The sequence below is a fragment of the Scleropages formosus genome, chromosome 15, assembly GCF_900964775.1.
Source record: "Scleropages formosus chromosome 15, fSclFor1.1, whole genome shotgun sequence".
NCBI lineage: Eukaryota > Metazoa > Chordata > Actinopteri > Osteoglossiformes > Osteoglossidae > Scleropages > Scleropages formosus.
Window position 1 is genome coordinate 17,592,609 of NC_041820.1, and position 127,204 is coordinate 17,719,812.

General features: G+C 45.7%; 6 protein-coding genes across 7 annotated transcripts; 3 read left to right on the plus strand and 3 right to left on the minus strand.

Moving 5' to 3' along the window:
* Positions 1–8,276: 8,276 nt before the first annotated feature.
* Positions 8,277–10,839, minus strand: LOC108919423 (homeobox protein six1b). The gene is made up of 2 exons (XM_029258257.1): positions 10,045–10,839; positions 8,277–8,888 (listed from the first exon to the last, which is right to left on the minus strand). The coding sequence occupies exons 1-2, from the start codon at positions 10,602–10,604 to the stop codon at positions 8,594–8,596; spliced, it is 855 nt and encodes a 284-aa protein (XP_029114090.1). The 5' UTR covers positions 10,605–10,839; the 3' UTR covers positions 8,277–8,593.
* Positions 10,840–20,785: 9,946 nt separating this feature from the next.
* six4a (SIX homeobox 4a) lies at positions 20,786–28,385 on the minus strand. Its single transcript, XM_018727602.2, has 3 exons — positions 27,503–28,385; positions 23,458–24,086; positions 20,786–22,081 (listed from the first exon to the last, which is right to left on the minus strand). The coding sequence occupies exons 1-3, from the start codon at positions 28,237–28,239 to the stop codon at positions 21,477–21,479; spliced, it is 1,971 nt and encodes a 656-aa protein (XP_018583118.2). The 5' UTR covers positions 28,240–28,385; the 3' UTR covers positions 20,786–21,476.
* A 1,106-nt stretch (positions 28,386–29,491) lies between these two features.
* On the plus strand, positions 29,492–57,864 carry mnat1 (MNAT1 component of CDK activating kinase). The gene is made up of 8 exons (XM_018727608.2): positions 29,492–29,660; positions 35,411–35,563; positions 36,386–36,459; positions 36,690–36,793; positions 37,011–37,151; positions 37,995–38,123; positions 46,770–46,891; positions 57,600–57,864. The coding sequence occupies exons 1-8, from the start codon at positions 29,572–29,574 to the stop codon at positions 57,718–57,720; spliced, it is 933 nt and encodes a 310-aa protein (XP_018583124.1). The 5' UTR covers positions 29,492–29,571; the 3' UTR covers positions 57,721–57,864.
* Positions 56,990–60,957, minus strand: trmt5 (tRNA methyltransferase 5). Of its 2 annotated transcripts, none has more exons than XM_018727604.2 (5): positions 60,916–60,957; positions 60,069–60,666; positions 59,428–59,552; positions 58,509–59,151; positions 56,990–58,195 (listed from the first exon to the last, which is right to left on the minus strand). In XM_018727604.2, the coding sequence occupies exons 2-5, from the start codon at positions 60,547–60,549 to the stop codon at positions 58,143–58,145; spliced, it is 1,302 nt and encodes a 433-aa protein (XP_018583120.1). In that variant the 5' UTR covers positions 60,550–60,666; positions 60,916–60,957; the 3' UTR covers positions 56,990–58,142. The 2 variants fall into 2 exon arrangements, with proteins under 2 accessions (XP_018583120.1, XP_018583119.2); XM_018727603.2 differs by having other exon boundaries at positions 60,069–60,655; positions 60,916–60,955.
* A 132-nt stretch (positions 60,958–61,089) lies between these two features.
* On the plus strand, positions 61,090–75,594 carry slc38a6 (solute carrier family 38 member 6). The gene is made up of 16 exons (XM_018727606.2): positions 61,090–61,357; positions 64,517–64,647; positions 64,818–64,891; positions 65,926–65,978; positions 66,122–66,161; positions 68,412–68,490; positions 71,262–71,347; positions 71,627–71,685; positions 71,771–71,857; positions 72,401–72,457; positions 72,541–72,620; positions 72,702–72,802; positions 72,984–73,108; positions 73,786–73,930; positions 74,028–74,122; positions 74,722–75,594. Exons 1-16 carry the CDS (start codon positions 61,271–61,273, stop codon positions 74,803–74,805), a joined length of 1,383 nt encoding a protein of 460 aa, XP_018583122.2. The 5' UTR covers positions 61,090–61,270; the 3' UTR covers positions 74,806–75,594.
* A 13,460-nt stretch (positions 75,595–89,054) lies between these two features.
* Positions 89,055–119,809, plus strand: prkcha (protein kinase C, eta, a). Its single transcript, XM_018727673.2, has 14 exons — positions 89,055–89,886; positions 98,498–98,561; positions 102,935–103,088; positions 103,248–103,282; positions 103,768–103,850; positions 104,528–104,657; positions 105,090–105,223; positions 105,505–105,645; positions 105,789–105,962; positions 108,803–108,957; positions 113,691–113,829; positions 114,445–114,633; positions 117,198–117,344; positions 117,515–119,809. Exons 1-14 carry the CDS (start codon positions 89,539–89,541, stop codon positions 117,662–117,664), a joined length of 2,043 nt encoding a protein of 680 aa, XP_018583189.2. The 5' UTR covers positions 89,055–89,538; the 3' UTR covers positions 117,665–119,809.
* The last annotated feature ends 7,395 nt before the right edge of the window (positions 119,810–127,204 follow it).

Genomic DNA, 127,204 nt, shown 5'->3' on the forward strand with positions numbered 1-127,204 from the left:
TGGATTGCTGCGAGCCCTTTGTCCGTGCCGGAGGAGATGTTGGCGCACCCGGATCGCGTTACAACTTTCATTTCCTGCAACGTTTGAGGGAACATCCAGGGTTTTATCCGCACACGGGGGGTGAGGCAGGCGACTCGGATTACAGGGCCTGTCACTCCACGGTCGCCAAACAAATGCAGCTCTGAGTACACCAGCCTGGGAGAGCTACCTGCTCCTCACCCCCCCTCCACAGGTGAGAGCCCCTTGGAAGCCAGCGGTGGTACTCATTACCCCCTCCCCCGAACCCCCAAACCCACTTCTCTTCTCAACGTGGCTACCTACACCCACCACCCAGGGAGACAGAGTATTAACCCTGTCGTGACACCTCCCTTACTGCTGGCCTACCAGCGCACATATGAAATTGTGCTGTATGTAAAAGGCATAGCGGAGATTTGCAGTAACTATACATCCATGGCGAGAGTCTCTAGAGAACATAACTTAACCAGGCACTTTCATAAATACACAAATCGCTTCATTTCACAGTTTGGGCTCCACTCTTCACTTGTACATTTTAATATATTGGGTGCTTATTTTTGCCCCTACAAACACACACACACACACGCACACACACTGTCTGAGGCTGCTTATCCAGGTGAGGTCGCGGTGAGCCAGGGCCTGGCCCAGTGCTGCAGGGTGCGAGGATACACCCAGGATGGGACCCCAAGCAGGACTCGAACCTTGGACCCACCACAGAGCAGGCACTGGCCAAGCCCACTGTGCCAGTGCACCCCCTCCCCCCACATACAGATGTACTTTGTTTAGGTCTTTCATGGGTGCAGGTATAAGGTGTAGGTTAAAGCCTGTATGGAGCCTTTGGAATGGCTACCCCTTCCCCCCAAACTCTGCCAGTATTCATCTCCTCAATTAACACTATGTCCACACAGCACCTTATCTGCAGGAAGTGATGTCACTCACCACATCGGCAGAGCATACCGGGGGCAAAAGGTGTGCCGGATTGGGCTGCCAGTTCTGGATGAGTGTGAATAAGAGGTTTCTGCATTGGGGGGTGGGGTCACTTACCCTAGTTAGGAGGAGGAAACTACCTCTGCACTAATTTTCTGTCATTGACGCTACAGCTGAAGAAAAAATACAACCCAGACTTAAGGACTACAGTCTTATGTGTTCAAAGGAAAAAGGGAAAAAAAAAAAATCTTGTGTTTGTTCATACAACTGGGATATCGGTTTTCCAGTAAAGCCAAGAAGAGAAAATGAAATAGGAGATACCTTTTGTTGCTGGAGGGAGAAGTCAGGTGGACGGTGGGGGCTCCTGGACCGATATCATCTGCAGTCCACTCATGTTGCGCTTCCTCTGTAGCCTCTCTGTCTGTTGAACTGGGGCAAAGGCCCCTGGCACTGACCAGGGTGCCGGAACAAGTGACAGTCCTGGCACGACACCTGTCCTCTGAGGGACAGCAAGACGACACAATGGAAGCGTTCACCGGTAGCTTGCTGAGTTCCGGCACTCCTTAACTTCCTGAGGACTTCATGACTTGGGCCGATATGTGCGCATGTGTTTCTGGGTTTCCTCTACCTGTCCGCCTATAGGCCAGTATAGCTACAGTAGAGGCAGAAGGTGTAGATGGCTCATAAAGGAAGGGATTTCCTCTTTCTTTAACTCTTCACGTGAAGTTCCAGGTTTAAAATCAAACGTCACAAATCCATCCATTGGAACTTCCCGTAAGAGTGACAATAGGCCTCTAGGACTGTGATCATCTCCTACGGAGAGGACTCGCATCGCTGCCATCCGGTCCACAGACCACACCGCAGCCTCACCTGCACCGTGAAGTGCGAGGAGATTTGTCACCTTGCACTGACAAGAAGGCGGAAGGATTCTTCACGGTCCGCAACTAAGAGCAACGTTGCCGCGCTTCATGAGGCCTGCCGCTGAAAAACAGCAGGTAAGTGTGCGTGAAAGGGGTGGGGCCCTCTAGGCAGGTGCGCTGGAGCTGTTGAATTAGCGCATTGTCTGATGTTGAGCAAACTGCTTCTGGTACCCTGGACGAGAGCAGCAGGGCCTGGGCGAGCTGTCGGGGCTGGCTTTGTGCGCACCGACGCACTGTTTGCCTTGATGTGACAGAAACTCATTGGGGATTTTGTTGTTTGTTGACATCCTCCTCTACCGTGTATGAACAGCTTTACTAGAGTCTAGTGAGCCATTTGGCCCCGAGGTTATAGAAAAGGAAATCATGCCCTCATGCCCGCTGCTGTACCTCCACCACACACAGGTGCTCTACTGGGTGACACATTATGCATCATGGACATAAAGGTGGGTGAGGGCCACATGTCGACGGTTAACTTCCACAGAAAACAGATGTCCAGTTTCACCCCTGAGGTCCACAACATTATTTATGAGAGCTTCCTCGATTTTTATCAGGGCATCAGAACACACATGGACAAGAAAACGACCATACTCGACTGACCAGAAGCATAATGGTCTACATTATTCCCGCTTCATTGCATCAGGAAGGGTTTGAATTGTGCGATCGCATGATGCAGCGCCTTCGCACGCTATCATCGGTAAGCTGAACACCAGTAGGAAGTGAACCCCAAGTGTATTGTCGAGATTGCGTAATATTAAGGCTGCAGATTCTGGACTGGATTGAACACATTCTGTGGCATTACACCATTCCTCTCCAAAAATCTATTGCACTTGTGGATACATGCACTGTGTTCCAATGTTGCTCCATTACAGTTCTTTGTGGCTTCTTTATATTTATAAGGGAAATTTGTCGTTTACTAACCTGCCAGCAACGGTGTTTGGCAACCAGCAACTTAAAAATTCAAATTATTTAGTCATTTATAGGAGTCACGGGGTTCACTTTGCACACCGGCACTACTCGGAGATTCGTACTAAAGCTGGGGATAGCCTGTCACAGTGTGTTGGGGTTCATCGGCTAGGTTCACATCACATCGTCCAGGGTAAGACCAGCAGGGAGCTCCTGTTCCACAACGACTGTCTGGGTTGAGATCCATGGCCCGATGGGACATATTTTGTTGCACGGTGTCTTTTGATCCCCCTCCCCACACCCATGTGCTGTGTTACCCGTCACACGAGGCATCATTCTCCCTCCAGGTCTGCCGGACCGACCACTGTCAGAGCCATACATCACCGGTAACAAAATCTCCCCAACAGCCCTGCTCCCTGTCCCCAGTTTGAAAAGATCCTTTTGTCCCCACCCCCAAAAGTCTCCCTCTTGCTCAACCTGTGGTTGGAAATTCTTGAGTTGGTGTCACACGATGCTCCCACACCTGAGGTGAGAGAGACCTGCTCAGGTACCTGCAAAGCCCATTTTCTGCCATTTCTTTGTCATTGTCTCTAGCCAAAATAGACAGGATATCCACGGCCTCATTCTTTCACCTGACTAATAACTGAAATTACACCTTAACTCCCTTCCTTTCCCACCACATAAAAGACCCTTGTTTCATTTACACCTCATATGGATTTACGCTGAGCTTATTCTTCGGTCACCTTGATTTAGTACAGCTGCTGTCAGCCAGGAAAGACGAAAAAAAAAACCTTTTATGACTGAAATCTTGGCCACGAGCCTCACAATGGTTGCCCTCAGTGCGCTTACTGTAAGAGCTGAAGTCTTTATTGTAAGTCCTTTGCGTGGGCCCTTGCCACATGCGTCACTTTTCAGTTCACTTGAGGGATGTGTTAAATGAACACACGGCAGCAGACGATGCTACTTCATCAAGAACATTTCTGTCCAGTGGCGGTACGTTTCCCAAATGTTATCTCTTCACATTACATTTTTGAAACCATACATATATTTATCCAAGGGGCTCCTGAGTTACTCAAGTGGGCCAAAAAAACAGAACCGCCTTGACAGAAACACTGTGAAAAACTCAAATTTGAAAACTGAAAGTACCTTGTCAGCAAAATCCATTATGTCACAATAATATCTTAACATTTCATTTGTCAAATTCTCATGACATGACCTGGGAATAAACAATTCATGAGCAGCAAAAACTGCAACTGTGTGACGATTGCTATATATTTTTTTTTACAAACCTGTCATTTATATGATTGTGCATTGTGTTTTGGTCCACGGAAGTATTTCTTGAGATAAAGCTTCAGCTGCTTTCCGTCATAAAACCATATTTCTTTAAAACGGCCTTCGTAAAATCACAAGTGTTCTTACAAAAAACTGAACGAACTTCGTACATAATATATACTATATTCTTCCTCCTGGAGCTGTCTGGCCAACTGCAGGTCAGACCCAAAATCTTCTAGGAAACCATCAAGAAGATCTATAACTCACCACGGAGATGCATTTATCACAGCTGCATAAATATAATTCAAATAAAGCAAGAATTCCAAGAGAAAAGACTTTTTATAGAGCATAAAAAAATCCTGCGGACCGCGCAATTTAAAAGGTGCTCTTTTCTCTTTTCTTAAACAGTTTTTTTTTTTTATATATTCGCCTTTTTCCAACAAAACCAGTATGAATAATAACCATATGTGATGTTGAGACCTCTGCGATGAGGATACCCAGAGCTCAAAGAACAGACGCCGAAAGACGGAACATGATGATGCAGCGCTTCGCCCTTTCCCTGTTCACCATGTTTCACCATAGTACATTTCCACACCGCTGATGGTCGCACCATTCGCAGAGGGATGCTAATCGTGTCCCACTATGACGCATTTTGACTCAAAATCGAGTTACCAGAAGTTAAAAAAAAATCTGTTTTAATATTTTACTAGAAAAGTTAGTTTTCCTCAGCGCAACAAGAGGGGGCGGTGGAGCGACGCACTTTATTATTCATACGAGCCTATTATTCATACGAGCCTAATTTGCCCTTTTGTCAGTATTTATGTATATAACTCTTCTGATGACTTTTGGCTCCATTTGTGCACTCCCAATTGTGGACAAGCTGCTACGTCCCTGTTTTCTGCGATAACAAAGAGCGATTTGGCGCAGTGGGTTGGACCATAGTCCTGCTCTCCGGTGGGTCTGGGGTTCGAGTCCCGCTTGGGGTGCCTTGTGACGGACTGGCGTCCCGTCCTGGGTGTGTCCCCTCCCCCTCTGGCCTTACGCCCTGTGTTGCCGGGTAGGCTCCGGTTCCCCCGCGACCCCGTATGGGACAAGCGGTTCTGAAAATGTGTGTGTGTGTGTGTGTGTGTGTGTGTGTACTGTACTGTTGTACATCTTATGTGTCTTATGCGGCAATAAGAAATCTCTGCTGCTGCTGCGCCCGTTGTCCGTTTCTCCGTGTGTGCGGCATCCTAAATCCCACATTTTCACTGCTGGGACGCTAAACGTTTAGAAATAATACTGCGAGTTGCTTTTAATATTTGTGCTTTTGAATCTCGATTGATAACGAGTGTTAATAGCAGGCCGGACACAACAGCAACACCCAGTATAATTAAGGACAATGTGAATGTGTAATAGAGAAATAGAAAAAAGCCCTCCTTTAGCCCTGCATAATTGTCGGATATATCGGGGACCCCATCTGCTTTTATTGGGTCTTTTTTTCATTTCATTTGGTGGACCAACGTAACTTACAGCAAAAAAAATATAACAAACTGTAGTGATCTATCATGGATCAGTAGGCCTGTGAGCCAACAACTTAACACGATGGCACGAATGAAGTACAGCCCTGATAATTCCTCTTTTAATAACTACTTATTTGAAAACCAGAGTGCATTTTGTTGATGATTTTGGGGAAATTCTGCATGGCCGATATACAACTCCGTTTCTGGGAGTAAGGATCGAGCAGAGCTTAGTTTGTGGAGCACATGAAGGCTGTTCCAAGGTGCCTCTCTATACAGGCGGGTTCGAGCTCCGCGGTGTCCGCAATCAGGCTTTAATAGGAGCAGCAACTGGTTCAGATTAGACGCAGGAAACACACGGTGAACCCTGTTCGAAACCATTTAGGCTGACATGAGGGGGAGGGGATGCGTGGCCGTAGCGTGGGGTTTATTGGGTGGGGAGGGGGGTGCTGCTCCCTGGAATCCCAACACTGTCTCAGTACAACAGAATATACATTTGACCAAATCTAGGGCAATTCGCGTTTAATTACATCTATGTTTGTCCCCGCCGGTAAATGCGGCGCACTTTCGGAGCCTTTCCCACTTCTTTTCACATCGCCTCCCTCACTTTTTCATCTCATCACACACCGCCTTCAGTGTGTTTTCAGTCATCATCTGACACGAGGGTCTTCAGGACAAACTGAAATTCCGTATCTTTACCAGTAAAGGAAAATGTATGAAAACCTGCTTGTTTCAGTTGCTGCTGTCATCTGAATTTGGGGGTTGGATTGTAGATGAGGGCCGCTCGTTTTAATGGAAATTGGCCTAAATATTTAAAAAAAAAAAAAAAAAAACTAGAGCCACTCGCTTCAGTTTACAAATCTGATTATTAAGATTTTTTACATGTTTTTTTTAAATTGTTCCTGTCTTTATAATCCTGCTGTTTCTGTCGTTAAAGGCACCGGGTCCGTGTACCCAATGCAGGCATCGTAGTTAAATGGGAAGTCACTGAACTTGTGATTTTAAGAAATGGACACATTGATTGAAAGTACTGCGGTTGTTCTACCTGCAGTGGAAACGTCAGGATGGTTCACGATGTTTGGATATAATCTGGGTATTTTACGGGAAGTGTTAAAAGGCGGAGATGATTAACAATTATTCCGAGGGAAATCCTGTCTGTGGCTACGTTTGCGAAAATCTCCAGATTTGAATTCATTTTGTGAAACAACCCTCTTGAAATAATACTCTGTATCAAGTCTAATGCACTTTCTCCACAAAGCAAAGGCAAAAGTAAACAAAATCCTAACAAATGTGAAACAGTTTTGTTGAAAGGGCGCAACAAAGCATTGCTTTTCAATCACACGGCATATGCGCGGTAAATAAATATAAATACGGGTGTACAAATGCTGCGCGTGAGCCCGAAGAAGTCTTCCACGCGAAGAATCTAAATGTTCACTCAATTCCACGAAGTGCAATATTTTCAATATCAACGAATAAGAAATTCTGCTTTAAATTCGCTAATAATTTCAGCGAAAATATTTTTTTGTACGGGAAATTGCAAGAGCGGGCAATTAAATATATATATAGATGGAAGTGCGCGCAAATGTAAGCCGTCGCGCCGCAATTAGCGACAAACAAACAAACAAACACCGACTTGCACGTCGCGGGTTTAGTAATTCTCAGATTCTCCAACAGTCGGATGTGTTTACATTCTCAGCTGAAAAGGGACGCGCGAGAGGGGTCACGTGAGCACGCGCCCCGCAGATGGAGCGCTTTCCCCGTGGCCCAGAACGGACAGAACAAACAGTGGGAAGAGCTTTGAGTAAACAGGCGCGCGACTCGCACCCAACGAGCCGCGGCGCTCGCGAAGCGCGCCTCGCGCCGCCCAAGGGCTGCGACCGGAGCGCTCTGGAAAAGCAAGTCAAGTCGGCGGGCTTGGGGTCTGATCGCGGACCTCTGGCGCCGTGGATACGTGATTAAATTGAGACTATTGTCGTTGTCACAAGTCCGCACCATTTAGCATTCAGTACCGCTCTTATAATAGCGAATGAACCCCGTGCAATAAGCAGACACGCCATGTGCACGAACTGAAAACGGGCCGCTGCGCTCGGGCCTAATTTTTCTGATAAAGAAAAATGTGCTTAATAATAAAAGATGAGAAATATAATTTGCCTTTGGTATATTTAATTCGACGAACGTTTATTCTCAGTGATCAGCAGCTCCTCTGGCATTGTCACGATAATGTTCTTAGGTACGAAAAAATGTCATTTCTTTTAAAGTGACTTTTTAAACCATTTATTTAATCTCTTCCTCGAAGGTCAGAGCTACGATGTGTTTATTGACTCTGATTTCGTAGTTTATTTTATAGCGCTAACGGCATGTATCGCAAAGATCATGTAGTTATTTGGCAGCAATCTAATATCTTTTCTCTTGTAACTCTTGTAGCGTTTGCGTCGCGTTTACGTTTCGTTGAATCTCATCTGTATATCTTTTGGCACATACAAACAACACATGAAGCAACCTGTCGACCTCTGTCATGTTTATTGTAATCTCGCTGGATCCGCAGCACTATCTGGATGCAGAGCTGAAAGAAGGCAATTTGGGGATGGAGGAGCTTCAAGTCAATGTCTCCGCGTCCATTTAATTGGATTTTTAACAAAAAAAGAAAATCATAAATTAAGCAAAAGAAAGGTAAGTCCAACTGTTCAGCGTTCACGAAACACTTAAAAATTTGCCTTAAATAAGTTTCTCTGTGATTTTCTTTTTTTTTTTTCCCCCCAGGAGGATAGGACCCCAAAGTTCGTACAAGAGCATCAATTACAGCTGCGGTTTGGTTAGGCCACCTTAACTATTTAAGGACTTGACAAACATCAGTCCATTTAGTCGCTGAAGTACCACTGTGTGTCATATCACACCAGAAAATTATGCAAGTTAGAATTTCTCATATTTATATATATATATATATATATTTATATATTTACATATGAATTGAAAGTGTCGGATCGCAGTCTTGGCTTTTCTCTTCCCCTACACATATGTTTAAAAAAGAAAAGCAAAAAATATAAAATGTGAAAAGATTTAGGAGCCGAGATCCACCAGGCTTGAGGTGAGTGGTCCCAGCAGCGAGTCCTGGAGCTGGTGCGGGTGTCCCTGGATGCCATGGACCGACTGCGCGCTGCTGAGGCCGGACAGCTGATAGGTGGATCCGCCGGGGTGGTTCATGTTTCCTTGGAGCAGGAGCACTGAGTTCTGGTCGGGACTTTGCGGGGGTGAGAACTCTTCCTCGGAGCTGGACATAAGGGACTTACCGCCGTCCAACGGGGACAGCTGGTTCTGTTTGGTGCTGCCGGAGTTGTTGTTTTCACTGTTCTCTCTGTTGGAATAGTGACTTTGTGTTAAAACTAAATTTACAATTACACTTTTGTCTTGTCCTCATGTTCTCTACAGCAGTAGAAATAATGCACTGTTAAATTTTGACATAAGAACTGTCTAGAGTCCAAAATATCGAATTTCTCTTACAAGACTGAAAATCGCTTGCTAATTTGTTCCAGTGTGCACATCTGAAAGCTAACATTTAATCAATACAAAGTTTTGTATGCTCTCTGAGTTTTTTTTTTTTTTTCTGTTATAGAATGCCATTCAGTTTCTAAAAAATATTCAGTGTCATCTGTTTTTCATTCCTAAACTCAAGGTCCAACATCATGTCGTTTGTGCTTATTGCACTTCATCCCTGTCTTGGGTGTTTTCTTTGGATTCAAAGATGCTCTTGGATATCCACACACAGAAGGCCTTGTTTTTCCACGAGGAAACGAAAAGCCATAATAAAGTACAACTTAGAGTGCGACACGAATTTCGGCAAAACAGGCGTCCCACTGTCCTCGAATCAAACTGAAGCGTTATTTTATATTTTATGTTAAACGATATAGAAAAATACGACAGCGGTGTTTTCACTAACCATCCCTCTAGGACGGCGCAGTTTCCAATGGCAAAAAAAAAAAGACAGTGGAATAAATGCAAATTGAAAACCGCGGAGAACATAGCGGTGAATTTCTGTACTCGCTGAGGATTATTTCGTACTGCACGATTTCATAAACAGCAAAACAACGCACAGTGACTGAAAGGTCATAATTTACTCAGTACCTGTATTAATTTCTCAAACTCTACACAAACGTAATTAAAACAGTTAGAATAAGGTAAGTGTACCTTGGAAATAGGCCTTGTTTGTTTTTCAGTTTCACCAACGTATTTGGATATCTGACTTTAAAAAAAAAAAAAAGAAATCCGAGAAGAACGTGTGCGTGTGTCACCCCTTCCAGTTATTCTACAGACAGAAAGTGTCACGATTCTTCCTAAATATCCACACAGCCCTCGCTATTCAGCATTTCGTTATTTCTCCACTTTGCCGGAGAAAGCACACACCAAACCAAAGCAAAGGTGAGTGAAAAATAAGCGCTACGCATAAACGGATAAAATCATGGTGTTATTTCCCGGAGGTATTTATTATAATTTCAAAAAGGAAAAGCGGGTACCTTTCTTTGGCTTCGGCCGCTCGGTCCCTCTGTCTCCTGTTTTTGAACCAGTTGCTGACCTGCGTGGTGGTGAGTCCCGTGGCCTCCGCCAACTCTCTCTTCTCCCGTGGGGAGGGATACGGGTTGTGGGTGTACCATTCCCGCAAGACCCCCCTGGACTTCTCCTTAAAGCAGTAACTGGTCTCCTCTCCGTCCCAGATGGTGCGCGGCAGCGGGAATTTCCTGCGGACCCGGTACTTGCCTACGGCCCCCAGCGGTCTGCCGCGGAGCTTCTCCGCCTCCACGTAGTGCGCTTTGAGCCACAGCTGCTGCAGCTTCGGGTGGTTGTGCGGGGAGAACTGGTGGCTCTCCAGGATCTTGTAGAGCTCCCTGAAGTTGCCCCGGTGGAAGGCCACCACGGCCTTGGCTTTGAGGACGCTCTCGTTCTTGTGGAGGTGGTCGCAGGCGGGCAGGGACCACAAGAAGCGGCCCAGCCTCTCCAGGTTCCCCCCTTGCTGCAGCACTTCACACACACACGCCACTTGCTCCTGCGTGAACCCGAAAGAAGGCAGCATTGACATGATAATGTCTGGGAGACGGGTCTAGTTATTCCTCGCAGCGCAACCGATAATATATATATATATATATATATAAAATATCCCCGCTATTTTTGTTCGACTTTACGGTGATGACCGATGATGAGTCTGTTTGCCTTTTACAATTCTTCCTTCGTTACTTGTTTTTATTATCTGAGAACTTTCTGCACTCCTGATCGACGACGTCCGCCGCTAACGTGCACCGGGGTTTTGGATGTTGATCGTGGAGACAGTTTGTTCCTGTTCAAGTTGTATGAAGCTTAAAGAGCGCGAGCGGCATGCTGATTGGTCGCCGCAGGACCCGTGGCCAATCAGCGCGTCGCTCGCACTCTTTAAGCCTCGCGCAAGTCGTCCGGGAACAAATACCCTGTCAGCAGAGCAGAACAAAGTTTGCAACTCCGCTTCCTCCCCGGAGGACGCCAGGACTGAAACCGGAGCACCCCCGCTCCAGCCTTACCTGAGGGACTGAGGAGTGGGGCACATTGACACTAATCAATTATTACAGACTTTTAAAGAGATTTTCATAGCCATCGTCCCCACCCATGCTCGCTCGTTCTGTCCAGATCGTATTTACTTACGCCACTTTTGACCGTGAATTATTAATGCATTGATAAATTGTCAGAGTAATTTATTGCATGTTAATGCACCATTCTTCCGATTTTACAGCCAAGAAATCGCTCGCTTTATTTATCGCCATAGCCTTAGCTATACACTCAACACTGTACTTTACGAGGCTGTACAGAGTTTAACCGCTTCCGAGGACAATAATATCTTGCAAATGCAACGAATAATGATTGTTCTGTAATAACGCAGCTGTAGCGATTGTACTGTTCGGTAACTGACTGCAGAAGAAGTGGCGTTGAGGTGAAGTGTTCAGTGAATGACAGAGAGCGCCGCTGATAGGCAGCAACACGTTTCCTTGTACCACCTTCTGGGGCGGCAGCTTGTTCCCAAGATGGACACAATTGTCCTCTTAAGAGTGCGGAATTCTTCGCATTTCAGAGATACGGTGGCATCGGAGGGCCTCGCTTTACCACAATCGGTTCCTCGGCCGTGAGGGATTTGCTATTGTCGGACACCAGATGCGGAGGCGATAGCGCCACACGCCGAGTTAATTGGGTCTTTGTTAAGGTACACCTTGGATTTGTTAATGCCAATGTTGAATCCTCCTCACAATCCCAGTAAACACACGTCCGACCGCACAAACCCGTAAGAGCCAGGGCGGCGTGGAGGATTATGTACTGGGGATTAGGAGGGACAGCGGCTGTGCGTCTTATAATTAAAATTTTCATGCTGGAAAGCGCATGGGAAAAAAATCAGTTTTTCCTATCACCTTTGTTTTGGTCAACGGGAGCCATGTGCGACTTTGAATTGCAAGCATATTACAGGATTTGTGAGGGAAACGTGCTCTAAAGTTTCGAGGATTTCCCGATTTTTACATTCTGTTCAGTGCACAGACAAAATAGAAAATCGGTACTTTAATAAACCCTTTAAAAAAGAAATGGACACAGAAACAAAATACCCGACCACATCATAAACAGTTAATTTCTGTTTAGGAGTTCGAAAACCGTTCTTACATATTTATCAAGTGTTGCGTTAAACTGCGAACCCCTGGCTTCTCGTTTTTCGAGATTTACAATGATTTTTTTTTCAATCTATAAAAACAGAAGAAAACAATACATAAAGCCTACTGTAACACTGTGATAAATTATACATTGTTGTCTATTTGCTCAAATTAGATGATATGAACAGGGACAAAAAAAGTACAGTTTGTTTAGTAAATAAACATTTACTAGTCATCCTACTCGGAAATAAAAGTTAGATCTTTCATCTTAATGTTATCGTATTATTCAATATTCTGACTTATAATGCATATTCTTTTTTTTTATTTCTGTGTAGCTGGAATTACTTATTTCCAGCGTCACTCGCAGCGTATGGTCCTTAAAAGGTGTCTTCGGCGTTAGGATTAAATTTGAAAAACGATTTCGCTTATTTTCCTCTCTTCTTTTTCTATACAGTGAAACATAAAACGGGTCCATTAGTAAATGAGTGCTGTGATGCCCGAGCTCTCTGCAGTCCGCGCACTGGCTGTTTTAAAGAATAGATCACATTTCTCTATCTGCACTGACATCTGCAACGTGACACTGGGCGACCCGGAGCAGACAGTGGAACAGCTCTTCGCGTTTTGTTTCCACTACCGCTAAAACCGTTTGTCGAGGAACCATTTTTGTTTTGTTTATTTTGAAAAAAAAAAAAAAAAAAAAAAAAAAAAAGATTGTCTTTGGCACGATGCAGACCCCGTTCCTCGCTTCCTCGCTTATTAATTCAAAATAAAGGGTTTTTTTTTTTTTTTTTTTTTTTAAATTAGGTTTAGGAGTCAGTCGTCCGAGACACCTGTAAAAACAAACTGTCAGTGTCTCAGGGGTCCCGGACTTTAAGAGATTCCTGAAAGACATTCTCTTTTTTTTTTTTTTTTTTTTTTTTTCCTCGGTGTCGTATATTCACACCATTTACGACAACGATATAGATTTTTATGAGCTTGGGTTTCGGAACAGGAAAAAATCTTAAGGTTTTTTACGGTTTAATTTTGCACGTATTTCACAAAATGATTACCTTCCAGGGAAAATGATCTTTTGGAGCCTCTGCTGAAAAATGTGTAAACTTCACTTGGCAATGCCCAAGTTACTATAATCGAAACGAATTGATACCAGAATCTGTTACGTGACACCAGAATATGTATTTCTTAGACTAGTGCTCTTCAGCTTGAGGCGCCTTGGATTTTTTTTTTTAAATTATTATCCGATGTCACGTAGGGTTTTCGCATTTTATTTTCATTTGAGTGCAACTAATATAAGGCTGCACCCTTAAGAATTTCAGGGATTTATTTGAACAATAAACACAACATTCCAATTTATTAGTGCGGACGTTTTAGAGCGAACGAAAAGTTAATAAAGACCAGGTGCGTAAGAAGACAATATTCAGTTTCTTTCCGCGAAGTGTGTTCTTGCTGAAGGCAAAAAAAAAGAAAAAAAAAATGCATAACACGGGTTAGGTGCGCGATATCAAACAGGGATGTTCACGACCTTTTACCATTTAAGTACATGTCCTTAGGTGGAGTTTTTAAAATACACTTGTACTTGTAAGTCAGTGAACTGAGAAACCGACCGACTGCTACAATTTTCAATCACAGAGCACAGACAATCGAATCGCACTGCAGCGAGCGGAGGGACTCGATCTTCTCGATCGGACCATGGACACGATGAGTACCTCGCGCCCGGTCTGCTTTCTTTATCAATTCTAATGCAATAGCAGCCGGGCTGTGTGATGAAGGGCTCTCGGGTTTCTCTAATGTCTCTACCACATTGCACCGCGCCTCCTCCTTTAACCCGAGAAGCCAGGGGGACTTGCCCGTTCTCGGGTCATGATTGTTTCAAGATGTGCCCCCCCCAATCCCCCCCCAATCCCCCCCAACCCCGCCTCTGGGCGAGGAGCGCCGAGGTCCGGCTACTGCACCAGGCGAAGGGCACGAGGGGAAGAAACAGGATACGGAGACGCAGACGCGGAGCAGGAACGCGCCCCGTGCATCAGCACATCTCACGCGCACCCGCTTCGTAGGTGCACTTTCTTTTTTTTTTTACAAACGGGCAAATCAAATTGTACGTTTTACAGCAAAACTGAACAGATGTTTTTTCTTTACATCAAACGGCTATTTCAGCTGTTCACTCGAACAAAGCGCGTATTGTTAGAATTATGTTAAAATACGAGATTAGTTCGCCTGCATTTCCAGTTTAGAGCCCATTTACAACAACAGTCAGTGCTTTTATTTCGACCTCGGTTCAAAATTTGGCAAACGAAAGTATTTTCATGGACAGATTCGGAAAAAAAAATAAAATAAAATGCTAAACAGGAATAGCATCACACATGTGAGCGGAATTCTGCTTAAAAACGGGCGGCGGAGGATGTTTTCCGAAATGCGCTCGTCTGCATTCAGTCAGACTGGTCAAGTGGAGGTCGACCGTCGGCTTGAATGAAACTCGCAGATTCTCACGTTTTAAAGGTCACACCCGTGTCAAACCTTTACAGCAGGCTTCTCCACTTCGCGCAGTGACTGGACTCTTCTGCCGAGCCTCCCCGTCCCTGACGTGTAACGCGTGTTGAACAAAGTCAAAGAGAAAAGTTTAAAAAGGTGGACTTAAATCGAGGAACTCTGTGATGCCTCGCGCGCTCTTTTCACCACACAGCGCGAGACATGACCGTTCATTCGTATGACGGCACGTCACGTGCGCCACCGGTCTGATATGGGAACCCATTAGGAATCACTTAAAGCACAGTTCTTAGAATGCGAAGGCTCGAGGAGCTTTTCCAAGCAAAACAAACGATTGACTTAAACGAGTTAAATGAAACTGGAGATGCGATTATCAACTTAACGTAATTTCCTGTCATGGTTAGAAAAATAGCGCGCGTTTAAGAGCAAAGCGTTCATCCCCCTCAGAAATCATTAATGTTTATGACAGTTGTTTCCTTTGCTGGCAGGCAAGATCGCTCGAACGCAGCATCTACTGGAGCAACTTACTGTTAGAAGTCAAGTGGCCGGAGCTCACGTCCAGGCAGATGTAATGAGGTTATGGCAATGGCTGTGAAGGACCCTACAGATATTCGTTCATAATAAAATATGCTCTCGATCATGTCTACCTTTTACCCAGGGGTTCATTCATTTGTCGATCTTTTTACATACTGTATCCATTGAATCACTGCATTACTAGGCACTGACTGGAGGAAAAGAGGGGGTCATCGTGATCGTCTAGCTCTACAGGATCCCGGAGAAGGACACCGCAATCGTACGATAGTATTTAAATCTTAATAATAGTTGACACCTTCGACACTTATTCCTCCGGGATTTGGGATTATTATTTCTTTTGTACTCGGCGATTTACAATACAATACATCGTTTAACCCATTTACATGGCTGCCCGTTCAAAGGTACAACAGGGAGAGGGGCTTTAATCAATGAGACCGTTAAAAATGTGAGGCTTCCTGCTGGAATGAACATTTACATTTACATTTATTTAGCAGACACTTTTCCTCCAAAGCGCCTTCCAATGAACTCTATGTAGTGTTACCAGCCCACACACCTTATTCACCACGGTAACCTACACTGCTAGATACACTACTTACACGGGGTCACTCATCCATGCATCAGTGGAACACACTGTCTGTGTCACACACACACACACTAGAACTCTGGAATAACCCACCCAGTGTGGATATTATGGACCAAATCGCGTTGCACGTGACAGGTATTTGTCAGGTCCACGATGTTACCCGACCGTGGTCACACCATGTGGTTGGCAGGGAGAGGGCGCCAGTTAATAAACAACAAACTTAACCCTGCGACTGACTGTATAATATTATATTGTCAGCTCAAAATCATTGTTCCTCTCCTCGCGTGGGTGTGGCATGATTAAACCATTACGTTAATTGAATTATCTTAATACAAAAAGCCTTCCTCACATTGAAATCGTTACTAATTATGCTGCAAATTTCCCTTAAAATATGATTTAATACATTACGCAATTTTAGAAATGAATTTATCAAAAATAACAATTATGCATAAGGAGCAGGACACGTGGAGTGCGGTTCATCTCGGGAAATAACACGAATCATACGTTTTTTTAAGGGCAAATTGTACTGGGTATGTAACCTGAGAACGGGAGCCAGGCTGACAGGTGGCTTTTGGCAGCACGGAAGGAGATGTCAGCCTCACACAAGGTTTTCAGACAAAGTCCAGCTCCTCTCTAGTTGTAGGAGAAACCCTTGTCTCCGTCACTCCAGTTTTACAAAGTAGGGAACTGCTCTGTACCTATAGAGTGGTTCTGGAATAGCCACCCAGCTGCTCCCTTCTCCCGATCACACCCTATCCCATTCTCCACGGCCAGGTAATGGACACTATAGGACCCCCCTGTCTGTCCACCCTCTCTATCTGTCTCTCAATTAGTCTCTGTGGTTTGTCTCTTACTCAGTATGTCCCCTTGTGCCTGTTACTCTTCCTGTTATCTGTCTCTCTCATTCAATCTCTTGTTCCTCTATCTCTGTGTTCCTATAGTTTCCTATATTTTTCACTCCCACTCTCTACCATGCTTTCTGTCCTTCTGCCTGTGTTTCTCATCCTGTGCCTTTCTCTCTCCTTCTCCCCATCTCTTTTCACATTTATCAAACTATGCGCTTAGACCGAGGCGCTTCGAAGACACGCTTCATGCTTTAACACTGTACTACATGCGTTGCACATTGGAGAATTAGAGCCCACCATTAAATCAAACTCTGCTGCACCTTTCTGCTGTCTTTCTTGTCCAGTGATGGACAAGACATGTGCTGGGCTTATTTCATACAACTCAATTATAGAGTGGCGAGTAAAGAAAAGTGTCCATTCGCAATATGAATATGTGTACGGATGGCCTCATACCATATTCTTCAGCTTCTTCATTAAAAGAGAGCTCAGAAGGCTCATCTAAATCACAGAAACCTCGAATGAGTTTCTCGTCTTATTCTGGTAAGATTGTAAAGAGCTTCCTTTATGTTGTCATAGGTCCGTCTTTCCTGGAACTACCGATACTGGTGTTCGTGTTCTGACCTTCTTGTAACCCTTCTGTGTTCTTGTCATGTCTGTCTATGTCAAATCTGTCTATGGATGTTCTTCCCCATCTGTACCAGGTATCAGCTTTGAGGTTACTGTATCTCTAGGTGCCCGAATAACCACAACTGCTGTTATAGCTAAATCATTTAAAATTTTTTACTGTTTGACTTAACGAAAATTATATCGCATTTAAATTTATACTGAGGTTTAGGGCCGTCAGGCTGCTGTTATTTCTACTCCCGCTCTGGCTGCCTTTAACAGAGAACCCGCCTGAAAAACAACACGTCCAGCTATTTTCAGCTTTTACACACCAGTGCATTCGGCCATGCTAGAGAGGACGCTTGTAAATTTGTGCTGCGGTCTGCACAGACAAGTCCACCTAGCTGTTGCGAAGAGTTATGTTTTCAAGCAAGAAAACGAAAACTAACTTTTCTTTGTATTCAAGGCCCCTTCTTGGGATTTAATCCACAACTAAGCCAGTGATGTTTAGTCAGAATCTTAAGTCTGTGGTCATCAATACACAATGCAGTATAGACAAAGTGTGTGGGAAAAGGTGAAATATGACCACTGTGGAATTCCGAGGCCCACGAAACGCAGACCGCGCCAGAGTCAGCCGGCTCGCTGTCTCCATTACACATTGTCTTACCACCGGACGTACTTCTCTCCCATTGATTTCCTGACATCATAGTCTGCTGGGCAGCCGAGTGATGGATTTAAAATAAGAAGAGAACCCCAAACTTTCCTCTCTTCTGTTTTCCTTGGAGAGGTGCGTGTATGTACACTGGAGTAGTGGTGGGTCTTTGAACGGGCCCAGAACCTCGTAACCTCTGACCCCTCATTAGTGGAACCCGGAGCACCTCTCTCCACAGGTCAGGTTACATGTGGCTCGCAGTCTGCTGCACAACATTAAATGTCAGCTTTGAAACTTGCAGAAGGCCAGAGGTTAGCATTTTTAATAAGCCCTGTTCTGGGGGGTTCCATTTTAACTGCTTGCCTGTGCGGGTTTTACTACGAACTGTTTCAAATAGGGACAAAACTACACATCTGGATGTTTAAGAATGAATTCCTTGCAGCAGGTTCTCCAGTAACAGTAGGCTGCATACATCCAGGATAGGAAATAATACCTCCAATTTCCATAGTAAATAATATTTCTGGCAGACTTAAATGTTCACGGAGAAGATTAACAACTCGTTTAAACCGACGCGAACGTAATGGATCAAAAATGAGTGGATTGGAATATAACGTACTGAAATTCGATTAAAAAATACTGAAAGATGGGTGTAATTTCACTGTTTCGCCAAATGGTGCTTTAAATTTGTTACCCACTTAACATCTTCCAAGCTGAAATATTTTCTTCGAAGGAATCAATACTTTGCAGCTTCTCATACCACATGTTGTAAGAAAAAAAAAAAGATCAAAAATTGCCCCAATGCACCAGCCCTGAGCCCAGCGGGCCAAGTTCCATCCGTGAAACAGCTTTGTTCAGAACCCAGCAATACCATTTTCTAGCTCTTTAATATTCCAAGAGGTGCTACTCGATACCTACCAATCAGCTCCACTAATGGCCATGGTGACAGGGTCACCTGTGCACAGGTAACAATACCCAGATTAGCTGTGCCTCTCTCTGCCTGAGCACCATTCAATGAGTAGTGACTCACAGGCTCCTCATGTATCAGGGTCACATGCACAGCATGGGAGAATTCTTCCCACGGCAGCAGTCTGTGAGCTTTGTCCTCTTACCCCCACCTGAGACAGCCGTATGCTGCTGGACCCAATGTGTTGAAGAGCTCTGGTCTGCGGAGCAGGTGTTAAGTTTCAGACTGGGTGCTGTGTGGGCCTAAAGAAACCTGTGCTTAGTGACAACATCGAACCCCAAAATTTTCCTGAACAGGAAACTCTACAGGAGTTCTGGGGGTAAGCTTGGCCAGCCAGGCCAAGGGAACCAGGGCACTTTCGTCCAGTGAGACTTGCAGGCTGGGCCCCCCCAGACCTCCTGTACAGAACCCCTGGAAATCTCATTGCTGTTTATTTGAATTACAGACTGAAATGTGAAGGAGGGGGCTAATGAAATCCAGGTTGCCAGGCATGTGCAAATGATCACTGCAAATTCAAGAGTGGTGCCTGGGCTTGCTGGATGAATGCATGCTTGTTATAACCTAGTCTCCCAGAAATGGTGTCTGAACCCTTTCTGTGGATTGCAGGAGCCCACGGTTCTCCAACGGAGAATCTTAGATTCATTTAATCTAGAGATCAGTTGAAACTTTGGGGGAAAAAAAAAAAAAAAGAGAAAGATGGCAAATTCAAAATGCACAACTATGTCCAAAATATCTTTATATTTGAGCAATGGACTGGTCCAGTTGAACTGTCAGTGCTTTTTGCAAATCACATTTATTCATTTATCAGATGGTTTTCTCCAAAGTGACTTACAGTGATTACTACGTAGTATTTAGCTGCCACCTTTTCCATCCAAGGTGACTCACAATAGCAGACACTCTGCCTACAGTCAATCACCCATCTACACATCTACACTTATCAGCAAAGCAATTGTCTATTTTCACATTCTCCTGCTCGTCTGGGTGTGGTATTTACTTGTTCCAGTCTTCTTCCAGTGTCTTCTCTCGCTACTTTGTACGTGTGCTTCTGTAGCCCTGTCCACTTTCCTTTGTGATCGATACCATATCTATCACGACTGTAATGACGTTAAAAAGTTGTTATTCATTTCCCAGAGGAAAAACAAGATCACGGATCTTCCCTGTATATATAAATATAAAGTTTTAATGGGAGTATGGAGCTTAGAAAAATAAGTTCACATCATTTCAAAATACAAACAGTTCAAGGTTAAAAATTGCATTATTTGTTAATCTGTGTGTATTGCTCATCTTTGGTATGCTAAACTGAATATATTTTAATATGTCACATGCTGAAGGTACCATCAACAAAACACTGAGCAAAGCATCTTTTGCCCCACTTAACATCCAGAGTTGCATCCAGTTCAGAAACCAAGGAGATACAGAAAGAACATGTACGCAGGACACACAGATGTCTCACCATGCAAAGGAACAACAAATAACCCCCCAGGAGCAACCGCAAGGGCCGGTGTGAGAATGTCACGCCAGCCTGGAGGCCAAACAGTCTAAACCACGTGTGCTGTTCCTCTTGCTAAAGCACTGCATCATCACACTCTTCTTAGCATCACTCAAAAATACAATGTATTTACACATGTGCTTGAGCCAGACTTTGTACAGTACAAAAGAAAAACGCGATCGAATACGAGAAACAGGGGCGTCCAAAGTTTCAGCAGCACAGTTCAGCAAGAAGCTGATCGTAACTGACGGCAAAGTCCCCTCCTCCTGTTATAGCTGCATATTGAGCCACGTGGCAGCGGCTCACTAAGGACACAAGAACTGTTTTCTGCCAATGGGAGCGACTCGTAGTGAAGATACGTGTGGATAACAGGTTTAAAGATCAAAGCTCCCTTATTTTACATTCTGCCGCACAGGTGCAGCTGTTATAGTGCAAGTCATTGACCAAAAAAAAAAAAAAAAAAAAAAAACACAACTGTGATGCAAAAAGGCACATTCCTCTTTCTGTGAGTGCAGCAACAATGACCACAATGACAAAGGCAGCAAAGGAAGGCTGATCTCTAGTCACAGCTGGAGAGTTTAAAAGACTACATATAAGTTTAGAAAAGCTTAATAAAAGACCACATTTCATATAACTGCTACCTGCAGAGAACATCTACTAACATGATGTTTTGTGTACATTTGTGTCTGCTGCTCCGTGGTATACTGTTCCTTGGTAGGTGAGGCTGCTAAGGGACCCAGATGACAGCGGAGAGCTTTGGTCACCTGACCAAATTGCCGCCCGGCACTTACTCCTCAAAGCCAACCAATGGGCAGAGAGAAAAGTCCATGTAAAATGATTAATGCCATTATTCTGGGTCAAATTCATGCAAGTAATTTGTATTCCATAACAGTGACTTTAAAACTAAGGGAGGGACTGTTCTCTCGCGGAGAAAAGCCCAGCTGTCATTTTCAGTAGAGCGAGAGAAATCTGTGTGGTTCGAGTGCATTTTTCAGGCCCGTGAGCGGTTCTCACGCTGAAGGCATCGGCGAATAATTTAACAAGCGCAAGGAAACGAACAGCGATGTTAAAAAAAAAAAAAAAAAAATGCAAGGGTTCCACACCGCACCCTTCCATTTAAGCGGACGACAGCACGAGAGAGGTTAGAGATCGCCAATGTCCTCGTCCATCGCAACATTCTGAAGCTTGGCCAACTCCTTTTCCTCGGCCTCCATTTCGCCACACATCACTCTCACCATGTCACTTACACCAGCCTCGCTGTCTTTGTCTTCTGCGATGGACAGGAAATTGCCATTCAGGCTGTGCGTGAGCGAGTGGCTTTGTCGGGGTACCGGACTGTGATCTCTGTAGTCTGAAGGGAGCATGTGCTGGTGTGGCGAGACAGTCTGGGCTCCAGGCGGGGGGCTAACGGTGAGAGTGGCGTACCCCCCCGTTTCGGAGCTAGACGAGTTGACCGCAGAAGAGGCCGAGGCCTGGCTGCCGGGTGGGGCCTGGCTGGAGTTCAAGGGTGCGGGGGAGTAGCTGAGCTGTCCTCCCTGGTCAAGGTGCAGCTCAGATGGAAAGGAATACTGTGCCCCCTCCAGGGGCTCCTGCTTGATGACAGAGTGCGCGGCTGTGCCGGCCATGGAGTGAAGCACCGCGCTGGGCTGGAGCGAAGCAAGGACCACCTTGTCCTGCTGCTGCTGGAGGGAGAACGAGTCACTGCTGCCCGGAGAGCCAGATGCCCCAGAAGCCAGCGGCACGACACCTGGGGGTAATGAGACAGCACAGCTCATGTTCAAGAACCGCAGCACATTTGTAGTTTGAGGCTGTTGAATAGTTGCACCCAGCAGTTTTGCTCTCATCCTCAAAGTGGGCACCCCAGCGGTACTGACCCACTGTCCAGTAGCCTCTCAGCACGCAATGAGATCACGAGATCGTGGCAAACATTAAATTTTTAACAGATGAAAACTATAAAAGTGTTTTTTGTTCACTTGTTTAAAAATAGATTTTCCCAGCGTGTGTCTTCGGGCATCTCTGCTCTTTTCCTGGTTTCTCCCTGTATTTTTTTTCCTTTTCCTACTACACTGCATGGTATTCCGTCGTTATCCCCGACTGGACACATCAGAAATGGTAACTGCTGTGCTGTGCATGGAGCGAGGCCAGCGAGGGGTTTCTAGCAGGCTGGATTCTGATGCGTTTGTGGTGCTGGGAGGGAAGCTATATGCCATACTCTGTCCCCTCTGTCTCACAACCCCACCAATTACTGCTCACTTGACAAAACACACAGCACCGCTGGAAGGAAATTAGCATTGTTTCAGTGACTCATTTGGATCAAGAACCTAAACTTCAAAAAGCCCCCCCCCCCCCCCCCGCTTTAGATTTATTAAAAAGCAGAAAAGTGTTTTGACTGAAAAAATATAAGTCTGTTTTTATTGGACTGCTCAGCACAAGTGCTTTTCTCTTAAAAAATATAACAATGAGGAGTTTCTGGGTTTATGCTGCTCGTAAATCATATATTAAAAGAATGACAAATAAGTTAAAGCCTCACACAGAGGTTGAGTTATGGCACAGCGCTGCCATTACAGACGCTTCTAGAAAAGATTAACACGCCGAGCCTTTTAGTCCAGATCTCAGAGTAGTAGACGACTGGTATTTGGCCTCACCCACCTGACACCTAAAATCACTGCACAGCTACACTAAATAGAACCCCCTCTCTCTACTGACCTCACATACTGTACACCGTTATGAGACATGGGGGTAGGAGAAATGGCTCCATAAAATATTCAGTCTTGATCCATTACATGTAATGCAGCAATTAGTGCTGCCTCGAACGGCCAGTTGAATCCCTTTGCTGCTAGTGGGCCGGTATAATCAAGACATTGCCCCGCTGCCTGCTCAGATGCCTGACGAAATTACTCAATGAAGGACAAGAGCTAAGCCGCAAGAGGGGACTCCTTTAAATGCTTTGGTTACAAATAGGCAGCTAAACAAAGAATGATCTTAAGAGAGGAGTGGTCTCATCTTTCTCCAGCGGCTTTTCCCCCTGGCAGCTAATTAACTACAGTGGGAGTCTGTAATGGCAGTGCTGTGCCCTCACTCACCCCCTGCATGATGCTTTTATTTATTCATCAGGCAACGTACCTTGAGAGGGCCCTATGGAGGCCGGAGGCAACTGTAGTGGTGGGAGGCCAACGTTGTTGCCATCAGCGTTGGGCATGTGGAGTAGGCTGTAGCTCCCAAGTGGAAGGTGTCCAGAAGAGGCAGACAGGCTGAGCACAGAGGAGATGCCGTTTTGCTGGGCCACTGTCTGGACCCCCTCCAGCTTCACCTCTGAGCCGTTTGTGCAGCTGGAGAACGAGTAGGCTTGAGGGAAGCTCGCAGCCAGCCCAGTGAGACTCTTGTCTTGGGCAGGGTGTGGCGATACCTCCCCGTTGGAGGAGGGCCGCAGGGGGCTGAAGGCTAGAGCCTGGGCACCAAGGTTGAGGCCATTGAAGAGGATGTTGCCAGGGGCCTGGATGTAGGAACTGCCATTGTGGAAAACAGTGGCGGGACTCGTTGTCACCAGGTTCCCATTGAAGACCACGCTGCTGCTGGAGGACATCTTGACATCCCCGATCTGCTGGATCACCAGGCTGCTATCCAAGCAGGTCCCCATGGGAACAGCACCTAGGGATGTCACCCCATCGGGGGAGTTGGAGATTGGGCGAGGAGAGAGGTCATCTTGACCCTTGCTGGATTCATCCTCCGTGCTATGGTTGCCATCGGATTCACTGGAAAGCGCAAAGGAGAGAATGAGAGGTAGACAAAAAAAAGGGTTACACCCGTTCACCTGTGCCAGTCATCTGAGTTAAACAAAAATTTATATATAAGCATAAAAAGGAGGGTTTGTGTCCCACAGATTGTTAGAGCATGCCTTAATACACATCCCAAAATTAGTTTTTTTTTTTTTTGGAAGAAAATGGAGAACTGCTGAACAACAGCATCACTGCAACCTGGAGATTTGGATCCAGACTCAAAGCACAGGTCCATCAAGGGGTGTGTATGTGGGTGTGGGTGTATATATATATTCTACTATATTCCTCTCTATTTTCTAGAGGTCAAGCGTTGCTGTGTCCACAGTGCAGGTTCTGTGATCTGTTGTCTGCTGCTAACAGTTGGTTACATTTCAAACACACCGAACTGAAATATGCACCGAATTCCTTTTTTGTGCGAGTACGTATTTCTAATTTTGTATATTTACCGTTGTTTTCGTTCACAGAAATGCTTTACTTGCCATTAATTGATGTTTTTAGTAGCGGTTTCATTTGGTTTTCAAGCAAAGGAATTTGTTATTTTCTGTATCTAAAAATGCAAGATTTCAAGACAATAAAATAAATCAGTTCTGAATTTAGAAAGAACTAATTTGCAGCAGTTTTAAGCCTCACTTTATGGGCGCAAAATAAACATCTGATGGCAGTTTCCCTACAGTCATAAACATACATAACTGTGTCCCAGTATATCTTGGCGATATTTATACCAAAGGCTGAAATGACAACAGGGTTTACACAATAGTTGTATTAAATTTCCATCCAGTCTTGGAGTGAAAGGGAGCAGGGTGGACTGCTTTCCTCATCTGGCACTAAAGCAGCCACACTGAGACACAAACAACATCAGGAACTGGCTAAATGAAATACATAAGCACGGGCAATGCATTTCAAGAGAACTGTGGGGAAAAACAAGTCCAACTGCCTTTTGCATACCAGAGCTGTGGCCTTCGAGACTAACACACACACACACACACACACACACACACACACACACACACTGATTGAAGCTGCTTGTCCCGAGCGGGGTCACTGTGAGCCGGAGCCTAACCCAATAACACAGGGCGCCTGGCTGGAGGGGGAGGAGACACACCCAGGATGGGACGCCAGTCCATTGCAAGACACCCCAAGCAGGACTCGAACCCCAGACCCACCAGAGAGCAGGACCCGGTCCAACCCACTGTGCCACCACCATATCCCCCTCTAATACATACATGAAGAGCGAATTTTTAAAGTGCTCATTTTTTCTTCCTTTTTTTTTTTACCAGTATGGGGAAAAGGTCCCTTTGACCTGCCTTCTCATAAATCAGGGACATGTGTTTAGAAAGCCGGTGACACAGGCGTTTGGTGATCAAATGGCTCCTCCGAAAACACTTGGCGCTGCGGGGGGTGGAGAAAACTGTGTGCCGAAGGAGTTTACCCCATCCTTTACCCCATGCGGAGTGCACTAGATTAGAACTCTCTATCTCTCTATCTGTGAGAGTTGAAGTCCCCCCAGACACAGCGACCCAGGCAGCGCCATTTGGCACAGCAAACACACACGCAAAACAGGCAAAACGACACCACGTGTGTATGTCACAAATGGCCCCAGGAGGAGCTCGGCTCCCAATTCTTCAGAAATTCCAGAAAAGACTTATTTATTTTACACGTGATTATCTTAGGAAAACACGCAACATATCCTATGATAATCTGTATAATAAATGGATTGCCGTCCACGTGGTGCAAAACGGGACAAGAGTCTCTTACAACCATGATAAAAAAAAAGTTTACCTAAAAAAAAAAAAAAAAAAAAAAGTGTCGCAGAACAATAAGAATTGGTTCTTTAAGGGTGGCTGGTCTTATAACAGGAAAGATATAAATTACAGAAGGCTCGTTTACGCCTCTCTGGAGGTGTTCACTGAGCGAACCTGTGATGCCGAGGAAAACCGAGGCGACCCGAACACACTGACACCCACCGACACCCACTGACACCGGGGGGCTCCCAGGGGCGCACAGCTCCCGCGAGGAGTCCGGACTTCTCTCTCTCTCCCCTTGTCTGCTGTTGTTTTTAAACCCCGAGCGCAGTTAAGGCTTTCAAAGTCAAACACGGAAACATTTCTCTAAGATTCCTCCCCCCCCTCCTTTTATACGAAAGTCTGGAATATAAAAACGTCCTTCAAGCCAAAATGCCTTTGAGCAGTTTATGACATCAGCTCGGGGAAGGGGGGGGGGGAACCAGCCCGTTGAGGAGGTCACCTCCACCCCCACCTCATCCCCGTCCCATCCCCACCCCGCCCCCACTTCCACCAGGTGCGCGCGAGCGCTCTCAAACCGGTCCGCTCCGCTCCGCAGGGGGTGAGCAAATCTTTTAATGAAGCACCAGCGTTTGGGGTTGGGGTTGGGGTTGGGGGGGCGGTCTGGTTTTCCGATCCCTCCCAGTTAAGAGGAAAAGTAAATAGCCCGAGTGATTTATGTGGCGAGCCAGAGCAGGGGATTCAATGGGGTTTAAACACACTCACAGAGTAAACAAAGTAAACAGACAGAGGCCGAGAACAATAAGCAACTGGAATGATAATGAGGACGATTAGCGCAGTTACACATCACTGTGCGCCTTTTCACCTCCTCCATCAAATGTTGCTTATTATAAACTACAAATTCGATACATGTAAATTACATTTACCAAGTTCTATTATTTTTGCTTTAATAAATATTACATCGCATTTAAATTTATTTTAAGTGGTGCGGGATTTTACGCCGCATTTCATATTTCTTCGAAAAAATATTTCGTGAATCTTTGCTGTGTTTCCTATTGTATTATTATCGTTGGCATAATTTTATTATAGTCTCACACTGGTATAGTTTTGTCCGCGAAGTTCGCTTTTAAGTTTAAAGATGAAAACCGGCCTGAACGGGCTCAGAATCATATTTCAAAACATCAGCAACGCGGAGCCGCCGCTCTCTTCCCCCTGGGATTTACTTCTGTCACTGACCGGCGCTGTCAAATCACAAAACGGTCATACACTGAAGATGTTACACGCGGCATTTCACATTTTGCACATTTTTATTGAGTCTACCGGCATAATTGCAAGACTGGATATACTGAACTCCAGGAGAAATTCAGACAGTTCCGACATCATCATGCAAAACCCCACAGATCCTTCAATCAAGAGTAATTCATTTAATATTTTATTTAGAATACCGGGAATGCTTTGGTATTATAATAATAATAATAATAATAATAATAATAATAATAATAATAAAAATTTCTTCGTATTATTATTATTATTATTGATAATATTTTTTTGTTTTTGCATTGGCAGCCCCCTGTAACACACAAGAAGAAGCACACAAAAAAAAAAAAAAAAAAAAGAAGCAAAAGAAGCCATCCGACACCGGCCTCTCACCTCTTGGACTGCGCTTCGGACGGGTTCCTGTCCCTCTGTCTCCTGTTCTTGAACCAGTTGCTCACCTGAGTCAAGGAGAGCCCCGTGATTTTTGCCAGGTTCCTCTTCTCGGCAGGTGACGGGTACCTGTTCTGCTTGTACAAATCCTTGAGCGCGTTGCGGGAGCGCTCCTTGAAGCAGTACACCGTCTCCTCTCCGTCCCAGATGGTGCGGGGCAGCGGGTACTTCCTCCGCAGGCGGTACTTGTCCACGGCACCCAGGGGTCTCCCCCGCGCCTTCTCCGCCTCCTTGTAGCGCGCCTTGTACCACAGGTCCTGTAGCGACGAGTGGTTGGACGGGCTGAAGCTGTGGTTCTCCAAGATGCTGTAGAGCTCCTGGTAGCGCGCCTGGTGGAAAGCCACGAGCGCCTGCGCTTTCAGGATGCTCTCGTTGCCACGTAGCAGGTCACTCTGCGGCAAGGACCACAGAAACCTGGCCAGGCGGTCCACGTTGCCCCCCTGCTGCAGAGCCTCGCACACGCACGCCACTTGCTCGGGGGAGAAGGCCAGCGTGGAGGAGGCGCTCACGAGAAGTTCCCCGTGCACGGCGTCCGCGGCCGGAGTCGCGTGCTCCATAGACAGCCCCGGCGCGTCCAGGGCGAGCAGCTTAATGCTCTCCGTGTCCCGCTTCTCCGACGACGCGAGGCTTTCCTTCTTAATTTCATTTGTAATTATGACCTCGTTTGAGGAAGAAGACATTTTTTTTTTTTTTTTTTTATCCCAGCGCTTCCTGGTCAGTCACTCCTCCTGCTCTCGGCGGTCTTCAGCCGATCAGGTTTCCTTTCGCCATGCAAACGCGATCGGATGTCTGGCGACAGCTGTAAATGGATAGGTCTTTCTTCTGCCCCGGTTCCAGCGTGAAACTGTAGCAGGAAGGGGGGGGCGATCGGGTCTGCTCACGGGAGATGGGTCCTATTGGCCGCGCGGAGCTCCGAGGGGGGAGGAGCGAGGGCGCTGCGCGAGCCGCCGCTTTCCTCGAGGCTGTCAGTCAAAGGTGCCGCACAGCGACTCACCTGCGCAAGGTGAACCCCCCCCCACCCAACCCCCTCCTCCGCGGCCGCCAACCCCGGGCTTTCGCACACGGGTTACAGCGCGGAGAAACAGACCGCGAAAAGCCACGGAAAGTTTCCTCGAAAAGTTAGAAATACAGTAGTGAAACAATGGTGCGTCAGATAAAAGCAGAGTCTAAGATAATATGTATTGTGTCGTTTGTTATTGATACCGCTGTCAATACTGACGCCGGCAGTACGGCCTAGAGATTTTATGATGCTTATATTGTAAAAATGAGACAAATTTTTCTTTATGCGCTTGACCGTTTAGATAAAAAACTCCAAAATGTTATCGACGCTACCAGGAGCTATGCTCTATACATGAAATTGGGATGGCACATTGCTTTCCCCCCCTCAGACCCACCTTGTCACTCTATACAGATGATGACAGAATACTGATGTATGCGACAGACTGATTGTGTACACAACAACAACAGACGCTTTTTAATCTTTCTATTTCGAGTTTTCATTGCCCCTTTTTCTTAAAATATGCGACCGCACTATTTTTTCAGAGGGCAAAACTACGAAATTCGTAGCTCGACATTAAGCTATTATCATACGGTAGCTTTTTTTTCCATTAAGTGTGCAACTTAAGCTTAAGTACAGTAAAGCAAATGTGATCGTGATATTAGCTTGTGAATGGATTTCAGTTACCAAAATGGGCCAGTTCAAATAACTCTTAGCACATTGTGATGATTGTGTGGGTGCTTTTTTCCATTTTCCGCCTCAGTGAAGTAACCGGATTTTGTTTACAAATAAACAATAAAAGGTACAAAAGGACGTTTACAAATGTGTTTCGCTTGGAGTTCTCCGGCGCGAGAGCAGCGGAACGAAAAACCGGAACCACTGGTTGCGAGCCGTTGTTGCAGCCCGGTACTTATACACCGTGAAGCCACCCGTCGCTTCCGGTTGGCGGTTTGTTTGGAACCGCTGCTTCGTACATACGTTGCATCGAAAAGTAATTCGCACGGTTGCTGCAAGTATGGACGACCAGAGCTGTCCGCGCTGTAAGACGACGAAATACAGGAACCCGTCTCTAAAACTGATGGTGAACGTGTGCGGACACACGCTGTAAGTGCCTCCAACCCCATACCCGACGTCGATGCGTGTGTGTGTGTGGGTTTAAGTCCTGTCGTTGAGTGGCCGTCGCTGGTCGGTCGAAATGAAATGTGCAGCAGCAGTGGAAACATGATTATTAAGAGAGATGAATCGGTATGGCAGAGCGGTACCTCCTCCAGGAGGTCTGGAGGTGTGGAATCCGCAACGCGCCGGGGTTTACATTACACACCGTCTCAAATGACAGGTGTCGGGGGGGGGGGGAAATGCATACAGGTAAAATATTAGCCTGACAGGACACAGGTTGCATTCCGTTAACTCGTTCTCCACTCGAGTGGAAAGAGGTTACTCGGGTTAGAAGTTTCTTTAATGCTGTAAAACAGTTCCCTAGACGAGGTGGCGCAGTGTTGACAAGCCTAAATGCCCAATATTTTGTGTTTCTGCAGTACCATTCTAGTTGGTTTCGGTCCCCAACAGTGACTGAGCAGTTGTTACCCCACTAGTATCAACTCAGTGGCGTTTGATTTGACTTGTCAGTCTGGTTCCAGTTTGACATGAGGGTCAAGCCTGTCTGCCATTGGTCTGCTTCTGCTTTCCATTAAAAGCCCCTAAACTATTCAGGATGAGCCTCCAGGGGTGAAAAATGCATCTCGGTTCTCACTAAAGTGTCATAATGAGTGTGCTTAGTATTTGCTGCCATTTGCGACTCCTGAACTCTGTATATTTGTAGCCTTACAGTCTAACTTTGTGGGGGGGAGCTGGTGACACTTTGCTCGGGCTGTTGCAGCCTTGCAAGTGGAAACATCCTGTTTTTGAATCCCGGCTCCTCCTGTAATAGCCTTGAGCAAGGTTTTTGCCCTGAATTGATACGGTAAATTATCCGGCTGTATGCACAGGAAGGGAGGCATGGTGGTGCAGCGGGTTTGGCCGGGTCCTGCTCTCTGGCGGATATTAAAGATTTACCTGTCTATACACACACACTATCTGAAACTGCCTATCCCGAGCAGGGTTGTGGCATGCTGGAGCCTAACCCAGCAACACAGGGTGTAAGGCTGGAGGGAGAGGGGACACACCCAGGATGGGACGCCAGTCCATCATAAGGCACCCCAAGCAGGACTCGAACCCAAGATCTTGGACGAAGGTGTCAGATGAATAAATGAAATTGTAATAGGTGTCTTCTTGACTTGTTGTCTCGTTGCTTCGTTGATTCCTCCGCCTGCTGCTCCGTTTGCCTTTTTAGTCTCTTTAGCTGCGCCTTTCTGTTAGGATATTCGTCTTTCTGTCATTTTCACGTACCTGCTGGATTGCCTGCCTGCCTTTGTGTCCCTGGGCAGGGCTCTGTCTCTTTGCCCTGTGAAGCTGTTCCAGTCCAGAGTGGCATGCAGAATGGCTGACATCTAAAATTAAACCCGCAGCATATTCAGTGTCACATCACCGGGGACACTGCCGTTTATGACCTGTGCACAATGACGCACTCGTTTGTCCTTTTGCATTTGGCCCCCATTGGCAAGTCCACAGTTGACGTCCACTGGCACAGTCTCCAAGGGGCCAGGTAGCATTCTGTGCCTCGAGCGGGTCTGCGGACATGGACTATTGCTTTACCATGGTGGCCTCAGGGGAGCCTTGCTCAGTCTTACGGCTTTTTTTCTTGATTTTTCCTCATCTGTCCTGTCTTCTTGTTTCTCACTTGTCTGTTTTGTATTCTCGAGCATGAATATTACAAAGTGGATGAGAATGAAGTTATTTGTGTTTTTATTTTTTATTTAAATGAATTGCATGTCTTCTTGCTGGGTAAAACTTGCCAGCTGTACTTCTGAGCTCTTCGAGACCTTGCCCAGTTTACCAGGATCTTTGTTATGAACTCGGCAAAATCCTCTCAGATGAAGACTAGTGTAAAATGTGGGTATTTCACAGTGCTGCTCCAGGTGAATAGAAAACCGTGCAAAGGAATAAACATTCTACATTCATACGTGCGATGTATCCCTTTTTACGTGAATTTCCAAAGCTTGTTTTCAAACCTTCCAGGTAGTCCTTGAATGTTACACACAAGAAACACCCCTCATGTGTCCAGATTTTTGAGCATTATGCCTCTTTGGGGACCACTCAGCAAATCTTGAGTTTTATATACAGGATGCTTCAGATAGGGTGCTGAAGGAGAAGGTGACCTTGTGCATATGAATGCACGTGCACAGAAAAGCTCTTTGTGTCGTAGAGTGTGTTTGTGTTTATGTTTACACAGTTCTCATTGATCTGTGTTTGTGTGTGTTTGGAGTGATTATAACTATTTGTGTATTACGTGAGTTTGTGGCAGTGTGTTTCTGTATTTATTCTTTAATTGAGATGATCTGGCCTCAGGGGTTTGTGTGTAAGGCAGAAGGAGAGAGATTAGTGTATTTTTGGTATTCTGTGTGTGTGTGTGCGCGTGCGTGCACTTGCGGGCGTGGAGAGTGGCCTGCAGGGGTTCCTGTGTGCTGAGTTTGGCCCCGCTGCCTTTGTCACCTTGCTGACAGCTGCAGATGGTCAGATTAGAACTGGCCTACAGGTGATGGAGAGCAGGCCACTCCTAGAGATAAGCTGCTCACCTGTGGGAGCAGTAGGGCTGCCTGGGGGAGGTGCTTAGTTTAGGATAGTCACCACTGTTAGGGGGAGCTGGCACAAACATGATGCCCCCCAATAACCTTTTTCGGGGGGGTTTGATCTGCGTGGCTGTTGGGACAGGTGGGTGGTGACACAGCATCTCCATGCATAGAGAATGCGGTTTGAAGAGTGTGACCACAATTGATGCGTTAGTACGTCGCACTTGTCGCGTGACTACTGAATCACTCTGAGGTGTGTGTGTGTGTGTGTGTGTGTGTGTGTGTGTGTGTTGTGTGTACTGCCCTAGATCAGTGAGTAGTTGGAGAGTCTTTGTACATTTTCATTTCTGAACAAGTCAGGTCTGTGTTGATTTTTGTTTGAATTTTGCCTATACCCACCCCCCATTTTGGAGTCCCAAAAGGACCGGTAGAGAGGGGCCCTTCGTTTGGCTCTTGCTACCAACGTGAAAGGGCTCTTTGTGGGCTGGCCGGGACTTGCTGAGGCCTTCCATATGTCGGGGTCGCTGGAGCCTCCTGTTGCCTGGGGGGAAAGTGGAACATCTGCCCCAGCAGAGCTGCGCTGTGCATCCCCATTGCCTTCAGCTGGTTCCTGGGTGGGATACGCTCCCTCAAGTACCTAGCAGAACTGGGCTGGCCTCTCCCGGATCACCATTATGTATGTAAACAGTTAAAATCCACATCGCAGCAGTTCACGCCATCATTGGTTTGCTCAGCCCGCTCTGACTTGTGCTGATGTGGCATTGAGGTAATACATTGCAGTTTGTGTCCCCTTGGTTTTATCTTAATTGACTTCACTTTGACTATGAAGTTTTCCACAGTAATTCAACTATTATAATTTGAGTCCATTGATGGAACGAAACACTTGAAAAGCACCATTTTAAGTGAGCTTGCAATGGAACATTCCACATCAGACTTGTGGGTGTGATGGACACATCACATGATAAGTGTCAGGATGGTGGGGATGTATCCTCTGCTTTTAGAACCATTCAAGAAAAGGACATTTGTGAAAAAAGGTGGGCAGCATGGTAGCACAGCGAGTAGCGCTGGTGTCTCACGGCGCCTATGTGGTGTGAGAGGACGTGGGTTCACTCCCCAATCTGTCCGTGCAGGTTTGCATGTTGTCTCCGTGGGATTCCTCCGGGTGCTCTGGTTTCTTCCCACAGTTAAAGGACCTGCTGTTCTTTTACATTGGTGATTCTAAAAGTTGTATCTTGCAGTGTAAGTTACCTTGAGTGAATACTGTGTGTGCACACTCATAACACTACATGGTGCTCATAGGAAGTTACTTTGGAGAAGAGCATCTTCTAAATGAATAAACAAATGTATTAGGGGAGTAAAATGAGCAAATGTTGACCCTCCCCTGTTAAAAACAGAAAACTCCAGCACCACTCAGTTGAAGCTTTTCTCTTAAGGGAGATTGATGTGGTTTGCCTTGTCCTTAAGCTTTGTAGTCAGGTTGAGAGTGATTGATGTTCATTGCAAAGGTGTGTAGGGTTGCTATGGGAACAGCTGTCTGTTTGATGCTGGGCTTGCTGCGCTCTGAACAGCTCAAGCTGGTGTCGTCCTCTTTTTTGGCATTAGCAAGGGAACAGTAATTGACGCACGCATTGTTCCAGCTGTCCGTCCGTCAGCCTGGGCCTCCGCCCCGCTAATAGCAGCCGTAGCACGTTAAGCCCAGTTATCTGCCTGGAGGACCATCCCTCCTCATACCCCAGGAATTTCTGTCTTGTTGACACCCTGACCAGCTCATGGCACATAGGGAACTGACCTTTCTGACCCCCCTGCATAATGCTCCTGTACATGGGCAAAACAAGTGGGATAGTGACGACAGTCATTGAGATCTAAATTTGTTTCCCTAAAGTATGTGTCTTGTCTGGTTCTGACTAACACCAGCTTGTTTATTCTGAAAACTGCGGTTTTTCTCTTTTACCCAAAGCTGTTGTTAATTGTTGTAGAAATAAACTCTCACAAAGGTTTGTTTGTCCTAATTGACACCGTGCTCTTTCATGTTCTGAAAATTGTATTGGAGCTGATTTATGACTTGGTAATGTAAAACACTTCCAAAGGGCTTCTCAAGGTTGTTCTTTGCAAGAACTGCAAAAAAAGGGAAAAGCGAACAGTTGTGTCGAAAGGATAAAAAGTCACATTGTTCTTCCTTGCTTCTGGCTCTGAGTTTGGGTACTGGGACTTGGTACTTTTTCTGACAGTTTGCTGTCAGTGGTTTTGGAAACAAGCACAGTATGTTTCAGAAAACAAGTTCTGTGGTATGGCTTGCAGCCCCTGACATGGGGCAGGAAACACAGCCCATCTACAAAGTTCCTGAACACACTTCAGAAACAAACTTCTCCAATTTTCTTCCCAAAATTCCCCTTTTGCCTGAAAAAATTGTAAAAGTAGAGCAGCAAGTTTGTGCAGCAGGTAGTGCTGGTGCCTCAAAGTTCCTGAGATTAGGGTTTGGATCTGGGTTTGAATCCAGCTCAGACCATATGGGGTTTGCATTTTCTCCCCGTTTGCATGGGTTTCTTCCCACAGTCCAAAGATATATTTTAGATGAATATGTGACTCTAAATTGTCCTGTGTGTGTGTGTGTGTGTGTGTGTGTGTGTGTGTGTGTGTGTGTGTGTGTGTGTGTGTGTCTCATTGGCCTGTACTGTACTGACATTCCATCCAAGGTGTACCCTGGATTGGATTGCCGTAACCCTGCACTGGACAGGTGGATATTACATTTATTACATTTATTCATTTTGCAGATGCTTTTCTCCAAAGCGATTTACATCTCAGCAAAAATACAATTTGTGCGTTACATTAAGAGAGAGACATGGCTGCAGACATGTGATTAAATAAACCTAGTTGTTACTTTACACTTGATGCACCGATGTTCATCGTTCGAGTAGGTGCATAAAACACAGGAGAGATGATTTGATGTTGAATGGTGGAAGTAGAGAGTAATTATCCAGTCCTGAGCAAAGTGAAGTCCCACAGAGAACTGCGACTAAACATCATGTCACGTGTTCAGTGCTGTAGCAGGCAGCACAGTCCTTTCACTGTACAAGCAGGTATTGAAGGAGGTATATGTTTGTGGGAATGACTGGGTGCTGGTGTGTGATTGTGTGTATTAAACTTGAGCGAGAGCTCCAGGTAAAAACAGGTGTGCCCTCTTGCCCCCAGGTGCGAGAGCTGCGTGGAGATGCTGTTCGTACGCGGTTCAGGGAACTGCGTGCAGTGCGACACACCGCTCAGGAAGAGCAACTTCCGCGTGCAGCTGTTTGAGGACCCAGCTGTGGACAAGGAGGTTGAGATCCGCAAGAAGGTGCTGAAGATGTGAGTGGGGTCGTGGGCTGGGTGGGGCTGAGTAGGGCTAAGTGGAGCTGCGTCCCTCCCTTCTGTTAAGCTGCCTTTGTCTCAGTAATGAAGGTGTTTATTTTGTAGACAATCCCCCACCACGAAGGGCTGCAAAGAGCCCCACAGACTGTAAACAGCCGCGATGGGCATTTCCCAGCCAGACTAAACCCCGCCTTCATTGTCTGCTTCCGAGAAGAACAATGCCATACACGGACAGCATGTCCAATAGTGGTTTATTTACCTCCATCATCTTGGCATTGATATGTTGTATGCATTAATCTAAAGACATTTAAAGTTACCTAAATTTAGATGTATGGTAAATACTCATCACCTCTCCGTCCAGTTTCTTTCTTGGTGGCAAGATCTGGATGTATGGGCAGTTTTGGGTAATGTTGGTTTTATTCATTCATTCATTCATTCATTAAAAAAAACCCACTGGAGCAGCTGTTCTAGTTTGTGTTGTTTTCTTTTCTGCGTTTACAATTGTTTGGTTTTTGTATGTTTGTGTGGGTGTGTTTGTGTGTGCTGCAGTCGCAACCGGTTTCCACCCTGTCTTTGTGGTGTGGCAGAATTTAGTCGCCTTTAATCATATAGAACACCCCACTTTACTTCCATTGTGTTCACTTAGTTCGTGGAGGAATGATGGTTGGAAATCACTTTCAGGGAAAGTGGATGGGCCTCGTCAGTCGCTCCAATTAAATTATAGGCTGGCTGTGAAAGGCCGTGTAGAGGCTATGAGATAGTCAACCCTGAGTCGGCTGTATGCTGACCCATATTTATAACGCTTGTTCTCCTGTGCAGATACAACAAAAGAGAGACAGACTTCCCCAACTTGCGGCAGTACAATGACTACTTAGAGCAGGTGGAGGAAATAGGTGAGCTGCTGTAGCTGCTGACTTTCCTGTGATGTTCTGTGTGACAGTAGCTTGCAGAACTTTATTTAGGCTTTCACTTGATCATAAAGAATTGCCAGATATTTGCTGGGAAAAAAAAAATAAAAATTTTTACCTGTTACCTGGCATTTAAAAAAAAAAAAAAAGTCATTTTAAATGGCATTAAGGCAAAGGTCATATCCTTTGTGTCTGTGGTGTGTGTGGTTGTGCAGTCTTTAATCTGACAAACAACATAGACGTGGAGAACACCAAGCGGCTCATGGAGCACTACCAGAGGGAGAACAGAGATATCATTCAGAGGAACAAGGCCAAGCTGGTGAGTGCCTGTCTCAATGCCCTCTGGGTCCTCGTCCTCGGCTGACCCCCCTGCAGTTCCTGATGTTCGTGTTTCAGTTTGAAATGGGAGCCCAGCTCCTGTTCACATGTAAGAACCTCAATACACAGACATACCAGGCTGATGGCACATGCAAAGGGTGTTTGGGGTGCTGGTGGTGAAATGAGCAGATCTCCCTAATCCCCCACCTGTTTTCCAGACGCGGGAACAGGAGGAGCTGGAGGAGCTGCTGATGCTGGAGCAAAAGGAGACTGAGCAGCGGAGGCTGGATACACTGCAGGAGGAGCAAAGACAGCTGCTGGCAAAGAAGAAGAAGAAGCAGGCCCTTCTAGATGAGCTGGTGAGACACGCTTCCTGCTCTGCATCTATTAATGGCTTCCAGTTTGTAATTTACTTTAAATGAGAGCATCAGCAAATGAATAATTCATGTCTACCAAGTGGAGATGAGGAACACGGTCAAAGTCTCGAACACAGTGTCATGCCACTCTTTGACTTCCATGGTCTTTGTGTTCTCAGGTAGCATGACGCTACTGTCCTTCGAGTCAGTTGTGGTACTTTACATAAGTGCTGTGCCCAGCTGTTTGTTCTAGTGAAACAGGTGCAGGTCCATATTTGGTGTATAGTCCATGTGTAGTACTGAGGGAGCTCCCTTACAACAAATTCACAGCTCACATTTCATACATGTGTATGGCATTGATCTGTATGTTGGAGCTACTCTATGTCCATGCACACATCTCCCATCAACATATCCCAAGTTTACTATGACACTGTACTTGGTACTAGAAAAAGAGACTAAGATGCTGTCCTTCCACAATGAATGAGGGGGATGTGTATAACGTCCTGCACAGCCCTCTGTTTACTAATCCCAGGGATGTCCATTGAGAGTGACTGGAACCAAGCCAGTGTCCTTGCTGAGAGCTGGAGGTTCTCCAAAATGAAACAGACATCCCATCTTGGTCTGTAGTTCTGCGACAGCATGTACAATGTTGGTTCTAAAACACTGTTAAAAACCCTCTTAGACCCTGCGCACTGATGCGAGTGTTTCACTGTAGTTTATTGGTATGTGCTGATTTGTGGTTGGGAAATAGAGGGCAGCCATAGGAGAAATCGCAGTTAATTGAGCCCTCAGTAACACTGCAGTGTTTGTGCTGCTTCTGTTGACCTCTTCCTCCTGTCACTGTAGGAGAGTTCACGGCTACCTGCCATGTTGCTCCTGGCTCAGCACAAGGACCGGGCCGCTCAGCTGGAGACTCAGATCGAAATACAACGGCAGGTCGTCAAGCCCACCATCTTTTCCACGGGGATTCCGATGGTGAGTAGAGGTTGGTAGGTAGAAGGGTGGGTTGCTGACAGCATCAGGCTCGTTGGTGGTGTGATGCTGCAACATCCCAGGGGCTTCATTTTCACTGTTTCTGTACATACTCTCTGCCATATCCTATTTTATTTACTTGATGTGCATAAATTTCTTATTTTTAACTGCACTTGTTCATTTGCACAATTCTACTATTTGCACTTCTGGTAGATGCTAAACTGCATTTTGTTGCTGTGTACTTGTATTATGCAATGACAATAAAGTTGGTTGTATCCATCCATCCATCCCAGGGGCTTCATTTTCACTGCTTGTCTGTGTTGTGACGCTGGAGTCCATTGGTGTGTGCTAATATGGCTGCCACATGTGGATGACCTCCATCCTGAAATGCTGTATGTGTACTGTGGGACAGAGGCTGCGTCAGCATGGGAGCCACCGAGTTCACATTCCGCTGTCCTCCACTACCTTTGTCTGGCAGCAAGTCTCATTTCCTCCTCCATGATTTACTCATTCTTACCAGATCAGATAGGCCTCTTGGCCCTCCCCTTGGTGAGAAAGGTGTGTAAATGTTTCACAGAGAAGTGAAGCATAAGGAAAATCCGAGCTCAACCCTCATATGCCACAACTAGGAGGCAAAATAAGGACATCCGGGAAAGGTAATAGATGTGTGCAAAGCAAACGCATCTGAGAGGAGAGGTATGGAGGCCTTTGGAGCAGGGAACATAGTGTACGTGTGTCCACAGGCTTGTCTCATTTCATCTGAAGAAATCAAGGTATTAGCTTTCCTTTTTTAAATTGGGTCAATAGGACAGCACATTCAGAAAACATTTTATGTAATTTCCCTGAAATTACTGTAGTTTTAGTGTAGAGTTGGAGTGATTTAGTTAAGCAGAACACATGTTACATAGATTTTAATCTTTGCATCAACCAAGTGTATAGTTTTACAAACCACTGTGCTGCTTTGGAAAGAGCAAAGGGCTGTAACCCCTTGCTTTGCCACAGAACCTGTAATCTTGGGGGTTCTCCATACACCCACTCCCACTTTGTCTGTGGAAAGCTTGTGCTTCTGTTCGCTGTCTCCAGGCGTTCATGAAACGCAGGAGCAGAGGCGAGCGCAAGCAGGTACATGCTCACCACTGATAGTCACGGGTGAGCAGTGGCACCCATCTGGAACGCTGCAAACCCCTTTCAGCACCTCTCAGATGTTCACTTAGAGAAAATACCCCCACTAAGCCATGACGAGTGGGGGAGGAGCTTGTGCACATTAAAACAGATAAATGCCAGCTCCCTGCTCCATGCCCCACGGCCTGTTGGGACGATGAATGAACACGAGCAGAATGGGCTTTGTTCCATTGAAGTGGGTGGTATGACACACTCGTACGCTAAGAGAAACGGGGAACAGGCCATGAGCAGTTCCACCTGTGTCCTTTATGGTGTCACCTGCTTGGCCCAATAGGTCCTGCAAAGGCCCAACATGATCCAGGAAAATGGGTTTCAGAAAGCTAGATCAGCCCCAGCAGTTCCTCTTGGGAAAGGTACTGTTGTTTCCTTAGCTGGAAACCACAGGGCTTCTGGAGTGTTCCACGGGGATCTGCTTTGTTTCTCAGTGCAGCTCTGCTGTCACGAGTTGATCCGTGGTAAGTGCAGTATTAGGAAACTTGCTGATGGAGAGGAACTGTCAGGGCTGTTGTCTTTGGCTCCAGGCTCTATGTATGTACATATTTGTCTTGTCTTGGTACTCGTCTGCATGGAGAGCAGACCAGCAGTGTCCTGGGTTTTCCAGTGATGCAGAGTGCTGGGGTGGAGCCGTGGTTTTGGGGAGCTGTGGCAATATGGAGTCCTGGAGCCTCAGCAGAGGGAAGGGGTGGGGTTTCATCACCCCCAAACGATGCCAGAAGCAGCAAATACTGTGCTGCTGTTTAATTTGGTTTGAGTTCAGATTGTGGTGGTTTTCAGTGGAAAAGGTTTTTTTTTGTGCCTGTAGCCTTTCTACTTCATTTGTTCATTTGTGACCTTGACACCCTTTTTAATTGATCAGTAGAATAACCAAACGTGCATCCCTTTTTTCTCGTCTACTAGGAACTTTTGAATTGCAAAGTGGTTTACATGTGTCATTTGCACATTGAAGTTGCAGCACCAGTGTATGAAACAGATCCTCAAGGTGAGCCTTCTGGATAAGCCCCCATCCCAACTTTTGCTGAGACACCTCAGGGCCATTGGGGGAGGGAGTTGGGTCATGCTGTTAGTCATGCCATGAAGGCTAAGCTGAAGTGGAGGAGGAAACAGCCATGCTACTGTTTCGGTGTTGTGAGGATGGGGTAGGTTTTCAACTTGAGTTGTCAGTTGTGGTGTGCTGTGTCACCCTGTTAGAGTATAGCTGCCCCTTCTAGAGCTTACACATTTCATGGTAAATTCCCTTTGCAGCGCTTAATCAGTTCTCTAATTTGTGTAGTTCTTGTTATAGCGACTTGTTGAACTTTGAAAAATGTATTTTTTTGTGATGAGAACAGCTGCCAGTCTTGTCGTGGATCTCCTGTGAGGTGCTGTGCCCGTCTGTTCCTCTCATGCTGCCCATCTTGCTCGATGTGTGGTCCCATTGGAGGATGCCTTTGGGCCGGGGAGGGGCTGTGGTTTGTGTCCCAGGGCAGGGAGCAGTGTGGAGGCTGGGGCTTGTCCAGGTGTGGCAGCCCTGCCCATAAGCAGGAGGTGGTGGGACAGGTCTGGTCTTGCCCATGAAGCCCAGCTTTGTGGTGCTCCAGCAGACTTAGGCTGCAGCGGTAGTAGGAGTTGGCACTGGGCTGACACTCCACATAAGATACATGTTGAGGTGCTTATTCAAGTCAGTGAAGCTGAGTCCTATGCTTGGAAATACACACACACACACACACACACACACAGACAGACAATGACTTTTGGCATTCCCATATCTGTGTATGCATGAGCCTGTACAACTATGTAATGCCAGCCCTATGTTCAGGGCATCCTTTTGTGCTGTTACTTGACAGAATATCATCAGCAATCACTGGCTCTGTGCCTATGTAGCTGTGTGTTTTTGGCCTAGCAGTTGTCTGTTGCTTCCATGCCCTGGCCAGTCTGACCTCCTAAGAATCCAGCCACCTTTCATGGGGCTTCCATCACCAAGTCAGCCCACACCCTTGCTTCTGCATGACGGTTGCTACATGGCCTAAGTGCTGGTGATGGCAGACCCGCTTTGACTGAGCTTGTATTTGACAGTCAAATATGGGCTAATTGCCAGCAGCACCATGATGTTGGTATCATCCATACTTGTACAGAACCCATGGTATTTTTTTGAGACTTAGTGAGTTAATTGATGTGTATGTGTGTCTAATCTGAGTACTTACTCGCTTACCACACAAGACCAACCAAAGTGAGCCCAGAGTGCCTGACCTTCACTTTCTGCTCTGCCTTTATGAGATTTCATGCAACACATCATTCATCAGTTGTGTATGTGTTTGCATGTGTCTGAAAACTCCATTCACACTGAAAAATTAGGCTGTGATGCAGGCACTTTTTTTGTGAAAACTTTTGTCCCACATGCTCATGTATGAGAGAGAAAAGGGATAAAGAAGGGAACAGAGCACAAGAGGGGGTTTAGGGGATAAAAAATTGGGCATGAAACACATTGCAAACCTCAGCTTAAGACTGAGGTTGTACTCTTGAGAGAGCTACGTAATGTGTGATTGGAGAGCCTGTGAAGTAAAAGAGAAAGGGGGGGGGGGGGGGGAAGTATTGCCGAAACAACTGCCTCACTGGAACAGGTTGAGCAAGTTCTTTGTGAAGCTACCTCCGTGGAGGTCACTCTGGAGGGCATTGCAACAGAAGGCAGGGCAGCTTTGGTGTTTGCTTTGTGAAAATGTGTCATGCAGATTTGAACTGTTTCAAACACAATTTCTTGAGGGATTGAGGGCGATGGCCTCCACAGACTTGCACAGAAAGGGTAAAACTTTGAAAGCTGTGCCCTGCCAGCCACTGGAGTGCTATAAGTGCAACCAGAACTAAGGAGAGTGAAGGAAAAGGTGATTGCCAGAGGACGAATGTCCTGTACTCCTACAGAAGCACTGTGCCGGATTGTGTTTTCTGTAAAACCTGTTGTCTTGGGCCTTATTTCAGTGTGTGTGTGTGTGTGTGTGTGTGTGTGTGTGTGTGTGGAGAAGCACGTGCATGGCCACAGTGTGTGAAGCCATACCCATTGCTCCTTCATGCATCACAAGGTTCCTCGGAGCCAGAGGCGAACAGAGTGCCTGCCTTTTGCTCTTTCTCTGGTTGCAGGATAGAGACATTGCACAGTTACCCCCTCCTCTAGCACCCCTACCCCTGATTGGCACTAGCATGTGGAGGGCAGTTGTGCATCTGATGTGCAGGAAAAGGGCTTGTCAGCTTTATGGGCACAACGCTAGTGGCAGCTGCTGGATTGCTATATTTAACAGTGCAAGAGAAGCTTTCACACTTGCTACTTTAGCTCAGTGTGCCCAAGGCACAAAGCCCTTTATCCCCCCAAGAAGCACTCTCTGAATCGCTGTGGGGGGGAAGATGGGGGCTCTCCCTGCCGCAGGTGGCTCCTGGTCATTAATGCCTCTCGTTACTGCCATTATGGCACCATTACTCCAGCTCTCACTGGGGCTTGCGGCCACAGCAGCAGTCACTCATTATCACTGGAATTGGTGTGATTGGAGCATGCTTGTCCATTGCTGTTACTGGCAAAGATAGTTGGTCCTGATGACTGCTTACCTGCTGGTCATCACAAGGAAAATATGGTAGAGGAGACTGGACTCATGTTGAATCACAGAAGCATTTTTCCAGCCTGTGCCCTCAGGCTGTGCCGAGGGAAAAGTATTGTGAATGTGAACTGAATTAAGTGGGAAGAAATTAGTTGATCAAATTCATATTCTAGGGATGTGTTGTCTAAGGAGTGATGGATGTAAAGGTTGTCTTTGCTGTTTTGCTCGTTCGTCCGTATAGAGGGACACCAGACATTCCTTCTCGTGAGCTCCTGGGGGTATGATGTCATCTGGAGACTGCCCTTTCCTGTCCTGTGTGGAGCAGATTGCTGGCATAAGGCTGTCCTCTCAAAGTAAATGAATGGGCTATTAGCTGCACATAAAGGCACTCCTTGTTACTCCTCAGCCGTGTGTTGACAGGAGGGGTGTAATTATCTCTTCAGGAGGAGGACATTCTGCTCCACGTGCTGGGATGCCTGGAGAAGGTGACTGAGAATGGAAGGATTTCTTCAGGTTACTTTCACTTGTAACTTTATTTTCCTGGTTTCTCTCTGAAGGTCCTTTTTAGAGATCTGTGTAGGGCCTCCTAAGGTTCCACCACCCTGTACAACCAAGGCATCGATTTGTCTGTCCTGTCTAATGACCAGAGCAGATATGTGTCCTTGAGCCCCAGAGCCATGGTGTATGTCTTCTCTGGTAACCCAGGGGATTTGGGGTGTGTAGCCCGCCTTGTGGCTACACTCCACTGTGTTGACAGAGTGACCAGCAGGCGCCTGGAAACGCCGCGTGGCACTTGGGCCCAGCTTGCTGGCTTTTAATAGTACGTGATGATTTAATGATTGAACGTTTAAAAGCTGTGTACACGAGAAACTGTTGGACCTTGCCGAAGTGTTCCGACTTGAGCTTGGGGGCCTGCAGCACATCACTATTAATGTGTAGGGGGGAAGAAAAAAAACATCTCCTGGTTGTCTTCTGTTTATGGAGCTGTCTGAGGTGTTTGTGTTGTACTGGTGCATGTGGCTCTCTCCCTGCCTGATGGAGCACCTGCTGTGCGGTATCTGTGCAGATACAGAGTAGCTTGCTCGTAGTCATGGGTTCTGCTGCTCTGCCACGGACTTCAGAAGTTCCGGATTTAAAGTCCAGGAGGGACTTTTCTATTGTACACCTGAATGGCTTGACAGTGGAAGTTGGCTGATGTCCCGCTGTATTAATTGGTAAAACTGTAAGCTGTGCAAGGGATTTTGGGAGAAAAATGTCTGCCAAGCAAATGAATAATGTTGCGCTGGGATATAGCGTCAGCTAAATGAAAAAATGTAAATGTGGCAAAGGGGTGAATATGAGATCAATAATGTGGACGGTGAGAGCATGACCGGATGGGTCTCTCCTGTTTGTGGGGTTGGGGTGGGGGGCAGTGCGTCAGCGGTCACCACTGATCTGCCTGCAAGGTGCCCTTGGACAGTCAGCACATAGTGGCCAACCTTCCACAATCCATGTGGCTTGGCTCTCGTCCGTCTGTCTTTGAACAGGAAGATTTACGTGCCCCCCTCCCCGAGGCTGTTGTGGTGAGGCAATAAAAGACTGCTGACATGGTAGGAGAGATGTTGGAGAGAGAGAGATGTGGCAGGGTTTGCATACAGTTCCCTTCTTGTGTGAGCCGACTTGTGTTGGGTGCCCTGCTATGCAGGGGTGTGTATGTGCATTTCTTTACCAAGGTCTGGATTGATTAGACCACACATTGTCTCCATGTCTCACACGGAGCCATTTTTGCTGACCAGTGTTTTGCATATCTGTAATAAGTTTAAGAACACCAGAGGGTTGGATTGGGCAACACACACTGCTTGTCTCTTGGTTTTCGTATGTCCATGTTTGTGTTTGTGTTGTTTATGCTGCTGCCAGCCGGTCTCCTTACTCTGGTGTGGCCACCATTTGTTTAGACTTTGTGCCTGTTGTTAGTTCTCATTTGGTTGCATTGACGTCTACAGTCCCATGCAGCGTGCCAGTCAGATGTGGATTTGACAGAAGGGGGTCGGCATGGAGTGGAGTTCCCCCTGAACAAGGAGACAGGACCAACCAAAACCCAACTGAAGCTGCTGAAATAACAGCATGAGATGCGTTTTCTAGCTGTATCGGGTTTCTTCTGTGAGAGGGGCTGAGGCCAGGGGCATTCCAAACCAAATTCACTGTTGCGAATCGACATTTTCAAAGAAAGCCACTGTTTGTCAACTAACTGGGGGGGGTATAAATGCATGGGTACTGTGTTGTGGTCAGCCTGATTCGGAGCCCATTGTCTCATGCGGTGATGTCATGCAGGTAGCGGGTTGCAGTTGGAGCAGGGGTTGTGGGTGCTGCTTTCTGTGATTCAACCCAGTGGACCTCCAACAAAACACACAAAAACAAAGAGTATGTCTACCCCACTGCATGAACACTTCTCCTTTGTGTATTTACTCACCTCGACTGCTTCAGTATTTCCAGTTGTGGTGAATTGAATTGGATGAGTCTTTTTTTTTTCCTTGTGTGTCTATGTGTATGTATGTACAGTGATATATAAATTTCCTCCTCACCCCCACATGGGGTGGTGTGTATGTCTTCCTCAAGCTCGGGTCCTCTACCAGAGGCCTTGGAGTTTGAGTGTTCTCCGCAGTTTCTTAGCTGTTCCGAGGACTGCACTTTTCTGAACAGAGACTTCAGATGTTGTTTCCGGGATCTGCTGGAGCCACACTCTCAGTTTGGGGGTCACAGCCCCGAGTGCTCCTATTACCTCTGGGACCACTCTGGACTTCACCTTCCACATCCATTCCAATTCTTTCTTCAGCCCTTGGTACTTCTTGATCTTCTCATGCTCCTCCTTTCTGATATTGCTATGCCCTCTTCTTTGTCGACGACAACTATGTCTGGTTGAATGGCCAGCAGCTGCTTGTCTGTCTGGATTTTGAAGTCCCACAGGACTTTAGCACTGCTGTTTTAGCCACCTTTGGTGGTGTCTCCTATTTGCAGTTGGGGACTTCCAGTCAGTATCCTGCACAGATGTTCCCAGCCACTTGGTTATGCCTATATACTATGTGCTGGACTTTTCAGGGGTCTCTTTGCACAGCCTGCACCTTGGGTCCTGTCTGCTATGGTAGACTCCAGCCCCTGTGGATCTGATACTTAGAGCCTGTTCTTGTGCTGCCGTGATCAGAGCCTCTGTGCTGTTCTTCAGACCAGCTTTTTCCAGTCACTGGTAGGATTTCTTGATGTCAGCCCCTCCCTCTATCGGCTGATGGCAGAGCCTGTGGAGAGGCTTGGTCTTCCACTATGTCTCTTTCTTCCTCATCACCCTCTGTCTTCTGCTGCCTGAAGTACTCACTTAAGGTTTGTCCTGGGGGGATGTCTTCCTAATGGACCCTTGGATGCTCCTTGTTTCATCCTGGATAGTGGCTCTGACACACAGTAACCCTTGCCCCCCCCCCGCTCTTTTCACTTATCGTACAGTCTCAGGGTGCTGGACTTAAGGTGGAACCCTTCATGCATTGTGAGGAGTTTTGTGTCTTGGCATCTATCTCCTCCTGTGGCCAACTTATTATTCTAGCTGCGTATCTGATGACTGGTAGGGTGTACATGTTGATGACTTGGATCATATTCCTACCACTGAGCTGGCTTCTCAGGACTTGCCTTACTCTCTGGAGGTCATGGTTCCCATTAACCTGTGGGATACCCAGGTATCTGTACCTGTCCTGTATGTCTGCAATTCTGCCTTCTGGTAACTCCACTCCTTTAGCTGAATGTTAATTATAAACAAAAGCTGACAAAACAAACTGCTGAATGCAGTCAAAATCTTGTTTTGTGATGATAAGCAGCACTATCAGTCACTGCTGTCCCAGGTTGTCCCTCTGTCATTGGTTTCACCACTGATTGCCTCCTCTCTCTGCAGGGCCAGACAATATCCCTGCAGCCTGTGGTCCAGATGGAGGAAGTTCTATACCGCTACCAGCCTCTACGGATCAACACATATGGCCCCCCTGTCCCAGAGTTCGAACAGCTGGGCCGCTTGGGGTAAGATACATGTACCCTGCTCATATTTTGTGTAACAAAATGCAAAGCATTCTGGGTCACCCCTGTCACTAAGGGCACTACTTTGCACAAAACCTGATTGCTGGCTGTGTGTAAGTGCATTATAACCAAACATTGTATGATGACATAGTCCTTAGAACAGCACAGTGTATTGTAACAGGGTAATGCCCTGTCCTCATATATGGAGATTTCTGAGGTGTTAATTACTAGCTATAGTTTTGCTGCCCTGGTCAAAGAGGTATCCCTTTCCCTTCAAAGCAGTCTAGCTGAAGCTGGCTGTGTAGAAATGCACTACATTTTTACTAGGCTGCTATTGAGTATTAAGTGCTCCCTCCTGCTATGTTGTCCTGCAGCATGCCCTTCAATAATTCCCTGCACAAAGTGTTGCTCAGTCCTCAAGTGATTTTTACTGGAAATTTTAGGTTTGGAATGAGTGAATACTCATATAAATTGCTCAGTACTGAAATTCATGAGGGTTGTTACATTACATATTCACTTAGTTGCTGACCTGCATCTTCTTTGTGAAGCCCAATCGATATGGAGATGGGAAAAGTCCAAAGCAGGAAGGTTCTGGACACTAAGGGCAGAGTGTTATGTCAGCAGTCTAACCCTTCAGTCCCCAGGGCCAAGGGTGGACAAAGGGAGATTAAATAAACCACAACTCCCAAGGTACAGTGCTCAGTGAGGGAGAACAGAGACTGCTATCTACCTGGGTTTCTGCATTGTCTGCACTTTAAAATGCTGCTCACTATACCTCTTATACTGGGAAACACACATACTATATGTGCAAATATACTTCTGTATGTACATATACCCTTTCCTCCCCCAATATTCAGTTGAATTTCTTGCCTGGAAGTGCTTGAATGTGATGAGACTTGTGCTGCACACAGGACTCCGTGTGAAGCCAAGGCAATAGATTTGAGCCTTGGCTTGATGAGCTGGAAACATTTTTTTTTTCCCCTTTTTTCAACGAGGCTGTTTGTCTTGGTCAGAAGCCGTCACGCTGGCTGCCGCCGCCACACCGCCGGTGATTTGTCTTGGATCCGGTCTGCGGGGAGCCCTCCGGTGCCCTGGGGGCCAAGGCCCCAGTCAGGAAGTCAACCCATTGAAGTTGTTTTTCAGTAAAATAAGTGATTCTTTCTCACTGCATTGCCCCAAAACTCACTGAAAAGGGTAGGACTGCTGTGCAGCTTCCAGGAACAAGGAGACCCGTCTCTCCCCTCCATACCTGAGTGAATATCTGTTGAGCCGCAGTTACTGTGCACGGTTGCCTGAAAAGAGGTTGGATGTCCATAGGAGTAGGCCATGGTTGCAGGGTGGGGCCCTTGAGCTCAGAGGCCTGCTCTGTAAATAATAAGCCTTTCCTCCCTGCCACAGTATTCTTGGTCAGCCTTTGCTGGGAGGTTGCATTAGCTCTCCAAGAAGAGAGTACCTTGAAAAGGACACCGAGCCATGTGCTATGTTTTGCTGTCATATTCTGGCACTCTTGCTTCATGTTCTTATCTCAGTATAATGTCTTTATACATGTCAGTGCTCAGAAATGGGAAAGGAAGTGTACCTAAACCTAATGTCCCAAACATTATGCCCATTCTGCACTGCTCCTTGTGTGGACATCTTTGTCTTTGGTGCCCATTTTAGAGACCCAATTAGATTTTTTTTCTCAGCAATGTGTTCCAGCTGATGCTGTAAGTCCTGTCCCACACCTAATACTATCAACCCATTCATATAGATGAGCTTGATCGTAGCCCTGGAAGAAAGTTGAGGGGTCCCAGCAAAAATTCAGACCCGAAATGAATTCATACCCTCAGCTTTCACTGTTGAACACTAGTTTGCCTTTATGAATGGCTAGGCTTGCAGCATATCTAGAGAGAATCTTGGAGTTAAAGATCGGCACTTCACTATTGTGGTAAATATGTGGGGCAGCTGGTAGAATAGTAATTAGGGTGGCTACCTTTGGACCCAAAAGTCACAGATTCAAATCCTACCTCTTGCTGTAGCACCCATGAGCAAGGTACTTAGATTAAGTTGCTCCACTAAATATTACCCAGCTGTATAAATGGGTAAATAATTGTAACTTACCGTTTTAAGTTGCTTGGTGAAAAACTTCAGCTAAATGAATAAATGTAAACATAGACTGCCTCTGACTGTTTCTGATAAAGCCCTGCAGAATTTGTCATTAGTTGGGAGCAGGCTCTATCTGTCACTCTGAGTGTTCCTGTGTGTTAACATGTTTGTATGATTATTCCATGCAGTCTGACTTGTCTTGAGTGTCTGTGCGTATGTGAGTTTTATGTGTATATGGCCTCAACTCTTTGTGCGTAGGCGACAAAATGTTGAAATGTCTTCAGCTTCAAGAGCATGGAAAAAAGGAGTAAAAATCAGTAGGAATTGGCAGAACAAAACATGAAATTTCACGAAAACCTCAAGTGCTGACAATGAAAGCACGAGTGAGTCCTTGTTTCTTTTGGCACTACACTCTGACATTATTTCATCTCCCTGACAGGAATTGCTCAACGCTAAATGCCAATCTGAATAATACTTTGAGGCCCCCATTTCACTCCCCTCTTTTCTACACCCCCCAACACACACACACAGTTTAATTGGTGGAAAAAGTGAGGCTTTAGCTGGGAGCAGTTGTCAAATCGTCGTCTCTCATCTGTGGGGTGAAGCGGAGCAGCTGAGGGCTGTGTTTAGTCTGGGCTCTACTCCTGGGAGCTGTGCAGGAAATGCTGCAGCGCCACTGCTCCAGGTTGATGGAGATTATGCTCTTGAGAGGTTGCATTTGAGTGGGTGAGGGGTTGTGAGCTGAGGTTTGTGGCTCCCTCTCTCCATCTTTGCTTTGCATCCAGAGAGGGTTAAACCCCGGTGGGCACGGATTTCTGTTCCTTTCTGGTTCACTGATGTCAACACTGCCAATGAGCAAATGACCCATTGATGAATTCATTTCTGATTGGCTGTAAAATCAGTTCCTCCAACTTGATCTAGAATAGAATATTTTCGTTAGTAACTTGTCACAAAGCCTTTGATTCATTGATAGTTATGCGGGCAGTGTTAAAAGCGCTGGTGTGCCACGGCCCATTAGCAGGCCCTGTTGCCTAGTTTAATGGTGCTTACTTGTTTGATCAGGCTCAGGTGTTAAAGGCCCCCGTGATGCTCTAGTTTGACCCATCATCTGAGGTGAAGGTAAAACGGCCAACTGACTACACATTTCACTATACCTTTGATTAAGGGATTCCAGAAACACAGGTTTCAGATGTGATGTCATTATTTTTCATCTTGCCTGTCTACTCAGTTCTGCTGGAATTTATTCTGAGCTCTTACTAGAACAAATCAGAAGTGGAAACAATACAAACATTTGGGGTTTTCACAGCCACAGAGCTCAGGATGCTGATCACAATTTTTAGAGCAGGATCTGAGCTGGGGTGCTGTTGGTAAGAGCAGGAAAAAAGGTCAGAAGATGTGTGCAACTGTTCCAGTTGTCAGAGAAGAGCAGCTGACTGGCACTGGCCAAATACTCAGAATAGACCTTTATGAGCACTTTTGATCTCTTTGCCTCTACTTCCCACCTACAGTTGTAAGTTTGATCTGGGATTGCATTTATGGCTGCACAGTTGCCCCCCCACCATGCTTGCTCCTTTAATTCACTTTTTAAAAAAAAAAAAAAAAAAAGAAATCATGGGACCAGGCAGAAACATATTTTTTTCCTTCTCAGCTGGTCAGGAAACTGTAAATCATGTGTAGATGGGGCTTATGTATATCTTCTTCAATATCCCACTGAAGGGGTGCATGCTGCAGAGAGAGGACTCCCCTGGGACCAGTGAGTGGGAGTCTGGTAGTGGGAGGTGTCTTCATCTACTGTGCTAAATGGCTTTTTCATATGGCCCAGCTCTGTGAACCAAGATGAGAGAAAATCCGCTACAGGACAGCTGATGACGGGCGGGGAAGATCTTAGTGGGAGACTTGATCATTAATATTGATGGAGTATCAAGGCTGAGGATGTAGAGGTGCCAGGCCTTCATGGGCACAGGGAAGGGGTGTGGGCTCTTGTCTCTGGAAAAGACACTACCCTGCTAATGGATGGTGTCATCTGAATATAGTGCAGGCATCACTGATGATGTTTCAGTTTAATGGGAAGACCTGTTTTTGACATTAGTTTGAAATGAAAGTAATGTTTTACTGACTTTCTGTCTCTATCAAGTGGAAATGCATGTCTTGTAGCTTTTTTCACATCATTATATTACACTTTCTGTTTGCTTAGCAGGCATGCTGAGCCAGAGCAATTTACGTAACTTATGGCCATCTATACAGCTCTGAGTTGTCTGAAATTGTCCTTTCAAGAAAGAACTTGTGTCTGGGATTTAATGATTCCACGAGACTAGGCAATCCATAACGCTGAGAAGACTGTTACCTTGAGTGTCCCTGTGAGCTGAGGGTGATGGTATCCAGAGCCAGTTACCTACATCTTGTGCTGATGTCTAAATGCCTTTCAAATGTATAGGTGCCATTGATGCCAGCTCTTCACATCATGCAGTTTAACATCCCTTCTGTTGTACTGTTGCAAACTTGTTCTGGTGCCAAGGATCCCTTTCCTTGTTAGAGTGAGCTGTTGGTGTTCATTCTTGGCTATGGTGTGCCTCAGTGATCGAGGTGGCAGCAGGAAGGTGTAGAGTCAGTCTGGAGTACTGGGCCATAGTGCTGACAGATGTCTGGTTAGTTTTTCATGGCCCAGAAGCACTGCAGGGTTCTGTGGACTGCATGACAGAGGGTGGGGGCCTGTGGAAGGAAATTTGCATGCCCAAATGAGACAGCAGGAACTGGTGGTAGGTTGAATGTTGGAACAGGCGGATTTGAATTGCAAACCACACTCTGCCCCTCAAGCACCCAGCATTGCCTAGGTTGCTGATTTCTCCTTTGTGGACAGGGTTTGTGTGAGCGTGTGCAGATGCAGTGATTACATTTCCGTAGCGGCTTTAAACTGCAGTCCTTAGTCGTCTTCTCTGAGGAAATACACAATGCTGCCTCTGCATGCCCAAACCTGACATCTCGGTTTATTTACCAAATCTGATCTGGATTAATGTTAACCCACATTTCTCAGTGTTGAGGGGTTTATTGAAAGCATAAGAACTTCTAGTCTATAAAAGGTAGTGGTAAAATGGGAATGGGGCAATGGCAAGGTCCTCCTGCATGCTGATGCCTCTGTGATGCTAAGACTGAAAGCCAGAGACCAGATGCCTTCTCATCTGCCCCAGCCTCACAGAAATGCATTGTGTCATTACTGGAAGCACCAGGTTGTTTCCCTCTGGGAGTAACCTGGCAGCCTTGGGTTTATTTTTGTCCCAAGTGAGAGGCAGCAGAACTAGCTAGTGTAAAGAGATTGGGGGAGAAGGGGAATGATGGGATGACTGCCTTGCTGAAGTGGTGGTTATGAGAGTTGCTGTATATTTCAGGAGTCTCTCAATAGAAGTTGAGCAGTCTCAATGTGTCCGGTGACTTTGGTGGCCAGAGAGCACCCCTCTCTCCCTGTCTATCCTTTGCTCATGGTCTATTCCTGTTTTGTGAGCAGCTTGGTTTGTTCGTCTTTCTGTTTCCTGATCAGCTGATAGAAAACAGCCCCTGTCACTGGTGGCAGCAGTGTGTCGAGAGTGGTAATTGCCATGGCTTCCTCTCCAACACAGTGTGATGTATGGCCTGCTGCTGGCCACTCCTTGCTCAATTAACCCTGCAAGTTTAAGAACTGTTCACAGTTCTTGTTTGTTCGCTCTGCAGATTCTTTCGCTCAGTACCGATGACGTTCTGCTCTATACCATGCCAAGTAGTACCTTGATCTTTTCTGTTCCAGTTGATGAGGTTGCAGTAATAATGTGCTTTTTTCACCAACACCATTTCCTTGCCACTAAAATTGTATCCTCAGTGGAAACCGAGTAGGCTCATGTGCACTATCAATAGCACATCATTACAGTACAACATGCTATCAGCAGCATGTTAGCATAGTATATAATGGTATTGGTATCAAGATGCAGGGTAATATCAGTAACGTGGCAAGAGGATATGACGTTGTGTGAGTTGTTTTTAATCCATCAAGTCAGTTTTTCATTATGTCCACCATCAATCTAGAGTTCCTGGACAGCTCATGTAGGAGAAGACTTTACCTCCATCTATAGGAGAGAAGGGGTGATGCAGCCTGGTCAGACCAATGACATCCAGAATCCCAAACCAGCAGTGTCGGACTTTGGGAATAATATCGCTGGGCACTGTCCATCAGTGTGGTCACCTGACAGAGTTGTTGGTATCAGGAGGAAAGGGGCCTGTCTGTAGTCGATGTGACTGACTCTGTTTTTACCCATGTGGTAGCATACAGGCTGTGACAGTGTTTGGCATACCCCGCCCACTGGCTGTGCACTTGACTTCAGCCTCATTGTGAATCCTTGACTGTGTCTTGGTTAGCAGGTTGCCATATGCTGCTGCTGACACTCAGAAAGACACCTATATACAAAATGCTTATAATCTGTGCCTCTCTCTCACTCACACACACACACACACACACACACACACACACACACACACACACGCACATGCACATGCAGTCCTCACCGGGGATGGTGGTAATTGGAGCTGGCTCCGGAATGCTGGGGGTGTTGTTGAAATGGTGGGGTAGGGTGGGTGGGGTGATTAGGGGCTGACAGCTGATGGCTGACCCCTCTGTAATGACAAATAACCCAACAGGTGTGCAGCTCTGTCCTGCGTTCCCAGGCCGCACCACATAGGAGGTCCTCTAACAGAAGCTTCCGGACTGGGAGCCAGGCTGGAAGAACTCTTTCACCAGTCCAGCACCAGTTCATCCTGTAATTACCACTGTGGATATTTAACTCTTCCCATGTCATGGGTTCTATCTAACATCACTGCATCAGTCTTTTGTGATTAGGTATCACTATGGTAATAGGAAACAACCAGACTGCTTCTAAGAGAGTCTGAGGTCTGTTTGGTGACGTTTGTCCTCATTTTAGACTGATCTCCTTGCAGGAGAGACAACAGGGAGCAGCTGCCATAAGGTCCAGATTCGAGTTAAGCTTCGATCCCTTGCTCTGTGAAAACAGTGGTGTCCTGGTTCTGTAGGGAAGGGTGTGATAGTGGACAGGTGTTGGGTTGGGGGGTATAAAAGGGGCAAAGCGGAATGTCCCTCGAAAAAAGAAGCTGTAAGAACAAGGGGGCCAGTGGGCATGGGCTTGGGCTCAAAGGGGAGTGCCAGGACCATAAGGGTTCCTGTCTGATTGCACAGTGTAAGACAGTTGCACAGAGTGAGATACTCCTCTGCCTTACGTTCAGAGTAGTCTGTGCTCTGGGGGCTCTATACCTGTTACACAGATACACAAGCCACATGACTGCCTGGCATTATTTCAGCAACTACTCCAAACCATATCCCTATTAAGGCCCTTTGGTCTGACCCACTTTGATTTTATGGCTTGTTAAAGCGGAGCAAGATAACTCAGTGGGACTTGTAGAGCACTGTGTAGAACACGTGCAGGCAGACTACGGCAGACCCCTGCGGAGGGCATCAAGTGACGCCCCCTCCTTTGCAAAACATTGCAGTGTGTCCCAGTCTTTGGATCATACCGTCTTATTCCTGATCACCAAGCAGGCCTTTGGAGCAAGAAAGACTCCATGACTGCTAAGGGAGCATGCTGAGCAGTCCAACTCATTAATGGTGCTGCCTCCCAGTGGAACGGTGTGGCATTATCCCATAAAGAACAGTCTCTCTTCACCGAGGAAGATGGCTGACTCAATGCAATATGTCACTTACTCAAGAGTTGATTCCAGGGATGTGCAACTTTTGAGTAAATAACTGAATACGTGGAGATGAGGGAACCACAGAGCATGCCCTCCCCCCCGAGGTGTAAACAGCAATGACGTTCTTTTCCCTTTAAAAGATCAGCCACAGCGCTAGGTATATCCACAAGGGGGAGAGTGGTCTGCTGAATTGGTCCAGTATTTACCCAATAATAGGAGGAAATGAGGAGGCCCTACTCAGGTTGCATCTAATGTCCCAAAAGACCTGGAGACTGAAAGATGTAGCCATTTGAGACGGTTTGGGTTTCAGTCCTCAGACTACAAGAGTGGGTGAGTGGGGGTGGGTGGCCAAGGCGTTTCCTCCTGTCTGAGAGCAGCTGTGTGCTAAAGTGTGGGTGTGGTGTAGGAGCTCTCATGGAGTGCAGTGCATGCTTGTTGCCTGTGTCTGCTTTTAGACTTCAGGCTATTTATATTTGGAGGAGTTTGGGTTGTTTTGAGGAAATATTTGCTGTTTTTTCATCATTTACTCTCAGGATTGGCCACTTCTGACTTCTTAGGGGAGGAAAAAGACCCACTGGCACAGCGTCTTCTAGTGCTGGTGGCTGAAGGTAAAAAGCGAAAGGAGAGCAGATAAACCTTATTCACTTGGCCACACTGTCACATAAAACCAGACCAGCTTCTTTATGAGGAGGTACAGCAGTCCCTTGCTTATTGAACCCCACCGCTCATGTCTCGCTCGCTCGCTCTCTCTCACTCACACACACACACACACACACATAGTCATATACAGTAACACTCACTGGGCTCTTGAGAAGTTGCCGCTGCTGGTTTTGGGTTACCAACTGGAGAGGTGACACCTGACTTTTTGACTTTGAAGCAGTTCCAGCCTCCGGACGCTGAGTGCAGGCCCCTGTTTTGGCTCTGCATGGGTGGGTGGCTAAGGGCATATTTAGCGCCTCGGGGGACAATGCGCTTTGTTCCTGTTTCAGCATGAAAATCTACATGGTTTTCTGTGCTGACCGTGATGGCGCTTCATTAGGAGAAGGCTATAGCAGTGCAGGGGGGCACGGTCCAGTGTAGCAGGGTTGAACGGGTGCTGCTCTCCGGTGGGTCTGGGGTTCGAGTCCTGCTTGGGGTGCCCTGCGACAGACTGGCGTCCTCTCCAGCCTTGTGCCCTGTGTTGCCGGGTTAGGCTCCGGCTCACCGCAGCCCCATTCGGGACAAGCGGCTTCAGCGTGTGTGTGTGTGTGGCAGTGTACTGGCTGCAGTACAACTGCTGTACCATTGTATTGTGGAAAAAAACCACTAACACCACTTGGAAAGTGAAGCGTGATGGTACAACCATATAAAGCAGTAGTGTGGGTCCAATCAGAGGATTGTGGGAGATGTGGCTATCACTGTACAGACCAAACAAGGAGGAAAATACACTGACAAAGTTTAGTTTTTCTGATGGTGTGGGGGACCATAACGAGTACAGGGATTTGTGGAAGGCTGACGTGAACGTGGCCTTGCAAACACATCTGCGAACACTTAAGAGTAAGATCACCTAATCCACTAGCTAAGTCGGGTGGGCTGCAGGGAGGTTTTACTCTGGGCACGTACTTGCCCACATGCCCCTCACTGTGACCTGCTGAATCAGGCTGGGTATAGGGTTAGAATACACCTCCTCAATCATCCCCCCTGTCAGTGATATAGGTAACCCATATATGTGTCTAACTGAATGTGTGTCCTTAGGTTGTCTGAATCAACAAGAACTACTGTCTGGCACTTGGAGGACCCAGATTTGAATCCCATCTTCTGTTGTAGTACCCTTGAGCAGGCTATTTACCCTGAACTGCTTTAGTAAAAATGACCCGGATGCATAAATGGATAGAAATTGTATCTTAATGTTGTAATTGCTTTGGAGAAAGTCATTAGCTAAATTAGACATTTCACATTTAAGTATAAGAGGTATAAAAACAAGGTGGGTATTTTGGAAATTTTATTTTATTTTTTTGTTTTTTTTTTTTTTTGGGATGAATTTGTGTGTGCTGGATGCTGCAGCTGTCTGACTTGTTGCTGCATTAGTGTGCATTTCTTTCCAAATCCATTGCAGAGCCAGCCAGCTTTACACTGCTAAATAAATATGGCGAAAAGCAGGGAAAGCAAAGGGTGAAATCCCCTTGGCTGGTGGACATTTTCCTCAGCTGTCTGCTACCCCTACACACCCATCACAGAAAGCCTACCAAAGTCAGAGACTGGAATACTAGTGGAGTTGCATAGGCAACTTTTTTTTTTTTTCTGGTGAACTCATATGTGAATGTTGAATGGAGCATATTTCTATTCTGCCATTGATTGGAGCCCTCTTTCTTCATCTTCATCATCTAGTGTACCTTTCAACCCCTCTTGCCTGGTATTATAGAATGTGGTACAACCACATTGAATGTCCTGTGCTTTGAGTTCCTGGCAATCCCCCCAGCACAGATATTTCTAGCCAACAGGAGGAGAGACGTACTGCCGAAGACACGGATTGTTATTTTATTGACATTGTTAATTTAGAAACACTAACTCTTTCACTGCTTGACAAGGCTTGGCCGGCGCCAGTCCACGGAGGGCTCTAACTCAGTGAGAAGCTCAGGCACGTTTGGGTGAAATATTAGCCTCTGTCTCAGGGGTACTGTGTTAGCAGTGACTGCACCTGTTCCTACCAGCTCTGACAGTTACAGTCTTCTAGTAGAGAGTCTATATAATGAATACAGTGGAGAGAAATGGGACCTTCCCCACATAAGTTGGGTGATATGGTTATTTTGTCAGATTATGCCATCAGTTGTTCATTCTTTCTCATTGGTTGAGCAGCACATTATAATGTGGAGTCTTGCTGTCTGACAACAGCTCTCTGAGGTCTTGTTTCTCTTTTTTCCTGTAGGTACCTGACTCATGTGCGTGCTGCCTCCCCCCAGGATATGGCAGGGGGCTACAGCTCAGCCCTGGCCTGCCACAGAGCGTTGCAGGACGCTTTCAGTGGCGTGTTCCCTCTACAGCACTGACAGCAACTGGGGATAAGGACCCTTGGCAGAGGCGTATGTTTATGTATAGGTGGTATTTAGCACTCTGGCCGGGGCTCAGAGGTAGGCCTGTATCAAGTATAGAGTTTCTCTTTTTGTATTTGATGTAAATATTTTTAAATAAATAACAAGACTATACAGCTTGAATGTATCTTCAGTATTTTCACCTTCTGAAGTCAGAAATTATACCTGAACAGTTAGAATACATTTGTTAAAAAAAAAAAAAAAAACCAAAAAACTGATCCTTTACCATGTTGACTTCTATATTCTCCCACTGGGATTTAGTCCAACAATCCCCCAATGAGCAGAAGTATTTATATTTTTCACAAATGAATGGTAAAACAGCATAGCCTTATAAAACAACCTGCCTCGGATCAGCAACTTAAAGCGTCCAGTATATGTTTTCATTCTGGCTCCTCACATTTCTGTCTCTTTGGGGCTGGTTCTTCAGGGGTATCTGAGGATAAAACAGCAATTCACAAAAATTAATGTGCATACATCCAAGAAATACTGCGCAAGCCAGTTCTAGCCAATGATATCAAAGTCCCATCAGGGACTCTTCACTAGTCACCAAAAATGCTAGTGTATTCCTTATTCTGTTTTACAAGGCAAACACAAAATGCATACCTAAGCGCTGTACAAGATGATGGCTTATACCGACATCTTTCAGAATATAATTATTTCTGCCCTTTCTATTGTCTAAAGCTGCACATGAAGAAAAATTATTTAAGTGACTGGTAAAGTTCCACTGTGATAAACAGTATTCTCACCTTCGATCACATTGGAGAAAAGCACATCCTTGGAGAGGGAGAAGCTGATGCACATCATCTCTTTGTTGGGGGCTACATTGCGCACCATGTGGATGGAGCAATGGCCATCCAGTGAAATACCCAGACTCCGTGAAGCCCTTTCCACGATATCCCTGCTTGGGTCCCCCTCCTTGGAGAAGCCATAGCAGTGTACTTCTGGCAGGATGCTGACACTTTGGTTTTGGTCAGGTTCTTGACCAAGAAGGCCCTGGAAGGCATCCAAAAATTCCAGTGCAAGGGCAGGCAGGTTCATGACTATGTGAATTCCAGCTGTGCCCTTCATTAGTGCAGGCAGAGCCTCCCGGAGGGGACCACGGATAAAGGCACGGCCATCCATGTTGAAGACACGGAGCCTGTGCTCCACCTTGTTGAGCCGGCAGTTGTGCGAGAGCCATCGATGAGACTCGGGATTGAGGTCGTTGGCCAGCACATTGCAGCCACGCTTAGCTGCCGGTATGGCAAAGGGCCCCACACCAGCAAATACATCCATCACAGTGTCACCAGGCTGGAGCAGGCCTACCACACGCTCATGTTCTGTGCTGAGCCGTGGGTTCCAGTACACCCGTGAAAAGTCAAACTCGTACGGGAGCCCATTCTCCCGAACCTGGTGCAGGGAGAATCTATTAATTCAGCTGTAAAACACAAATGCGTTAGGCTACAGAAAGCAAGTGAGAAACATTAAGGAAACACAAACACTGTAGTACTTAGACCACCTGATTTAAAACTGACTAAATTACAAATAGCAAAAAGCACTTTCTAAACAAGTTAACATACTGCCCTCCACTGCTTCTTGATTTGCACTCAGTGCAATATGCTACATTTAATTAACCCCAGAAATAATGGGGTTAAGGATGGTAAGGATGATGTCGTCAGATATCACCTTGACAACCATATTGCCGTCTCCTGCCAGCACCTCCATCTGGAATGTACGGAAGGTAGAGTCGATGGTGTTGGTTTTGTTTACCACGCAAGTCACACCTGAATTCTTGTCCATGATGACCTGGCCTGGGACACAGCACGTGCACAGGATTGACATCAAACAACAGCAAATGGAAACCACAGAACAGACAACACTCTACACTCGGAAACTCGAGACATGCAAAGAAATCTGGGAAAAGAAAGGTAGGAATGTTTTGAACATTTTTATAACAAGACTGTAGCCAGATGTTTTTCCAAATGGCAACAGTATATGTATGTATCCCTCAAAGTTAAGACATTTATACAGTATATTAAATTTATGTAGTTAGAATAGCTGACTTGTGATCTAAAATATTTGTAGAAAGTTTATATACTATGCTACTTATTATTTACCCTTTAGGCAGCTGGATAGTTTTACTAGAGCAATTTAAGGTAAGTATGTAGCCCAGGAGTATTACAACTGGAGTAGAAAGTCAAACATGGGTCCTTTGAGCGATAGCTCTAACAACCATGCTATCCTGTGTATAAAAGTATAGTAATATTCCTGAGCTGAGAGTTTTGCAAATGTGTGCAGTGAAGGGTCAAGTCCCCGTGGTTTCTGACCGATAAGGTTTTTATAGGGCAGCTGGTGTTCCCGAAGGTTCAGGTGAGCAACGTGTCCCACACGGCTAAACCCCGAGGTGACGTCCTGGCCCTCGGGCAGCACAGCCCGCAGCACCTCGTCGGCTTTCAGGTTCCCGTAGGTGAGACGAAGCTCATGCGAGTGGAGTTCCAGGGGCACGCCCAGTTTTTCCAGCGCCTGTGTCTCCGTCTCGCCGAAGGAGCTAGGGGAGGACACCCTGGTGGGGTCTAGAAGCAGGAGCCGGTGTTTGTCGTCATCTTCCAAAACCCTCTTTACACCTGGTAAGTGCAGAGCTACCTTCTTCAGGCTCTTCACCAGCTTGCCTAGGACCTCCTTCTGCACACGCAGAGCAGGGACAGTCACCGTGCGGCTGAAGGCCTCTCGATCCAGGGAGATCATCCCACGCACTTCTGGAGGAGGGGTGTACAGGCTGGATTCGCCCCCACCCTCAGGATCAGACATCGTTGCCCTGTGAGCTGCGATAACAGGTGCTTTCAATGCTCCGCAGAGAGACTGACACAGAGTCCGAGGGTTCACACGTCTTGGAGCAGTCAGTGCTGTAATAGTTCTGCGAATTTTCTTACGGGAAAAACACACAATTATTTTTAATCACCATTTAATCATGATGACACAAGTGGGTGTTTCGACGACGTCACATCGTAAAATCGTCGAGAAACGAAGACCGAAAAACGTGCAGAGCAAATCAAATAAGATAAAATATAAATTCGATAAGTTTTATACAAGTAGTATAATACACTAAATCCAATCACATTTAATATATTACATACATTTTTGTACTGATTAAATACTGAAAACCAGCTCCCTCACCTCAACATTATCGAAGCCATGCACACACTTTTTATGCCATCGCCGCTGGACTCTTGTTATTTACGCAAAACATATCCGCAACACGGATTGGTGAGCTTGACGGCCTGTGATTCCGATTGGTCCGCGTTTCTATGACGTATATAACAGGCGACGAAAACCAGCGCTCGTGGCCTTGTGTCATGTGACCGGAGCCGGTCAGCTGAGCGGTGTTGAAAAAACGGTGTAATAAGTCAGCGAGAGAAGAAGAGAATGATTTTGAGATGTGGTGGCTTTTTCAAAACACGAATTATCGATATGTACTCTGAGATATGACGAGCATTTTTAAGTCATACTGTTAGTCAGTTAAATACCAGAAATGCGTCGCCTCAGCGAAAGCACCGCCAACATGAACATCCAGACGAATGATGAAGAACCCGGCGAGTCCTCCCCTTTGCTCGGCCATGTAAGCGTTACATGTACATTTTTGATTCATTTTAGTAAACACTTTGTTTCTGCAGAGCGACGTACATGTTCTAATAGAAAATACAATCGTGTGTGCAGAAAGAGAGACAAGTTAATACGCGTCAAATCTACGAATCCCTCTCCGACGTGACGTGTTTCACACCGAGTTTATGAATGATTTTTTATTTTTTTTTTTAAATCGTATGAGACGGGGCACGAGGCTGTAAAGAGCAGCTGATAAATGATTTCCTGAGGGCTGGTTGTTACTGAAAGTGGGTTCTGTGCCTTTGCGTTACCAGGTGCCCTAACCCTAGGTTCTGGAGAGAAGGGAGTGCAGTGTTTTCGACGTGTTGTGTGTTAGTTGCGCTGTTCTCAGGACCTGCACTCCCCCCCTCTGCTGCTAAGGAAGGTCTGCTGACTCACTCTCACACACGCTTGTCCCATATGGGGTCGTGGGGATCTGGAGCCTAACCCGGCAACACAGGGCGTAAGGCTGGAGGGGGAGGGGACACACCCAGGACGGGACGCCAGTCCATCACAAGGCACCCTAAGCAGGACTTGAACCCCAGCCCTACCGGAGAGCAGGACCTGGTCCAACCCACTGCGCCCCCCTGTCTGCTGACTCCTTTCTGTGAAATGAGTTCACTGTGTGGGAAGCAGCCAGACCCAGAGCCCGTTCCCCTGTTTCCTGTTCTCATTCACATGATCCACGTTGTGTTTTAGTTCAGCTCTACACTGGGCATAGGGAGCTTACCAGGGGTTTGGGGAGATCTGAGGAACTTGTATATGTTGTACCGTATCAGTACCGTAACCGTGGCTCAGAGCTATGGTTTTAACAGAAAGCCCACATTTTTCATTAAACCCTTAGTGACTTCCGATGGAACAACAAAATGTTTGAGGGCAGCTGGTGGTGTAGGGGTTAGAGCTCCTGCCTTTGGACCCAAAGGTTGTAGGTTTGATTCCTGTCTCTGACTTCAGTACCTTTGAGTAAGGCATTCACCCTAAATTGTTCAAGGAAAAAATTACCTAGCTGTATAAATGGGTAAATAATTGTAACCTTAACATTGTAAGTCTCTTTGGAGAAAAACATCAGCTAAATGAATAAATCTAAGTCTATTAGAAGAGCTTTTTTAAGGGTATTCAGTTATGGATTCTACACACACGCTGGCTGAAGCTGTCTGTCCTAAGCAGGGTTGCGGTGAGCCAGAGCCTAACTCAGCAACACAGGGCGTAAGGCTGGAGGGGACACACCCAGGACAGGATGCCAGTCTGTCACAAGGCACCCCAAGCAGGACTCGAACCCCAGACCCACCACAGAGCAGGACCCAGCCAAACCTGCTATGCCACCACACCCTCTGCTTTATGACTTCTAGAGTAGTTTATTCTTTCTTATGATCATGTCAAGGGAGTGCTGAGGCTGATGGGGAGTGTATGTCTGTTTCCACTTTCTTTGCATTTTGGAACTTCAGGATGGAAGCAGCTTGACACAAGATGCATGATTCTAAAAATAAAAGAATCACCTTTGCCAGAGCCCCTCCCATGCTCTTCTCTGAACTGGTGGTGTGAATAAGACATTTGGGACTTGTATTATACTGTTGTATTTCTCTTTGGATAAAATATGATAGTGTTGTGGCTGTGTTATCATCCCTGGTTGGCGGCTGATGGGGTGGGTGTCAAGCAGCAACTGGCTGTATGCATCTCTCAGCAGTGCTGATTAAAGAACTGTATGTCTGCTCTTGGGTAGTGTTGTCTCGTTCCGTTCAATAGGGTTTTTTGCTCTGCATGTCTCACATTTTGTTTGCTAGTTACTCATGGTATAGAAATAATCCATATTGTTGAAATCATTTTTGGGAGTCCCTTTCCCCATTTCTGTGAATATCTAGAACTCAGTTGGACAAAGCCTAAATTTATGAAGAAGGATTGGGAAACATTGATTTGCTCAAAGGTAAACTTCATAGTTCAGAAGTCACTGCAGCGTTTTGAAATGTTCATTGCTTCGCAAAATGTTTCACCCAACCTGCGTGACCAGACAAATCACTGGAGATGATTCTTCACGACATGACTTCTGAGCTTTGCTTTTTTGTTTTGTTTGTGACACCAGACCTGTGAAAGTCCTCGTTGAAATTTCCACAACAATTTGCAGCATCTCCCCTGCTGTTGCTTAAGCGTAACACCTGAGAGTTGGGAAATTATTCCAGGAAATACTCCCCTGCAGTTAGCAGAATGGCAGTTCACTGACTGACAGATGTCTTAGAGTAAACATACATACATTGGATGTTACTGTATTGGAGGGAAGACTAGACCATCTGTTTCTAATTAAAATCTTCTACATGTGCTAATTAATGTTTGTCATATTCTTTTCTTGTTAAGATAGTCCCAGTACAATATTGCAGAGCTCTCTCTCTCTCTCTCTCTCCTGTACCTCCTCCTTCCAGTAGGGGGTTTAGCTTTTGTTTGAAGTGCTTATTGGCTTCCGAGGTTGAGAAGGGGGAGACCAGATAGGCACATCCGGATCAGATGGCCTCCTAATGAGGGCCCAAAGCCCGGTGATCCCCTAGCTGGTTTGGCTCCTGGCCGGCTGATAGGGTAGGGCGTACACTCAGGCCAGCCCGGATATCTTCTATTAGAGCAGGCGTGCAGAACCTGACCTCCACAGCAACCCCTCGAGCCCCCCAGCCCAAACAGCTGTCCTGGATGCAGGGCTCAAATCCTCTGCTTCCTTTCACATCCTGATCTATTTCAGAAAGGCCTCACTCAGAGAAGTCACACTCCTGTCTCACCTCTCTGAGTCTTCAGAGTGTTTTCACTGTTCCTCTTCTGCTGTAGAGTCTCTATTGTTCTGCTGTTGCCGACATTTTCTCCCCACTCTTGCCTGGTAAAGCTTTGTAAATCATCAGTTCTTTGGGTCGTTACAGGATACTCTATCAGTAAAATGCAAACAGTCATCCAGTACTCATTCATAAGGTTTATCTTGTGTATCAAACCTATGAGTTGGAAATAATAGAGAAGATTGATGTTTGTAGCTCGGGTTGTTGATCCAGATGTCAAGGTTCGCCGAGCTTTGCTTTTTAAATTGCAAACTGTTGAGTTGACATCAAGACCTATATAAAAACACCAATTTCAATGTATAGAGTATTTCCTGAATCTTCTGTATCTTCAGGCTCTTCAGCCCCAGGGCTTCACTGGGGCCTCATTTGGTTCTTCTGTCTTCAACATGATGAACGCCATTATGGGCAGCGGCATCCTAGGTCTGTCCTACGCCATGGCCAACACAGGCATCATGGGCTTCTGGTGAGCTCTGCATGCCCCTCCATCGGGCATTTCCATCTTTTTGTGAGAACATGTTTCAGTGCTGATGGGTTAGATTTTCTTCTCTCAAGATTTTACAATCTTTCTAGGCTTTGTTTGTAATAACAAACAAGTGATGTAAATGTGACCTGTTTGCTCATATTTTCCAACAGTATCCTTCTCCTGTTGGTTTCAAGTTTGGCCTCCTACTCAATTCACCTTCTTCTGACGCTGTGTGATCAAACAGGTGGGCTTCACACCGTTACATTTCTGTTGAAGCAAACTTGGTAGGCTTGTACCTACCTCTTCTGTTTATGTGGACTGTTTTCAGAAAGAGTTCACCACCTGTTTCTGTTCCAGCATATAACCTGCTCTTTATGTGTACATCTGTCACAAGTGCTTATTTTAGAGTCTTTACAAAGTCAGTGTTTGTTCCATCTTCCCCATTAGGACAATATCCTTTTAATTAAAAAATACTTGCTAAACATATAAATGTCATTATTAATAACTAGTAATAGATACTGGTAAGCAAAATGTTTGTTCTGCAGTCAGGCCCAGTATTCAGTTCTTCCTGCTTGTGGAGGGAAAAGGTTCTAGGGACTTTAGAACTTTTCTTACGTTTCAAAAAATTCTGGAAATTCATGGGAGCTGAAGCTGTAACTTTCCAAGGTAAAGTATGACCACTTCTCCTTTGAGAACTTTGTGATGGCAGTTCTGCATTTTTGTGGTGACTGTTGACCTTATGACTGGGTATGACTCTGGATGTGGGAAGGGTGTTGAGGAGGTTGCGCAGGCAGGTGGGCGTGGCAGGAAGGAGTATATCCCCCCCAGTTCACCCACACAAAAGCCTTGTTCTGTGGCCTCACTGCTGTCTGATTCCAGAGATTTTCCTAGGATTTTCTTTGAGCCCCCACTAGTAACGCGAAACAGATTGAGCAGCCTGAGGTGAGACGACATGCACTGCGTGTGGTCCGTCTCCCAAGGTCCTGCCCGTGTTTTGATATCCTGCTTGGAACTTACCAAAAGGAACACATCCAAGTGTAAATTGCTCTGGCTGCTTACAGCAAAATTAGCAAATGCCAGCCCATATACAGAAACTGCTTGGCAGGAGCAGTCACCTAATGTTTGGTCTCAGTGAATTGCTCCAACAATTGTTCCTTGTGATATTTAGCACTTTATTTTGTCCATTGGAAGTAATACAGATGACACAACACATGTCTATTGTGTTCATATGGCTATTTAATAACTCCTTTTATTCACTTAAATGTTTTTTACCCACAGCTATCACCTCATATGAAGATCTTGGGTTATTAGCCTTCAAGAAACCGGGCAAAGTGGGTTTTTTTTTTTTAATAAAATAAAATCTACAGTTTTTCACTAATCACAGATATACTAAAAAAAAAAAATCACTTTTCCTTCCTATTGGAATTAAATAGTGTAACTTAGCTGTCTTTAAGGTTACTGTCCATCTTTTCAGGTCTTGGTTGCTGTTACAATTCTCATCCAGAATGTTGGAGGTAAGTCTTAACTCTTTAACTGCCTTTTAAAACATTGCTTACGTAAAACTTGGTGTTTTAACATTAGCCTACACAAATTTATAATGAAGCAGCTGCCCACAGTAACAGGTGGATTCCCATGGAGTCATGGGTAGAATTCTGCAAAAGATTCCCTTCAATGCCAGATTCGTTTTTTTCTTAACTGAACCATTGCGTGCAACATGGCAAATTCGATCCAGTGTCGCTCCCTGTCATCAGCGTCATTCAGCGCTGCCTTCTTCAATCTCAGTGCAGCTGGTTTTACTTTTTTCATGAGTGACGGCACCCCTGTCCAATCAGCTGTCAGTACGGCCACATAAAATGGCACATGAAGGAACTCTTGGTGACTGCTCTGATTCTGCCTTTATGCCAATAGTTTCCCCGAGAGAGAGATTTCCGTTCCGCAGGCTGACTAACTCGGAGCGACAAGTTAAAGCCTTTGGAAATTGTATCTGTTGAAGAGATTTTTAAATTTGTCTCCCCATCTTTGAGGCAGCTGTTGTCATTTGACAATAACCAGATGGGAATTGGGGAAGCCCTTGTAGAAAATGGAAATTGAATGGGTGCCTTCTACCATTTTTCTTCTGCGTGTCAGTCCTGCGTCCGTCATCTTTAGTTGCACGCTCCTATAATTCTTCTGTCTGCCCAGTTGCAATCGTCAGCCCCTGCAGCTTTGTTTTTATGACATTTGGATATGAAGGGATGAGAGCAGTAATGAAACAGTTGCTTTAGAACACTTCACCCCACGAAAGCACCCAATACCTATGAACAGCTCTGTTAACCCAGGTAGTTGTATGCTGCAGGAACAGCTGTGCAACTCTTAAACATTAGAGTGTTGGACACGTCTATATCTTAACTTCCCATTTAAAGTTTTTTTTTTTTTTCCCTTTTCTTTCTTTTTTGCCAAAGGGGCAATTGTCTCATGCTGAGTATAAGCTTGTTAATTCTGCCGAAATTTGAGAAGCCAATTGACCTTCCACATAGTTAGCTGTGAGCCAGCTATTATTTTAATCAAGTGGGACTGGCCTTCTCTTCCTATGGCAGTTAACCTTTATAGTGAGATACCCTTACTCTTGCCCTCAAACAACCTCCTCCTTAGTTTAAAATCACTGTTTTTTTATTTGTTTTTTCTTTCTTTTACATGCTCAGTGACTCTATGTAAAGCATACTGAGTATGTGCGCATTAAAGGCTGTAGATTGCGCTTTAAACACCGTGTCCCACATGAAGCCTTGTGTGTGTATCCTGCTGCACGGGTGGAAAATGAATATTGTACAATGAGAGGTTTCTGGATCTTGCAGCCATTGTCCTACAAGCTGACCCAGGGCCACACTCTTGTGGTCTCTTGATGTCTCAGCACTGATAGGTTGCAATTGCAGTCACAAGGAACCTGGGTCACCCTTTATATATTTACACTGCAATGAGCAGACATGGGAGTAATTTTTATAAGGACAGTGTTGACACAGCAACAGTCTGTATCTTGCAGTGGTATCATTTCTCTAATGTTCCTACTTCTCCCTTTCTCACTTCTGCTAATCTCTTATTTCTTTGACCTACTTGGCCCACTGGATGTGCTCCAAAGCCCCTCTGATCAAATTACATGACGGGGTGGAGGTGTGAAGATGGAAAACAGTCATGCATGTTCCTGTTTCCATAGGGAGGAAGCAACCTGGATTAGTGTCAAGGACCAGTTTTCTATTATTATTTCCCTTCCTGGCTTTTTCATCTGAGCGGCGCTCAAAGTGCTCAAAATGGAGTGTCCAGCCAGTGTTTGTCATTTAATACAGGAGGCATGGCTGTGGCTTCACAGCTTTTCACAGATTAGTCAAGAGGCCAACTAGGATGACAAAGAGAGCAAGTGGAAGCCTCGTTTGAGACTGTTTTGTTGAATGTTGTCGTAGTTTCCGTGGAGATGCTGTTTTTACTTCAGCTGTATGATCTTCTGGAGGTGTGTGCAAGCCAGCTTTGTCTTTTAATTATCGTTATAATTAGAGGCTTGCAGTCTTTTACCCATTTATACAACTACGTACAACAGAATTCTGAGTTAGTACCTTTCTAAATGCTGCTATGTTGTGGAGGGGGGGACTTGAATTGACAGCCTTTAGGTTACCAGTTTGAGTGAATCTTTAAGAGGAAGTTTTCCCACTCACTTGCCCACACTATCTTCCTGTACCGTACATTTGTGAATACCTTTTAGATTGCTCACATTTTTCTTCTCTTACTTTCCCTGACAGCCATGTCTTCCTACTTGTTTATCGTAAAATCGGAACTTCCTGCTGCCATTGCCAGTTTCTTGAGCCGAGACGCTTCTGGGTAAGTTTAATACATAGACTTTTTCCTGTCTGGTATTTGGAGCTCATGCACAATTTATACAATTGTCCAGATCCCTTTCTTCCAGTAACTGGTGCATTCTTTTTCAAATGACCACATCTAAGACAGAGAGAGAACCAGGTGACCCTTTGACCTTAAACTGGTGTTTGCTGTTCCAAAGTTTTTTGAGGAGAGCAAAACCGAACTGCTGTATTCCCTCTAGCATCATGAACTTACCACGAAATATTCAAAATATGCAGCGGAAATATCGCACAAAACCACTCTTCACCACTTAAACCCAGGCATGATGCACTTTCCACCCAGGCTCTGAGCAAGGCTCTCCTGCCACTCTGGAACAGTGACAGGAAATGTACGCCTGAGAGAAAACATTTATCTGCCATCATCAGCGCAAAGTTACCATTTATTACTCTCTTTTTCCTAGGGCAAATTTCCTCTCCAAAAGCCTGCAGTGAAGTCTGATTCCAGGAACTGGAGCTTTCATTATTTTCCTCCCTGCTGCACTGGCTTAGCTGGAGTTGCTGCGGCTGGGCTCAGGCCGATATGAGTACGGGGGCTGGGGGGTTTGTGTCTCCACAGAGCCGCTCTGTGTTAGCTGCCCACCCCAAATCTCTTGCACATGTCCTCCAGTCAAAGTGGTACCACTCTTTATCAATTTTGCCATTGTAATTGTAGTTTTTGACTGAGGAGGACAAACTGTAGAAGTAATGAGTGGGTTCAGCTCTCGGAGGGCGGCGTGCTGCTTCTCGGGTGCTTGATGGCTTTTGCGTTTAGAGAAGTGCGTTTTCCCTTCTGCTCATCAGTCATGTGGTGCCAGGGACTGCTGGAGGCTGATGGGACAGAGCTGGCAGTATTATCAACACAGTTTGCTTTTGTGGTTTCTCTGTCTTCAGAGTATTCCTGGGTAACAGGTACTTTTGAGAGTGATATTTAACACATTTTGATAATGAGCAACTAAACAATGATCCAGATTTGTTTTCAGGAGCTGGAAATTATTTTTGTGTAACAGCTCACTAGGCAATTCCGGGGGTGAGCGAGAATGTCGGTTAGAGGCCTTCAGCTGCATTATGTTGATTCCTCAAAGAGCAGTCAGAGAGGTTCTGTCACGTTTGCTCTGTACGGCACCCAGCCACTGTCCATGGCTTCGTTGTTGACACCTGTTTCATGTACTTTCACTGTATCCTCGCATTTCTTCTTCTGTACGTCTTTATTGCATGCGATAGGGTGGACCATTGCTACCCCAGTGGCAAGTAGAGTATTTTGCAGTTGGAAAGGGACTGCTCTTGTCCAGCTGACCAGCCATCACAATGTGCGTGTGTAATTGTGTTTTATTGGCCTGGCACAAGCACCACAGATGAGCAATCCAGTGCATGCTGCAGGCCAGCCAGGAGAGACGGCTGTGTTCTGTTTCAGCCATTAGTGGAATAGCCTGCAAAGGCTGTGTTTTAATGAGGAGTTAATGAACTGCCCTCTGAACGCACAGTAGTGTGGAAACTTTCTCAAACACATTAGCTGTGTCCTGACCGTCATCTTGATAGCCCAATCGACGCATCGCGGATTTCAGGTATTTATTTTTCAAAAATGTCCCCTTGCATTTTAGATATCGCAAGACTAGCTACCCTGTCATGTTGGACATTGAAAAGGGGAGCAATGTTTTAACTTAGTCCGTTCAATTTCACTTAGATTCACAGGAGGATATTTACTGTATCTATCCATTTGAGATGTTCTGATTGTTTGACTTTGAGAGGTCTGAGCTTCAGGAACCCGCTGCATGCGGGCTTGCACCACAGGGTTCCGGCATGTTGGATCCGCCTCCATACAGCTGTCTGTTTTCACTGCAGAGCTGAGAAGTCCTTTGCTCCCCAGCACAAATGTATATATGTGGGTAGGATAACAGATGTGCTTGGACAGTAAAACTAACCCTGGGGCTTCAACACCCAGGTCCAATTGCACGGGAGACAGAGTGGCGGTTTAAAGGCTTGCTACCTGTCAATCAGCTGGCTACTTTGGAAATGAGGAGTCTCTTGTGTTGCCTGCTGCTCACATGGTGTCTGAGGGCTGTGAAAGTCTAAGCTTAGATTAATGACATGTGGGCTATGGTGGTGGTGGTGGGGGCTGGTGCTGTGTTTAGAAATAGAGATCCTGAGATGCAGCCAGACAGCACTCACTTTGTTTGGTGATGTTGTTTGAGGAGTGGCTGGTGATGCACTGGGACTCCTGAAAACCATCCTCTCATTTCAGACCTACATGCCTTTGTCATATGTCACCCTGTCAGTTTTCTCTGCTTCTGGAATGGGTTGTTGGTGTATTCCACAGCCAGGAAAATATTTTCCAGGGTCCATTATATCTGAGCGGATCCCTTCATTTGGCAGAACCCAGCTGTTTGTATGTGAATTACATAATGGTTATGGTTTGCAAATAAAACTTCAAATTTATAACACATGATAAGCTGTCTCGCTGCATTTAGGCATAAAAGGGAGACACATTTTTCAGGCCCAGCCTGCTTCCAGGATGACTTAGCAACCAGTGCAGTGTCTGGAATTCCAAACACCGATCACGTGCTGCATGCAATGTGTGTGGATAAGTGCCGTGATTGAAGATTCCCCTCTTTTCGTTCGTTCTTTTTCTTCTTTGGCATTAAACGGAGTTTGACTGCACCTCCAGTAGTAATTTTTTTTTGGTTATTCCAGCAATGAGGTTGCACAGCACTCTTTCCTCCTGTTCTCTGAACTCTATTTTTCTCTTACTTCCATCAGCTATGTGTGGTACCTTGATGGAAGGACTCTACTGATCTTGGTGACTCTGGTTGTGGTGCTTCCCCTGGCTATGCTGCCAAAGATAGGTGAGTGTCTGGGTGGTGCCCAGTCTTCTGGAGTTGTAATGTGCTCATAATGTTTTCCGTCCAGACAGTTTTATCAAATTTGTTGTGCACGGAAACGTTTTAACACCTTCATGTGCTCATGTCATGATCTGGATGTGTTGCTGAAATAATTTGGCAACTCTGCCACAGACTAGCTCTCTTCTTGGTGCTATAAGCAACTTTTCAGTCAAGTTTCCATTCACCCATCTGCACCAGGACTGCCATGTCTAGCACTTTGTACTGATGCCCCTTTCATTGCAGGGTTCCTGGGCTACACCAGCAGTTTGGCCTTCTTCCTCATGGTCTTCTTTGCCGCTGTGGTGGGGTCCCTTACCGCACTATGTCTCGCCTCAGGTTCCCTGCCCTGTGTATCTTTAACTGATGGACTGAATTCCTGTCCTCCAGGTTGTCATCAAGAAGTGGTCCATTCCTTGTCCCCTCCCACTTAATGAAACACTCAGCACTATGCTGGTAACCTCCACACAAGTGCAGGTCAGTTTCCTGTCCTGGGAAGGAAAGATGTAGCCAGCATATCATCGTTATATAAAGGCACCTTGCAGTAAAAGGAATTGGGTTCAAATCACTACTCCTGCACTCAAATAAAAATGACCGAGCTTTACAGCTTTCTGACAAAGTTAGGTAAGCTTTGAGTCATAATAATAATGGTACAGTTTGTGGTAAGCTGTTTGTGTTGGGTGAGGATATAGAGGTGTTGACCTTTGACCTTTCCAGAGTACTAGAGTTGATTCCTACACATCTCGCCTCTGCTCCTTGATGCGTTTCTGAATGTCAGGAGTCACCAAATGTGGGAAACGGGAGACAAATCAATAAAACTGCACTGTAGTCAAGTCAGCTACTTTTTCTAAAATTTTAAAAAAGTATCAAGTTATTTGCACTTTTAAATAAAACAGCTTATCTGTTTATACTGCTTACTTATTTTAATAACAGCAGGGTCTTTGTGTGCAGGTGAATGTTTACTGTTTGGGATTCTTTGAATCAGCTTGTGCCTGACATGTTCTGCTCCTGTTATTCCAGGTTTCTAATTCTTCCAACTCTGAATGCATTCCTAAAATGTTTGCCATCTCCAGTAAGGTAAGTGTCATTGGCAGATGGATAGAAGAGACTTTACATTGTTGATAGATGTGAAAGGATGATTGTTGTGTGCTGTTTTCCAGAGTGCCTATGCAGTGCCTACCATGGCCTTCTCCTTCCTCTGTCACACTGCTGTTCTACCCATCTACTGTGAGCTACACAGGTTGGTGCCCAATTCACTCGCAGCTCGGTCTGTGGTGTGCTTTGTGTGACTTGCGCTGTGTAACATGGACCTGTACTCCAGGCCTTCCAAGAAGAGAATGCAGAATGTTGCCAATGTGAGCATCTCGCTAAGCTTTCTGGTCTATCTGGTGTCTGCCTTGTTTGGCTACCTCACCTTTTACGGTAAGAGCACAAGCTTCACTAACACAGTGAAAGGGACTAAACTGCTTCCAGTGGGTGTCCTCTGTTGGGTGAAATGAGTAGGATGAGTGACATGGTATACAGGTACTCGAGGGGACTGCGAGTGTAACTTTCAGTCATCTTAGGCATTTCACTCACTGGTGTCTCTCATCCACCCTGACAGGTCATGTGGACTCTGAGCTCCTACAGGGTTATGATACATACCTGCCCCGTGACATCCTTGTGATGTCTGTGCGTCTGGCCATTCTGGTGGCTGTGCTGCTCACTGTGCCACTTATCCACTTTCCCGTAAGTCAAACCTGCGGCTTGATCCCTGTTTTTCACTTCTCTGCAGGTAACGAGTTTGTCCTGCTCCATAGTATTAGGATGGTAATGTGTACCCTCTTGCCATTGAACACTGTACAGCTATTTTCCTGATAAACTGTTTAGTTAGACCCAGTTGTCAAGCTCTCTGTTGTAGATCTGCTTATTCGGTGGTACTTCGATCTGTCTTGGGTTTCAGCACAGCCGTTATTAAGGATTTAGGTTTGTTTTGGTGCAGAAGGCTGTATGTTAATTGTTTTTATTTATTTAGCTGACACTTCTCCAAGGCAACTTGGTGTTAATCTACTTACAGTAATTTACCCGTTTATGCAGCTGGGTAATTTTTACTGCAACATTTCAAGGTAAGTACCTTGTTTTTAGGTACTGCAGCAAGGTCCTTTGTGTGCAAAGCAATGGCTCTGCTATATTTCCTGCTGCCACCTTATTCAGCAAGAACTCTGTTGTACAGATACACCTTGCTGGAGGACATTACTCTTATTTCAGCTTTTGCAGTCAGGAGAAGAGCACACAGGGCTGTTGCAGAATGAGAACTGCCATTTAGGTTCTAAGTGCGTGAGGTGTTTCTCCTGTTTATTTTGAACAAGAAGGATTGATTTGTATTCAGGTGGTATTGGGTAAGTCCAGTTTTTGCCATTCAACAGACCCGGAAGGCACTGAGGACCCTGGTTCTGGGGGACAGACCTTTCTCCTGGTCCAGTCACATTCTGCTCACCACCATGCTCCTGGCAGTGGTTCTGCTGCTAGCCATCTTCGTCCCAGATATCAGAAACGTCTTTGGGGTGGTGGGTGAGTATCCAACAGCAAGGTTTGGCCTTTTTTTCTGGTTTGGTTCAGTTGGTTGAAAAATGCTGAAAGATGACAACATATCCTTCTGGTTTTCCAGGCTCCACCACCTCCACAGGCCTGCTGTTTGTGTACCCAGGCCTCTTCTACCTCCGAATCAGCGCCAGTCCTCTCCAGTCCCTTCGATCTCTGGGTGTATGTACAACCATTGCTTTCTCTGTAACACATCTCATTCCTTCTACAAACAGTCACCGCCTCTGTAGGCGGCAGTGGAAATTTTGAGCAGTCTGGCAATGAAAGTTTTCTCATTTCTGCTATGAAGTCTCATCGCTTACCGATTTTCGTAATAATGACCTGTGTATGAAATGCTGTGGGTATTTTCATCCCTCATCTACTACTTTCAGTTCAGATTATCCTACTAATTTAGAATAAGTTGCTAACACTGGATTATCAAAACTGTATAAACCTCTTGGCGCAGTGGTGCAGTGGGTTGGACCACAGTCCTGCTCTCCGGTGGGTCTGGGGTTCGGGTCCCGCTTGGGGTGCCTTGCGGCGGACTGGCGTCCCGTCCTGGGTGTGTCCCCTCCCCCTCTGGCCTTACGCCCTGTGTTGCCGGGTAGGCTCCGGTTCCCCGTGACCCTGTATGGGACAAGCGGTTCTGAAAATGTGTGTGTGTGTGTGTGTGTGTGTGTGTGTGTATAAACCTCTTTAAGGATGTGGTTCAGTTTAAAAGTAGATGAACACAGACACACACTGGACTCTTGAGCACTACCAACCCCAACTTTTCCTTTCAGGCTTTACTTCTAGTGATCATTGGGGTGCTTGTGGGCCTACTCAGTTTCAGCATCATCATCATCACCTGGGTCAAGAACACCTGAGTGGTTTAAAGAGGCACATTTCTACAGAACACGAGTAAGGAGAATCACCAATGTTGCCATAGATGCAGAGAAGAGGGGCTTGTGGACTCACAATCAAAACATGCACATTATGGCATTGCCATGAATACTCAGGACTCCGAGGTCACCAGAATATTTGGGAGTTAGGACTACACCGTGATTTCGGGGGAAGAATGTGGACCTTTTTTTGGACAGCTCTAAAATTAAAAAAAAAAAAAAAAGAGCTTTTTTGTAGTGATACAAAGTTTTAGTCAGGTTTATAAAGCATATATTCTTCTACAGTCTTTTTAAAGGACAAAAATCTGAAAACTCTAAGTTCTATGAATTGGATGATGATGAATGACACTTGAATTCATCTAAAAAGCTATCTGTAGTATTTTAGTTTCAACAGCATCAATCAGTTGCATGTGAGGGGAGCAGGCCTTCTTTAGGAAGGTGTTAAAGCTTTACTGTAAACTCTTAAACCCCTCGTACATCAGTACAAGCCACGGGACTGCTCCATTCTGGACACTCAGTTGTGTATGACCCTTTCCATAAATGTTTCATTTTTAGATGGAATCTTTTTAAAAAAACAAACAATCATTATAATTATACTCCAGTTTTAGCCAAACGGACATCTGGGACTTTTCAGGCTTTCATTTACATCGATTATGTATAGAAGGAATCTAACTAAAGATTTACAGGCATGTTTTTATATGGTTGGCTATTTTGTGGTTATTGGTTATTATTTTTTTGAATTGTCAATAAAGGGAATATAATCATAAAAAATGAAAGGGAAAACAAACACTGTCACTGACTTTCATTTGTCATTGGGATTATTGCAGTACTCATTGTTTTTCTACATCAGTAACAGAACCCATATCCCTCGGAGAATTAATAAGTTTTGTGTTTGTGGGAAAATAGAAAGCAACTATATATTTCTGTGCATGGGTTTAATTTTTCTGGGCGTAGTTTTTTTTGGTGTGTGTGTGTGTGTGTGTGTATGGGCAGCAGGCTACCCAGTCCATACGCTCTGAGGTGAATTGAAGCCAAATGTTGCCTTGGTTTCCAGTTGCACTGCTGTTTACATATTGTATCTGTAGGCAGCCTCTGGGTCCAGTCCTGCTGGTTTTAATATGGGGAATTAGGGTCAGAGCCTCCCCGTCCCCCAGGGTCCCTAACCCACAGGCGCCAAAGGGAGGGGCAAATAGGCGAGTCCAATACACCAGGGACTCTGCTTACATAGGAAACAGATTGTGCTCTTCCAAACACAGTTGAATCAGTACATTTGTCACAATTTGAGCCATTATACGAAAGTTTGTTTCAACTTGTTTTGTCAGACTGACACATCCTTTGCAAGACTGACATGTTTTTGCCTTCAGAGAGATTCATAGTTTACCACCGCATTTTGAGTTTCCACTTGTCAGCCAAACAGGCGTTATGTGGTCTTACCAGGACCCTCACAGGATCCCTAGTCCCTAGCGAATATCCCCAGGTATATTTCACAAACATCTGTCACCAGTTTCTACAGAGGTCAGTCCCCCCCAAGTACCCCCGATACAAACAAACAAACATCACACCCAACACATGTTAGTCTGGTGCAAATGTGCTTTTCGTCACTCTGGAAATGAGGGGGTAAAAACAGAACAGGCCTTCACTAGAATTCTGTAGTCATCAGTACTAATATATTATATTCCCTTATTCTCTCACCTTCTGCATTCCTTCACCCTTCCACCCAATGTGTAATCCCTTCTCCAGAGACCCCCACTGTCCCTTTTTTTTTTTTTTTTTCCCCCCCTTCTCCCCAGAGCTGAGAGCTGAAGTAATCAGCACCCCTCACCTGCTTTATATTTGGCTCTTGTTTCTGAATGATGTCATCTGACGTGTCGTCAGCGCTTCGATGGCCAGGCTCACTTCTATTCTGGGGACCCATGGTGCCGGTGCTGGGGGAAGCAGTAGAGGGCTAGTTCAGCGGGACAGGACATTCTAACCACTCAGTCAGTGGGACTGAGGATAAGCAGCATGCAGAGCACACAGAGTACACATGTAGAGTAGTTTTTCTGGGTGATTATAAAATCAGTGAGACATTAGTCATGTGTATTGCATCTTTGATATTTGTGACACAAAGCAGTATGCACATGGTGCAGCTCATGGGCTAATGACAAACATCAGCATGGAGTGTATGTTAATGCAGCTGTGCTCAAGTGAGGTTTGCAGTGGAGACAGAAGCAGCTGCAGGAAGTAGACACCCACACTGGGGTTGTTTGCCAGTCTCCTGTAGGATATTGTCGTCTCAGATGCGATGATCAAAAAGTGAGCTTAAATACTGCAGAAGACCACCATCTGGTGGCACCTGAAAGTTAATTCGGCGTTGGCCATCTGCCTGCACTGTGCAACCACCTATTTATACTTGCACCTGTCACTGTTTCCCTTTAATCAAAAATTGACATGGATATACCTGTTGAGGTTGAAGGAAGAGCCAGATATAGACGGGGCTGTGAAGGCAAGATGTGTTCATTGAAGCCCCGTAAGTTACAGTAGCCATTCCCCTTGGGAAAACATCCCAGATGATGATTACTATAACTGTCATTAAGCTAGGGAGGTTGCTGTTGGTCATTGTTGGCTGTGTTTTGCATGTTACACGCTATAATTTCACCCAGTAAAGATCCTGTTAACAGAGGATTATAGACAAGTCTCCTAGTATTTTTGGATTTGCATGCAGGCATGTTTAAAACTGGAGGAAAAATGTCACTGTTATGAATTGATTTATTATGTAAGAAAACAGGGTGAACCGCAGGAGTCTGATCAAGTCATCCTTCAGTAACCTTTAGATTTACATGTCCATCACGGGTTCCATACATATGTAACTGTCTTGCTTTTTAAGCAAAAGACTCCTGTGAGACCTAGAGCAGATGAAGACATGTTAGAAGACGGTACTCAGGTGACGCGTCTGTGTTTTTCCGCAAAACGAAATCCAAAATGGGCCTCACACCATGGGTCTAACTCCAGGGTCAAAGTGGCGCCGGGAAAACGTGCCAACAGAACTTCCCCCTGCCAGCCTCCCATACCCTCCCAGTACAAAACAGATTTAAGAGGTGTTAATTGGGTCTTTGATTGGTTTATATATTCTGGGTTTGGAACTCAACGTTCCCTTTTCCCCCCTGCCTCTTTACATACTTAGACCCTGACCTTGATTCTGTACTCATAACCCACAATGCATTGTGTCCTCCAAAGCCACATTCTGGGTTCCCCTTAGTCTTCACAAACACCTTGTGTCATATGAAGCAGGACGGCAGAGAAGGAAAGCGCTCCCGACCACAGCTATCCAACTAACTGGCCCCGTGAATCCGGCTGGTTGTTCGTGATCTGGGTTTTTCTGCAGTGACTTGGAAGGAATGGTGAGGCAGCAGAAAGTCCCCCAACCCAGCTGTGAAGGCTTGCAGTTCTCACAGTCCTGACTGCAACCTGGGGATTTGCCTCCACTGTGCAACACAATAGCTGTGTACAGTGCCAGAATTTAACATGGGCCACAAGCTGCTCTTCTTGCCAGAAGGGCTGGAACCCTACAAACACCCTTGCTAGCACATCTGCACTTGCTTCATCTACACATATAGCTGAAAACACCACACAGACACACAGTACTGTGCGAAAGTTTTAGGGATCTAGGGGAAAAAAGCTGTAAAAGGAGAATGCTTCCAAAAATAATGCTCTTAATAAACTTTCTACAAATCTTAGTAACCATCCATCGTCAACAACCACTTGGGGTGGCGAGCTTGGCCGAGTCCCGCTGCGGGGCAGGTCTGGGGTTCGAGTCCTGCTTGGGGTGCCTTCCGATGGACGAGCATCCCATCCTGGGTGTGTCCCCTCCCCCACCAGCTTTATGCCCTGTGTTGCCAGGTTAGGCCCCAGTTGATTGCAACCCTGCTTGGGACAAGCAGTTTCAGATTGTGTATATGTGTGTATTTTCTTCCTTTAAGGGCATACAAAACCTTTACTGTAACACTAACTTTCTGCAAAAGGAATGCATAGAAATCTAAAATATGCTCTTTCCCATTGACACTAATGCAGAAGACATTAAATAACTGTCTAAAACAAATATTTTTGTGAAACATTTAAGTGCCTAAGACTTGATTTTGCACAGTACTTTAAACTGGCCAGCTTACAAGTTTACAACAGAAGTACAGCTGGAAGTTGGGTGGACCATTTTGGTATTCTGCTCCAAGGCTCCATAGAATATACCCACGATCTTGACTTTTTGATCATTGCTGCACATGGACCTGGGGTCACTGTGTCCAGGTGTCCAGTCAAAGGTTAGGATCTGGAGGTGTTTCCTTTTCATAAGGGCCCTGCAAGTGCTCAAACCCTGGCTGGCAGTTGAGGAATGAATATTGAGTTAGACAGGAGGAAATGATTCCAGCTATTAGACAGGTTGTACACTCAGGGTCCAGGGTGTGAGTGTTTCTGTGAGCTGAAGCAGGCAGCAGACAAATGCTGTGCTCACAGCTGTGAAGAAAGTATAGCTCTCCATGCTTCCTGCTGCCTACCGCCGCCCTGAGAGGCGCATCTGGAGTGGCCGTGTTGTTCCTGCGTGCGAAATGGACTTGAGTGTAGATTTGAGGGAATGCATGGGGAGCGGAAAAGTTGGAAGGCGGGAGCACGTGGGCCCAGGGATCGACCTGGGTTAGCGAAAACAATCCCAAAACTGCAGGCGCTGATTGTGCAGATACTGCCCGATGCCAGGCCTGAGGCCACAGAACTCCCTCCTGGAGAGTCCAAGTACTCTGTAACCACCAACTTCACCAAGATGGCATGAGTGAAATTTTAACCTTCATTTCTGAAGTTTCCTTCAGGTTACTCTCTCAGCATCTGTGCGGGATGTGGAAGAGCACCCCCCCCCCCCCTTCCCCAGGCCTGCCTCCCCTTCTCACAGCCGATTTCACACTTTGACCAGCCTTGCTGTGCTTGTCAGTATCTGCCTCTTCCCTGCCGAGACATCTCTGTTAGAACCGCTCTCCGCAATGAAACCTCTTTCCTTAACATAAGCCCCTTATTCATAAATATCCAAACCAACACACCCAACTGCTCGGCTGCTGTGTCAGGTGTTTCGTTTAAAGATGCTTTTGGGTCTTTTTTTTTTTTTTTTTTTAACCTTTGACCCTCATATGATAAGTCATAATGATGGATCTCACTAAAACGGTGTGTTAAACTACATTGCAAGAAGCACCAGTTCTCAAGGCTCCCCAGGAGAGAAAAGGCTGCAACGGGCCTCGTATTCCTGAGCTTGAGGGAACTGCTGACCCTTGACCCTGGGTCTCTGGGCCTGGAGAGGAAGGAGGTGCAGAGGGCAAGGAGCAGGGCCATGAGACAAGGAGGCGCTGATGTAGACAACACTGATTTAGAGACCGGGCCCCGACAACAGCTGTGACGAAGTGTGGTTCACCACCATATCTCCTCTCTGTAGAACCACATACCCAGTTGGGTGATTCATCTGAGAAGGAAATAAAGCTGCACTACAACTCATTGTCCATCAGCCTATCCATTCAGGCATTACTGATAACAGCTTGTCCAGTGCTAGGGCTTGGGGCTAGAGCCTGTCCCACATGCACAGGGTACAAGGCAGGTACATCCTAGACTGGATGCCAGTCCATCACATACGCATCGTGGATAATCTGGGGTCATCAATTCATCTGAAACTCATGTCTTTAGGCTTGGGAGGAAACCAGTGCACTAAGGGGCAAGCAATACAGACAGAGGCAGAACATGCAATCTGAACAGATTGAGCTGGATTCAAACCCACATCCCGAGGTAGAACCCAGATGCTGAGATCCGTGCGCTACCTGCTGCACTGCTGTGCCACTCCATTCTGTTTAGGAATAGAGAACTAAGAAGCAGCCACAGTCGCGAAAGACTGCGTCGGGTTTTAACGGGATGGACTGACCTGGAGTCACTGGATGCTCATGTGGACTGTCTGGAACGATGACAAGCTGTGTAAGAGTTAATATGCAATATTTGGAGACTTTTTCGTGTGCTGCTCCGCACCCAGCCCTCCCCCACATCCAGGTACTGGGCTTGTGGAGGGTGGGAGGGTGGATTTGGCTGTGGGGAGGTGGGGGTCTGTATGCCTATGGCTGAGCCCTTAATGCTGCCCTGACGCCTCCCTGGCGCTGGGGACCGAGACACATCTGGACCGTATTACTGGCCTCCTCTCCCCTTGTTGCTGTCAGACAGGGCGGCCGGGTTCGGCTGACGGCACGGCAACCCCCCCCGCTGTCACTCATCCTCCCTCCCTTTAAGTTTTCTTCTGCTTCTCCGCCTGTCCCTCAAACACAGTGACCCTCTGCAGAACCCGCCGAAGATGGAGGAGCGCAGACAACATGACAGCCCTGTCCGTACGCTCGCAGCCCGTCTGTCCGCCATGCCTGAAACACGCAGGACTGCGGTGGTGCGGCTCAGCCTCTCACCAGGATGTGAAACCTGAGCGCGATGGAGCGGCCTCAAGGAGCTGGGGGCTGGTGGGGGCGGTTGGAAGCGGAGTATTTAATACCCCCTTCAAGTGGTGTTATGTTAGAGCACTCTCCCCTGCCCACTTCATTAGACTCTTGTTATGGGGGTGTTTTTATGTGGCCGCAGAGAGGCCGACCCACCCTGTGAGCGTCCTCTCACCCGCCTCTCCATCCTTCCATTAAGGGATCGTATTTCCCCTGTGACAAAGTGGCAGCCAGTGGCCCGTAGTCCTGTGAAAAAGGAGACTTTGCACAAAATCAACTTTTATGACGGTAAATTATATGCTTTCTCAGGTTGGTTTTTTAAAAGAAAATTATAGTGCTGTTTGCTCAACTCTACAGGGAGACCTGTGATCGTGGGGAGGGAGTAACGAGAGGTGTGTGTGCATGTGCGTGCGCGCTAGGCTGTCCCTCTCCCCTAGACATGCAGGAGCCATGGCATGGACAAAACATGGGTGCTGGCAATGGTGGTGCTTCCCCGTTTCAGCCCTTAGAGGCCGTTCATAAAAACGAAGTTCCACTAATTTTCACCCCCTCAAGGGCTGGAACCCTACAAACACCCCGCGAGCGCGTCTCCAGTGAGAGCCTGCTGGGGGACGGAGCGGTGTAGCCGATGCAACGGCAGACTCCTAGAGCCCGTCCTTGTTTAACTAGGGCCCAACAGAGGTTCACGAGCTGTGGAACCTGGACCGACGCTGCAGGAAAGAGCGGCTCCAGGTTTAAGGCCCCGATTTGGCTTAACGGGGAAAAAAAGGAACCTGAGAAGCTACAGACGGCAGCGAGTCGCAAAAGCCCACAGAGCGGTAAAGGAGTCCGTGGAGCAGCTCCAGATCCACGCAGTGGGTAAGGGCAACACCCCACCTCTGCTGAGGACTGAGCCGGCGTCACTCAGACCAGGCACGAGGTGCGTGTGCGGAAGCTCCGGCCGCCTGCTTCCACCCTCGGTACGTAGCGGACCTACTGCTCCGCGGCCTTTCCCCGACGCAAAGCTGGTTTTGCTGCACGATGATTTTCTGCTCCTGCACTGTCCTCCCCTCCTTGCTTCCCCCACCTCCCCCCATCCCAATGCGAAGGCACCAGATACGGCCCGCGGGTCCATTACTGCCCCCCTCCCCCCACCGCCTCAGAATTGGACACGTCTCCTGTTTCTCCTGCCGGATTCCTGGAACAACCCCGATCGGGTTCGCTCTAACACTCTCCCCTCGACTTTGCCGGGGAGCGCGCGTGTGTGAGTGTGTTTGTGTGTAACTGTGAGTGAGGAGGTGGGTGTGTGCGCAAGCGTGTATGCGGCTCGGGCGCGCAGCGGTGCGCTTGAGGCATTACTCAGTTTCTGGGAATGGCGACAGCTGCAGTGGGGGTTAAGGGTTAGGAAAGGGAGAGAGAGCGACAGTTGCGAGAACAGTGAAGTCAGACAAATTATCTTACAACGTCGTAAAAATGCCAGCCGCAGCCCCCCCCCCCCCCCCCAAATTGCTTCTACGAACAGAACGTGTGGTTTTAATCCTAAGGAAAATAACTGCCAAGATGAGGAGCAAAAGCAGGAGGGGCATCGGCGAGAAAAGCAAAGGTAGATGATTGACAGGAGACCTCCTCGACCCCCAACCCTAAGCTTACATCTCTTGGGATTAAAGGATGGGAATTTCAGAGGAGTAAGAGAAGGTGGGGGTGGGGGGTCAAATCTACACCTCTGGGGCTGTAACCAGATGGCGTTGGGGGCAAGTCCACCCCTAGGGATTTATTTGGGCTTCTATATTGTCCAGTTGCACTTTCAGCCATTTATGCACATGGAGATTTGCAAGGGCAGCGCGGGCAGTTGTTAAAGGTTCAACAGCAGTTCCCTCATTGGTTATAAGCAGAGTTCGCTGGCCAGTTCACCAGCTGTTGCCACTTTAATCGCAACGAGAGCGAGTGTGCGCGACAAACTTTTGGCATGGTGAAATTTAACGTCGGCTCATTTGTGCCGCAAGAGCGCGGGCGAAGGGAGTGAAAGTGAGCGAAGGCGGGGCAGGAAGCACGAACCTCAGCGAGCGGCAGGATGGATGGAGTGTGTAACTGATGGAAAGGGAATCTGAGCTGTGGTCGAGCCTGTGTGTGTGCGTGCGCGTCTACCGATGTGATCGACACCTCTTTGCTGATGCTGCTGCTGCTACCCCTTCCTAGCCCACCTGGAATGATGACAGCAGGATGAAGAGACAAAATCAGTGTTCTACTGTCCTCTTCTGGTCACGCTTAGAATTTCACGTCAAACTTTCCATGCTGCGATGCCACAATTTGCATTAGGATTGAACTTAGACGACAACAACTTATTCAGCGGTTTTGACGTCGTGATACTGGAAACATTTTTCCCAGTGCATTTCTCTGTTGATGTCTCAGAGAACTTTACGGGGGGAGATGTACAGCATAACAGTGTGAGGGCGCACACGGACAGGTGAAGCCAAGGTCACGGAGAAACTCACCTTCGGGGGGGGGGGCAGAGCAAGGCTAAAGACTAGGTCAGAGAGCTGGACGAAAGGTGGTCCAGCAGAAAGCGGACTGTCCTACCCTAGAGGCAGGATCTCTTCATGGCTCCGATGAGATACCTTGCTGGACGAATGCGTAAATGTGTAAAATTAAGCTGTGATTTGTATGACTTGTAAAGGCAACGTCTGGGCTTTTGGTACCTTAGCGCAATGTCACGGCTCCTTCCACCCAGCATCGCATCTCTTCATCCGAAGCAGCCGCCGCTTTGGCGCGGTTTGGGGGTGAGAGGTCAGGACTCGCACCGATCACAGCCGGTCTTTGATCCTAACGCGTTGGAGACTGACTGCGCTGCTGGGGGCGGCGTCGGTGACAGAGAGGGCGCCGCGGGGTTGGGCGTGGAGGAGGTTACGAGAACGGACGAGTCAAATGGCCTTCGGGGCTTCCATTAGCACCCATACCATTTACAAAGCCCTTGGGACTGAGCTCCACTTCATATTCTATATGAAAGGTGATTGGGGCACTTAACATAAATCATGCCACCCACAGCTCCTCTGCCAAATGCACCTAGATATGCGTTCCTGCTATTCTTGCCTTCCATGCCCAGCTTGTTGTGGCTGCGGTACAGATAGACACCCCACGGGACCCAAGAGATCTGGCACCTCCCCTTTTGCATCTGGCCTTCCTACCACACCGAGGAGGTAGGCTGAGTGCTGAGTTAAAGGACATCCGAAGACCTTCATATTGCAATTGGTCTTACTTTTTAATGGAGAAAACCTGCATCAGTGCATTAATAATTCCTTATGTGCATGATTGCTGTAGCAGTGAGCTTACATGGACCAGTCTGAGTCCAATACTGCAGCCCTCGAAGTAACAGTGAAAACATACTGCCCTCTCTTGCATCAGTGTCTCTTAGTGGTTTTATTACCCCGACCCTTCCACTTTCTACCCCTGTTAATAGCAAACCAATGGCCTGAGTCCAAATTCACTACCCACGTCTCTCCCTGGGTGCTTCACAGCTCCTGGGCTGCGGGTTCAAATCTGGCTCAGTCTGTGTGGAGTTTGCATGTTCTCCCTGGGTTCCTTCTGGGTGCTCTGGTTTCCTCCCACAGTCTAAACACATGTGTTTCAGGTAAATCTGATGATTCTAAATTGTCTTTAGTGCAAGTGTGTGTGATGGCCCAGTGACGAACTGGTGTTCTGTCCAGGTTGCCTTGCCCTCTGTGCTTCCAGACAGAGATTGGCTTCAGACCACTGTGATGCTGCACCGGACAAGTGGTCATTGATAATGGATGGAAGGATGGACTGAAGTCGCTCTAGGTTCACGTACGTCTCCAGGCCCACTTCACATTCTTGGATACACCGACATCCTCATTGTGACCTTCAGACTGGCCATGCTATTACACCGCCTTGCCTCCTTCGGGGCAGAGCCCAGGGGTCCGTTGTTGGTTTGGGATAAACGAAGGAGCTGTAAGAACAATCCAATCTAGGCGAGTTCAGTAGAAGGTTATTAGAAGACAGTAAAGACCATGTGAACAGGAATGTAAAAACAGAACTGAACTCGAGATCACGCTGAGTACACAGAAGCAGAAGGAACAACTGATGAGTTATACCACAGCAGCTCCAAAATTTTAGCTCTCGCCCTGGAGACAGCAGCACACGCCCTCAGAGTTTGTATATAAAAACATACAAAACAGGACTGCAACCAACGATTTACACATTAACAGATCACTGCGGAAACGAATTCACCCTGGGCATGGTTTGAAACGAACAGGATTTATCCTGTGATGTCAGAGTTTTAAAAGTGGACACTGACATATTAATGTGCGCAGACAGACAGTTCTGCATGTCCAACACAAGAGGGAACCTTTTCCCAGCTCGCCGACACTGACGCCGCCACAGGTGAGTCAGTAAAATTGAGATAATCTAGAGCTGGACTTGGGGGGCGCAGTGGGTTGGACCGGGTCCTATTTTCCGGTGGGTCTGGGGTTCGAGTCCCGCTTGGGGTGCCTTGCAACAGACTGGTGTCTCGTCCTGGGTGTGTCCCCTCCCCCTTCGCCCTGTGTTGCCAGGTTAGGCTCCGGTTTGCCGCGACTCTGTATAGGACAAGGGGTTTCAGATGGTGTGTGTGTAGAACTGGACTTTAACAGGGCGACTTAATACGACAAAATAATTCCAATGTTGGAATTTTAGTTATATCAGTTAAATAAGCAATAATTTTAAGAGAATAAAAAATTAAATGAATGTACTTGGGGGTGTGGTTTGGCCTGTGCCTGTTCTCCAATGGGTCTAGGGTGCCTTGCGATGGACTGGCGTCCCATCCTGGGTGTGTCCTCTCCCCCTCCAGCCTTGCGCCCCGTGTTGCCGGGTTAGGCTCCGGCTTGCTACGACCCTGCTCGGGACAAGCGGTTGCAGTCAATGTGTGTGTGATAAATGTACGTGTATTTGACTCGTATACTGTATATATCTATAGAAAATACCAAAACATCAGACTGCTCATTATACCCAGACTCTTTTATTATCATCCTGGGAGATTTTAACAGAGCAAACCTCACCTATGAGCTGCCCAAATACAGACAGCACATTACATGCCCCACCAGAGTGGGAAGCATCCTGGACCATTGCTTCATCACATTAAAAGACTCATATCGCTCTGTCCCCCGTGCATCTTTGGGTCTCTTCGATCAGTCTGGTCCATCTCCTCCCGACCCACAGACCGAAACTTAAAATAGCTAAGCCTGTAGTAAGGACAGTAAAGAGATGGACCAAGGAAGCACAGTTGGAACTACAGACTTGTTTCGACCGTACCGATTGGAGTGTCTTTGAAGTTGCTACCACTGACTTGGACGAGCTCGCTGATACTGTGACGTCTTACATCAGTTTCTGTGAAGATATGTGCGTTCCCACCAGGACTCGCTTAACGTAAAATAACGACAAACCATGGTTCACAGCAAAACTCAGACAGCTCCGTTAGGCAAAGGAGGAGGCCTACAGCGGGGACAGAGTCTTGTACGATCAGGCCCGAAACACCCTGAAAAAGGAGATAGGAGTGGCTAAGAAAAGCTACTCTGATAAGCTGAAAAACAAGTTCTCAGCTAACGACTCTGCATCGGGGTGGAAAGGCCTGAAAGAGATCACCAGCTGCAAGACTCCATCCCCCTACCTGGCCGAGCAACAATCAACTACTGGCTGAGAACCTGAATGTGTTTTACCACAGGTTGGAAAAGGTTGGTCTCTCACCCTGCACCCACTCCAATCTTCTCTCCACACAATCAACACCTCCTGCCCCCTCCGTTATTCAAACTACTCTGAGAATCTGTGAAGAGGATGTGTGCTGGGTCTTCCGGAAACCTAAGACAAAGAGCACCGGGCCCTGACGGCGTCTCACCTGTCTGTCTGAAAGTCTGTGTTGACCAGCTGTCACCCATCTTCACCCAGATCTTCAAGAGATCACTGGAGCAGTGTGGAGTCCCCTCCTGCTTCAACTGATCCACCATCATCTCAGTCCCAAAAAAACTTAAGATCACAGGACTGAATGACTACAGACCTGTTGCCTTGACGTCTACAGTCATGAAGTCATTCGAGAGACTTGTGTTGGCCTACCTGAAGAACATCACTGGAACCCTGCTGTATCTCCTCCAGTTTGCCTACAGGGCAAACAGGTCAGTGGATGACGCAGTCAACATGGGACTGCATTTCATCCTGAAACATCTCAACAAACCAAGGACTTATGCCAGGGTCCTATTTGTGGACTTCAGTTTGGCATTTAACATCATCATCCCAGACCTCCTTCAGTTCAAATTGATGCCATTTTCTGTGCCCACCACCATCTGTCAGTGGATCACCAACTTCCTGACAGGCAGACAGCAACTGGTGAGGCTGGGAAATTCATTCAGCACCTGCACAGTCAGCACTGGGGCTCCCCAGTGATGTGTGGTCTTCCCACTACTCTTCTCCCTCTACACAAATGACTGGACCTCCAAGAACCCCTCCGTGAAGCTCCTGAAGTTTGCAGATGACGCTACAGTTATCGGCCTCATCCAGGAGGGAGGTTGAACAGCTGGCTGGATGGTGCAGTCAAAACAACCTGGAGCTGAACACACTCAACACAGTGGAGATGATTGTGAACTTCAAGAAGAACTTCCCAGCACTTCCCCCCCTCACCATTCTCAACAGCACCGTGCCAGCTGCGGAGGCCTTCAGGTTCCTGGGTCCTACGATCTCCCAGGCCTTGAAGTGGGACACCTATATTGACTCCATCGAGAAAAAGGCTCAACAATAGATGTGCCTCCTTCGCCAACTGAAGAAGTTCAACCTGCCACAGGAACTGCCGATCTAGTTCTACACAGCTATCATTGAGTCTGTCCTGTGCACTGCCATAACTATCTGGTTTTGCTCGGCTACCAAATCGGACAGAAATAGGCTACAAAAGACAGTCAAGATGGCTGAGAAGATCATTGGTGCCCTCCTGTCTACCCTTCAGGTCCTGTACAAGTCCAGAATGAGGAAGCGGGCAGGCAAAATCATCTCCGATCTCACACACCCAGGGCAAAAACTCTTCACACTTCTCACCTCAGACAGGCGTTACAGAACACTGTCCGCCAGAACGATCAGACACAAGAAGAACAGCGTTTTTTTTTTTTTCCCCCTCAGACCATCACTCTCATGAAGAGTTACCATAGGTGTCCTGTCAGTGCAACAATATCCAACCACTTTTTTGTAATTCACTTCTTATTTAGTTTTTTGTATCTATACTACTATTTATACTCTAGTGTTTGTATACTCTAAATATGTTTGTTTATTCTGTAATTCTGTGTCAGCTCTTTTGTTTGCCTATAAATACTGGAGGCACCTAGAACCACAGCAATTCCTTGTGTGCGTCATCACACTGGCCAATAATGACAGTATTCACACGAGTTCAGTTCAGAGACGGGCTCAGGCCAGGCAATATTCCTTTATTCGAGGTTTCACCATTACAGTATTGACTCGATTCAAGTGGTTTCATTTCCATTCATGCGTTTTACCGTGCAGGTTTCAGTAAACGCCCTCTTATCTTATTAAGGCTGTAAAGTTGCCTTCTTGGAATGCGCAGGAGACGTGCCTCAGTCGCCTGGTCACCCTGTCGCTTTCCACCTGTGTGCTGGCTGTCAAACCCCAACAGAGCGGTGCACGGCGGTCTTTGGAGTCCTTCCAATCCTCTTCCTGCAACTTACCTGCGGACGGTGAGCGCTAATAGAACTACAATTTCCAAGACGCTCCAGGGACACTTTGTAGCACGTTATACAAAGCGAACGCCCGTGGAAGGCTAATGTTGTGAGTAAGCCGACTTCTCATGAATGCTAGATGCGTAATTCTTTCTGTCAGAGAGGAAACATAAACATGGGCGTGCGACGGCGCTCGTTCTATTAGCGGGTCTCTCGCTCTCCGCGACTTCCCTTTGCGGAACTTGACCAGCAGAGCGCGCGCCCCCGAGTTCGCGCTCACGTCGTTCGACCACCGGCGAGACGGCAGAGCGGCGCGAGGACAGCAGAGGTGCGCGAGGGCGAAGCCAGCAGGAGCCCAGCGGTGCCGTCTAACAGCAGCGGAACCCGGTGGCGAACGGACAGATTTACACCGTTTACAGTCACTTGGAGTTGTTTTTCTGCTCTAAGTAATCATGTATCGCGGCTGTTATTCCTCGGAAAACGGCCGCATCGGCGTTTAGATGCGGTTAATTTAAATTTTTAAGTGGCTCGAGTCGTGCGTGTTTGTTTTGTGACTTCGCCACCGTGTCAAGATGAAGTTCAACGGCTACCTGAAACTGCGGATCGGCGAGGCGGTGGACCTCAAGCCGACCACTTTCGCCCTGCGCCACTCGGTCATTTTCAACAAGACGCTGCCTGCCTTGGACCCCTACATCGTGGTCAAGGTGGACGAGTGCAAAATTGGACAGACGCACACGAAGCAGAAGACGAACACGCCGACGTACAACGAGGAGTTCAGCCTCAACGTGAACGACGGTAAGAAGATGGAACTCGCCGTGTTCCACGACGCGCCCATCGGCTACGACGACTTCGTGGCCAACTGCACGATCCAGTTCGAGGACCTGAGGAGCCCCGGCATGGAGGAGACCTTCGAGGGATGGGTGAGTGAGTGAGAGAGTGAGTGAGCGGCACACGGTGGTGGGCGACTCATCATCAGTCTGTCCGAACAGCGGGCGAATCATTGTGTGTGTGTGTGTGTCCGTCCTTTGGATCGTCTCCCCCGGGCACCTGCACTGGCCTGGCCTGAGATCTCATGCAGCCACGGCTTGACCTTGCTACACGTGAACTTGGGGCACTGACTCTCATTGTCATTGTACATCCGAGCCCTTGGCCGGATGCGAACCTGCAACCCACCGGTTACAGGTCCGGGATCTCTGACTAAACACCATGTTTTCAACCTTTATTCAGCTGCTGCATTGGCCCAGCTGTTCTTAAAATATTGGATAATTATGAACGATTCACCTATTTATACAGCTGGGTATTCTTTGTCGGTTGCCTTGATAATGGTGGGGGGTCAGCTTGTGGATTTCTATTTTACATTTCTTCATTTACCTGATTTTTTTTTTTTTTTTTTTTTTTTTAAAAAATCCAAAGCAATTTACAATCATTTTTACCCATTTATACAGCTGGTAATTTTAGGGTAAGTATCTTGCTCAGGGACACTACTACAGCCAGAAACGGGGATCGAACTTGCAACCTTTGGGTCCAAAGGTAGCAGCTCTAACCACTATGCTACCAGCTTTCCCCTAGTTGATATCCTTAAGGCCTATCTTTGCTGGGTACCATGTTGTTTGTCTCCAGATGTGCTGTTATCCACCCCCCTCACACACTGTTGACATTTGTCAATTTAGCCGGTGCTTTTCTCTAAAGCACCATGCAGATTTAACCTGCTTACAATGGTTTACTCATTTATACAGCTGGGTAATTTGTTACGGAATAATTTAGACTAAGTGCTTTCCTCAAAGGTACTACAGGAGATGAAGATCCCAGATTTGAATCTCCCCAAGTCCAGAGGCAGCAGCGGTAATCACTATGCTGCTTGATGCCTGCATAACAGTCTGGAAAATGAATAAATATTTACATTTATGCATTTGGTAGATGCTTTTATAGGAAACAACGTAGAGCTTAAAGTAAGCAGCAGCGTGTCCCACAACAGACGGAGGGCTTCGGTATATTCAGTCTATTATTGAAGCACGCCTTCCCGGTTCAGTACGGCCATTATAACGGCTCACATGTTCGAGTTACTACCTCTTGAAGTGATACGTGGATAGAGATGTGGTTGGAATAAAAAGTTACATTTTGGGTGTCGAGAGTGGTTCAGTGAAGTGCTGCTCTCTTTGGCTCACTTAGAAAGACGTGATGCATCGTTCAACCTCCAGCCCACAGTCATGTGGGGGGCTGCTCTGGGGAGAAGGTGTTGCATTTTTTTCAGGTCTCCTCCTGCTTTGCTGCAGTGTGATGTGATGGACTTCACCCTAAAAGATACGGGGGGAGCATTGTCAGCAAGTACCAACCACACATGCTTGCACTTGCTAACTTCTTACCAGTGTCAGAGGTCTTTAGGGTGAAGTTGCTCGCTGAGAGAAGCTGTGAAGCCGTGTCACACATGACTATAGACACAGCAGCTCTACGTTCAGCTCCGCTGTGCAACCTCTGTCAGCCGTTTCACTCGGTGTGGATGAAGAATGCCACACGGAGTGCTACAGTGGATATTTACATGTTTAAAAACACAAAGCGTTGTCATAAGGTACTTTTAATACAGACACATTGCTTCCCCTTCGGTTATAATGCTTCCCTGTAGATGTTTTACAGACAGTAACATCCATGAAGTCCATGCAAAGTGGGGTTTTTCATTCTAAAGAGATGAATGAAATGTCTGTAGCTCAAAGGGCTGGTGTTGCCTCTTCTGTGTGGATCCTGCGGCACTTCGACTCTGTCTGTGTTATGTTTTACAGTCAGGTCTCTGTTTCTTAGATGTCTGTACTTCTAGTGTCTATAATTTAGCACTTCTCCATCCTGTATTTGAATTTCTTTGTAAATGGGTTTTTTGTTTGAATTAAACATGAAATGAATTTGCCTTGTTTGACACATCCTGCACACATAAAGCAAAGCACGGAGGTTCTCAGTTCTGGCTCCGTTGTGGTGGAACGACCTCCCCCTCTCACTCAGAACTGCTGAAACACTGTCCGCATTTAGGAAGGGTCTGAAAACTCTCCTCTTCCGGACTCACTTCGCACATGATCCCTTAAGCTCATGTATGGTGTAAATGTTCATGCACCACAACTTTATGACCATGCCCAGATAAGTCTTTACACAGCCACTACACCTGTACTTACGTAAATGTTTGTGTACCTTTTATAAAAAAAAATTGAAACAATTTGTAGGAAGGTGATCAGGATTCGTCTTCTGAATTTTATGCAGCTACTCATGTGATGAACCATTGGTGCATATAATGGAAAGAAACAAACTAAGTTTACTTAAGAATCGCATGTCTGCACCTATGTCTCTCTTTCTCATAATGTAATGCACAAATTGTATTTCTCTGTATGTTGCTTTGGAGGAAAGCATCTGCTAAATGAATAAATGAAAATGTAATGTTTGAATGGCTGGGCACATTCAAAAAATGTTAGTGTTTGTATTTATTTGTTGGTTTTTAAGTGCACAATTTCAGTAAACCAGTGAAGGGAATTAACCTTTACACTTTGAATTCCATAACTTAGATTAATTATACCTTTTTAGGTAAAATTAGTTTGTTTTATGTTTCACGAAATATTGAAATGGAATGTCTTTTAATATTGCAAATATACCTGCAACCACTCTCTAGAAATTTCACTGCAACTGATGTTCCTCAAAGCAAACTCTTTTTAACTTGATTTAAATCTTACTGAAAGGTGAAATAATACATCCAGTTTGATACTGCAATTGTACCAGTCATTGAATAATTTTATCTAGCCTCTTAATGGGCTGCTCATCTGCAACTAAAACAAGGAGCTACATGGGTCCACCAGAGCCAAGAGCCTGTTGTGCATAATGCTGTTGTAAGTGGAGCTGCATCAGAACTGTGTCACACTGTGACATTTTTGAAGAATGAAGGGGTCCGTAAGACCCTGTTTGGGCAGGTTCTGTGTTATGAATCAGGATGGACGGGGCTTGTGTCTGCTTGGCCCCACACCATGCTTTTACGTATTTCGCTTAGGGTCATTGCACCGGAGATGTGGGGATACTTGCAGGACGAGTAACCAGAAGGCTCCTATAGGTGCACTGAAAATCACGCTGCTTTTATGAATTACTCCCACTGCCTTACTAATACTGGGAGGAATGATATGGCCCTGGTTTACTTGCAGTCACTCTCACTTCCCCTTTAGAAGCACCAACCAGCAACTCAGAAAATCAGCTGTTTCACAGGGCATGGAAGCAAACTCTGTTAAGCTGTAGTGTTTTTCTGGTTTGTGAGTAAGTGTTTTTGCCTTTCTGCTTGTGGACCTGCTCTAAGGTTTGTCGCTGCACGTCACGTGAGTGCTGCCGCCACCCTGTCTAGATTATTCCCAAGTGTTTGCTCTCATTGGCTGGGTACCCAGTGCGAGGCTATACTTGAGCATGCGGCCAGACCAACTGCACCAGATTCTTCCTGCAGTCTTGTGCCTGGGGGTAACTGGCTTGTTTTATCTGTTAAAAACTTTTAATCACCGATACACTGTATTGCCTGAATTAGAGTAAATTTTCAGAATATTACAGTACTTTAGGATGGGTTGGGTGGGTTGACAGATCGCAGGGCAAACCGTTTCATCAGTTTGCGCACTTAAACTACACATCATTAAATGCGAGCTCTCCGATCCCTCACAGATGAGCACAGTATGGAGTAGAGTGATCTGCTACTTTTTAATGTTTCCCGACTGAACGGTACTTTGCTCTCTGTCTTTGCTTCCGTACGCTTGGGTAAAGAGGAGCCAGTTCTGTACTTTTGTAACGTTATGAACAGGGCCTGCAGGTCACAACATGCCACCAGTGAAACTTTCCACACCTCTGAGAAGTACTAGAGGGTCCACTGCCCAACCCCCACCTCATAATGTACAGTTTGTGTCTCATCCCACCCCATTTTGCTGCTCATGTCTTTTCCCCCCCCTATATGCCAGTTAGATTACAATCTATCTCTTGTGGTACTGTTTTACTTATGTCTTTATGGACAGTTGTATGGAGAAAGTTCACGGTCTCATTGAAATTGCTTGGATTTCTGTATGAATAGCTCTTAAAATGTGATCTGATCTTCATCTAACCAATAATAATAAGTAAAGGCGGTCTTATCTGACCAGCATTGGAAACGCATATTACATTGTCCATCCAATTTCAGTAACTGCTTGTCCTGAGCAGGATCGTGATGAGCGTATCCTGGATGCATTGGAGGCAAAGCTTAGGGGGAAAGTAAACCCTTGAATGGATGCCAGGCAATTGCAGGAATAATTAAGTTAATCAATTAACAAAATTACGTGAACCTTTATGTTAAGTAACAAATGGAACCTCCTTCATTGGTAAAACCCGAAATGCTTTTTTTTTTTTTTTTTTCTTTTTTTTTTTCAGTTGCTGATCACAACAGCTCAGCAGTTAGGAAATACTTTGGCCGATTTTACACTAAACTGTTTCCGATATATATATTTTTGGGATGTTCGAGTTGAATGCCCTGCTTAAGATTATGATACGGCATTACAGTGGAATTGAGGTAAGGACTCTGACTGGTCATTCTAAAATATAGCATTTCTTCTGTTTCAGCAACTTGAATTTACTGCTGTGTTTTGGATCATTGACATGTTGCATGAACCAACTTCTTTTGAGTTTTAGATCCCAGACAGTCACCCTGATATTTTGTTGTAGAATTTCCTTATATCACTTTGAATTCATTGGCGTTTCAGTTAACTGCATGCCATGCAGGCCTTGATGCAGCAAAGGAGCTCTACAGCATTATACTCCCTCCACCTTGCTTCACAGTTGGGATGAGGTTGTTTTTTTTTTTTTTGGTATGTAGTGTTTTGTTCTGTCCAAACATGTGGTGTTCAGTTTCTGTCTCATCTGCCATAAGAACATTGATTAGTCGTGTTGTGGAACATACAGGTGGTATTTAGCAAACTTGAGACGAGCAGCAAGTGGTTTCCTCTGTGGTAACCTCTCACGAACACGACTCTTGTTCAGTGGTTAAGTTATGATAGACTCATTAGCACAGATACTGTCAGGTACAAGTGATGTCTGCAGATCCTTAGCTGTCAACCATGGGTTCTTTGCCAGTGTTTGAGGATTGTATGGCGTGTAATTGTGCTGATCATTGTAGGACATCCACTCCTTGGGAGAGTAGCAACGGTGCTGAATTTCAACCATTTGTAAACTATTTGCCTGACTGGACAGATGGAAGCCCAAGTCTTTAGAGATCCTTTTGTAACTCTTAAGAATTATGACCTTCAGCTTCTGTTCTTTTATCGGGCCATGTTGCACTTCAACAGAATACTGGTGTGAAGGTAACTGAAGTTGTGACCTTTTTTTTTTTTTTTTTATATATACATCTGGGAAGGTCAAACCCACACCTGAATTGGTTGTAATACCTCACTCATTGACTGGAATACCTGACTCCTGTTAGCTTTTTTTCCAAGCTATCATTATTCTGTAGGTTCACAGACATTTTCCATCAATGACTTTGATGGTTTAAACCATTTATTCACTAAAGTTATAGAAATGTAAAATGCTTTGTTTGTTAAATAAGGTCTTTATTATGTTTCGGAGTAAGATCGGATCACATTTCAGGAGCCTTTCTTGCCAAAATCCAGATAATTTTAAAGGGTTCACAAACTTTACTCGCAGCTCTACATGTTGTATCCTAAACTGTTACTGGAGTCATTTTCCACCCCCAGTGAGAAGTGAGTCTCAGTTTGTTCACATGGACAGGATTTGTCATGCATCTCTGACAAAGGAAAATGCAGAGAATGCCAAATCCAGATAACTGTGATAACATTCTGCCAAGCCCACACAAGTAGTTTTATTGAATGGAAATTTGTGTCTTTATACATAGAAACATTTTCATCGAAAAGATTGTTTTATGCACCTTGTCTAGCATAGGTGTTGCCTTGATGTCAGTCTAGGCATGTTGAATTATTTTTGTGTTTTTTGAGTTTAAAAAAGGCAGATTGGTGCGTTTGCAAAAGTTTTCACATATGGTGATATGATATGTGTGGGTAGGACATGGGATCATGAAGTACTTACTGTCTTTAAATGAAATTAGATGAGTTTTTACACTGTCTTGTTAGTTTCCGGTACCACAATAGAAGGTCTTGCTCCGGGCACACATTTTAGGATGCTTGTTCATCTCGATGCTTTCCGTAAAAGCATCGTAAAAAAGATGAAATGTTTCAGTGCCTGAAGTTCTGGTATGTTTGAGGCGTGAAAGCGACTTCAGTATGACAGTGATGCCTGAGCAGACTTTATAAGTCTATGCATTTCCCCAAAATGACCCGTGGTTAAGTAGTTGTCATCCAAGCGCACTTCCTGCTTTTTAATATAGCTCAGTGTCACTGAGTCCTAGTTATGTGTCTAGTGCAAGCGCTTCGTGTGACTACTCCGTTCTGCATGCTTCAGCAGTCGGAAGCAACAGTCTGTACTGAACATCTGCGTACCAGTCCAGATGTACCAGCCTTTTGCTCTCAAAATGAGACCTGACAGTGGAGAAACTGAGAGGTGCTGTAAGGTGGTTTTGAGCCCTTCAGCTGACAAGTCTTACCCCATGGTGTTTTCCATTATGGGTTAACCATAGCCTTCAGTGGTGGTGTGAACAGGCATATTTTCCGCCCCTCTACACCAGTATGTTCTGAGATCATGGCACTTTCCAGCCGGAAGTGTGCTTCATACCTTTTGGGTTGTCTTGATGTAAGGTGCCCAGCTGCCTGAAGCCAGTACTTGATGGTGAAATTAAATGTTAATGTTTTTGCAAGAATACTTAGTGTGTCTGTACTGTCCCACTGTGCTGGCATGTGTATCCATGTAAATGAGAATACATATGTACACACACAAACATGTATGCACAGGTAAGCACACACTGAGACCCACGCTGATACATGTCCGCACAAACACAGCCTACGTATGCTGTCTGCGCACACACTCATGTCGGCACCCACTCCCTCCTCTGCTGTTTGACTTTGTGGTTTTCGCTGTCTGTGAACGACAGTTCTACGTGAGTTCGTGAACGTCACGTCAGAAAAAGGTGGCGATTTGGGGTTTTTCCCCACATCCCCCTGCAGAAGGTTGCTCTAGTAATCCAGTGTGAGAATCTTAAGATCTACCTGCTGATGTCTTCCAGCATCACCTTCATCGCAGTTTAAAGTGTTCATTTGCTTTGTCCTTTTTAACACGTGCTGTAGAAGTATGCTAGCCTCTTACGCACTTGGAACATTAAACCACATTGCTTACGTTTGTGCGTGCATGCATGCACGTTTGTGTGTATCTGCACAGTACACAAAACAAAGGTTTTCACATTTACACATGATGTAATCCAGGCTCCTGTTCCGGATTAACAGGTTCTGGCCCGGTTTGGCTTTCAGGCCTGTCTCCTTGAAGGTTTTGTTTTCTGATTCGCGGTGGTTGTTCAGTCTTTTGTCTGCCATCAGCTAAGCCTAGCAGAACAGTCACACTTTAATTTTTTTTTAAAATGAATCTTTTCACATTGCTGTTGAAGAAAAGTCAAGGCGCCTGGTGCAGGGAGCTAAACAGTTGGACAGTTTTTTGTAGTGTGCTGTGTTTGGGTTGGCTTGCACTGACAGTGTTTCAGTTCACAGTAAATAAACAGCTAGTTGAAGTGTAAGTGAAGTAAAAGTGTTCCAGGGGAAACTCTGTTGTTGTTCTAAATCTTAACCATTTGTGAGGCTGATAATGCTACGGGACAGTATGATTGTGTGCATGTGTATGCCTACGGCCGCCGCCGATTTACACATTTACTTGGTTCACAAGCACAGTGTGAGATGTGGGAATGCTTTTGTATGCCAGTTGAAGCACACCTGTACTGGTGCCCCCCCCTCCCCCCCCTCGTCCCATGGGCTCTTCCCCTTTTTAGAACGCAATGAAAGTAACTGTTAACCCCTCTTTGGCCCTTGTGTATGCTAGTAGGGGGGCGCAGTGGTGCAGCAGGTTTGGCCGGGTCCTGTTCTCTAGTGGGCCAGGGCTTTGAGTCCTGCTTGGGGTGCCTTGCGATGAACTGGCATCCCGTCCTGGGTGTGTCCCATCCCCCTCCAGCCTTGTGCCCCGTGTTGCTGGGTTAGGCTCTGGTTCGCTGCGACCCCACTTGGGGCGATCAGTTTCAGACAGTGTGTGTGTGTGTGTGTGTGTGTGTGTGTGTGTGTGAGAGATTTATTTGCATACTTATAAAGTTGCACATATACTGTACAGTAGTCTAACACTGATGCTATAAGTATGTAGTACATATCACGTACAGCCATGGCGACAATAGTGTGCTGGTCCAAACAGCAGCTGCATTGCATGGTGTGTGTGTGTGTGTGTGTGTGTGTGTGTGCTAGTGATTACCTAGTAAGCTGTTTGTTAGCCATTTTCATAAGTGCTAATTAGCTCTTAGTTCATTAGCTGTTATCTCATTAGTCCCTTCTAGCAATGCACTGCAGCACTGGCATCCTTGGTTATTACCTGTTAGCCTTGCATTAGCAGCACTGACTCTCTCTCATTTGTGCCCAGGTTGACCTGGAACCAGAGGGCAAGGTGTACATCGTCATCTCTCTCACTGGCTCCTTTGTTGATGGTAAGCTGGCTCCTCTAAATGCTCCTACGTTCGCACGACACCACCCTCCAGCATCAGGGTATCCATATTTATAGGACGTGTATCCACCGGTATCTCCTGAATCTAATGAAAAGCTACAAGAATGTGAGCCAGATGACAAGAGAACTGCTGGGGCTGCTGGGAGTCTTGCCAATGACTGGGGACTGTTTGGTACTTGTACCACAAGAACTGACCTCATTTTGACTTCCATGTTCAGCCAATACACTGTGCTCCGCTTTCCTGTGTAGCATGCAGGGGGTTTAACTGTTGTCAGGACCCTTGTCCTTTGCTACTTACCTTTTGTCGTGATGATGTGGGGACTGTGACCTGTGTACCAGGCTCCTTTTGTTGCTGTTGTGCTCTGATCCTCCTGATGGGATTAGGCTCATTTGAAGCCCTTCAGCAGCATTTGAGCCTTGTCCTCTGAAAGCGGAGGGAAGAACTGGCCAGGACCAGTCAGGGAGCCTCCCGATCGGGCAAAACCTTTGTCCAAGTTCCCCTTTTTAATTTGAGTCGCCGCCGAAACGGTAGTGAGAGTCGCCGCCAAGACAGTTTCATTATTAAATTAATTAGGAGACACACTTCTGTGAGAGAATTTTCAAGTGTCTGTTATAAGTAATCACTGATATGAAGCACTCTTTAGCTACTGAATATTTTTGAGCTGTACAAGGAGATGCTTACTGATATGATAGTCTGGGTTCCTCTATGTGTGTGCTGTCTTGTCTGCAGCCTCTGTGCTTTGCAAAGAAGATGCAATGGTGACCTTTGCCTTATGTCCCAACTCCGATCGATATACTAATACCATTCCAGCTGCATCACGTAATACAAAAAGTTCGATTTCCACGTTATGGCTTGGCAACACCACGCCAGATGCTCCTTTTGTGAGGCACCACAGTGAACAGCAGTAGAAGCTGTACTGCTGGTCGTGTCAACCAGCACAAGTCGACTGTCAGTGTGTAACACACAGTGACTTATTTTATCAAAGTGAAACTAAGACCACGAAGCTCTGCATTCTACTGACCCAGTTTTTGTTGACTTTTTGCATTTCGTATACGGTACATTATTTACTCCCATGAAGATGGTTGTCCTATTTCAGTTTTCACGAACTTTGTGCAAATGCTCACACTTCATGACTTAGTAGGCTGAAATATAGCCAGAGGATTTCTCTTATAAATAACATCAAGGAGTAAATCTTAGTCTAATGAAGTAATGAGTTTTCCATTACACTGTTTACAGTATTTGCTGATAATTAATGTTTGAGCTGTTGGCTGTTTAATACTGGTCCCCCCCCCCCCAGAAACAGAGTAGCAGGGTTAAGAATGCAAGACTTATTCCACTATAATAACTGTAGGAGCAACCTCATGTTACAAGTGTAGGTCCTGGCTCTAGATTTGTGAGAAGGATCCATCCTTACTCTTACCAAATCTCGTGAAGCACTTTCTACCATTTTATACCCTAAGCATGTGCTGCACGCCTGAAAGTTACAGTGGTTAAGGTGTTCCAATGCATATGAAATATTCCACATTTAAAAAAAAAAAAAAAAAAAAGTTTGCCTAAAGTCTCTAAATATTTGTTTGGGGCAGTTGATAAATTGCTTAGTAAAAACACATTTTTGCTTCATTTTCGTTTTTGTTTCTCCTACATTATTTTCTTCGTACACCTGTCCTCACGTAATGCAGTTTGAGACAGTGAACATTCTGTATAATGGCTTGTAAAAAAAGGGCATTTTTCTCCTTCTGCATTCCACCTCCATCTTTGTACTTTGTACACCCCTGACAAAGACATATGAAACGGTAAAGCTACGTACGCATGTACTCATGCTCACACGGAAGATTTTCCAACAATACAGCTTCTGTCCCTGTTTATCAGTCCAGAGCAGCCATTGAACACAACAATAACAACAAAGTTAACATGGAATAAACACTCATGGGAACATTTAAGAAGGTAACAGCGTAAAGTAATTTCATGATGTACAAAAAATTATGCTTGGCGTGCGGCATCGTGGGAGAACATTGTCAATTTTACGAGATCATATCCATTTGTTTATATGAATGTAACAACTTCAACAGCAGATTCATTATTAATAGTTTATCTGGTCCTTTTAGGACTTAGTGTTAAGCTACCTTAGGTATTTACCCATTTATACTTCAGTGTACTTTTTAGTGAAGCAATTTAGGGTAAGTGGCCTGCTCGAGGGTACTGCAGTAGAAGTGGGATTGAAACCCAGGTCCTTTTTAGTCTTTATAGAATTAAACTATAAATATAACTGTGTCTGACAAACACTATGTGCTTTTATTCTTGCGGTTTGCAGAAATGGTGATGAGGACAGTCTCATTTCTCTCCCTTTGCGCTACCACAGTAGCTGAGTGCACGCCATAATTATGTAAACAACTTTTGAAAATAAAAACATCTTTACACTAGCATATGTAAAGCATTAATCTCACGCTGAAATGAAGATCTAGTATCGTACGCTGTTAACGCTCTAACGGTATAGTGGCTGCAACACTGACGAAAAATTATTTGAAATTTTCTTTCTTAATTTGGGTCAGAAATGATATGGTATTAAAATATACCCCCAAAATGTGCCAGTGCTTGCTCCCTGTGCCTGCAAAGTAGACTCCAGACTACCACAATGCTGCAGAGGATGAAGTTATTGATGATGAACAAATGAATGAAAATATGACAAACATTAAGCTGGAATTAATATTTTTTTTACCACATTATAAATTATGTTGGTACTGTCATTGTCATCCCTAAATATACATTTTCTATTAGATTTTTAAATGTCACCTAAAATTTATTTTTGTTTGAGAACCAGTAATATTTTCTCCCCCTGTTAAGAACTAATGTTAATTCAATCTCTTCACAACAGAAATGGGGTGATTTCACGGAGCAAATTAATCCCGTTAGGCAAGGGGTGGACGTGTATGAAAGCATAGCAGCCCACTTTTTAGAAGCACTGGCTGCTGCGTGCATCTCTTTCGCTCAACTCTTTGAGGCTTTTAAGATGATGAATTGGAACTGGATCGCTCTTTCCTGCTGATCCTGGGTTTGCTGGGACTTGACAGGTATCACAGTCCAGGAGCAGAGTCACTGAGAGCTGGGTGTTGAACAGGAGGGCACAGTAGTCGCTGGGGGTATTAATGCATCATGTGCAATGTGTTTACGCCCAAGCTCGCAGTGCTCTTGAGGGGGGATGGTACATTTCCTGTGTCGACCTCTGCTTCTGAGAAGTGGTGGAGTGGTGTTACACCAGTAACAGGCCGACAGCGTCTGCAGCCTGGTGTCCGCCCCGCCCACCCAGTGGCCCAGAGCCTGTGCATGACTGTGGTTCAAGCTCTCTGTGCTACAGTTTCTACAGCCTTTCGTTCTTGCACTGTTTCGCAGTGAAAGACAATAGACTATTGTACTTCGCGCCACTTCAGGCTTTGAATACTCCTGTCGTATGCAGGGTTAAAGCATTCCTTTTCAGTGTATTGCTGATGATGGAATAACCAAGATAATAATCACTTTGTTAGCTCTCTTTTTAATGAGCAGAGCTCAGACACTGATGCCCAGCTACTATTAGTGAGTTTTTCTTTTTTCCTTTAGGAATGGAGAATATGAGAAGTAATGATTGTCAGTTTTGTTAAGTTTTTTTTTTCTACCATGTGTGGTAGGATATGATATACCACTGAATGTGTGGAAAAACTTAAAGAAAAGGCAAATCAAGGAACGTGATGATGCAGCTCATAACAATGCCGTCGAATGCCATTCTGTGTTGCACCATGGTCTCCGGAGAAACGACACTTCGTTCCACTGCATACAGGCTATATACAGGCACTCCTCGTTTAACGACCGCGCGGACTTACGACCAGCTCTCCGACCAGTCAAGCGTCAAGCATCTCATCTTACGTCACCCTTTCTCAGTCTGTGTCATTCCCACAGTCGGGCAGTATTCACTACACTAGCGTTTGCAATCTCCAAGACTACATATTTCATCTATAAATTTGTACAATATTGTGCACCGTACAAGATGTCAGCGAAAATATACTAAATTATTATACTTTAAATATACTAAAAATGTTATAAATGGTGCAAAGGTGACATTAAAACAATATCTAAAGATGGCTGACACAAACCCACTACCAGTACAGTATGCTTGAAATATCAGAAACGGGTGGCTCCTCGCTTATCAACCAATTCACGTTTAACAACCTAGTCCTAGGAACGGAACTCGGCCGTTAAGTGAGGAGTACCTGTAGAGAAATGACAATAAAAAACAAACTGAACTTGTGTATGATTTGTTTAAAATACTGCACCCCCCTAAATTTGTTTTTCTCTTCCTGCGTCTGGCTCTGCCCCCCGCCCGACAGATGATGCCACAGGAAATACAAAGCAGTACCGACAGTTCACACGGAAGCGCCAAGGTGCTGTGCGTCGACGGATCCACCAGGTCAACGGACACAAGTTCATGTCCACCTTCTTACGGCAGCCCACCTTCTGCTGCCACTGCAGAGAATTCATCTGGTGAGGCCACCCTGAATGCCTGTTGCTCCTGTTTGTTGGTGCCCTGTGTATAGATGTGCTCTGGCTGATTCACATGGCTATGGAGAGCATGGAAAGAGCTGTGCACAGTGGCTGTGTCAGTTAATGTTATGTTAATGACTGTTTGGTTCTGTTTTGCAGGGGTGTTTTTGGGAAACAGGGATACCAATGCCAAGGTGAATCTTCACATTTTGTTCACAGCTATGATTGTTAATATTCAGCGATTTTCCTTTACGTCACATGCAACATATTTGAAAGACTTGTGTTTAAATTTATTTTTTAAAGTTCATCCAAATGAAGAACACTGATATTGGTTATTCATTAGGTATTTTGGAGGAAATACAGTTTTGGGGTTCTCTGAAAAGAACTTTTGTGCATGCATTAAAAGCAAACCTTGCTTGCTTTAGCAGCGTTGTTACTGCAGAGACCAAAAAAACAGATTAAATGCACACAGTGATTGTATCAGTAGATTTCATACGCATCAGTGAGTGGTCATTTTGTTCCTGTTTCTCTCTCTTCTCACTGTTATGACCTTCTTACACGCTTGCTTTCTCATCTGTCATTCTTGACCCCTCCATGGGAGTACGGCGTGTACCCATTCCCCACTTGCAACTCTCTCAATCTTAACACCCTGCTCACCACCCTGTTCCACTTCTCCCAGTTTGCACTTGCGTGGTCCACAAACGATGTCACCAGTTGGTTGTTACTACCTGCCCCCGCATGAAAAAGCCCGCCAAAGAGGAGGTAACCTCCCTAATGCTTCCGTCTGCTGTCTCAGTAATTTTTTTTTATCCATCTTCACTGAGTAGCTTTTTCAATTGCTATGTACCTGCTTGTGATCCTGTTTGTTTGCATTTGGCAGCAAACCACAGCAGCATGTTTGAAGTATAAGCCTTTGTGGGGGAAAAAAAAGCTGAATGAAAAGGGCAACCAGAGAACATGACCAGTTTACATAGTGTCAGTCAGAATAAACTGCTTGCTTTTTCCCAACATGACACCGAAGAGAATAAATAGAAACAAGGAAATAGTTGGTTTCTGGCTCAGAGAACATCAGCAATATAATATTCAGTCTATTGCCGCTACCTAAATTGTCTGCTACTGCAAGGCCTTTCTTATCTCTTTAGTAGTTTCCTGAAAATTCTAGTTAGTCTTGTGTTTTATGTTCAGTGGTTTTGTTTTCATGTCCGTAGAATATTGGGCAACTTCTGTAGCTGGCTGTATCCTGTCGACAGGTGTCGAACTCGCATAAGCAGGCACACGCAGTCCTGAACTATTTAAAAAGAGAGGCTTGCATCCATTTTTATCAGTTTTCGGTCAGTCTGTATGTTTTATCAAAGAGAGATAATAGGAACTCATCAGAGGCAAGAACTTCACTGTAAGGTCTAGCAGGGCTTTTGACTGCTTCCGCCCTCTGTGAACAGACTACCAACCAAGGCTTCAGTATCAACGTCCCCCACAAGTTCAATATCCACAACTACAAGGTGCCTACATTCTGTGACCACTGTGGCTCCCTGCTCTGGGGTATTGTCAAACAGGGTCTGCACTGCAAAAGTAAGTACTCCCGCTTTCCCTGCATTATTATTATTGTCAGTTTGTGATGTACATGTTATTTATTTTATCAAAAGCCATTTACCGTTTCCCAATATTGCACTTCAGCCATTTTTTCAGAAGCAAACCATGTACAGTAAATTGCTCAAGGTTACCGCAGCAGAACCACATCATGTAAGGTTAACCAGTCTCCGCTATTTCTGCTTTTTCTGAGCAGTATTTGTAAGTTACATAATTGATAAATTAACATTTTAATAACAAATGTGGTATGATGCGATATACCACTGAATGTGTGGCAAACTTAGATAAAGAAAAGACAAATCAAGTAGCATGATGATGCAGCTCATAACAGGCAGGAGCTTCTCTTTTGTGATGAGAATTAGGACTTTGGATGTTGTGGATGACTGGCAGCTACATGTCTGTGTTTCTCCCCAGTCTGCAAGATGAACGTACACATCCGCTGCAAGGGAAATGTGGCACCCAGCTGTGGGGTGAATAATGTGGAGCTGGCAAACCGGCTGGCAGAAATGGGGTTGCAGGCAGGGGGACTGTCCAAGCGCAACTCCCTGGTAAAACCCTGCCTCACCGCTCACCACCCTGAGACACACACACACACTTTTTTAAAATATATACACATTTTGTGTGTGTGTGTGTGGAGGGGGACAGACTCATACAATGTCTACATATCTACAAATATCTACAGTTTATGTTCCTTACCACTGGGTGGCAGTGTGAGATTGTTCATAACTTCAGTACAACTTCTGTTTTACTACGCAGACACAGATTTTTAGAAGTTAAAGTACACATTTTTTTCTGATAGCGTTGAATGCTGCTTGCTGTTGTTTCTTAGAATCCATCCGGCGAGGCACATCAGCGAAGCTTAAGTGTGCGGCATGAAGATCAATCAGAGGCTCCAGAGCAGCAGACCCGACGTCTGGGCATCTCTGACTTCACCTTCCTACAAGTGCTAGGGAAGGGTAGCTTTGGCAAGGTTAGTCTGAGACCACAGCCCCATGTGTGGAATGGGGCGTGTATTTTCATTAATTTACCACTTACATATATTAGATGAGTGTTACATTGGTAGAAGCATTCTTAGAAGCTGCTTACATCTGTATGCAATGTGCCCACCACTAGGTGATGTTGGCGCGGATGAATGACGCTGAGCGGGTGTTTGCTGTGAAGGTGCTGAAGAAGGACATCATCTTGCAGGATGACGATGTAGAGTGCACCATGACAGAGAAGCGGGTTCTGTCCCTTGCTCACAGACACCCTTACCTCACGCAGCTGTACTGTTGCTTCCAGACCCCGGTAGGAACACAGACACACACAGGCGACCGCATACATACGTTTGTTTTACTGTTGTTATGAAGTTTTCACATTGGCTTTCACTTCTATAAATGAAATTATTCCTACTTCCAGGAAAACAAAATGTAGACACATGAAGTTTCATTAAAAAAAAAAAAAAAAGCGGACTGACATGGAAAACTTGGTTAATGGGAATCCCACAAAATCTTTTTTGTTTTTAATTTAACGTGACTGAACCTAAAATGTTCTGACAAGTATAATAAAACATTTTCATGGTATCTTTTAGATCCAGGTAGATGTGGTTAAACATGCGCAGACGTGCAACCCCCACCAAGCATTAATACTGCTTTCACTCTTCAGATTTATTGCATTAATTTATTTATTTAGCTGATACTTTTGTTCAAAGCTGCTTACGATGTTAAGGTACCTACAACTGTTTAATCATTTATACAGCTTGTTAATTTAACTGGAACGAACAATTTGGTCCAAACCTCTGCTCTAGGGTACTACAGCAGTAGGTGAGACTCAAACCTACAACCTTCGGATCTGAAGGCAACAGCTCTAAGTAATATGCTGTCAATTGCCTATGTGTTCATACACATGTACAAACATAAATATGTACCTGTGAATATTTTTAAAAGTACTCACCAAGACATCCTGTCTTTAGATACAAATGTTTCTTTTATGTACATTATATAGACAGTAATATGGAAATGCTTCAATTTGTACACCTAAAGCACGTTGGATGAGGAACATGCGTGCTTCACGTTCTTCAACAGCTCAGGGTCTTTGGGGCTTTCATGTCTTTTTGACAGCTCTGTAGCACTCGCTCTCCACTCACTAAAATGGCTTCTTAGAAGTACTTTATAAATAACGCTAACAATGTAATAGTGATTCTCTTCAGTAGGTGGCAGTTGTAGCAGTCACTGTCTGCTTGCACTTGCTGCTCAGTGTTCTGTGTGGAGCAGAGAAGAGAGGAGGGAGGGACAGCATTGAGGCTATTCTCTTCGATAGTGAGGAAAATGAAGGTCAAGCCTAATCTGCTTTAGCAGTTGCCAGACAGTCGGCCCCCAGCTCGGAGGGAGACTAAAATAGAGCGGCCATCGGTGAGTGTTTACTGCCAGTGAATGCAGGGCAGACCCCTACAGCTGGCACGAAGCACAGGCGCCCATGCATGTAGTCTTACGCTGCTAGGCATTAATGGGCATGCCTCTTTTGAATTATTTGTTTAATTTGCCCTTTCCGACTCTTGCGAGAGTCTTTAAACTCTTATAGGATGCGTTGGCCAAACTACTGGTTTTGATCAGCTTGAGGCATGCATCAAGCCGGTGGTCTTCTCCATCTTTGTCTTGTGGTCCATGGGCAGTGTGTTGAGTGGAGAGTCCCAGAACATCTTGCGTCTCCCTCTCTTATCTCTGCCTCTTCCTAAAAGATGTCTGTTTCTCCTTTACCTCCACAAAGCATCAGTGTGGCAGCAACTCTGGTTTCAGAAACTCCCACAACTCCTTCCTCTCCCTCTATCAGTAGGTATTCCTCTTCATCTTTCTCTGCACCTCTCTGTCTTTCTCTTTCCCTCCTCGTCTCCAGTGGATGCCCAGACAGAGAGAGCGCTTTGACACTTCCTATTTGATTGTGCCTTGTCATCAGCCTCGTGCCTCAGATCAGTTAGTGTAGCTATGTAGTCTTTCTGGTGTGCAGTGACCTATTTTTTTATTTTTTATTTTATTTTACTTTGTGTCCCCACCCACATGCAGTCCTGTTGGTCCATGTTGATGTTTTGGTTACAACAGAGATTATCCCTAAGAAGGGCTTGTGCACTGGAACCAGTTCTGTCATCAACCTAACAAAGGCTTTTATCCTGGAGAAAAGAAGGAAGTTGAATGGTCTCTATGGCCTGTGCCCTTGCTGTTCTGTGTGTCAATGGTCTGAGGTTGTTGGTTAATGGGACAGGTGGTAAGACACAGACAAGTGGATGTAGCTCATTGCAGTCCCAAATTCCTCAGTGAATAAAGTGATGAAACATTAGTCTATTAACTAAACCCTCAACTCTCCACATAAAAACACCTGAAACAGTGGAAGGTGGAAATAAAGCCACACTTCAGGTTATGTAGCAGGATTAAATCTAAGTGGGGTTACTTTTCTTTTCCCCAAAAAAAAATATAAATTGAATAGCTTAAAATGTAAATCTAACTCTATAAACAGGAAAATGTTTATGTGGGTTGCTCTCTGTTGCTGATGCTAGGGTGTTGCATGTGAAGACTACTTGCCCTTGGCCTCTCTCTGTCTACTGCCATGTGCGAAATGTATTGAGGATGGAGGTCATTATAGCGCGGACCTGTTAGTGTGTCCTTGTAGTCAAGGACTGCTGTGATGCAGGAGCTGCACCTGCAAGATGTCAGTTGTTCATGTGGGCTGTCAAAGGTGTCACCACCCCCTGGCTCTGACACACTTCTCATCGTAGCATTCGTCACTTGTTGCCCTGGGAACAAGCCCCCATCCCCCTTTCTGCTTGTGGTTTTCACATCACCGTGTCTGGTGGGCGAAGGTGTCGGAGAGGTGTTGAGTGTTTGCTCTGCAGCAGATGACAGTTTTTAAAGTCATGCACTTCAGCAGTTGCCTGAGTTTTAGATATGTCCTTCCATCTAAGATTTCAGTCTTCTCCTGGGAGGGAGCTGTGGCCATTTTGACCTACCCAATGTACAAATTAGCATGTACATGGTTGCTCCTTTGAACAAGTCAGTTTATCAGTGATGTAATTTGCTGAGAGATGTGTGTGAATTTTCCTCTCTTGCCCCCAATGAATGTCTGCCTGGTCTATCAATAACCCCTTGCTCCCTTTTCAGGACCGCCTTTTCTTTGTAATGGAGTTTGTCAATGGGGGGGACCTCATGTTTCACATCCAGAAGTCACGAAAGTTTGAGGAGGGACGGGCGCGCTTCTATGCTGCAGAGATCACTTCTGCCCTCATGTTCCTGCATGGCAATGGCATCATCTACAGGTGGGTGATAGGCTGCAGTTAAATTATCAAGGGCAACGTCTATACTGTTACCATTGTCAAGCAGACATGACAGAAATCACATTCCACACGTCACAAAAATGTACTATCACTGTTTCATAACATGTCACAATCGTGTGGGAAGTGATATTTTCATTTTCAAAACATGCGCCATGCCCTCTCTTTTCCAAAGTGAGTATAAACACCCACTGGACTTTGAGAGGAAGAGTTTGGGTGGGGCTTAGCTGGGGAATCTCCTCCAAGTGACATGAACCGCAACGCTCTTCACTTTTGTGAAGTGCTCCAGGCTGGGGGTGTACGTAGGGCTAACTGTTAGAGCCGAAGAACTGCAATATTTATTGGCGGTTTATGTACCGGTTCTCATCTACAGAGTTTGTTTTTGTGGAAGTTTAATACAACGAATATTCTGTATTAAATGAATTCAGAGGTTATATAAATAATACCGCTTTGCAATAGTTTTGTTTCTACATCATATTGTGGCACAGTTTCTACTACTTGCTTTAATTTCCTGCTTTTTGTTTGCGAATACAAATGAGACAGGTTGAGCTTCTTGTTGCGGCGCTGCTATGCCAGTATTCAAGCAGGGAATTTAGTTCATGAGCTCGTCATTGCATATAAACCATTAAAGAATGAAGCTGAGTTGTGGAATTTCCTCAAAAAAATCATAAATGAGTCAATCTTATTTTTTCAGTACATTTGTTCTGAGTGATATTGTTACTTTGTTCTCTTGAGGATTTTGAAGGCTGTGGATCAGCGGTAAACTGTTTTTATAATGACCTATTTACATGCTGTCTCCTGTATCTGCACAATCAGGATTTCTTTCTCAGTTTCTCATATGACTTGCTGTTACCAGGAAGTGGAATATAAAGTAAACAGGAAGTGATTTGTCAAACAAGTTTAAGTGGCTTTAAAATCAGTTTGCTAAAAAAAAAAAAATCTCTCGTGTGTAAGCAAAGCCGTCCCTAAGCGGATTACTGTTTGAACTACTTACCCCGTTAAGAGGCAGTATCTCAGTGGCTTCATACATTATCAGAAATCAGTTAGATGCAGTGTTTCGTTGGTGATCGAAGGTCACTGCTAGTGTTGTAAATTAAGAGGGTTCACATTTTTTCAGAATGTCACCCATTAATACTAGAACGTCATAGTTGTTGTTGCTTTCAGATATCGTAGTGGCCATTAAGCTTTGGACAAGGGTTGGAGGAGTTGGAGCATTTGTTAGGAATGCTGCCATCCTCGTCCAAGGTGATAATGTATCAGTGGTGTGTCTGAGTCAAAGAGCATGTAGTGATTGGTTCGGTGTGTACGTAGCAGCGTGTCTTGGCACATGCTGTGTTGCTGAGCTGTCTGCATGCCTTTGAGCAAAAAGCTGAAGGAGTGACTGATGTGTGAAAGAGCTGGTTTCCCTGTTAGCCCATTAGGACCTCAGGTCATTTCTCAGTCGAGACAGCCAAGGATATTCTATACATGACCCCTGATGGTCAAGAGTCACAAGCAGGCAGTATCTATTTTTTTGAGATTCTACATTTTACCCTGAACATTTTTGAAAGATTAAATCACTTTGATGATTAAGTTTGTATCATAGCTGTCATATTAGTTTTTACGGTATTGAAGCTATATTTCAATTAATTGAAAAAAGATCCAATGTAACACATTTTTTCATACACCGGATTTGTGTCTTTGTATGTGTGTCTTTTGTATGTGTATATATAGCATGGTAGGGAGAAGGGAGGGAAAAAAAAAAAATCGAAGGACATGCATAAAAACTGTACTGATTTCTGAGATCATTGTCCACCTAGCCTATAAACGTGTGCTGGCAGATATAATTATTTACACTCTTATCTCCCACACAGATACATGAAAAATATATTTAATAATGATTTAAGTATTATTATTACTGCTGTTGTTACTGGTATTTGTTATTAACATTGCTTGCACACTGAGCACAGCCACACCCAGAAAAACAGAAAGAACAATAGATAATTGTGACTGTAGAGTCTAGCAGTATGTTTTCATACACCTGCCCCCATGTTATTGAGTGTGAATGTGTTATGGTTGCTAACTGGTCCTGATTCGTGAGCTACTACTATTATTCCTAGTATTGATTATTATTACTATTATTATTATTGGTATGCAATAGAATACTGTGTGTTTTCTCCAGAACGGAATAATAGTAATTTTTTGTCTAAAATGTAACAATGTGTGTTTAACAGTATTTCAGATGAAGCAGCAGAGTGAAACAGGCTGTCTGTTTCTTTTGATGTTTTTGCCTCTACTGCCTTGTTCCCATGAGCAATACTGTTTTGTACATGTTCCAGCATGCTCTAATGGGTGTTTTTTTCCCAGTATTTCAGACTATGTCTAAACACTGTCTGTAAATAATAGTTGCATCTCGCCCAGTAGGATCGTTTTCTCTTTTAACTACTGCTCTGTTCTGTGTTGCTTCAAACGTTCAGGAGCAGTAGTCCTAAACATGAAGCAGTCACTTCTGCGCGTGGACAAAAAAGCAACGGCTTTGCTGCCGTGCCTTTGAACTGCAGCGTGTGTAACTTTGCAGTGTTTCATGAGGGCAGCTGTAGCTGTTGAGGGCCTGCAGCAGCTTGGCATGTATGTCACATTGTCCAGGCAGCAGTGCCAGATTCCTGCCAGCACAAGTCAAGGAGGGCCGAGTCATCCGGGAAGCACATTGACAAGGGCACGGTTCCCATGGGTGGGGCTGACTGCTGCCTTGGCCTCCAACGCCAAGCTCCTGGTCTTCTCCTCACTTCACCTCAGCTCCCTCTCCCAGCATGCCCCACTGCCGGGAAGGAGCTGGAGAAAGATCCAGAAATCTGCAGTGGCACATGTGCATGCTGCCAAAGGAAACAGCAGTCTGGGCCCTGGACCTGGAGGGGGACAGAAGAGACTGTGTCTGGGTGTGCCTCAAATATCTTCCATCCAACACCTGTGGTCTGTTTGCTGTTCCTGCCCTTATGTAAAGACATTCACAAACCAATGTGGCATTTTGTCTGCAGGGAGACCTACTTTGCAGTCAGAAATCATTGCCAGTTTTTTTTTTTAATTTTTTTTTTTTATTTAATGTTAAGCTCTCTATATATCAGCAGTTCTTTGAAATACGGTGAGCAGTCTGGTTTTTGTGTTATGTTGATAGTGTTTTTTAGTTATGACTTTTTTTTTTTTTTAATTCTTTATTCTTGACTGGATTAACTACAGTAAAATGAAGTTTGGTTTTTGGTTGCAAAGTGTCTAATTTTACATTTATTCATTTAGCTGACGCGTCTGTCCAAAGCAAGTTACAGTGGTGAGCGACTCCGTTATTAACACAGCTGGCTAATTTTGCTGGAACAATTTAGGATAAGTGCCTTGCTCAAGGGTACTACAGAAGTAGTAGTGGTGGTGCTGGTAGAGATTTGAACAGACAGCCTTTATATCTAAAGGCAGCAGCTCTAACCACTACTATCAGCTGCCACACTATGATGATTTGCATTCCATTCTGTAATGTGTGTACAGGTATTCCGTTATACAGGTGTGTTGCTTTCTATGTTTCAGAAGGCAAATGTGAATTATAGAGTATTGTTGTTTTATTGTTGTCACTGAGCCAACTAGTATTTGTTCAGTACTGAAGCAATATTCTCCATTAAGTTGACGTAAGTGAATATTCTATTTGTGTCTTGTCCAATGGGTAAATATTGGCATTGAGCTGCTTCCACTGTAATGCTGGTGACAAAAATTAGTTTTTTCCCCACCACTCATTTGTCATACTGCCCCATCAGGGAGAAGAGTACTGTTCTGTTGCTCTTCTGTCTGTGAGCTGAATGTGAAAATAGACACTAGTTCATGTCCTCAAATGTCCCCTGACTGCAAGTAATTACCCCATAGGTAATGTCAGACTGGGCAGTCTCAGTGTAACGCAAAATGACCAACTTTGATTTTACAGTGACTACATTTTTTTTTTTTGTTTTGGCTGCAAGCAATCATTCATTAAGTATATAGATAATTTCTGCCTCAAACGTTCCTTATTATAGTTTGTTTTGCTTTTTTTTTGGTTCCCCCCCCCCCCCCCCCCCCCGTTTTCTACTTTAAAAACCTTACCTCATCTAGAGCTTTTTTTAAATTGTTGCCTGACACGCCTGGTATATACCGCATCTGTACTTGTGTGCTTAATTTACTAATTTTAGTTGTTAAAGTGATTATGTGAAGGAGGCCACACAAGATGATCTTTGGAGATACCAGTTGCAAATGAATGTCCATGAAATATTAAGAACGTGTATGTACGTCTTTTTATTCAGTTGTTAATGTACAAAACTGATGTTTGACTTCAACATTGCAGTACGTGAGACTGCTTTGGGCTGAGTTCTTAACGCAGTGGGTGGTTGCTTTGCTGTGGATGTGGTTTAGTCCAGGCACTTCTGGAACTGGTGGGCGGCAGAGGTGGTCTGGCATAGACTGTAACCTCCCTTTGCAGACTGGGTGCCTTTCCCTCTGCAGTCCTGCCCAGTTAACACAATGGCGGTAACTTGCGTTTATCTAACTACAGGCAGGGTTGGCGTCAAATAAGTTATGTGAAGAGATGTAGTCAAGCACCTGACTGGGTGGTAACTTTAGGGGTGTTTGTATGTATTTCTGCATGTGTTATTTGTAATAAGATTTCTGTGATGTATCAGTGTGTATTTTACAACTGATCAGAAATCAGCTGATTCCTGTGCTCTGTGCTCCAGGGACCTGAAGCTGGACAACGTGCTGTTGGATAAGGATGGCCACTGTAAGCTGGCTGACTTTGGCATGTGCAAGGAGGGCATGTTTGAGGGCATGGCCACTGGGACCTTCTGTGGGACACCCGATTACATCGCCCCAGAGGTAGATGACCTCACTGTCTGATGCTCCCACACTTTGTGTGTCCACTCTGGGGGAACTGCTGTGCGCTCTCTCCCCTCCTGCCTTTCTCTTCTTTACCTCTGAGTGTGAACACATTAAAGGAAGGGAAGCCCCTCCCAGACTCGGTCAGACTGGGAGGCATAGTCTTGGCTTCAGTCTCCTGGTTTTTTGGCTTTCAATGATTGTTGTGAGTTTTCCACCCCTTTCCCACAAACACACCTTCTTTGTACCACAGTATTCAAGACTTCCTCTAATCCAAAGCTGAGCTAAGGTTTTTTTTTCTTTTCGGAAAAAGCTTTAAGCCCAGCTCCTTATCCTCATCTCACCTTAGTGGATTGTATTTCTAGCTGACTGCCACCCTCTGTGAAGTGATGGGTTCGATGTATGCAAGCGCAACCGGGGGTGCTTGAAATGTATGTTTGGCAGTGTTCTTGTTTGGAAAGAAGCATGTAGGGAGACAGGTCATACCAGTAATATTTTTGGGCTTTAAAAATTTATTTAAAGCAAATCTGTTTTAACTGTAGCAAAAGAGGTCCTGATTCTACTGTGTCTACACATGTATGTGTATGTATAACAGTGTGGTGGCACAACCCACAGATTCTACAGGAGATGCTGTATGGGCCATCAGTGGACTGGTGGGCACTGGGTGTACTCCTCTACGAGATGCTCTCAGGCCATGCCCCTTTCGAGGCTGAGAATGAGGATGACCTTTTTGAGTCCATCCTCAACGAGGAGATTGTTTACGCATCTTGGCTGAGCAGCGACGCTGTCGACATCCTGAAAGCTGTAAGTTCTACGACCTCCCCAACCTATTTTCACACCCTTCCAGAAAAGGAATCCAAATTTACTTGTTTGCCATGAGAAGCCCAAGGAATCAACAATTACCTCTAGTTACTGTTCTCATCTGGCTTCATTAGCGCATGGTTGGATGACAGATCTGTGCTACAAGCTAACATCTGCTGTCCCCATTGTTCTAGTGGAGGCTCACACCTTTAAGGTTACCCATTAGAGCTCCTTTGTGGTTAATGGATATTTTCCAGCCATCTTGTAAACAAAGACTTTGTGCAAAATCTGTAGTGCCGCATTAAGTGGATGTGCTTGCACGATGTGATCCATTCTGGCCAGTACTCAGCTGAGAGCCCAGAAATGAGGTGGGCGTGCACTGTCCCCCTTCTATGAAAACTACATTACGCTGTTTCTACCCTCTGGCCCTTTGCAGAGGACACAACTCAGGCTCTTGCATAACTATATTAAGGCAGAGTTTGCTGCCTCGGCTTGGGCTATAAATACAGCCCCCCTCCATGCTCCACTGAGCTACTGTTGTTGTTCCATCAAGCCTGAGAGCAGGGTCCCATTTCCCTCCGCTGATCTGACTAGTGGTGACCCATTGCGCAATGCCTCAATGCATTGCCTCAAACAGGGTTTGCTGCTGCACATATCTGTGGCAGGCTTTAATGCTGAACAGCCTTGACAGTATGGTCCTTACTGTGCTTTCTGTATTTACTCTTTTCCATTTTTTAATTTATTCATAAATTTGCCTGAACATTAAGAGGAATCACTCAGAAAAATTGCTTCATAAACAGCCTTTTGCTAGATTTCATGCTAATAGCATCCGAAAGATAAGACATCAGGGAATATTCCTTGGATGTTGCAACTGCATGACCCTGCTGTTGATTGTCCTCTTCTACTTAACCAAGAGAGTCAGTCTTCAGGATGTCCATGACATCACGATCCAAACCTATATAGATCATCTTCTGTTGGTTAGCAATGCTAATATTAAGTGAACCTGCAGTTAAAGTAAGACTGTTATACAGACATTGTGTAAATGAAATTTGAGTTTGTTAGCCAATTTAGCTTTGTTATCCAATTGTGTGCAACGTAAGCATTTACATTTATTTATTTAGCAGACGCTTTCCTCCAAAGCAACTTTCAACAACTCTATGTAGTGTTTTCAGCCCACACACCTTATTCACCAAGGTGACTTACACTGCTAGATACACTACTTACACTGGGTCACTCATCCATACATCAGCGGAACACACTCTCTCTGTCACTCACACACTTTGGGGGAACCTGAACAGCATGTCTTTGGACTGTGGGAGGAAACCAGAGCACCCAGAGGAAACCCACGCAGACACAGGGAGAACATGCAAACTCCACACCGACTGAGCGGGGATTGAACTCATGTCCTCTCGCACCACCCGGGTGCTGTGAGACAGCAGCGCTACTCGCTATGCCACCAAGCAGAGCACCATGCATCAGCAGCTTAGTGGAAGAGAGTGGCACATTGATTATTGGAATTAAATGTGTAGTCCAGTGAGAATTATTATTTTTTGGACTAATTTTATTTCCTGCGTGCAGAGCATGGCATTTCACTGTAACGCATGTTGCAGGTGTACTAAGCTCCAGACCCACTGGGTCAGTTTAAACTTGCCAACAGTACATCTCCCATATTACCAGAGCCATGGACTCAGGATGTCCTCTAACACACAAGAGCACATGCTGGGGGTGTATCCCTGACTGGCCTCCTACTGCTAAATCTGCCTGCTCAATGAGCTGCCTTGTAATCGGAGGGGGGGGGGGCGGAGTAGGGCTGGGACAAACAGAACAGCATGATAGAAGAATCTCCCGTGAACTGCTGCCAAAAGTCAGTGCAGGCCCTAAGCGTCTCATTACTGTTTTAGTGTTCTTTTCCGGCAGTATCTTCTCACGCTCTGGAATGGTTCACAGACAGGCTTTACGTTTCCTCGCCTCCTGTCTGCTGTGTGGGACAAAAGTGGACAGTTCCCTCCTCCAACAGACATGTGGTTGTAGATGTTTTTGTGGCAGACTCTCCTGCGTAAGCATACAGTAGCCCTTAGGTTTTAGTTGCATAACCTTTCTGTGTTTTCTGGGGACTGCTGGGCAGAGCTCAAAACAGGCTTCCTCCTATGATGTCTGCCTCAGCCTTTGTGTGCATTCATTGGCTCTCCTATTTTGAAAGGCCCAACCAAAGGTGGCAACTGGAACTGAACCTGATTTCACCTTTAACTGCATTAAATTTCCCCCATAATTTTTCTGTCTTTCAGTGAATATTAGTAAGGTTTTTTTCCAGGAAATGTTCTGTAGGAGAAACCTAAGACATCATAGGTGATGTGTCATACAGTACATAGATACTAACTGCTAGATGGTGAATGAAATGCATTTCCCGGAATGGTGTGATCCTTTTTGGAGACTTATTTTGCATTCAGATAACAACATCCCTTGACATCTATGCACAACATGGTATAATGCAGACCGCAACACCAGGTCATTGGTTGTGGTTACAATCTTGGCCCGTATTACTGACATCAGTATTTCCCCCCCACTAGTTTTTGACCAAAAACCCTGCACGACGATTGGGCTGTGTGGAAACAGATGGCAAAGAGGCAGCCATCACCAGCCACCCCTTCTTCTCCACCATTGACTGGGAGCGGTTAAACCACCGAGAACTAGAGCCACCCTTCAAGCCCAGGATTGTGAGTATTGTACCCGCTGTGTATCCTAGAACATTAGTTGTCTACAATCTCTTTAATTAAATCATGTGATCACAAGGTCAGTAACAGTGTGTTGTTTTCTATTTAAACAACCCTGAACCTTCACTGTCACAATCAGTCATCCAAATCCCTCTTCTCATTTTATCCTGAAGAAAACTGCAGAAGATGTGAACAACTTTGATCCGGACTTTACACGTGAAGAGCCAACCCTGACACCCATCGACGAACCTCTCATCTCCTCTGTCAACCAAGATGAGTTTCGGAACTTCTCTTTCACATCCCCTGAGCTGCTGGAGGAATAGAGCTCTGAACAGCATGGTCTCTCCCTTCCGCTCTCTGAGTTTCTTCTTAGTTCCTTCTCTATTTTTGCCTTCCTCTTCATCCACTTTGCTTATCTCCCTTGGCAAGAAATGCCCACTCTCTCCTGTTGGTGTCCCCATGAGTCACGGCACAGTGAAGCACCATGCTGGTCAGAGATGGAGTGTGCTTTTATTTCTCAGAGCTCATCCCCGGGACTACTGGTGCTCACCACCTATGGGGTTGATGCATGGCAGATAAGATTGCAGTATCCCATCATCAGCACGTCTGAATTGCCACTGACAAGGAGGATGGGCATATGGGCCACCTGAATAGAGATGCAGGAGATTTCTCAGACCAACAAAGGCTTCCCCCATGACCCCTTTTATTGAATTCTTCTTCATGCTGTATTCTTTTCAAGAGTCCTAATCTCAGTCTTCCCTGTCTGCCTTGAAGTCCCACTTTTGCACCCTTGTTGTTTGAACTTGCCCTGCCTGCATCTCCATGAAATAAATGTGATACTGCCACTACAGGACAGACATGGAGGCAAGCACATCCTCAGTGTTTGAGAGGACAATTTTAAAAGTTTTAACCATGTCGCCTGGCTCCACACTCACCAGACAGATGGTGGTGGTGACAGCCCCACTGTCTTTTGTGTGCCCTCAGAGACCAATGCCGCCTGTAATGTCCAGCTCTCTTTTAAGACCCTGATTGCCAAGGTGAATGAAAGCAGGAACCAGAAAGGAAATGTCAAAATTAAAATGCAAAGATGTGGGGTTTTCACACCTATTTGTAGTGGTGGGGATGTTTCTGAAATTTAGCAAAAGGACTGCAGATTGTGTAATTAGCTAAAATCTGTTCAAGCAGTTTATCTTGTCCAATCCTTCATTTGACCACCACAACAACGTGATTATAAATACACATTTAGTATATATATTTACAGTCTTTATTTTTTTACATTTTTGTTTTTCAGGGATAACTTCAGGAATGTCATTTTATAAACGTAAAACAATGTGCCACCATTAAGTTTCTGGGTTCAAGTAAATTGTCTAACATACAGAAATGTGTATTTTTTTAATTATTTGTGAACAAAGCACTTTGAGCAAAGAACTCAGTGAAGGTAACACTTGTTCGACAGGATTGATGTACATTTATCGCTGTGTGTCCGTGGAAACAGTTTAACAGGCTTCATTATGGCTGGAAATGGTACTAACTAAACTGCAGATATGTGATCTCTATGTGTGGGAGATAAAGAAAAAACCTCTTCTGTGGTATGCAGTCTGCACTGAATAATTTCTTCCTCTGGTACATTTCTGTTAATCTCCTTCCCTTTGCTACATGTTTTCCAGTACTGTATTTTGTTTGCTGTAGTTCAGTGCCAAACTGAAACTTTGCTAAATACTGTTCCATGATCTATATCGTCATGGAATGCCTCCCGCATGCTTTCCATCCAACATCTGTTGTCAGATCAAATGAGCCTGCGACCACATTCACTGTTACCCAGTTGTGCAGAAAAAACATAACGGCAAATATCTCAAACTTGCATTAAAAACGTAATAAATTAAATTTGGTTTCTATTTATTCATGTTCAACAATTAGACTGCGGAGCAGCACAGTACCATTTCAGTTCAGTTGGTGACTTTGAATTACCTCTGCTGTATTTTTATGAGTTGAATGAGTGTAAATGATTGACCTGGAATGGCCTGATGTTCCTTCCACGGTGCACACTGCCTCATGCCCTTTTCTTCCATCATAGGCTTTGGACCACTATGACCCCTGCATTGGAGAAACAGCTGTTGATGGTGGAATTATTGTTGGAAGAGTGATTGCAATGTACATTTCAAACAATTCAGAGATCTGTATTTCTCTGAATTTGTCTCTTTGTGAGGGTATTATCATGTTTTTAGTTTTTCAGCACTTGTATTATGAGCTGTTTTACCCAAAGATGGCTGGTAATTAAATAGTATGTGAATTTCACCAGCATATATGAAGTCTTGTTATCCTGAAATATCATTTGGACAGCAACTATTGGCCATGTTACACAGTTTTGGTTGTTGGGGTTACATTTTTAAAATACCTATTAACTATTATCCTGAACTGCACTGGTTCTGAGCCCAGTTCCACTGATGCAGCATAGCGTACCACTAGACTTTTTCCAAGATTTGAAAAGATTTTAGCATAAAGTATGTTTGAAAAGTGTTACCCCTCACTTCCTTCAAGATTTTTTTTTAAGATATTAAGTTCTTCTGAAAAGAAGATGGGGTGAGGTTTCCAGCCAATGTCGCAGTTCTGCCTGTTGGAGCTGGACTGATGCAACGCTTCCTGTTTCCAAGAGATCTGGTGAGTCAGGGTTGCTGAGAAGGTCAGTGAGTTTCTGCACTCAGTACTACGGCTCCTGTAGGTTCACTGGATCAGTGGTTCAACAAAGGCTTTTACGCAGAGAGGATGTAATACAACCATAACCCACCCCCACGAGGTACATTGTCAGGAAGTTGCAATCCAGAGTCTGCCTGGACAGTGATGTCCTCTGGTAATAAGTGGTTACTAGCAATAGGAATGTGCTGTTTGGAGACGAGATTTGGATGTGATATACGTAATACCATGAAAATAGAAATAGTTCCTGACAGCTGTGCTTTTGGCGCTGAAAAAATAAAATTATAAATCACAAAAAGAAACACACAAACGTTTAAAACGCTTCTTTTACTGAACCGGCCTAAAAGTCTTCCTCTTGGCAGTTAACTGCTGCTTTTGTATTTGAGCTGAAATTAAAGTCTAGACCATTTCTTTTTTTGTCGTCGTCTGTGGTACACAGGCACATGGCTCACAGGGCACACAATGACCCATTTATCTGGAATTGTGTTACATATCCTAATAGCACAAACGATATTCGCCCTTCACTTACACAAAAGGTTGTTTCAGACGTTGGTATCCAATTACAGCAGCTCCATTGATTAAGTTTAGGGGGAAATTAGACTTCTTGGAAAGGGCATTATGCTTTTTCAGGTATAGAATCAATGAAGTGTCATTTTTATGGTCACATTTTGTCAGAAGCAAGGAACCTCATTCATGGCACAGAGCAGAAGTCATTGACAGTCTATTGTTGGTGGCCTACACCTCACCTGGGGTAACGGGCAAAATTTACTATGGAAGCTCATTGATTGGTTTGGTAGTTTATCCAAATGATACAATTTGAGATAAAAATTATATTCGAAATACTATAAACCGATTGGTACAGCCTGCAGGTTAATTTCTTGTAAACCGAATTGTTTATAGCAGCTGTGGATATAGCAGCTAAACAAGTAGGCCTAGAACAGAAATACTGCATCAGTCCCATGAGGGTCCAAACTGCTGAACTTCTGAGAAGTGATTTGAAAACCTTTAGTAAGAATCCAGGATTATACAGTTTAAACGTGACATTTCCATTTCTAAACAAATAAATTGTCATGATAGTGCTGATCTCGGTGTGTCATCCTTAGGCGTGATTATATGTCTGTATATGAGATTAAATTTTGATGCCTTTGTTTGTAGTTCCCAAACCCGTTTGTAGTTCTGAACCCAAGTGGCGAGTTGTTATTGGATTTCTGTGCTAGTCACGGTTTGTCCATAACAAACACCATGTTCAGGCATAAGGGTGTCCATCAGTGCACGTGGCACCAGGACACCCTAGGTCGGTTGTAGTCGTTTCTTCTGATCTTCGGCCATATGTCTTGGACACTCTGGTGAAGAGAGGGGCTGAGCTGTCAGCTGATCACCACCTGGTGGTGAGTTGGATTTGATGGTGGGGAAAAAGCTGGATAGACCTGGCAGGTCCAAACGCATAGTGAGGGTTTGTTGGGAACGTTTGGCAGAGGCCCCTGTCAGAGAGGTTTTCGACTCCCACCTCTGACAGAGCTTCAACCAGGTCCCGAGGGAGACTGGGGACATTGAGTCCGAATGGACTATGTTCCACACCTCCATTGTCGGGGCGGCGGTCCAGAGCTGCGGCCGTAAAGTCTACGGCGCCTGTCGCGGCGGCAATCCCTAAACACGGTGGTGGACACCGGAAGTAAGGGATGCCGTCAAGCTGAAGAAGGAGTTCTATCGGGCCTGGCTGGCTCATGAGACTCCTGAGGCAGCTGACAAGTACCGGTGGGCCAAGCGAAACGCGGCTCTGGCAGTCGTCGCGGCAAAAACTCAGGCCTGGGAGGAGTTCGGCGAGGCCATGGAGGAAGACTTCCGGCTGGCCTCAAAGAGATTCTGGCAAACCGTCCGGCGGCTCAGAATGGGGAAGCAGTGTTCCGCCAACACTGTTTACAGTGGAAGTGGTGCGCTGCTGACCTCAACTGAGGATGTCGTCGGGCGGTGGAAGGAGTGCTTTGAAGACCTCCTCAATCCCTCCAACAGGCCTTCCGTAGAGGAAGCTGAGACTGGGGACTCGGAGGGGGACTCGTCCATTATCCTGGCTGAAGTTGCTGAGGTAGTCAAAAAAACTCCTTGGTGGCAAGGCTCCGGGGGTGGATGAGATCCGCCCCGAGTTTCTCAAGTCTCTGGATGTTGTGGGGCTGTCTTGGCTGACACGCCTCTGCAGCATCGCGTGGAGCTTGGGAACGGTGCCTCTGGACTGGCAGACCGGGGTGGTGGCCCCTCTTTATAAGAAGGGGGACCAGAGAGTGTGTTCCAACTATAGGGGGATCACACTCCTCAGCCTCCCTGGGAAAGTCTATGCCGGGGTACTGGAGAGAAGAATTTGACCGATAGTCGAACCTCGAATTCAGGAGGAGCAATGCGGTTTTCGCCCTGGCCATGGAACACTGGACCAGCTCTATACCCTCACTAGGGTGTTGGAGGGTTCATGGGAGTTTGCCCAACCAGTCCATATGTGTTTTGTGGACCTGGAGAAGGCATTCGACCATGTCCCTCGTGGCATCCTGTGGGGGGTACTTCGGGATTATGGGGTCCAGGGCTCGCTGCTACGGGCTGTTCGTTCCCTGTATGACTGGAACAGGAGCTTGGTTCGTATTGCCGGCAGTAAGTCAGACCTGTTCCTGGTGCATGTTGGACTCCGCCAGGGCTGCCCTTTGTCACCGATTCTGTTCATTATCTTCATGGACAGAATTTCTAGGCGCAGCCAGGGAACGGAGGGTGTCTGTTTTGGTGGCTGCAGGATCTCATTTTTGCTTTTTGTGGTCCTGTTGGCTTCATCAAATCAAGACTTATGGCGTGCACTGGAGAGGTTTGCAGCCGAATGCGAAGCGGCGGGGATGAGAATCAGCATCTCCAAATCCGTGGCCATGGTTCTCAGTTGGAAAAAGGTGGATTGCCCCCTCCAGGTCAGGGGGGAGTTGCTCCCTCAAGTGGAGGAGTTTAAGTATCTCAGGGTCTTGTTCACGAGTGAGGAAAAAATGGAGCGGCAGGTTGACGGACGGATCGGTGTGGCGTCCGCAGTAATGCGGTCATTGTACCGGTCTGTTGTGGTGAAGAAGGAGCTGAGTCGTAAGGCGAAGCTCTCAATTTACCGGTCGATCTACGTTCCTACCCTCACCTATGGTCATGAACTCTGGATCATGACCGAAAGAATGAGATCGCGGATACAAGTGGCAGAAATGAGTTTCCTCCGCAGAGTGGCTGGGCGCACCCTTAGGGATAGGGTGAGGAGCTCAGTCACCCAGGAGGAGCTCGGAGTAGAGCTGCTGCTCCTCCGCATCGAGAGGAGCCAGGTGAGGTGGCTCGGGCATCTGTTCCGGATGCCTCCTGGACGCCTTCCTCGTGGGGTGTTCCGGGCATGTCCCACTGGGAGGAGGCCTCGGGGCAGACCCAGGACATGTTGAAGAGACTATGTCTACCAGCTGGTCTGGGAACGCCTTGGGGTTTCCCCAGAGGAACTGGAGGAGGTGTGCGAGGAGAGGGAAGTCTGGGGGGCTCTGCTTGGACTGCTGCCCCCACGACCCGGCCCCGGATAAGTGGAGGAAGATGGATGGATGGATGTTTGTAGTTCCTCCAGGTATTTTATTATGTCTGTTCGAGCTATAGCAGCTCTGGCTTCCCGGTTCTTGCTGGGATGTTGCTGGGTTATGATCTTTATTTTGAACTGAATGGGAACCCTCTCAGGTAGGTACCACCATGATCATCTTTTTTAGAAGTTCATCACTGCTGCTATCCTCCTTTCACCCCCATCTGTTTGCAGTTTGCAGTCTTAACTGGAACTGTGAGGTCACGGAAGGATATGGATTTAAACAAGGTTGGTCATTTTTAGCTGACAGATTAGTATTCGGGCTTCTTGGAAGGGAACCGAGTGCTGCATGAAGTCAACAGAAGAAATCTTCCCAAATGACTGCTCGTAGGTTCTGTGGGATCAGACATCTGGCTGTTTGGTTCTAATATGGTGTATGGTGTAAGTATTCATAAAGAGTTTTTTTTCCATTTTCCTGTTTTTTTTTTTTTTTCTTTCCCTCCATTTTCCAGGCTAGCAATATGGAGAATTAAGCAGAGGTGAAGACCAAAACCAAAATATTACTCAACAGCTTTGGCTCATCATATTCTGTAAAGAAATATGTTTTTCCATTAAATTCGTGACTCCATAAAGCTGGGAATCATTTCTCATACACCCTTCACCTCTTTACTCTTGCCCATACGGGGAACTGAGGGAAACACTCGTGCTAACATGCACCAGTATGTTCAATATAGGCGAGTTTTTATAGAGGTGGCCATTAAGGTGCCATCTAATCAAAGTGACCCTCTGCTATAATCTCACATATGTGTGAAACCGTACGGTGGCAACGTTCATGGCCCCCACCAGAGCACACCTCTGTGAAATGGCCAGCACGACCTTTGTAAGAGAGGCCTGGGGGGGGGTGGACAGATTTCTGTCGCAGAGGCTCAGGGTGGCCCTGTTGAAAGCGAGCCAGAACCTCTGATCAGGAAACAACGTGGCCCCATCTGCGCTCTCTGCTGTTGATCTTCTCACACCGACATCAGAGATGCGCAAGAGGAATGAGCCCGTTTTCAATCGAGCCGTTCCAGAGGCCCGCGTTTACCCTCCTCGGGATTTCCTGCCGTTCATTTTAAAAGCACTCCTACTGTGCTCTGGGTTTTCTGTTTATAGAGGGAGCAGGGTTGTAAATGTGCCTTTGTGGCTTGATGTGTCCTTACCTCATGTTTATAAAACTTTGCTTATAACGTGAATAAATTGTTTATGACGGGTACAAAGCAGCAGGTCTGCTGTATTACCCTGGAAGCTGTAGTGAGGGAGACCCACTGTTGTGATCTTAAGTTGCTGCTAGTAAAAACTGGCATTTAGTGATGGAGCACCTCTGATGCTTGTCATCCAGCAAGTCCTTACAGGTTATCATCTTGGCAACCCGCTATACCGTGCCCTAGGCAGGTGAACAGGAAGCAGCGCAGCACCGTGCCAGGCTTTGTTTATCTTCACTGGCAGGGCTGTTTACCTCACCATTACTATGGTTGTGACCCTACACCCAAGGTCCACGGGGACCAGAACACTTTTCCCTTTAATGTGCTGTTCTAGGTACCATTGTGAGGGTTGCCTTCTACCCCTACGTACATGCAATGGCCTGGATGTTTCCTTCAGCTGTCCTTTCCCTTGTTTAACTGCGAGGTGTTACTATTGGACTGTCGATCCACCACCAACAAATAGTATGAGCCGCCAGATTAGTAAACAACACCAGGGTACTTTGCTCCTTGACCTAATGCCAAAGCAGTTGGACCTTTGTCCTCGTTATAGTATCAGACTGCAATCTGACAGCATACGAAACCAAAAAAATGATTGTGCCAGATTTTTTTTTTTTTTTTTTTTATTTCCTGCATAGCAGCCATCTGCAATGAAACAAGATCAACAAGTCGCTACAGGGAGCAATTATTAAAATCTTAAAAATAAAACTTTCTGAGGAGTCTAAAGTTGAAATAGAGAATATGAAAGAAAACCTCTCAGTTAATTTATCCCAGAAGCAGACAATGACACAGAACAAAAGACTGTAGGTAAGAGATAGCATGTTTAGGTTATACAGGTTTCATAGGAAAGGGGGTGCAGTGGTGCAGCGGATTTGACTGGGGGCTGCTCTCCTGTGGGTCTGGGGTTCGAGTCCCACTTTGGGTGCCTTGCAATGGACTGGCATCCTGTCCTGGGTGTGTCCCCTCCCCCTCCAGCCTTGCACCCTGTGTTGTCGAGTTAGGCTCCGGTTTGCCACGACCCCACTTGAGACAAGCAGTTTCTGTCTGTGTGTGTGTGTGTGTGTGTGTGTGTGTTTGTTTTTACCCCAGATGTGGTACACTACCTGTTAAGTACTGTAGTTACTCTCTAACTGTTGCACAGAAATGCCACAAAAGTCCACTTTTTTAAGAGTCACTGGCAGAAATAAGAAACTATTGCAGGGTAGAAATTTGCTCCACGCCAGCTTAAATTCAGCTTTTTCAAACGCCCAGAGACCAAGATGGGTTAAACCAGTTATCTACCCTGGAAATGACATTATGGAGGCGTGGTGTGTCATGGAAAAAGAGCCACTTAGTCCTGTCGTGACCTTTGATGGAGTCTGAATTTTTTGAACGTTGTACAAAAGCAAGCTTTCATTTTCACATCCAATCCGGTCAGACCAGCTATTGGCACATCATCTTCTTCCTCGGCTTCAGAAGCAGGAGGAACCTGATGTTAAAATGCCGCAAAGGATATGCCAAGGGTCACCGAATACGGTTCGTGGCTGTCGAGATGCGAACTTCCAAGCTGTTAACATCAGTTACTTCTCCTGGTACCAGTACCAACCTATGGGCCACCAATACTGTACGATCCATCATATGTTCTAAGATCTGTAAAAGCAACGGCGAGTTGGACGCAAAGTCACATCCCACACTGTACCTGTCCAAATCCTGAGTAAACTGGAACCTCAGCAGTGGGAGTGCAGGACACTCAACTGTCTGGCCGCCTGTAGTGAAATGTGTACACATGTAAAACAGAGAGACTTTGTTGCAGTTGGGTATCCAGGATGTTTCTGAGGTCAGCCTTGTTCCCCTTCATGCAAATGTTTCTTCAAAACTCCAAAGCATTAATAAGCTTTCCAGTGCCATCATAGACGCATGACCAAATCAGATTACACTGCCTTCACCCTGTCTTTCAAAGGAGCAAGTTCATGGTGGCAATACTAATTCTTGCTGTGAGGACTTAACAGAATGGTTCCCAAACTTTTCTGCAGGTGTCTGGGTTTAGAGCAGGTGGTATTTGTGTGCTGTTGTGTGGTATTGTGCAGTATTTTGCCATGTTCTGATGCTACTGTGACTCCTGTATGTGTGGATCAGCAGTCAAGTCCCATGTCTTCACTGGGTTTTAATCTCCTGCTAATTAAAAAGAGCTGACAAATCCATGATAACTGTGGCTTATAGGACTAGGAAACATGGTCAGACAGACTTTTGGTAGGATAAGGTGGATAACACTCGGTTAAACTTGCCAAAACTGATAAACCCTTAAGCCAGTAAAACAAGAAAGCGAGGTGGTTCACGGTGTATTCATCGGAGTCGGTCTACCTGTGTTCACCACTCCCACTTCTCAGTGGGTATTGAGT

Bases quoted from the DNA above. Each gene is read 5' to 3' on its own strand.
- LOC108919423 (XM_029258257.1), bottom strand. From the start codon at position 10,604: ATGTCAATGCTGCCTTCTTTCGGGTTCACGCAGGAGCAAGTGGCGTGT. The intron at 8,889-10,044 runs GTACCCGCTTTT...CTATTCCAACAG, and splicing joins GCGGCCGAAGCCAAAGAAAG to AGAGAACAGTGAAAACAACA.
- six4a (XM_018727602.2), bottom strand. From the start codon at position 28,239: ATGTCTTCTTCCTCAAACGAGGTCATAATTACAAATGAAATTAAGAAG. The intron at 24,087-27,502 runs GTGAGAGGCCGG...TGCGCTTTCCAG, and splicing joins TCCGAAGCGCAGTCCAAGAG to TGAATCCGATGGCAACCATA. The intron at 22,082-23,457 runs GTACGTTGCCTG...CATTACCCCCAG, and splicing joins CTCCATAGGGCCCTCTCAAG to GTGTCGTGCCGCTGGCTTCT.
- mnat1 (XM_018727608.2), top strand. From the start codon at position 29,572: ATGGACGACCAGAGCTGTCCGCGCTGTAAGACGACGAAATACAGGAAC. The intron at 36,460-36,689 runs GTGAGCTGCTGT...GTGGTTGTGCAG, and splicing joins AGAGCAGGTGGAGGAAATAG to TCTTTAATCTGACAAACAAC. The intron at 37,152-37,994 runs GTGAGACACGCT...CTGTCACTGTAG, and splicing joins AGGCCCTTCTAGATGAGCTG to GAGAGTTCACGGCTACCTGC.
- trmt5 (XM_018727603.2), bottom strand. From the start codon at position 60,935: ATGGCTTCGATAATGTTGAG. The intron at 60,656-60,915 runs GTGAGGGAGCTG...GAAAATTCGCAG, and splicing joins ATGGCTTCGATAATGTTGAG to AACTATTACAGCACTGACTG. The intron at 59,152-59,427 runs GTGATATCTGAC...TCCCTGCACCAG, and splicing joins ACGGCAATATGGTTGTCAAG to GTTCGGGAGAATGGGCTCCC.
- slc38a6 (XM_018727606.2), top strand. From the start codon at position 61,271: ATGCGTCGCCTCAGCGAAAGCACCGCCAACATGAACATCCAGACGAAT. The intron at 66,162-68,411 runs GTAAGTCTTAAC...TTTCCCTGACAG, and splicing joins TCTCATCCAGAATGTTGGAG to CCATGTCTTCCTACTTGTTT. The intron at 71,858-72,400 runs GTCAGTTTCCTG...CTGTTATTCCAG, and splicing joins TAACCTCCACACAAGTGCAG to GTTTCTAATTCTTCCAACTC.
- prkcha (XM_018727673.2), top strand. From the start codon at position 89,539: ATGAAGTTCAACGGCTACCTGAAACTGCGGATCGGCGAGGCGGTGGAC. The intron at 105,224-105,504 runs GTAAAACCCTGC...GTTGTTTCTTAG, and splicing joins TGTCCAAGCGCAACTCCCTG to AATCCATCCGGCGAGGCACA. The intron at 114,634-117,197 runs GTAAGTTCTACG...CCCCCCCACTAG, and splicing joins CTGTCGACATCCTGAAAGCT to TTTTTGACCAAAAACCCTGC.